The sequence below is a fragment of the Psittacula echo genome (assembly GCF_963264785.1).
Source record: "Psittacula echo genome assembly, chromosome: 12".
NCBI classification, from domain to species: Eukaryota; Metazoa; Chordata; class Aves; order Psittaciformes; family Psittacidae; genus Psittacula; species Psittacula echo.
The window spans coordinates 12823046-12944941 of record NC_137747.1 but is presented as its reverse complement, the minus strand read 5'-3'; the positions used below and the strand labels follow the sequence as shown (position 1 = coordinate 12944941).

The 121896-nt window shown below is 50.3% G+C and overlaps 5 protein-coding genes across 7 annotated transcripts; 3 read left to right on the top strand and 2 right to left on the bottom strand.

The window, feature by feature from the left end:
• Positions 1-224: 224 nt before the first annotated feature.
• Positions 225-2673, bottom strand: E2F1 (E2F transcription factor 1; the record flags this gene model as incomplete). The annotated part of the gene is made up of 6 exons (XM_080627695.1): positions 225-544; positions 785-989; positions 1078-1192; positions 1285-1446; positions 1840-2059; positions 2367-2673. The coding sequence occupies 6 exons, from the start codon at positions 2671-2673 to the stop codon at positions 318-320; spliced, it is 1236 nt and encodes a 411-aa protein (XP_080483821.1). The 3' UTR covers positions 225-317.
• Positions 2674-6430: 3757 nt separating this feature from the next.
• PXMP4 (peroxisomal membrane protein 4) lies at positions 6431-14808 on the bottom strand. Its single transcript, XM_080628205.1, is given in 6 exon segments — positions 6431-11688; positions 12645-12843; positions 13507-13569; positions 14577-14728; positions 14730-14768; positions 14770-14808. Coding segments are annotated over 6 exon segments (717 nt in total). The 5' UTR covers positions 14773-14808; the 3' UTR covers positions 6431-11427.
• Positions 14809-14936: 128 nt separating this feature from the next.
• ZNF341 (zinc finger protein 341) lies at positions 14937-36563 on the top strand. 3 transcript variants are annotated; one of them, XM_080627959.1, is made up of 15 exons: positions 14937-15328; positions 19659-19769; positions 20875-21062; positions 22482-22634; positions 23253-23483; positions 25002-25191; positions 26341-26425; positions 27420-27610; positions 28525-28718; positions 29506-29714; positions 31010-31106; positions 32425-32557; positions 33031-33142; positions 33926-33996; positions 35483-36563. In XM_080627959.1, the coding sequence occupies exons 1-15, from the start codon at positions 15298-15300 to the stop codon at positions 35995-35997; spliced, it is 2511 nt and encodes an 836-aa protein (XP_080484085.1). In that variant the 5' UTR covers positions 14937-15297; the 3' UTR covers positions 35998-36563. The 3 variants fall into 3 exon arrangements, with proteins under 3 accessions (XP_080484085.1, XP_080484084.1, XP_080484086.1); XM_080627958.1 differs by lacking the exon at positions 14937-15328 and adding an exon at positions 15733-15853; XM_080627960.1 differs by lacking the exons at positions 14937-15328; positions 19659-19769; positions 20875-21062 and having other exon boundaries at positions 22514-22634; positions 23258-23483.
• Positions 36564-39369: 2806 nt separating this feature from the next.
• CHMP4B (charged multivesicular body protein 4B) lies at positions 39370-64188 on the top strand. Its single transcript, XM_080627582.1, has 5 exons — positions 39370-39718; positions 58539-58716; positions 59460-59574; positions 60103-60229; positions 63367-64188. The coding sequence occupies exons 1-5, from the start codon at positions 39523-39525 to the stop codon at positions 63432-63434; spliced, it is 684 nt and encodes a 227-aa protein (XP_080483708.1). The 5' UTR covers positions 39370-39522; the 3' UTR covers positions 63435-64188.
• Positions 64189-109418: 45230 nt separating this feature from the next.
• Positions 109419-117225, top strand: LOC308226196 (perilipin-3-like; the record flags this gene model as incomplete). Its single annotated transcript, XM_080627694.1, has 7 exons — positions 109419-109490; positions 110200-110395; positions 110986-111068; positions 115723-115978; positions 116162-116391; positions 116523-116651; positions 116740-117225. The coding sequence occupies 7 exons, from the start codon at positions 109419-109421 to the stop codon at positions 117223-117225; spliced, it is 1452 nt and encodes a 483-aa protein (XP_080483820.1).
• Positions 117226-121896: the final 4671 nt, after the last annotated feature.

The following is a 121896-nucleotide window of genomic DNA, read 5'->3' as shown; positions in this document are numbered from 1 at the left end:
CTTGCGAAATTAAATGCCGTCCCTAGGGGACAATAATAAATTAATCAAATCTATACACAGGACTGCTTAAAGCTCAATAATGGGCACCAGAAGGGGCACCCCCATCACCGGGAACCTTGTTGGGGGGTCCTCTGAGATGGGACCCCCACTCTGGCATCCTCCTTGCAAGGCAGGAGCCAGGGATGCTGCCGGCCCCCACCAGGCTGGGGGGGGCTGGAGGGCAAAAAAGAAAGTATTGCAAAAAGGGATGGTGAGAGGAATGGGGGGGGGGGGGGGCAGGGGCTCAGGGTGACCCCTCCTGTGCCCTGCAGCTCCCCTCAGAAGTCCAAGGGTGTGAAGTCCTCAAAGTCACAGTCAAAGAGCTCACTGATGCCCTCGCCCTCCTGCAGCCCGAAGTGATAGTCCTGCTCCTGGTTGATGAACTCGTCCGCCAGGAACTCCGGGAACACCTCCCTGCTCTGGTCCAGCAGCACGTCCATGGAGGCCAATGGTGAGAGGCTTGGCTCCTCCGCAGGGCACTTGCTGGTCCCTGGCAGCAGCGTTTCTGCAGCGATGGGAAGCAGCCGTCAATCCCACAACAACAGACAAAAAAACCCCATAAGCAGCATTTTTGGCTTTGCAGAATCTGCCTTCCCACATCCCTGCCGTGCTCGGGTGGCCGAGCATCATCCCAGCTTGTGCTGATGGCAGAGGGGCTCATGGCTACAAACACAGAAGAGGCCACAACCAGAGCCAGCAGCATCCCTGTCCCCAGCTCCATCCTGTCCCTGTCCCGGTCCCCCACCTTGCTCTCCGGGCAGCAGCGGCAAGTTCATGTCCTGGACAGGATGCAGGAGAGGGGAGGCTCTGGGCTGCAGGTGGCTGGGAGCTGACTCCTCTGCAGGGGCTTTGAAGGGGCTCTTGACAGGGCTGCAGACACCTGAGCTGTCCTCAGGGCAGAGGAAGACATCGATGGGGCCCTGAGTGCTTCGCAAGGATACCTGGAAAGCCTGAGGAAAGAGGAGAGGAGTGACACCAGGAGGCACAAGGATGCCTGGGGAGCCTGGGCTGTGCAGACACAGGGTGGTCCCAGCTCACCTCCGCTGGGTCGGAGACCTGCAGCTGGGTCTCTGCGGGGGCTTTGATAACCATCACCATTTGCTCCGAGGGGTCCACAATGCTGCGGAGGTCCTGGCAGGTCACATAGGCTGCGGTATGGCGGGTCAAGGAGCAGACATGTGGTGCTATGAACCATGCCGTGACCCAGCTGGGTCCCCTCCCCGCCAGCCCCATCCCATCCTGCACAAAGGATATTGCTGGTTGGCGGGGTCCTCAGTGAGCAGGCGCAGCTGCGCTGAGCACGTCTGGATGAGCTCGTCCAGCTGCCACTCCGCTGCCTGCAGCTCCCGCAGCTCCTGCTCCAGCCGCCGGTGCCGGCCCGGGGCACCCACCGCGGCCTGGCTGCCCCTGCAGAGCACCACGGGCATCAGCACCCAAACACACAGCTCCCTCTGCCCCGCACCATGACCGACCCTATCCCACACCCAGGGAATGGACCTCGCAGGGGTTTCTCTATAGGGCACAGCCCTGGGGTCCCTCTCCTGAGCCTGGACACAGCCTCCACTCCTCAGACTTGGCACAGGGAGCCAGAGGGGGCCTGACAGCCAGCACAGGAGTACTGATGCTGCTCAGGAGCCACCTGCAATGGAGCACAGCCCTCACCCAGACCACGTGAAGTGGCTCCTCAGCCACCACTTGAACCCCAAGCAAGGCCCTCTCCACCCCACGCCTGGCCCAGGCAGCTCCCCCATCCAAAGGGACAACCAGGCACAGCCCCAGAAGCCCAGCCCAGGGACGTACAGCCACTGGATGTTGTTCTTGGACTTCTTGGTGATGAGCTGGATGCCCTCCAGGACGTTGGTGATGTCGTAGATGCGCCTCTTCTGCACCTTCAGGACCTCGGCCGCCCAGTTGAGGTCCACGACACCATCAGGGGACTGGCTCAGCAGTTCCAGGAAGCGCTTGGTGGTGAGGTTCAGTGAGGTTTCGTAGCGGGACTTCTCCCCAGGAGACTTTGCCCCTGCCAGCCACCGAAGACAAGCGTGGTTTAGCCAGAAGGGAAACCCAAAACATCCCCCACGCTCACAGGTGGCCCATGGACCAGGACCAACACCCTGAAACCATCTGCTTTCTCTGAGCAATGGGCTAAGCTCCCCACACCCTCCATGGGAAGGATGCTGCAGGACCCAGCACAGGCTTTGACACTCATGCTCAGCCGTGATCACAAGCTCCTCTGTGACACCAAGGTACCAGGGCTCTGGGAGGGGGGAGATGATGGAGGGTCCACCTGGGTTGGCTGGAGGGGTCAGAGGGAGCAGAGCCGATACCTCTGATGGGGTTCCTGGGCTTGCCCCGGCCCACTGGCAGGCTCTCCGCTATGTACTGGTGATCCGTCTCCAAGTTCAGCTTCCTCTTCACCTGCAAGTGATGGGGCTCATTGGGGGAGCAGCCACCACCTCCCAGGAACCCCTCCTCGGGGATGCTGAGCCCCGCTGCCGGTAGGAGCAGGGTCAGAGGAGCGGCTCCACAGCTGACACACACACAGCGGGGCCAGGGCCCCGCCACGCTGCGGGGAGCGCCCCAAAGCAGGCAGGGGCAGAGCCCGGACCAGCGGGGCGACTTCCGGAGCGGCATCGCTCGGCAGGTGCGCTGCGTGGCACGGCACAGGACACGGCACAGGGCACGGCACAACAAGGTGGGGAGCAGGGAGCAGCACTGCCCGGCGTGGCACGGCACAGCCCGGCCCAGTACGCAGCCCGACCCAGCGCGGCCGAGTATCTCACGGCTCGGGGCATAGCACGGCCCAGTACCCAGCACAGCCCCGCCGTAGCCCGCAGAGTCCCGGTCTCCGCAGCCCCCTCCCTATCCCGATCCCAGTCCCGGTGGTTACCGGCGGGCGGCCCAGCGCGGGCCGGCGCGGCGCGGCTCCGGGCCGGGCGGGTTGCGGTGTAGCGAAGAGCAAGACCTGGTCGGTATCGGGGTGTCCTCCTCCGCCGCCCGCGGGCTCGTCAGCGGCGGCGGAGACGATGAGGAGGTGCGGGGAGGAGCTGCCCAGCAGCGCCGCCAGCCCCGCCGCGCCGCCGCCCGCCGCCGCCATGGCTCACATGGCCACCGGGGCGACGGGCGGCGGGGCGGGGAAGGCTCTTGTAGGGTCACGGCCCATGACCGGGCAGCGAGAACCGCTCCCACCGCCCGTATTGTTCGGTACAACCGGCTCCGGCGCGCCTTCTTTGCGCGCCAAATCCTTTTTGCCGCGAAAGCGGCGCGAGTCTCCCCGCCACCCGTCTCATTGGCTGCCACAGACATCGGGAACCGCGGTAGGGGGAGCGGAGGAGCCGTCTCATTGGTCAGTGACGGGCGGTGCCGCACGCTTATTGGTTGAGGGTGGACAGGTGGCCAATCAGCGGAGCCGCGGGGGTGTGGAGCGGGGACAGTGAGGCGGTGAAAGGAGGGGAACGGTGGCATCTGCCGCCGTTCCCCCCTTTTCACCGCCCCACTGTCCCCCCCAGGGAAATCCAGCTCCAAAGCATCCCTATCCCAGCATCCAGGTCCTGCCCGGTGTTTCGCATCGGAGGAGGAGAAGGAGGAGGAGGAAGGCACTGGCACACACCCATATGTCAAGTTCACATCACCCACGGACTCTGCCTTGGAGCGGGATGGTCCGTGAGGAGTGTTGGGAATCTTGCACTGGGATGGAAGTGATACTGTATTAAAGTATTTTGGGGTGAAGAGATGAGTTCAGTGCTGGCCCATCTCCCTTCTTCCAAGCCCACCCTGAGACTGGATGAGGTTTTGGGACCTGGGATTGCTCAAGGGATCTGGCTCACACTGAAAGATTGGGAATGCTCCAATCTGGTCTGTTGGAGGGATGATTCACGGCATTTTCAGCTTCCAAACACCCAACAGCTGTGGATCTCAGTTTCCTCAGCACTAGGTGATAACCCCTTGCAGGGCAAGAGGCAAAATCCACACTTGAACATGTCAACAGCTATCTCTGGTGGCGGGATGGTGAGGCCAGGGGTGAGGCTGGGGCAGACAGGATGGCAGCCACCACACTGAGGGAGATGATGGTTCATCCACCCGTGAGACACAGCACAGGCAGCTCCCACCAGCAGCGTGTGGGATGCTGATAACTCTCCTGCTGCATGAGGAGGCAAAATGTAAAGGAATAATAATATATATCCATAAACCCTCCCCATTTAAAGACAAGGCCTTTCCCAGGGCACAGAGATGTTGTAGCTCACAGCCAGACACCCAACCCCCCCCCGTGCCCCCCAGGAGCTGCCTTACATGTCCCGGGGGGAGCCTTGACTGACACTGGGCATGGCTGTTGGCCTGTGGTGGCCCCCGCCTGCTGCTGATCCCAGCGTGCCCGGGATGCAGGAGATGGGTGTTTTTCCCACCAGTGCGTGGGATGCAGGAGGCATCTGAAGCGATGAGTTAACTTCTGTGCAGCAGAGCAGATCCTGACACGCTGTGCCCCTGCACTGGCCAAACAGGTTTCAGGCTTTAAAGGATTTTATGCTGGATACTTTGGCAGTGGCTGCAATTCCCCTGCAGGGCAGCCAGCACCGAGCAGTGCTGTGATTTCACAGAGTCCTTGGGAAGGGACCTCAAAGCTCACTCAGTTCCAACCCCTGCCACAGGCAGGGACACCTTCCACTGGAGCAGCTTGCTCCGAGCCCCTGTGTCCAACCTGGCCTTCAACACTGCCAGGGATGGGGCAGCCACAGCTTCTCTGGGCACCCTGTGCCAGCGCCTCAGCACCCTCACAGGGAAGAGCTTCTGCCTAAGAGCTCATCTCAGTCTCCCCTCTGGCAGGTTAAAGCCATTCCCCTTGGCCTGTCCCCACAGTCCCTTGTCCAAAGCCCCTCTTCCAGGTTTCCTGTCAGCCCCTTTAGGCACTAGTAACACCAGTAACATGCTGCATGTCCACGACCAATCACTTCACCTCCCTGTGTCTCATTTCTTCATCCACAAAGAGCAAACAGAAACACTGCCACGCTTAAAGCAAATGAGCACAGTTAATTAACACCTGGTCCTGCTGTTATCTCAGGGCCGCTCTCCCGAGCCCTTGCGCTGCAATTCTATCATTGCTGTGAAGAACAAGCAACAGTTAGCCCAGGTGTGAGCACAGAGTTCACGTTGCTCCATCTGGGAAGGGGGAAAGGCAGCCCCGGGATGGCCGTGGTGCTCTCCCTGTCCCCGGGGGAGCCTCAGCCAGGCGCTTCCCGGGATGCTGCGGGCTTTGGGACACAGCTGCTGCACCAGCTGCTCCTTCGGGCTCACAAAGGACAGGCCTTCCCCCCAGCCCGGTTCATGCGAGGGGGGGTATTCAGGGGGAGTGGGCGGAGCTCTGCCTCTCTCCTCTCCTCTCCTCCAAGCAGGGCTGTTGGTGCTGGCGGTGAAGGACGGCAGGCACCAGGACAAATGAAAGACAGTGAAAGACAAAAATGAAAGAAAAAAAATGCTGGTGTGAGAGGGAAGGGCCGGGGCTTTCCTTGCATGCATATGAGGGAAGGCAGATGAATCCCGGCTCCTGCACAGCTGCAGCCTCCTCCCGGCCTCACCAGCCCTGCTGAGGGGACGTGCTCCCAAGATGAGCTGTCTGGCAGGTGCTGCACAGAGATAAAGTCCTGTCTCGATGGCCCCGCTTGATCACAGAGAGGATCAGGAAGCTGTTCATAGCTTTGTACCCCAGATAGATTCACCCTGCAGCAGGCACTGAGTTTGGGTGGGTTTTGGCTGCCTTGCAGTCGGGACTGGCTCTGGCAAAGGGGTATCTGCTGGGCCCTGTGCTGAAGGAAAAGCTCAGACGAGGGCTGCAGATAGAGCCAGAGCTGGTGTCTACACTGCTAAATCATCTCACAGTGGGAGCATGCAGGAGGTGAGCTGGAGGATGCACACACATCCCTGTGCTGTTAACCTCAGCATGTAGGTGTCCCAGAAGCACCTTTACTGTCCTTGTCACCTACAGTGTGGTCCTGCTTTCAGCAGTTCCCACATGGACTGTGTCATGTGAAGGGAAGCACAACATCCACCCAGCTCTTCCCCTGTGGCAGGGGGTTGGAACTGGATGATCTTTAAGGTCCCTTCCAACTCAAACCAGTCTGTGGTCTGTCCCCAAGGATGACAGGGCCCCAGTATCCCTGCAGCTTGGATCCTTCCCCAGCTACCAGTGGTGCAGCAGGTAGAGCTGATGCTGTGGGCAGAGCAGCACTGGCTGTTGCCTCCACACTGACAACACCAGAGCACAACTGATAACAATGCACTTTGTGTGTGGCTTCTCTACATATAGGAGTAGTAGCATTTAATAACTAAGCATTACTTCATATATCTTAGCTTAATGATGATGACAGCAAAAAAAATGACAAAAAATGAGGGTTTTATTTTTATTCTAGAAAGCACAGTATTGAAGTGATCATACAGAAGTGATTATATCTGCACATGAGTGTGGCAGGTCTTGGGTTGCTGTACTCCACTGTCTGCAAAAGGAGTCAATTCATCATGGACAGAGCTACTTCAACAACCCCCTGCCTCCTCTTCTGCACGTCTTAAACTCAAAACCTGAACCATTGTTACAAGCATCCTGATCAGGGTCATTACAAGTTACCTGAGTTTATGTTCCTTGTTTTATTCTATGCTGTCAGAAAATCAAGGCCTGGATTACATGGCAATCATGGACATAAAACATATACCAAAAGCAGAGCGAATAGTGCTTGTGTCACAGAGCATTTAATTTGTTTTCCCCTCCTCATCACCAGTCTCATAAGGAAATGAGACAGACAAAAGAGAAGAAGTTCCCTCCTCCAACAATCGGGTCTGAACACACAGGTTGAAGAGTCAAGATTAGCACCCCTAAAGCACTAACAGTGGCCAGCAGGCATTAGGCTGGGGAGCATTACACCTCATTTCCTCTGCTCTCTTATCTCCTCGTTTCAAAACCAGCATCAGAAAATGGGACACATTCTGCTCAGGTTGCCATGATCCAGGAAGACAAACACAGGCTGACAAATAGGAAACAGCACCCGGCTCGGGTGGGAGCCAAAGGTCGCGTTTGTGCTGACACAGTGAAAACGGGTTGGAGTCACAGCAGCTTCTCCTGTGTGAGGGGATCTGCAGGGGGTTCTGGTCACCCCAGCACCACCAGCCAAATGTGACAGCACCTGGCTGGCTGCAGAGCTCAGCGTGCCCCGGGGACCCTCTGCAGTCACTGGGGCTCCCCATGGGTGCCTGGTTCACTCTGCTTCAGCAGCTGGAGATCATCCCACATGCCTGCCCCAACCCAGCTGGGTTTAAAGCCCAGCTTGAACTACTCTACCAGGGCAAGAAGAGCTTGCATCATGGATATGAAAGTCTTCTGCAGCCTTTCCACCCTGGCTGCTTGGAGCAGGGCTGGTGATTACCCAGACACAGACACCCTACGACCACAGGTTCATACCTCTGTGAGCGCTTCCCAGTGGCACTCATGGCACAAGCAGAGGTTTTGCCTTCACAGATATCCTTCCCCTTCACTGAAAGGATCAAACAGAGTCCAGCAGACCTGAGCTAAACCAAATGTCACACCCCTCTCCCTCCCCCATTTCATTTTCCCCTTTGTTAAATAATGCAATTGTCCCAGAAAGGGTCCTGACAGCCAGCCCTGGCACACAAGCTGTCCTCCAAAGAGCAGGGAAGCACAGTGGGAATGCTGGGGCAGCATGCAGCCACAGTAAATAACCCTGAGCTGCTTTGTTCCTTCAGCAAATAAATGATTAATAGCTCACTGCAGTCACTCTGCTATTCACTTGGAGAACTTTTGATCAGTTTGATTCATTAACCTTTAAAACTGCCTTGAAGGGAGGCTGCAAATCGAAAGAAGAAGCATCAGTTTAAAATGAACACTTCAGTTTTATCCAGTAATCTTCATTTTAGACAAGCACTGAGACACTTTGCTCCTCTTTAGAGGCTCTGAGCATTGCACAGTCAGGTGTCAAGAAATAACAAGGGAGAATTAAGTTGACGTAGACAAACAAACCTATTGCATCTGAACATTCCAACCCGATCAGGGATGGCGGCAGAAAATGCCACATTGTGGTTCTGAAGCATTTGGCTGATTTGCAGGTGGCTTCCAACTGTCTCTTTCTTCTTTTGGTTTTAATGCTGCTAAAAAAGGGACACAAGCAGGGGACTCCAAGCCCCACACAAAGCACTGGGGGGAGGGCAGGCAGTGGAACTTCTGTATCCGAAAAGTCTGTCTCAGACTAATTACTTCTAGTTCACTTCCTTACTACACGCCCGCATTGTTCCAACACCTTGGTAGCATAAGGGGTTCATCTCCAGCTATCTGGTCCCAGAACCAGCAATGCAGGCTAATGCCATTAAAGAACTGTTCCAATTACTTCCCTGGGGAATGAAGTGACTTGCAGCTTAACGTCCTGCCCCAGCACAGCAGGAAAACCAACCGTCCACAAAGGCGCTGCTAATGGCTCTGCTGCTCCATGGACCTGCTCTGGGATGAGCTGCAGTTTGTCTTCCAGGGCCAGCAGCTGCTTCCTGGAGCACAAGTACAGATGGCTGGAGGCTCAGGCACAATTTGCTTTGAGAGTGAGGTTGGGGGATAGATTCCCCAAGAGAAAAAGAGGCTTTTGAACACGGACAACTGATAGCCACTGCTGCCAGGCGGATACTAGAAACTTGCTATGGGCTTGTTTGTACCTTCTAGAGAGGACAGAGATACTACATAGTGTAAAAAGCGCAGGACAAGCCACTTGTCCTTCCCGTGGCCAGAAAAGTGCTTCCCAAGCAGCCACATGGTTGCAGTGGTAGTAGAACTACTTAGCAGAGGAAAACAATTTTGCCTCTAAGGGACTCACAAGCCTTTCTCAGAGGCAGAAATGACAGGTGTACATTAAAGAGGTTAAACCCTCTTTCCAGCCACACACTCACGCAACCAGCCTGCACCATCTCCTGCTACAGTAATTACACATGCTGAAGGATCTGGGAGCCTAAATAGTTGTAGGGAGAAATTCTCAAGCCACAGCTGTCAGATCATGGAGGAGTTCTTTGAAATCCCACCACAGCTTATAGGAATCTGCAATATTAGGACACTGACATTCTTATTTGGGACAATATTGAGGCTTCTGACATAAAAAGAGAGTGCTGCACTGTGCTGCTTCAGACACCCAGAGTAGTGAAAAGAAAGACAGGATGTTAGGTTGGATATAAGGCAGAAGTTCTTCCCTGTGAGGGTGCTGAGGCGCTGGCCCAGGGTGCCCAGAGAAGCTGTGGCTGCCCCATCCCTGGTAGAGTTCAAGGCCAGGTTGGACACAGGGGCTTGGAGCAAGCTGCTCCAGTGGAAGGTGTCCCTGCCCATGGCAGGGGTTGGAACTGGATGAGCTTTAAGGTCCCTTCCAACCCAAACCATTCCATGATTTCATGTTTATAAAGAAATCAGACCTTCAGTTTCAGTATTTTTTCTGAACTTGAATCTTTAAGCTTATCTACACCAAGCAAAATATTCACCTACAATGAAACAAACCCAGTTCCTAATGCCTATAGCTTTCTATAGCTTTCCTGAGGTCTAGCTTAAATATTGCTGAGTGTTCAAGTGTTCAGTACAGGGTGTAAAAGCAGGTGAAGTTTAAAGTTGAAGATGCCACAGACAGTTGTTATGGCAAAGCACTATCTTGTCTTTTGGGCACCAAACACATGAGCACAAAGCAGCCTCCGTCTCTATACTGTGAGATCTCACAGGGGATGTAGTTAGGACTCAGGGTTAGATTCAGTTCAAGAAGACTCTATTCCTACTCCAGCAGAGCCACTCGGGATGCAATTCAGTCCCAAACGTCATAGCACCAGGCAATGGGAAGGGGAATATTTCAACCTCTCTTTTGCTGACACAGAGAGCAGAAAAACCAGAGAGCAAAGCAGCATTCAGAATAGATGTAATAGTAGTGAAAGAGCTTAGGACAAGGAAAAATGACTTAAGAGGAAATGGAGAAGTTTCTACTCAGAAGCTACCTGAACTTAAAAGGTATCATTTCAGTCACACCATTGAACACAACCAATTGCTACAGCCTGGAGGGTACAGAAACTGCAAAAGATGATGAACAGCATCAGTGGGATGATGAAATGTTGTGGCCAGGTCAGGATAGAAAAGCAGATGGGTACAGAGAGAGCAAACAAAACAGTCCTGGCTGAGCCAAGGGAATGGCTGGCACAGGGAACTTAATGCTGTCTTACAAATATCACCACAAAACCCCAGTGCATCAGGAATTATTTTAATGTACATTATTAAGTGAATGGCTTAGTGTTATATGGCAGAGCAATGCTCTGCACTAACAGTTTTAGTTTGTTCATTTTAATAGCTTTTGTCCTTTCCCAGCTATCTGGTTGATCTCGTGTTCCAGCCCCATGTGTGCTGTGCTACTTCTGGGGCTCAGCAGGATATTTCGACAAGGAAGATTCACTCATCTACTCACCCCTGGACTCAACAAACTACAGGTACATTCAAGCTTGATTATCACTAACATGTGCCACTGCTGGGGAGAGCAGATCCTGGCCCTACAAGAAATGCATGTGCTTATCTTCCACCTAAAGAAAAGTGCCTGTTGCAAGTGGTGCTCACTCATACACATGAAGCACCAGGGTGCTATCTGAGGCGTGCAATGGGCCCTAGCCTGTTTCCAGAGCAGCCTGAGTTGCGTAACTGTTCTTGGTATTTAGTTCAAACAGCTCTTAAAAACTTTACCAATAAGTTTCAAATAACAACAAGGTATTAATTAGTGCATTTGCAGAGGGATAGATTCAGCCCAAGTGCATGAAAGAAACCAAACAAAAGTAATCTTTCCAAGCCCCACTTCCCAGGCTCGTACCATACAACTTTAACAGTTTTATTTCTCCAACATCTTAATGTCTCCCTGAGGGCAAACTGCAGAGAAACCCTCTTAAGGAGCACACATTGTCCTTGGATTAGCTTAAACAAGACTGCCCGTCAGCCACAGAAATGAAGAAATGATAGTTTTGCTTTGAGATGTGAGCAGGTCCCTGCTCCCCTCCCACTATGGGGAGCACAGTGAGCAGTCAGATGATCCCAGAACGGTTTTTCATGGTTAGACATACTGTCAGCCTGTTATTTTGTAAGTGTATTTAGTCTCTTAAAAAAGCCCCAAATCTATTCTTGTGGGGAAAATAAGGCCTCTTTTAAAAAAGACTGCACCAAGTATTTACTCGCTCTAAACAGGGCCAAGAAAAGACTGATCAGAACACTCTGGCCAGGATACAAGAGGCAACTGTGCTTAACAGCTGTTAAATTAACTAAATCACCAGTCAGGAGCAACAGAAGAACCCTTTCCCTTAGCTGCCAGAAGGTGCCATCCCATTCCGATGTGTTTTACAATGACCCACCTACTTGTCTGTCCTTTTGTTATAAATGAGGAAGTCAGAGATGTCGTGCCATGCATTGCTATCGTCGTACAGGTAGGTCATGGAGGACTGCAGGGAGGGCTGCAGGGTGTGCCGGTGGTACTCGAAGAGCCACAGAACTGTGCCCCAGATCAGAGCAGCAACAAGTGGAAAGGGATCCTGCTTTGGCTGTGGAATATATCCCTTTTCCACTGCCAGCCGAGACAGGCCAAACAGGATCCGGGACAGCAGGTACATGATGATCTGCATGACAGAAAACCCAAACAGCATGAGATAAACACCCTGAGCAGGTACATCGGCCAGGCTGGGTGATGTAGAAGCAATAAGGCTGTAAGAGGGGTGGAAACAGTTTCCCCAACTTAAAGGCAAACACATTGTAGGTTCATGTATCAAGAAATCTTTCTAGCAGGAGATGTCTGTGTCCTCCAAATCCTACTTCTCTGCCTGGGCTCTAATTTAGTAATAGACAAGTTACACTTCACACATCTTTGCAGTTGCACAACTTCTGTCCTTGATCAGTTGTTACCTCAGATGCTGCTGCTGATGTAACAGTCACAGAGCAGCTATGGTCACCTCTCAGGCAGGGACACACTCAGAAGTGTGGACACATCCTAAACCCTGGCCTGACTGATCCTCCTGCAGGGCATTGTATAAGTAAAACACTTGATTAAGCTACATCCGTGTGTTTTACTGACTGATAAAACTGACTGTGCTAACAACCAGCTTTCAATCAAACATCCCCTGAGCAGCTTTTGTTTAACTAGGTTAGTGTAGCTCAGTAACTGTCTGTGCTCTGCACCTGCAGCATTCACAATAAAGGGTTTAGCCTGTGAGTAGGCAGAGCAGGAGCACACACAGCTGGTTACCACAGCCCAGATGACAGGGGGGTGAGCGAAACCAACAGCTCTGGATTGTGTGCCTGTCTGCCTTCCTAGTCTTACAAGTGCAGCTCTAGAGGTAAAGCTGAGCTTTTAGTGCTCACATTGCACACACCTTAGACAGAGGCACACAGCCACCTCTACAACTGAAGTGTAAAGTAGCCAAAACAAGAACCTGTGTGAAGAGAAACGTGGTAAAAGAGTAACTCTAAGCTGTAAGAACCCCCAGGCACATGCCAGGCTACAGCAACCACTTCCTGGCACATGACCATCCATCTGTTGGGGCTTTTGGGCAAGGAAACTTTGAACCAACACATTTACCTGGCTGTTGATGGGGTTGTTGTCACCAAACACCAGCCAACCCCCAATGCAGGCTGCAAAGAAAGAATGAAATGGGATTTTCTTCCCCTGCAGACGGGACTGCAACGCCATCAGCCCCTTGTAGGTGAACACAAAATAGGCCAAGTTCCGGGAATGAGTGTACGTAGCCTGAGCGATCGCCTTCAATTTCTCTCTTAAACTGAAGGAAAGAAACAGATAATTAGGGGGGCACAAAGGCAGGACCATTGCAGCCCCCCAGCCTGGACACTGCCTCTGTGACAGGGACTGACAGCACGGGCACCCCACAGAACATCTGGTGAGGGAGCAGAACCCCTTCACCTCTGGCTCATTCATCAGAATAGAGCCAACTGAGACTGTGACTGTGCTGCTGTCTAATTCTATGACTAGAAATACAGCAAATTCATAAAATACATAGGAATTCATCAGAATACAGCTCTTCTTAGACTGTGATGGTGCCTCTGTCCAATTCCATGACTAGTCAAGCAGCCTTTTCTTTGATTACTACCTAGGTGCAAACCTCTGCCGTAAGTGGGGAAAGCCAAAACATGCATTGCTATGGTTTGGCTTCCCTTATTGGAGCTGACAGCAGATCACTGCTGTCTGCATCTGCTAATTTCTCCTCTGTCCACTGGTTCTCATCAATCATTGTACGAGTGGCTCACTCCATGACTACATGTATTTGGTACGTATACGAGCTGTCCTGCTTAGCTGTCAGAATGACAGACTAAGAACATGGCTCATGCATCTTTCTGCTTTTTAAGCCATTATGAAGCATGAAAAATTGAAAGTTTGGATAAAGCATTCTAAGCAGTAATACAAAACCACAGAACTAGAGTCATACCTTCCACTCTTGAAAAGGAAAGTCATCACCAGGGCATGTGGGGCACGAACTTTTGCTCCATAACTGCAAACGCAAATAGATATATCAGCATTTTTGCATTATAGAACCCCAGACTGCTTTGAGTTGGAAAGGACCTTAAAGCTCATCCAGTTCCAACCCCCTGCCACGGGCAGGGACACCTTCCACTAGAGCAGCTTGCTCCAAGCCCCTGTGTCCAACCTGGCCTTGAACACTGCCAGGGATGGGGCAGCCACAGCTTCTCTGGGCACCCTGTGCCAGCGCCTCAGCACCCTCACAGGGAAGAGCTTCTGCCTAAGAGCTCATCTCAGTCTCCCCTCGGGCAGGTTAAAGCCATTCCCCTTGGCCTGTCCCTACAGGCCCTTGTCCCAAGCCCCTCTCCAGGTTTCCTGCAGCCCCTTTAGGCACTGGAGCTGCTCTAAGGTCTCCCCTTCAGGAGCCTTCTCTTCTCCAGGCTGCCCCAGCCCAGCTCTCTCAGCCTGGCTCCAGAGCAGAGCTGCTCCAGCCCTCGCAGCATCCCCATGGCCTCTTCTGGGCTCGCTCCAGCAGCTCCACGTCCCTCTTGTGCTGCTGCCCCAGAGCTGGATGAGGGCTGCAGGGGGGGGTCTCCCCAGAGCACAGCAGAGGGGCAGGATCCCCCCCTGAGCTGCTGCTCACGCTGTGGGGGTGCAGCCCAGCACACGTTCATGTTTCTCACTGACCAGACCCCAATGCTATAAAATGATTGTATTTCTATTCCACTGACAGCCAAAAGACGCTACCTAAGCAGCCATATGTCACTTCTGAAGCAGCCCAGACGCAGCAGCACTCCCAGCCACGGGCGTACACAGAGCACATCCCTGTAAACAGAGCCCGCAGGGGACCCCAAAACCATTTTAACCCCCACATACGTGGAAGAGAGACGGAAACGCTTCTCCCGAACCTCCACTACAACAGCGCCGGCCTCCTGACAGACAAGGAGAGCGCACAACGACCCCCGGGGCCCTGAGAGAACCGAGACATCCCCCTCACCGGTCCCGGCGCCCCCCCCGTCCCCGCCCCGCCTCACTCACACGGCGCCATTGCGGAAGCCCTTGATGACGGCGAGCACAGCGCGGTACCGGCGCTGCTGCAGGAGCGCGTTAGCGGCGCGGAGCAGAGAGCGGAGCGGGTCCCCACCACCGGCCATGGCGGCACTCTCACCACCACCGGCTGCCGCTGCCACACCGCGCACGCTTCCGGGAGAGAGGCCCCGCCCACCGGGCCCATAGGCTGATTGGGCTGTCCATCAGCGCCCTTAGCCAATAAGCGGTGCTCCATTGATCACTCATTGGTGGAGAGTGTCTCTCACGCAGCCAATGGTGAATGCGCCGAGAGTCCCGCCCACCCGCCCCGCGGAGGGCAGCGGCGCGGCCCGGTGACGGTCATGGGGCCGCGGCCCTCCAGCGGCCCGGGAGCGCAGTGGCGGCAGCTCCGCGGGGCCTCGTAGGCGTCGCGCCGGGAGCGGGATGGGTGCGGTCGCGGGGCCCGTCCCGCGCGTAGCCCTGAGGCGCTGCCTGCGGCCCCGCTCCTCCGCGGCACAGGTTAAACGCGAGAGTCCCGCCCGGCGCAGCCGCTCCCGCCGAGGTGCCGCCGCCTGAGCACCGGGACAGCCCCCAGGGCCGCCCCCCCCACACACCCGGCACCTCCCGCCATCCCCGGTCCCCGTCACGGGCGGAGGACGCCCCCTGGCGGCGGCGGCGGCCCTCCCGGTGCCCGTTCCGTCTGGCGGGTCGCGGCCGCCGCGGCTCCAAGATGGCGCAGGCGATCTTCGAGGCGCTGGAAGGTAACGGGACCGCAGGGCCCAGCCGGGCCGCGTCGGGCCGGCACCGGGGATGCGCCTCTCCTTTGCCCACCCCCGCCCGCCCCGCGCCGTCCCCTCTCCGCGCTGCCTCCGCCGGGCGAGTGGCGGCGGCGGGGCCGCCCCTTGAGGCCTGGCACGGCGCGGCTCGGGGGGTGCTCCCGGCAGCCCGGGACCGTGCCTCGCTCCCCGCCCGCCCCTCCCCAGCGGCGGCGCGCACCGGCGCGGCCCCGGGGCAGGCGGGCGGTGCGAGCGGCCCCGCGCGGCGGCGGCGGCGGGGCGGGACCGCAGCGGGCGGCCCCCGCCGGCAGCGCGGAGCTCACCGCGGGGACCCGCTCTGTGCCAGCCCGGCCACGGGCCAGGGGCTCCCCATCGCCTCCCATCGCTCCGTGCCCGGCACCCCCTGTCTGTGCCCAGGGAACGGGACCACCCCGGGCAGCCGCATCCCTGAGCCTCCCGTGCCCTGCATGCCGGGTCTCCCCGTCCTCCCCGCACCCCGGGGCTCCCCAGGTGGGTGCTGGCTCCTGCATGTGTGTGTTGCTGCGGGCAAAGGCGTTGCACTGGGGTTCACCTCAGTTTAGTGTCACGGGCAGGTGCCATCCGAGGGGATGCTGCTGTGTGGCTGCCTGACACCGAGCTCAGCGTCAGCATCTCTGGAGGAAAACTGCTTCACACGGGGTTTATTTCCTAAGCTGCATTATACGGGTGTTCCTTTTTCCATGGGGTGACTGCTGACTGGAAGGCCCTGAACTGGGATGGTCACCCTGTGGTTTGCAAACAGCACCTGCCATCACAGCAGAAACAGGAGCAAAGAAGAAATACTTCTATTTTGTCAGGTTACTCAGTGCATTTAACAGCTCTCTGTAGAATCAGGTTCCCTGTTTTCTTCTCACAGGCATAGAACCCCAGCCTGGTTTGTGTTGGAAAGGATTTTAAAGCTCATCCAGCTCCAACCCCTGCCATGGGCAGGGACCCCTTCCACTAGAGCAGCTTGCTCCAAGCCCCTGTGTCCAACCTGGCCTTGAACACTGCCAGGGATGGGGCAGCCACAGCTTCTCTGGGCACCCTGTGCCAGCGCCTCAGCACCCTCACAGGGAAGAGCTTCTGCCTAAGAGCTCATCTCAGTCTCCCCTCTGGCAGGTTAAAGCCATTCCCCTTGGCCTGTCCCTACAGGCCCTTGTCCCAAGCCCCTCTCCAGGTTTCCTGCAGCCCCTTTAGGCACTGGAGCTGCTCTAAGGTCTCCCCTTCAGGAGCCTTCTCTTCTCCAGGCTGCCCCAGCCCAGCTCTCTCAGCCTGGCTCCAGAGCAGAGCTGCTCCAGCCCTCGCAGCAGCTCCATGGCCTCCTCTGGCCTCGCTCCAACAGCTCCACGTCCCTCTTGTGCTGCTGCCCCAGAGCTGGATGAGGGCTGCAGGGGGGGTCTCCCCAGAGCACAGCAGAGGGGCAGGATCCCCTCCCTGAGCTGCTGCTCACGCTCTGGGGGTGCAGCCCAGCACACTTTCTTCTCATTGTGTGGGTTTTCTTTCAGGATCCAGGAGAGCAAAACATTGGAGCAGATGAAGAAAAAAGCGTATTTATTGCTTTTCACCCACAACTGGTAGCTTTTAGCAGCTGAGTTTGTGCATTTTGTCTTTTTGATGTGACCACAAGTCAGTGGTGACTTGGCAGCTGTGTTCTCAGTGGGCGCTGGAGGCAAAGGTGCCTTTTGCCTGTTACTGAAGCACCCGGTGCTCAATACATGAAACTGTGGGTGCAAGAGGAAAGCAGCGCCTGGTGAAAGGGGCACTCTTGTTTCATCTCTAACTGAGAGAAATCTGAAAGGGGAAAACCACGAATCAATGATCTTGTACTTGTGTCTTGGCTTCCCAAATCACCTTGTTCTTGCCAGGCTCTGGGGAAAGGCTCTGCTGCTGCCAGGAGAGATGAGGTGGCTTTTGCTTTAGGTTTCATGACTCTGAAGAACATCCTGCAGGCTAGTGCTGGCTGCAATCCATGCAGGATCGACCCAGAGCTTTCTCCTGGAGTCCATGGATGGCTGTGAATGGCATCAGTGTAACTCTGCTTGTCTTCATGGGTTACTAAACCCTGGACGTGGTTTCCCTCTGTGTTGAGTGTGGATTGTGCATTTACCCCATGAAGCTGCAGGGATTCAATGAGCATTGCATGGATTGCCACATGGATAAGGAGCAACAGATTTCTGTGGTCCTGGGCCTCTTCTCCAGCAGAAGGCTGAATGTAATACTGGCAGCATTGCTGCATTGCTCTTGCCTGTCTTTAGGGCTTGGCTTCTCCTCAGGCTTCTTCCTGCAATCATCTGGCTTTAGCACTTGGAAGATGTGGCTGTGTGCCAGAAGGAAACCCACTTGTCCAGTGCTGGGCATATCAAGGGTGGAATTCTTGATGCAAACTGTTCTTAATTGTCCCCATAATATACTGAACCTGAACTTTGGACCCCCGCTTGTCCTTTTGCATCCTGCTAGCTTGCTTCTGCTGAGGAGGAGCTGCTCCATTTCACTCCGTGGTTGGGATGTACCAACAGGAGCCTGCAGTGCTGCCTGTGCAGTTGCCAGGAGGTGATCTGTGCAAGAGGAGGTGTATTTTAAAGCAGGGCTTTGGTTGGGGTGCGAGCAGATGCGCTCAGGGGTGTTCCGGCAGCGTTGTGCTGTCCTGTGGGGCTGGCTGCAGCTCTGCACCAGCTGAGGCTGCAGAACTGGACCTGCAGCTTTGCTGGGATTTGTGTCAAAGGCTTCTCATAGGCACAGGGGTGGTTTTATGGTGTGGTGTGATCTGCAGCTGCCTGTGCCCTCTGCTCCCCGCACTGCAGAATGTGGCTCTCCCCTCTCCCAGGGCACGTGCTGTGTTTGCAGCCTGTCCTTAGTGATCAGAACGGTGTTCACAGTCTCGATGGTGCTTGCTTCACACTGGGGGTACAGGAGAAATGACTATGTAGGTTACCTTTAAAATGCTGTGGATTCTACAGATACTCGCCGTCAGGAAGGTGACATCCTGCTTGTCCAGCAGAAGTGTTCAGATGATCAGAGGAGCTGCAGTGCTTTATGCTGTGATCTGTTAAGGCATTTCACTGTCCTTCCTGATGCTGGGTGAGTGACCTATCACCAGGAATGGTGCTCACCTCACTGCTTGGGAGTGTTCAGATTGATTTTCTTTTTTACTGTGGCCCATAATTGTGAGTTCAGAGCTTTGCACCTTTGGTTTGCAAAGATCTTGAAGAGAAGTGGAAGCAACCTGAGAACCACCCACCTATTTCTCTCTTTATCCTCAAGATGTAACATGCAACCCTGGTGTGCTCCTCGTTTTATCCATGGGTTCCCTGTCATAAAGGAATGGGAAGGGGGAGTGATGCATAAAAACCACCCTTTTCACCCCATAATCAGGTTCTTCTGCATGTCTACATCTGAGGTTTGCCAGGTTTGACCTGTTGTTCACATGCTGCTGGCAGGGTGGTCTCCCTGCAGAGCACTCCCATCGCCTGCGTTTCTCTGCAATACTTTAGAGCATTTTATCTGCAGTGAAAAACCTTTGTGCCAAAGCGAGTGAGCTGATTCTGACACCAAATGTGGCCGGGGGAGTTTGTGCTCTCCTGGAGCCCAAGGGAAGTGGGAATGAGAGAGAGCGACTGGCACTTCTGCTTGAGAGGAGCCCTTAGAGGAACCCAGTCCTGGAGTGGGACTCTGCCCTTCCACATGTCCCAGGCTGGGGTGGCAGCCGGTGGCTGAGTGGGTCCCCCCCAGGATCTCTCCTGGGAGCCCACTCTTAGTATTTCCTTCCTAAAGCTGTATCTAAATCCTCCTGTAGTTTGTAGCCCTGCGTCTGATCGGATCTGGGAACACTGGTCTAGAAACCCAGGAGGCATTTTTGACACTGCTGCTGGGACCGAGTTGCTGCCACCAGAGGTTTTGTCTTCACTGAGCTCAGTTGTGCTGTATCTCACTCTCCCCAGGCAGGTTCTCCCAGGCTGCCCATCTGGCCCATGCATTCCGAATAGCAACTTCTCAGCTCTTTTCATAGCCAGTGCTTGTAAGCATCCTTCCTCTCTGCAGCAGATGCCTGAAACCAGGCCCTTTTCTGGCTTTCCTTGCCCTTCTTCCCTTTTCTTGTTGTATCAAAGGAGTGTATGGAGGCAGGTGGGAGTGTCGCTTTAGGATGACAGTGAATGCTGTGGAGTAGAGGGGGACAAGAAGGTGAGAGTGGCCCTGGGAGAAGACAGCAGCAGGCAGTGAGCAGCTTCCCTCCATGGCTTGTGAGTGCTCTGTGTTCAGTCTGTGATTTACCATCCATGCTTGTGTCTCCTTGCAGGAATGGATAACCAGACAGTGCTGGCTGTGCAGTCCTTGCTGGATGGTCAAGGAGGTGTGACGGATCCATCTGCTCAGAATGTCAACTCCTCTGCTGCCATCCAGTCCATGGGTGAGTCCTGGTAGCACTTGGAGAGAGAAGAGAGGCAGGAGGGCTGCAGTGTGCATTTCTGACTATTGGAACAGTCAACAGAAGAGCTGTGTGTATAGGGTGATGCTATGAGTGTTGTGAGCCCTCAGGAGGACTGGGCAGAGCAGGAGCAAGGGGGCAAGTGCCCAAGTGAGCAGAGATGCTTTTGGACATGGTCATAACAATAGACTTGACCATATGCTTCCAATAAAGGCATGAAGGGAGGGAGCAGCCACTCTCCTGCCACTAGTGCTTGTTACTGCTCACGTTTTCTGTTTAATGAGCCATTCCTTATCCTCTGGGATGTACAACTGCACTGAGTAGCTCATCTGTGAGAATGCGTATGGGAACTGGTCATTTATGTGCACATGAACACTGGTAGTGCTTGACCAGGACTCGCTGGGTGGTACTGACTTATTCCCTGGAGCAGTTATTATCTGTGTCCCAGAAATGTTCTGCTTTGGGCTCTGAATCAGATGGGAGGTACAGCCTTGTGGGTCTGACTGGATCCAGTGCCAATGGTGTGTGCTTGTGGGGTTTGGTAACCTTCAAGTATCATCTAGGACATGGTAACTGGCTTGTCGTCTTTCTGCTTCCAACATTAAGCAGAGGCACCGAAGACGAGCAGTCTTGGGGATGGGTGGCTTTTGGACACAAGCTGCCATCAACTCTGCCCTGATCCAAGTTACTTCTCTTCCTTTGAGCAACCTTGAGTAATCAAATCTGCCTCAGCCAACATAATGCAGGTGCTTTGGAAGAACCTGTTTTGGTTAAAAGCAGAGTGCTACAGGTTGTTCATGTCTTTGGGATGAGAAAGCCAACAGGATTCAGTTTGTCCCAGGGAGACAGTGGGTTTCATGTATGGGAGCAGGGCTGGAATGGTCTCTATCACACCAGCTGGCTTTAGGAAGGGCTTGGGATCAGGAAGGAGGAACAGCGTGCCAGCAGCTGATCTGTCCTGATGATGATGCCCTTGAGGTGCTAAGACCCAAAAGGTGTCTGTTTTCCCATGGCTGTGGTTGGCATGTGTAGCACTGGAGGTTGTAGAAGGAAGCCCAGAGCAGTGACCTGGTCCTTTTAATTGCAGATGATGAAGACGTGTTCCTCTGTGGGAAGTGTAAGAAGCAGTTCAACTCGCTGCCTGCCTTCATGACCCACAAGAGAGAGCAGTGCCAGGGCAATGCCCCTTCCCTCTCCACTGTCTCGCTGGCCACCAACAGCGTGTACACCCCGTCCATCACGTCGGTGCAGCAGGCTCCGGGCGCCAGCCGGCAGGTACCCTGCTGCAGGCACAGGCTCTGCTGCTGTCGCTGGGGTTTGGGAGTTGGGGGGACCTCTGGGTGATGTATTTAGATCCAGTGGTGCCTCAGTATCTGAAGGGGCCTGCAAGGATGCTGGAAAGGGACTCTTCATCAGGGACTGTAGTGATAGGACAAGGGGTGATGGGTTCAAACTGAAACAGGGGAATATAAGATTAGATATAAGGAGGAAGTTCTTTACTGTGAGAGTGGTAAGGCACTGGAACAGGCTGTCCAGAGAAGTGGTGAATGCTCCATCCCTGGCAGTGTTCAAGGCCAGGTTGGACAGAGCCTTGGGTGACACGATCTAGTGCAAGGTGTCCTTGCCTGTGGCGGGGGTTTGCAACTGGGTGATCTTAAAGTCCTTTCCAACCCAAACCAGCCTGGGATTCTATGATTCTGTGACCTCTTTGCTAGAAGGCTCAGTTGTGGTCCTGTTCGCTTTTGACCTCATGATTAAAGCTGCCTGGTCCTCTGCAGTGAGGTGTCCTCCAGCACAAGTGTCTGATGGCCCCTTCTTCAGGACGGGAGGGGTTTCACCTTGTGTCTGTGCTACAGCTGGACTTTTGCTGTACTGGAGAGCCCTCATGTCTCAGCCTTGCAGCCCAGCCATGTGCCTGGGTGCACACTGCAGGGCTCAGGGTGGAATGGCCCTTGCTGTCCTCTGGGCCATGGTCTGGCTCGTGGGCAGAAGAGGAGGGCAATGTCTGGCAGCTTCATCCCTGCATCCCTCCTCTCCGTTTCCGGCAAGTAAGCCCACATAATGTGATGTGACAAATGTTTTGGGGAATATCCTCTCTGGAGCAGCTCTTCTTCCCAGCAGACTTCTCAGGAGTGAGTCCCTTGTGCATAACATGTACTGTGTGTTGCAGGCGTGGTGGTTTCCAAAGTGCTTTCAAACCAACTGGTTTCTTCAAGTTCAGTAGCTGGTGCTGCCCAGGGCTGCTGGCACGGGTTGTTCCCATACAGCAAACAGAACAGCCTTCCTCCCCTCCTCTAATCCAACTCCACTCTGAAGAGGAGAGCCTGATGTTCACCATCTGCAGCCAGAGCAGCCCCCCTCAGCTCTCTTCCTTCCCTGGCTGGGGGAAGCAGCCAGGAAAGGCCTGAACTTGTCTGTGACCACTGTGTCCTGCATGTCTCGTTTAAGAACCATGAGCTGAATGGTAGCCAGTCACCACTGTGATATATTACCTCCTTTTCTGAAGAGTATTTTCTGGAGTTGCCTTATCATTACTGCCTGAAACTACCATGGACTCAGCAGGGAGCTGTAGATGGTTACTGTGGCTCATGTGGTGAGCAGAGGCTGTGAAAGCCGAGACTCAGGGTCAGGAAACAGCCCTGTCGTGGCTTTTGGTTGATTGCTGCTGAACCACGTGTTCTTTTGTTCTTTCAGCAAATTTCGACGTACATCACGGTTCCCCCATCACCTTTGATCCAGACGCTGGTGCAGGGGAACATCTTGGTCAGCGACGAGGTGCTCATGTCGGCCATGTCTGCCTTCACATCCTTGGACCAGCCCATGCCGGCGGTGCAGCCCCCAGCGCAGGTAAGGGGCAGGCAGGGGAATCCGTCTGCATGGAGCAGTGCTGGCACAGCCTCAGAGCCCTGTTGTCAACCAGACTCTAGAGATCTGCTTCAGGGCTGAACCCTGGGCACCTTCCCAATGTGACAGCCAGGCTCAGGGAGGGTAAATGACAGGACAGCTTCAGGGCCTGTCTTCTCCTGGTGGTCTTGCTGTTGGATGCTCAGACCTTTGTAACATGGTCTCTCCAGCTTTTTGTTGAGCCCCCACATAGTGGTTGGATCTCTCTGCCTGAGATGGGTGGTTTGGGTTCTCCATGGGGCTGGCCAGGCTGTAGACACTCTCCATGCTCCGACAATGTCCTCTGTAACCAGAAGGATTAAAGCTTTAAAAACAAGCAAAAAACACAGCAGTGGGGCTTGAGCACTTGGGTTTTGGAGGAGACAGTGTCTACTGGCAGGTCATGCCAAGCCTTTGCAAGCCAGCAGAGTCTGGTCCAACCTGTCAGTTGTGTCAGGACACCATCACTTTTGAACTGGGGTTGGGGATGTGTGTGAGGGATCAGCCCCTCCAACCCATCACTGCTGCGTTTTCAATGTCTTGTCTGTGTCTCTTGTGTGTGTGTCCCTGTTGTGGTTTCAGAGCAGCCTGGGTATGCATGCTGGGTCTGGCTACCTGTCCCAGCCGCCTCCCCCACCACCACCACCACCACCTCCACCTCCTCAGCCTCCACCTCCTCCTCCCCCGAGCCTGGGGGCTCCGGGGCCGCCCGGCAGCGGCGTGGTGGAGGTGTACAGTGCACCGGCTCCTATGGCAGCAAACAGCACTGTGGAGATGCAGGGCCTGGGCATGCAGCCCTATCCGCCCATGGAGGTAAGGCCAGGGGCTGGTTGTGTGCAGGGGCTCTGTCCTGAGCCTCTTCTGACAAGCAAAGCTGTTCCGGAGTCACCTGGGCTAGGAATGTGGAATTAGAGCCTGGGAAGATGTGTTGGGGTATTTGGCGATGATTGTTTCTGCAGGAGGAGGTACTGAAAGGAAGGATGTTGGCAAGATGATCACAGACTCCTAGAACCACAGACTGGTTTGTGTTGGAAAGGACCTTAAAGCTCATTCAGTTCCAACCCCTGCCACGGGCAGGGACACCTTCCACTAGAGCAGCTTGCTCCAAGCCCCTGTGTCCAACCTGGTCTCGAACACTGCCAGGGATGGGGCAGCCACAGCTTCTCTGGGCACCCTGTGCCAGCGCCTCAGCACCCTCACAGGGAAGAACTTCTTCCTTATAGCTAACTTGAACTTCCTCTGTTTCAGTTCAAACCCATCACCCCTTGTCCTATCGCTGCAGTCCCTGACGAAGAGTCCCTCTCCAGCATCCTTGTAGGCCCCCTTCAGACAGTGGAAGTGCTCTGAGGATGCTGAGATGGGGATTCTCAGAACAAGAGAGGCAGTTAGGAGAGATGGAGGACTCAGCTGACACAGGCTTAAGAGACCTGAATGTCTGCTGTGCTTGAGAGATACCTGCAGGTGTTGGGAGGAACAGGGAGCTCACCTCTAGAGAATTGCAGACACCCGCTGTGCACTGCAGGCTAAAGTGGAGAGCAAAACTCAGTCTAAATAGCAATGAACTTGGCAAGGCGGCTTTTCCTAAGGAGAAGCATTGGCAGGGGTGGATTTACCTGTGGATCAGCTGCTCACAGCCTCCAGGTTAGCACTGCCATTCACAACAGGAGCCACTGGATGTGACAGAGGTTTCTCAGCCTTACCTTTGTAGCTCTTATCTGATGTGGAGGTACCAGTGGTCAGAAATGGATGGGGATGTTGGATACACAGTGGTCTGTGGAGTTTATCAGGGTGGGCATCAGAAACACCCTTAAACCATTTCTCCCCAGACTGATGCTTCTTTTTCTCTTTGTGTCCTTTTCTGACATGGGTGCTGATGTAAAAGCTGGGCTTTGCCACATTAGATTTTCTTGTGCTTTCCTTCCCTTCTGCAGTCCTGCCAGGGCAGGCAGCAGGGCCTGAAGCTCCCTCCCTGCCTTCAGGGCTGTTGTGAGCCCACTGGGTCAATGGGGATCATCCTGGTAACCTGCTCTGGAAGGATAAGAAACTTGTAGGCATAAGACCTAAGTGAGGGACTAGATGGCTCCTTCAGAGTGTTTCTTTGCTGTCCTGTAATACCTGCTGGATACCTTGTGATGTTCAGCAGGAGAGTTGCACTCTGTGCAGTGTGTTAGTTTTAGAGAGACAGTGCTGGACTGGTGAACCAGAAGCTTAATCCAGTTTGGTGGGAGGCAGAAAGCTCTGGCTGGTGTGGCAGGTGCTGCTGGAGAGGGAGGTTAGGGCTCAATGTAACTGCAGCAAACCTGGTTCCACTGATAAACTGCACTCTTGCAGGTACCTGGGCAATGTGTGGACAGTCCTGTGTACCCCTCTCCTCCTGTGTACAGCCCTGGGAAGCAAGGGTTCAAGCCCAAGAGCACTCCCACCCCTCTGGCCAGTGCAGGAGGAGGCAGCATGGTTGGGTTTGTTTCCACCTCTGCTGTCAAAAGTCGGCGCTGCAAGAGCGAGGCTGGGCTGCAGGAAGGTGAGTGCCCTCAGAGCACCTGCCCTGCACTAACCTGCTTATCACACCAGGCACCAGCATGATGCGGGCTCTCCAGGGCCTGTGGGATGGCACTGGCTGGGTGTGCAGCTCTGGAGGAGGAATACGATGCCCTGAATGAAGCTATCGAGAGCAGGGCAGTGTGGATGCGCTTCTTGTGTGTCACCTCTGGGTGAGCCCATGTGAAAGGACTGTCCCTGTGCTGCTGCATGGGCAAGCTTGTGCTGAGTCTCTGCAGCTACAGAGATTGGGACATTCTGCAAAGTGAGGTGTTAGAGCTTGGTCCTTTTTAACCCAAGGAAGTGCTGGTGGACTGGATGTGGCCTGGCCCTGAAGGCTCTGTTCACAAAGCTCAGCAGACCTGTCCCTGTTGGGTGTTTCAGTGCCTGTCTCCAGGTCAGGCAGGATGGGATATGCCCCATCACAGACTGGAGGAGTGTCAGAGCCTCTCTGGCCAAGCCTGACCATTGATGCTCTGATGCACACATTGCTGTGAGTGACAAGGTAGGTCCTAGGCATGAGGTAGAGGAAAACGAATGGCTGGGCCTCTGGAGACACAACCATACACATGCTGTGGTTTAACCTTATTTGCAGAGGTGGGAATGATCATGCAGGCTGCAGCTCTCAGTCCAAAAATTCCTAGAGCAGCCCCTGGTTCTGCTGTTTATCATTGGTTTATGCCCCATCATAGTAGACAGAAGATGTGACTGAGTGATCTTCTGCATGGGAGAACTATGCCTGTGCTCTGGCTGATGGTGAGTTCGTAGGAGAGAGAACTGGGGCCCTTTCTCTCACTAATCCTTTGTCTTTTCCCAATGTCCAATGTGCCCTTAAAGTAGGTGCTTTATAGCACAGCTGGAAGGGTCACTGGAGTGGTTAATGCCTGAAGGGGATGCTCTGCCCCCTGCACTGCTACTTTCCTTTTTCCTGGCATTTCTAGACTTAGCTCAGGCTGTGTCCATATGTATGTTTGTGTCCATAACCTCTCCCCAGTCTGGCCAGGCAGGTCTTACCCATAAGCCCTTTATTCCTGGCTCTGAGTGGACATGTCTTGGGGTGAAGGCGCTGTGATGCAGGGGGCCAGGGCTGTGCCACATGGTCTCATTCCTGTCTGCGTTCTTGCTCTTCCAGGCAAGCCCAAGTCCCCCAAGCTGAAATGCACTTACTGTGACAAGGCCTTTACCAAGAACTTCGACCTGCAGCAGCACATCAGGAGGTAACAGTGCCACTAACCTGGCCACAGCAGCATGGCTGGGGTGGAGGTGGGCACAGCTCCACTGAGGGAGCTTGTGCAGTCCTTGTGTTTGTCATGTCCCAGCATCTGTGCTGTGCTGGGGATGAGCCTTCATCCCTTCACTCCAGGACACCTCCCCAGTGCCTGGGGTGAAGGCTGCACTATGGATATTGTCTTCTTGCTGGTTATGGGCTGGGACTGGAGACTTGTCTCTGATGAGACTTTGAAAGCCAAACCTGTTGTCACTTGATCACTGGAGCAGCAGCATCACCACTGATTGCCTCTGCCCTTTCCTCTCCCTCCTTAGCAAGCTGCAGCCTTCGTGCTTGCTGGTGTTAGCAGCCCGTAAGCCAAGCTCAGTGTCTGTAGAGGGAACCCTTATAAAGAGCTTTTCCCTGGCAGGAGACTGTTGAAATCTTCGAAGTTCTCCCCAGTAGAGTCTGTGGAACTCAGGACAGATGAGAAGGACCAAGTGATGGTTTCCCTTCCCTTCCCAGCCAGGACTCTTTCACATACTCCATGTGCTAGAGTCCTCCATCCTCCTGAAGCAGAAGAGCAGGGTGGAAAGACCTCTCTCTGTGGACAGGGGAGAGCAAATTCAGGGAGGTCTGGGGGCTGCAAGATAGAAGAGATGTGTGTAGGGAAGGGAGAGATGACAGGGAAAAAGAGGGTTAGGAAGTGATGGTGTCCCCAGGGTCCATGCAGAGACCTCAGCAGCACATGCCCTGACATTCCTGCACAGCTCTTTTCCTCTCCCACTTCTTTAATCCCTTGCCATCCCTGAACTGCAGGAGCTGTGTCTATGCACCAGGCTGATTTCCCCAGGCCTTTCACATCCCACCTACTCCAGTTCATCAGGTCTCAAAGCGCTTGTTTGGCTGGTCCAGGTGCCTGGTGCAGTCCTGCAGCAGCCACCCCACCACAATCTCTGGTCCCTCTCTCTGCTGGCTGCTGATTTGGTGCCTTCTGCCTTCAGTCACACAGGTGAGAAGCCTTTCCAGTGCATCGTGTGTGGCCGAGCCTTTGCCCAGAAGTCCAACGTAAAGAAGCACATGCAGACCCACAAAGTGTGGCCTCCAGGCCTGGGCTGCACCATCTCCCGCAACTCCATCACGGTGCAGGTCATGGCCTTGAATCCCAACCAGCCTGAGGACGAGGAGAACGCAGGTTTGGTTCTGGGGATGGTGTGTGCTTGGGGCAGAGCAGTGATGGGAGGAGTGTGCATGTCCCTGCACCGCCTCATAGGGAGGGAAGAGGTCACACAGGAGCTGTGTGTGGTGGTTGCATCCCTCCTGTGGGGTTCACAGCACGCATAGAGAAGGGAGTCACATCCGCTTGACTCCAGCTGTCAGGTGCATCCTTTTGCACCCCCAGCTATGGGGTTCAGGTGCTGGTGGAAACAGTGGCTCCAGACTCTGGGTGCACACAGACAGGGTGATGAGGCATGTTCCCCTTTTCACTGCTTGGCAGCTGCAGCCACACTCAGCAGCTGTGGTCTAGTCGCCAGACGGGCTGGTGGCTTAGCACAGCCCAGTGCTCTGGCTGTTTGCAATGTGCAAGTCAAGCCTGGGCTGGGTCTGGCCCCAGCAGCCAACCGAAAACACTTGAGGCAGAGAAGAGCTCCTTGCTGCAGATGGGGTCTGGATACCCTTTGTGTGGGTGGCCTTGGTCCTGATAGGAGGGACAATGTCATGTCTAGGACAAGGCCGCACTGGAGCTGCTCTCTGCAGCCATCATGGGAGCTACTGGCTGGGTCTGACCTCCTGCCTGTTGCCAGAGGTGGGAGGAAGCCTGGCTCTGGTTCAGTGGTGGAGGCCTGTTCTGGTGACTGCTCCACAGGGCACAGTTCAGTCCCTGGCGAAAGCGATTGGGTTAAGGAAAGGAGGATGGAGTAGTTAGAGCCCTTCATAACCTGCAGACATATTTAAACCCACCCTGTTAGTGAGATTTGTCTGATGTAAAGCATCTGCCTTTGAAAGGAAGGAAGAAGCTGGAGCAGGGGCAGGCCTGGTGTGTCTCAGCAGCGTGGTGCTTGCAGAGCAGCTTGCAGCAGTGCTGTGACTGGCTCTGCCTTTCTCCAGATCTGACTCAGCCCTCGAGGAACACTCCAGCACCACCCCAAGACATGAGCCCCCTGGACGAGAGCGAGGGGGGCAAACTGGAGGCCAAGCAGGTTGTGTTGATCGACAGCTCTTACCAGTGCCAATTCTGCCCCAGCAAGTTCAACACCTATTTCCAGCTCAAATCACACATGACACAGCACAAGAATGAGCAGGTAGGGACAGAGGGAGTGCTGTGTTGGTGGCAAGATTGGGGTGGGCTTCATACAGTGCACCAGCTCGCAGGGTCTGTCCTCAGCCTCCTGCTCTGTAAAGCTGCCAGTGCTATGAACCCACGCAGTTCAGCTCTCTGCATGTCTGGGTTGCAGCTCTGTGGTCTGGGTGGCTTTGGAAAGCTCCACTGCCTCCACCCTGCTGAGTGAGAGGTCAGCCCAGCAGGTTTGGGTGCACAGAGGAGCAGGAAAGCAAAGATCAAAGCTTTCAGTGCAGGTGGCAGCTCTCAGGTCTTGGGACAGTCAGTGCTGGGTGTTGTGGTCTCACCTGCTCCAGTGGGTACCAACACCTCTTTCCCCACCTTTCTTAGGGCTATGCCCTGAAATCTGTGGTTGCAGAACATCCAGCTCCCAGCAGGTCTTGCTCTTGTCTTCCCCTGGAGCTGCCCAGCCACATTTTGATGCTGAGGTGCTCTTTAAATACCCTTTCTCTGAGGAAGGCAGCAGAGGAAGGGAATGTTTTGCCACCACATTGTGTCCTGCTGGAGTGCAGGGCAGGGTTTCTCAGCTATGCTTTGGGCACTAAGCTGGCTGTGGGCATGGTGGGATGCTCTGGGAACCACAGTGCTGCTTTGTTCCCCAGCACAGTGGGTCAAGGAACAGTGGTCCCTGTTTGTAAATGACTCAGCAGCAGTGATTTCCACAAAGGGAGGCCGCTGGCTGCTGGCAGAGGATCTTCCCTGTTGTTTCTGTGCTGTGTCACTCCAGTTGCTCTCCCTTCTTCTCCCAGGTGTACAAATGCGTAGTGAAGACCTGTGCTCAGACCTTCCAGAAGCTGGAGTCCTTCCTTGAGCACATCAAGAGCCACCAGGAGGAGCTGAGTTATCGCTGCCACCTCTGCAGCAAGGACTTTCCCTCCCTGTACGAGCTGGGTGTGCACCAGTACTCCCACAGCCTCCTGCCCCAGCACAGCCCCAAGAAGGACGTGGCCGTGTACAAGTACAGTAGCAATCGTGCTCACAAGGCTTGTAGGAGTGAGTGGTGCAGAGTGTGTTTGAGTGGTGGGGACAGTAGAGGGAAGATGGGGCCTTGTGGTCAGTGGTTCTTTTGGGCACCCAAGTGGCAAACCAGGCTGGGGCCAAGCACTTTGAATGCAAAGAATGTTTCAGGGAGACTGAAAGGCTGGGATCAGTTATGGGGGAAGATCCCATCACTGCAAGTCCTGTGATCACCAGTCAAGAGTGAGATGGGCACAGCTGTCCTTCCCAGCTTCTTAAACACCTCCTGCAAAGGGAGTGCTGTAGGATCTGTGCCCAGGGAAAATCTCCTGTCCCTTTGAGATGAAAGGGTCTATTCTTTCTGCTAGTGTAGAGGGAAAGGGTGAGGAGTTGCATGAAGAGATCTCTGGAGCTTTTGAAATACCTGTAGGGACATACAGGAAGGGTAGGAAGCCCAGAAGATGCGGAAGTGACCTTGGAGCATCATGGGATAACTGCTACTTGCACAGACCATGATTTCTGGTTATCCTTGCACTGCACAGCTTCATCCTACAGCTTGCTGGTGGGGATCTCTGGGATCAGAGCCCTGCTTATGTTTGGGGAGGTTTTAGTCTGGCCTAAGGAAAAAGGGGTTTGCAGCAGATGCAATGTGTGAGTGCCTCTGCGTTGATGTTGATGGCGCACATCCCCATTGCCCATTATCACTCAGCTCTGGCAGAGGTCTCCAGCAGGAATACTGCCAGGATAGGTGAGAACGGGTGAGGTGGAGAGGGCCCAGATGGCTTTGGAGAGGTGGTGGTAGGAGCTCAAGCTCTGTTAGATGCCGTAGGCCCCACATGGAAGCGTGTCACCTTGTGGCTGCCTCAGCCATGAGTGACACTGCTTTTATGCTGTGACCCCACTCAGCTCCTTCACTGGGAGCTGCTGTCCTTGTGCACTGAAGAAGGAAGGAGGTGTTTTAAGTAAGGTGAAGTCATTCCACAGAGCTTGTCTCCATGAGGAAGCAACGTGGAATCTGTGCTCAGGTCTGGGTGCTCCATGTGGAAGAGCAGCAGCAGTTAAAAGGCTTCTCCACCCAGTTCTCCAGCATCTCCCCTAGTGAAGGATGCTGAGTGTGAGTGTGACCTGGCTTTGGGGGTTGCTGGTTCAGAGCACCTGGCTGGGGGTGTTGCTGTTTGTACCAAACCACCCAGTCAAAATCAACCTGGAAGGTGCCTGGGCTGGGCTCTGCCTGCAGTGCGGGGCTTTGCAGCCATGGCCTTGCTCACAGGCTCTGTCCTTTCTCTCCACATCCAGATGTGTCAAGTGTGTAAATAAGTACTCCACCCCGGAGGCGTTGGAGCACCATCTGCAGACAGCGACGCACAACTTCCCCTGCCCTCACTGCCAGAAGGTGGGTGATGCTGCCTGGGCCAGCCCTGGACATGCAGTGAGGGCTCGGAGGGCACCCTCAGCTCCCTTTCCTCTCCCTTCCTACCTCAGTACAGACTGGCAGGCTCGTGAGGGCCTTTTCAGAGAGGCAGAGGTGATGGCACCCCCGGCCTCTCACACAGTATGTTCCTCCCCGCAGTGCTGGCTTTTCTCCTGGTTCCATTTGCTGAACAAAATCTGTCAGGGTGCCCCCTCATTCCTCTCTTTTGGATGTGCGCTCTGTGTCCTTGCCAAAGAGAAACCTGTCTGAGTGATGTGACTGGGACTGCAATGATGCCTGGGTAGGTTTGGGCTGAAATCCTCTCTTCAGCACAGTTTGAGGGGCAGAATTTTGTGGGGTTTAAATTCTAATAAACTATTTTTTGAAATCCAGAGTAGAACATGGCCCCTTGCTCCTCTGTAGCAAAGGCACTGCAGATCCTGCAGGGGGGATAGGGACAGTCTCAGTAGTGACCACTCTGTACTGGGGTAGCTCAGGAAGGAGAAACACGCTCCTGACATGGTCAGTAACCCATCCTGCTGTACCTGTCTTCACCTTCCCCACCAGTAAGAGATGCCCTTCTGAGCCTGGTAGGACTGTGAGCATGCAGCGTGGGGACTTGAAAGCCCATTACCTGCGGGAGCATTTGTTAATTCTGTTTGTATTCTTACTAACACTGCTGTTCTCTGGAGATGTGAGAGCACAGAACCCCTGTGTTCCCCTCAGCATGCAGCGTGCTCATGAGGAATTCAGTCAGCTTGGATTTCCAGTGTCCCATTAGCCAAAGGAACCATTCATACTGGCTTTGTAAAGAACGGGAGCCTGTGGTAACAGATTCTTGGGAAGCAGAAATAGCAGGTCACTGTGTGGGAAGGTGGACTCCTGGGAGTCCTTGCCCTGCTGCTGGGAGACTGGGCATCCATTGGGGTGCTGGTCCTGTGCAGTATGGTGTTACAAAACTGAGCAGCAACGTGTTTCTTTCTTAAGGATAAGAAGGTTGGGTTTTGTTTGTTTGGTTTTTTTGTGCTATGTTTTGGTTAGTTTCTTCTCTTTTTTGTTAAGCTCTATCCATATATCCCCTTACAGAAACCTGAAGGTTTTCTCAGTGCATCCTTCCCAAGCAAGGAGTTACCATGAGCTTATTATGCTTTCTATACAGGCTACACCTTGTGCAGGGGCAGTGATGACCCGTGTGTGCTGCTGGCTTTTAGTCCTGGTTTGGGTGCTGTGATGGCCCTGGTTTGGCTGCTGTGATGCCCCCGGTGCACTGCTGGCTCTGAGCCTGGTCTCTGTGTTGCAGGTGTTCCCCTGCGAGAGGTACCTGCGGCGCCACATCCCCACACATGGCGGCGGCAGCAAGTTCAAGTGCCAGATCTGCAAGAAGTTCTTCCGCCGGGAGCACTACCTCAAGCTGCACGCCCACATCCACTCGGGTACGGCACATGTCCTGCCCGTGCAGGGGTGGAACTGGATGAGCTTTAAGGGTCCCTTCCAAACCAAACCATTCTACGGGCTCCCCTGGCACCGCAGTGCCTGTTGTCTCTGTGCCATCTTCCCGCTCTGGCTGTTTTCCTGACACCCAGGGTAACAGAGTTGGCTGTACTGAGTCATTTGTAGTAACATGGGCTGAGGAGATGTATGGGTTTGGTTTAGCCTTGTGCCCAGTGCTGCACCACTTAGAAGTGTGACACAGAAGTTCTCCGTTGCCTGTGGTTGCAGAAGCTCAGGAAGCTGGCTCTGGAGAGCAGGAGCGGTGTGGCTTGTATCTATCCACTTACCCATCAGGCGGGATAGGGAAGTTTTGAGAAGTTTATGGGGAAGCAGAGTGCCCAAGTGAATGCTGTGTGTGACCAGAGCAGCTCTGCATGACCAGACTCTCCCTGACTCTTGCTCTCTTTTCCTCCAGGTGAAAAGCCCTTCAAGTGCTCAGTGTGTGATGCAGCTTTCAACCGGAAAGACAAACTCAAGCGCCACATGCTGATCCATGAGCCCTTCAAGAAATACAAATGTCCCTTCTCGTATGTAGTGCATCTCCAGTGTGGTGGCATGTCTTAATGGGGCTGGGATGTGTGTCTTAATGGGGTTGGGATAAGGTTTGGCATGGAAGGAATGGTGCATGTGTGCCATCTACCAATCCACTGCTGCTTGGGGTGGTGGGAATGCTTTGTGCTGTTAAACTGGGAACCCAGAAGTCTTGGTCTTTTGTCACTGACTTCCTGCGGGCCACATCATTTTATCTCAGTTCATCAAGCCCTGTAAAATAAAGCCTGCCTTCACTGGAGGGATGTGTGTTACACCTGGGGGGCACTGGGGAAGAGGAGTATTTGACCACAGAGCACAGGGGTTGCCTGAAGATTGGCTCTCCCCAAGTGCCATGTCTTGAAAAGCGCTTGGCAACATGGGAGCTAATGTTTGAGCCAGAGAAACCCAGGTTTAGGAGCTGCATCCCCAGATGCATGGCACAGCCATGGGCCTTCTGAGATAGCCAGGACTGACTGGCTGCTCCCTGCTCCAACCACCTTGTGGCTCCTTCCAAAATACCCCAGCTGGGATCTTGAACTGGTTGCTTTTTGGTGTATTCATAGTGAGGCACAGACCATGTGCAGTACAGCAGAAGCCACGTGTCCGTGCACAGCCTGTTTTTCTTCCCCCTCTCCAGAAGGGCTGAAATAGTGGAGACTGCACAACAGGACCCATCTGGGTGCTACTAAGGAGAAGGGTTGGGGATCTCTATGGCCCAGGATGTGTTTATACATTGATGTCAGTGGATTCATGCTGCTCACCAGCATTTCTTGTTACAGAAGCCACACGGGCTGCAATAAGGAGTTCAACAGGCCTGACAAGCTGAAGGCTCACATCCTGTCCCATTCGGGTAAGTGCAGCTCTGCCAGTGGAAGTGACTGGGATTCACTGGTGCTGCAGGAGTGTGTTACAGGAGTAAATCTGAGCAACAAGAGAGAGCAGACTGTGGCAGTGCCTCTGCTTTATGACCCCACAAGCACAGGGTATTCCTCAGAAGTGTCTTCCCTGCAGTGCCCCTCTACCACCATTCAGCCAACACAGCTACTGCGTATCTTCCTCTGGGAGAATTCCCACTGCCTGTGGTACAGTGTTCCCAGATGTAGGCCTGAATACTGAATAGAATTTACTAGGTTTAGGTTTTTGCTCTCTTGCTGCAGGCCTGTTGAAATGAGCCTGCTTTTAGAGCTGAGTCTCAGCTTTGGGCTGTTTTCTAAGGCAATATAAACCCGTCGGCAGTGTCTGCTCTGAGGCTCAGGACCAGAGCTGCATTACTTGGTGTGTTTGCTACCAAATGAGTATCCAGAGTGCTCTGTCCACTCCTTCCCCAAACCATCTCACATTCAAAAGGAGATCTCATAGGATTTGGTTCCCTTCTCTCTGTGTTCCAAAGATGATGCTCCCACTCCTAATAAAGACGTGATTTATTCCTATACCCCAGGAAACCTTCAGACTTGTCTCTTGGGGTAAAACTGAGAGTCTTTTCTTATGCCTGTCATGTCCAAAGCCTTGCAGAGTGTGATCAGCTGGGACTGTGCTGACAGTGCAGTGGATGGTTTGTTTCAGACTCTACATTCCCATACTTGGGAGGAAAAAGAAAGTGAGAATGTCTTTACTTGGCAAATACACTTGAACAAAATCACAGTTTAAGATTGTTTTGTATTTTCATCACAATTACCTGACTTTTTCTGGTGGTATTTTAATCCTCTCATTTGAGGCAAGAACTATGGTTTTAGCTTGTTGTAAACACACATCCAAGGTGTCCACTCACCCTTTTCTGACTGCAGATTTGCTTGGCACAATGTCTCCTCCTTTTTATCTGGGAGCATCTCCTTGGAAGAGGAGATGAAGCTGTCATAGAATCATGGAATCCCAGACTGGTTTGTGTTGGAAGGGACCTTAAAGCTCCTCCAGTTCCAACCCCTGCCACAGGCAGGGACACCTTCCACTAGAGCAGCTTGCTCCAAGCCCCTGTGTCCAACCTGGCCTTGAACACTGCCAGGGATGGGGCAGCCACAGCTTCTCTGGGCACCCTGTCCTGGCGCCTCAGCACCCTCACAGGGAAGAGCTTCTTCCTTGTATCTAACCTGAACTTCCCCTGTTTCAGTTCAAACCCATCACCCCTTGTCCTATTGCTACAGTCCCTGATGAAGAGTCCCTCTCCAGCATTCTTGTTGCCCCCTTTAGATACTGGAAGCTGCTCTGAGGTCTCCACGCAGCTTCTCTTCTCCAGGCTGAACAGCCCCAGTGTTCTCAGCCTGTCTCCATATGGGAAGGGGCAGGTCTTCCTGACGGATGCAGGTCTCTAACCAAGCTCTCTCTTCCCATGCTCTGTGCAGGGATGAAGATCCACAAGTGCCAGTACTGTAACAAGTCCTTCAGCCGCCGAGCCCACATGATGGAGCACCAGCGCTCGCACACCGGCAACTACAAGTACCGCTGCCCCACCTGCAGCAAGGGCTTCACGCGCCACAAGTACATGAAGGACCACAAGTGCCGCCTGGGCTCCCCCAAGGACAAGGACCTGCAGCTCAGGAAGCCCCAGAAGAAGCGGGTGGCCCGGGGGCGCAAGGCGGGCCTCTCTCTCCCCAGCCCGCTGGGGCTGGCAGAGCTGAAGGACGGGGCTGTTGGGGAAAGCCTCCCTGAGGGTGGCCCGAACAAAGAACCCTTCCAGGAGTCAGATGCTGTCCTGTCCATCGTGGTTGGGGGGTCAGGAGCTGCTGACTCAGACCTTGTTGTTCCTGGACAGCCCAATAGCATCACATCCAATTTGGCCCTAGCAGAACTGCAGGCTGCCTCTGACAGCCCCTGCACCATGCTGGCTGTCCCCGTGTACATCCAGACAACAGAGTGACAGTGCACAGAGCCACTGTGTGGCTGAGGGCTGCTGCTGGGGCTGTCACACTTGGTGCTGAAATTTATCCCAGTGGAAAAGACCAAAGCTCTTGTGGGGAGGTAGACAGATACGGGAGAGAACAGCTTTCCTCTCCACTTGTTCTTCCCATCCTTGGGTAGAGGGCTGCTTGGAAGCCACCGATGGCTACAAGGCACTGAAGAGAATGGCTCCATTATTTCTTGTTCATATTTTTCAGCTTAGGGCAAGAAAGACCAAGATCCCTGAATCAGGGTAAGGAGGAGCATGCAAACGTGCACCAAACAGAGCTGCTGAAATGGGGTGGCTTTGCAAATCACAGCCTGTCCCATCTGTGGTTTTTCTGGCCTAAAAGTTGTATTGCCCAGTATTTGGGTGGCCTTTCCGAGAGCAAACTATTGATCCTTCCTAGTGGAAGCAAGTTCATCTTGAGATCCTTTGGGAACACTGTTCAGAAATACCCTGACAGACTTATCTCTGGTGTCTTTCTCCTCTCTGTCTCCATCAGCAGAAAGATCACCTTGTCTGTACATGTGTTATAAACACCGTGGACCTCACGTGCTGCGTGGAGTTGGTGGGGGGCAGCGTGCTTCTGTGTTGGCTCTTCTCTCTGGCTGGTAATTCTCTCCAGGGTGTGTTCTTTTCATGGTTCTTCTCCATATCCAAGGATCTCCAAGTGCCTGAGACATCCGTGAGTTAATCCTTGAGACAGTTAAAGGTGACACCTTCTGTGTACAGGGAGGAGACTAAAGCCTGGGTGAAGTGACCTGGCCCGGTCACGCAGGAAACCTGTGGTGCACCGTGAGGCAGTTTTCTATCATCAGCTCCCGTGTTGCAGGGTTCTTTTGCTTCCCAGCCTATGTGTTCCCTTAGCTCAGTTCCATGGGCCCGTTGTTAGTTCCAGTGGGACACGGGCAGGTGGGAGCTGGTGTGGTCCAGTAGCAAGAAACTCCAGTGTGAGAAGAGAAGGCTCCTTAAGGGGAGACCTTAGAGCAGCTCCAGTGCCTAAAGGGGCTGCAGGAAACCTGGAGAGGGGCTTGGGACAAGGGCCTGTAGGGACAACACAAGGGGAATGGCTTTAACCTGCCAGAGGGGAGACTGAGATGAGCTCTTAGGCAGAAGCTCTTCCCTGTGAGGGTGCTGAGGCGCTGGCCCAGGGTGCCCAGAGAAGCTGTGGCTGCCCCATCCCTGGCAGTGTTCAAGGCCAGGTTGGACACAGGGGCTTGGAGCAAGCTGCTCCAGTGGAAGGTGTCCCTGCCCGTGGCAGGGGTTGGAGCTGGATTAGCTTTAAGGTCCCTTCCAACCCAAACCAGGCTGGGGTTCTGTGATTCTATGACTGGGATAATTTCTGGAGCCCATTTGGCTTCTCTTTGATTTTCCCTTTGGGAATCCAGCACAGGGGCAGGGCTGGAGGCCAAGGCAGGCAGGAGAGCACCAAGTGTGCTGCTCCCTTCTCCACTGCCCTGCCATGCTCCTTCCTTCCTCTGCCACACTCAGCCTCTGGCTTTATGCTGCCACGGGATGCCTCAGTCACCCCAGAGACTTGCAGGGTTCCTATGAGGGCAGGTCCCACAGCCTTTGCTCACTCACTCCCCAACTCCCTTTTTGCCCATTTCACTTATCTGTGATGCTTCTGTACCTCCTGCTATTGGGAAATGGAGCCCAGGGCCTTACGGAGAAGGGCATTGTTCAGGCTTTAGATGAGGTTAAGGAGAGGTCTTGCTGCTGCCTGCAGGAGGAGTGGAGAAGGTGGAGCTGGACAATTAGAGGTGCACAGGAATGGGACAAGAGGCAACAGGGGCATGCTGGAACATGGCAGCATCTGACTTGGTGTAAAGGAAAGGCATTTCTACACAGAGAGGCTGTGAGAGCTCAGAACCATCCTGCTCTGAGTGGAGCTGGCTGGGCTGCCCTTCCTACTTAGGAGTTCCTGTGCTTCTGTGAAGCATCTTGTCTGCTGTGAAGGGCAGGGTTTACTTGCCCACAGTGTAATCTATTTTAAGTACTCAGCTCTCCCAGGAGGGGAACAGCATCAGGAAATCGTTTGCTTAAATATCCTCTTCTTCTTTTCCTCCCCTCCATACCTGCACCACACGGTGTCATTATGTGGGCTCTGGCACTCACTGCAGCACTGTGCTTGGGTCTATTTTGAGATGATGATGATGTGTTTGTTGTGTGCTGCTCCTTCAGCTGGGAGGCTCTGATGGAGGCCTGGCCTTTCCTTCCTGAGCCCTGCTTCCCACCAGGTCTGTGCATGGGCCAGTCTAAGGGTGATGCTGGGAGCTGGTTTTCACTGGTTGTGCTGAATGTAATGCAAGAAGTGGAAGCAGAGCCACAGAACAGCCTCAGGACGTGGGGGCTGAAAGATGCCACCCAGCACTGCACCTGCAGTCCTGATCCAGCTCTGGGGCAACAGCACAAGAGGGACGTGGAGCTGCTGGAGCGAGCCCAGAAGAGGCCATGGAGATGCTGCGAGGGCTGGAGCAGCTCTGCTCTGGAGCCAGGCTGAGAGAGCTGGGCTGGGGCAGCCTGGAGAAGAGAAGGCTCCTGAAGGGGAGACCTCAGAGCAGCTCCAGTGCCTAAAGGGGCTACAGGAAACGTGGAGAGGAGCTCTTTATGCGGTGTGTAACGGAGCTGGCCCTGCGTGCTGGGGGGGCAAACGCGCTCTCTCGCCTCCTGAGCAGTGGGTTCATTTTCCTCTCTGCCGCTCGGTGCTGTAGAGCACTGCCCGGTCCAACCCTGCTCCCCAGAGTGCCTCATTTCCTGGAGTGATTTCCAGCAGGAAACGCTGTTTCTGCCCCAAATCTCTTTATGATTTAACCTCTTTCACCCCACGCGGTGCCTGGCCGGGGTGTTCGTTACGGACACAAGTGCCGGGGGCCGAGCACAAGGAAACACCAGTCGTGTATCCAGTAATGGCTGGGGTGCTCGGTGCATCGGTACCGTGGTCACAGAGCATGGAACGTGTCCGTGCTGCCCCACAGGTGTGACGGGAGCAGCCTGGGTACCAGGGAATGATCAGGATAATTCCCACCAATGAAGCAACCGCGGCTCTGGGCTTGAGCAGTTCATATTGGTAACGGGCAGCTCAGCGCCGTTACCTTGCGCTATCGCGACAGCTCGGTCGCTCGCGACACGTTACCGCCACAGCCTGCTCCCGCTAACGTCAGCGCTCCCCGTGACGCCGCTTCCTGGTTCCGCCTGGGCTGACCGCACCTTCCCGCCGTGCTCCGCGCCGCGCTCGGGCCGCGACTACAACTCCCAGCATCCCCTGCGAGCCGCTACCACCCGCCGGCGCGGAGAGGCTGCCGCGGGGCACGCCGGGAGCTGTATGCGGGGGCGGAGGGGCGGGCTGAGGCGGGCGGGGTCGCGGAGCCCTGCGGGAGAGCGGCGGCCGGTCCGTGAGGAGGTTCGGAGAGAGGGGAGCGCGTACCGGGGCTCACGGCCGTGCTCGCAGCCCCCGCCTCACACAGTGGCCTCGGCGGCCCGGCCCGGCGCGGTGCAGCCATGTCGGGGCTCCTGGGGAAGCTGTTCGGGACGGGCGCCGGCGGGAAGGGCGCCGGGAAAGGCCCGTCCCCGCAGGAGGCGATCCAGCGGCTCCGCGACACGGAGGAGATGCTCAGCAAGAAGCAGGAGTTCCTGGAGAAGAAGATCGAGCAGGAGCTGGCGGCCGCCCGCAAGCACGGCACCAAGAACAAGCGCGGTGAGCGGTGGGGCCCGTCCACCGGCAGTGGCAGGGCTGGGCTCGGCTGCTCGGGCCGGGGGGGGCCGGGCACAGGCCCCGCTGTGTGGCCGCAGCCCCCTCCAGTGCTTGCGGCTGGCCCCGCCCCAGCGCGGCCCGTCCGCAACCTGGGGAAGGGAAGGGCAGCCCTAGTCTGGGGGTGACTAACGCGGGGCCGCGTCACTGCTGCCTGGAACCGTGTCGTAAGGGTGCCTGGCTCCTCTGAGCGAGGTCCGGGTTCCGCTTCGCGGTGCCTTGTTTCAGGGAGAGGCGAAGCGAGGCCGGTTGTTGCTGCTGTGTGCAGGAGCAGTGGGGAGAGCAGCGCACCCGTGCGGAATCAGGCCTTGTTTTACTGTGTTGTTTTTGCTTCCAACAAGAAAAACTCCATACCAAAACTCCGCTGAATTTGAGGATTTGGTTAAATATGCTTTTATTGTTGTCAGGGAGCCCTAAAGCTGTATGCGGCTTGTAAATGGATATTAGAAACTGGTGTTTACTGGTGGAACCTGGTCTTCCTTGGGGGTAGTCTAGCTGTGCATTTACAAGCTGTGCTTGATATGCCTAAAGGGGCTGCAGGAAACCTGGAGAGGGGCTTTGGACAAGGGCCTGTAGGGCCAGGCCAAGGGGAATGGCTTTAACCTGCCAGAGGGGAGACTGAGATGAGCTCTTAGGCAGAAGCTCTTCCCTGTGAGGGTGCTGAGGCGCTGGCACAGGGTGCCCAGAGAAGCTGTGGCTGCCCCATCCCTGGCAGTGTTCAAGGCCAGGTTGGACACAGGGGCTTGGAGCAAGCTGCTCTAGTGGAAGGTGTCCCTGCCCATGGCAGGAGGTTGGAACTGGAGGAGCTTTAAGGTCCCTTCCAACATAAGCCAGTCTGTGTGTTAGTGGTCTGCCAGCCTGAAGACAAGAAGTGAGTTGTCATCTTGGATATTTCAGTGCTTAGCTGAGCTTCTTCCTTGTTCTGCAGTGGTTGTTAAAAGTGATGCCTTCAGGAAAGCAGAGTTTGCTTTGTGTCAGTGTTGCCCTCTCTGTGCTGGGTGACAGCAGGAGGTCCAGCTCTGGCTGTGTAGCTGTGTCTCCAGCTCTTGGCCAAGTAGCAGGGGTTAATTTACAGTAATTACTGATAAGTTTCTGCTTCATATCACTCCTTTGGTCAGTATTTTACACCTCCTTTCACACTTCAGAACAGTCTGTTACACCAGGGCTGCTGCTTGTGCTGTGTTTGAGCACCCAAGAGTGTGGTTGGGTTTGGCAGCAGGGACTGTGACAGAGGCCTCGCTTCTGGTACCCCAGGTGTCTTCTGAAGGACTCAGCAAAGCCTGACTTCAGGCTTGACCGAGTTAACTTCTAAATCACATTTATTACAACAGTTTTAGTAAGTCGGAGTTTCTGGTACAGTTTTGAACCTAGGAGAAGAACTGAGCTTAAAAGGAGAACTAAAATCTATCTCTTTCTACCTTTCCCCTTCTTCAGTTTCTGCATCTTCTGTCTTAACAGTGGTCCTGTTGAACTTCTTCTAAACTTCTCTTTCTGCTGCTGGTTGTTGCAGTCTTTGTTGTGCTCTGCTGTAATGTCGTCTCTCTCACTGCCTTTCTGTGCATGCTGCCCTTCTGTGTGCTCTGGAGCACTTTGGGCAGTGGAAGGATTAAGTTTCTTTGGGGGTGGAGGAAGGAGCAAAACCTGCCCATTCACTGGCAGGATTCTGGGTCAGGCTAATTGAGGTCTGCAGAAGAACAAGATCCTGGTGAGTAATCAAGGAGCTGTGAAAGGAGAAGGGCTGGGGATGGGCTTCTGCTGGAAAACAAGCCGTCTGTTTTTCTAGAGGACTCCTGCAACTAAGCGGCCACCTTTTACTACTGGGCTGCTCTAAAGGCACCTGATACCTGCTTGCTGGGGAGTGAGGTCCCCTCAGCACAGACTGAGGGGCTGCTTACTTATCCCAGTCACCAGCTGAGCTCCAGCACACTGCACTTTTAATATGCAGTTGTTTGGGTTTTTCCATCTCTGGCTTCAGGCTGGTTTATAATCCAGGAATTACCTAATTTTGATGCAGAGTCACTTAAATCCATAAATAATTGAAGTGAAAATAAAAATATGTTGGTTTATATGTACAAGTCTGTCTTTTTAATGGAAACACTTTGATATAGTTGAAATATTTTAGGTAAAACCAATCAAAAGCAACTAACCAGATATTAGTTTTTAAGTTTTAAGCCTGAGGAATCCTTAAGCTTTGTTAGTTCTCCAAGACTTGAGCATTTTACTCCTTCTGTATATCACTGCTGTCCATAGGGAAGTGCACTGTGGGTGATGTCTGTGTAATGCTCAAATGGCCAGAAGAACGCACGCGTCTGCTGCAGTGGGGCAGGGAGCTCACCTGAAAGCTACCTGGGAAAACCTGGAATGCTGTGTCTGTTTTCTCAGAGGAAAGCTGGCTTCTGCCACACTTGGGGTGAGGAGAGGAAACGTTCCCTGCTCCGCAGCACACTGTGGGATTGTTTGGGTGCCAAGTGAGCCGTGTCTCTAAAGGCTCATTGAGTAATTCCTGCTGCACTTCTGGAGTCTAAGGATAGCACAGAAACTTAGAGGCTTCTGGCAGGGTTTTCTTAAGGATGAACTTACTATATATGTATATTTTTCACAACCTGCATTTAGGATATCCATGCTGTACAACCAGCCAACTCCTCATGAAACTGAAGTTAAAAGCCTAACTCTCTGGTGTAGATTTCCTCAGTCTGTGCTGTTTCCTGGCATGAGAGGCTTTTAGTATTTATTTAACAGTGCCTTTTTTCTGGGTCTTCCTGTTCTTTCCTGGCTGCACAGATGTGGCACGTCTGTGACCACTGTGGCTTCTGAGGGAGCTCAAGTCATTTCAGTCTTCTTTTGCTTTTTTTATTCACTCTGATGGTTCCTTCTCATTAGTCCACAATATGGGGCCAGACTGAGTGAGCTGGGCTGCTTCAGCCTGGAGAAGAAAAGGCTCTAGGGGGACCTTAGAGCAACTCCAGTGCCTAAAGGGGCTGCAAGAAACCTGGAGAGGGGCTTTGGACAAGGGCCTGTAGGGACAGGCCAAGGGGAATGGCTTGAACCTGCCAGAGGGGAGACTGAGATGAGCTCTTAGGCAGAAGCTCTTCCCTGTGAGGGTGCTGAGGCGCTGGCCCAGGGTGCCCAGAGAAGCTGTGGCTGCCCCATCCCTGGCAGTGTTGAAGGCCAGGTTGGACACAGGGGCTTGGAGCAAGCTGCTCCAGTGGAAGGTGTCCCTGCCCGTGGCAGGGGTTGGGACTGGATGAGCTTTAGGGTCCTTTCCAGGCCAAACCATTCTATGATAATATCAAAATAGCTCCTAGGGCAGGAAGAGGTCAACAGACTTCAAGTGTTAGGTTGGTGTGAGGCCCCTCAGCTGCTTGTGCAGCGTGTTAGGGGGACCACGGTTATGGCTTTAATGTGCATGGTGGTTTTTATCCATAGGATGAAAAACTGCTGAGAAGAAGGCTGACAGATCTCTTTAGAAGGGTTTCTTGAGAAGATGCGGGTTGATGTTCCCTGTTCTGGGAAGAGCTGGGCTTATGTTGTGTTTTCGTTTATGTTCTCATGGAAATATTCGGTGTTCTTTTGAGAACAGCACACAGTTGGGTGGTTATCTTACTTTTTCTTCCTTTTTCCTCAAGAGACTCCTCAACACCTTTAGCAGCAGCACACGATGGTGTGAACACCGCTCAGCCAGTGTCCCCCTGGAGTTTAAATGGCTTCAAAATAGGTGTTGCTTTAACAAAAGAAGTGGCAGCTCTGAGCTCAGCGGTTTGGGAGTGCTGTGCTGCTGCTGCAGCCTTTCATTCCGCTCCAGTTTGTCCATATGGAGGCGGTTCATCACACAGGCATACTTTATCAGGCACTCAAACTTTACAAACCAAACCAAACTGCTGGATCTTGCCAGGGTTATGAAGTTCTGGGGCTCAGTATTCGATTTCAGCATAGCTCAAGCTGATCTTAATCTCTCTTGCTCCAGTTTTACTCCTTTCCTTGTGGCTATTGCCTGGTCACACGAAGCCAAGCTGCCAGGGGAGCACATGCAAAGAAGCTACAGGTTAGTTCCTTGATCTCCACCTACTTACAGAATCGCAGAACCATACAGCACTGCAGCACCCTCACAGGGAAGAACTTCTGCCTGTTCTGTTCTAATCTCCCCTCTGTCAGGATAAAGCCATTCCACCTTGTTCTGTCCCTACAGGCCCTTGTAAAAAGTCCCTCTCCAGACTGGGGGCTCCTTCTCGTTTTGGAAATAACAATTCCAGAATCTGTTTCTAGTGGAAACCCAAAGCTCCAGTTATATCTCGATATTAAAATTACAGTAGGGAAAGGAACCTGACTCTGTCCTGTGGTGCCATTTTCATAAGTAGTCCATTCTAGACTTTAGATCAGTGTGAACCAGTGCAGTTAAGTTCCTGCCTGCCACTAGATTTTACCTTTTGTCCACAAAGACCAGAATGGGTGACAAGCTAATATCATGCCAACATGCAGCAAATACACTCAGGCTTAACAAGAGGCTGACATTTCATTATCTCCTGTCAGCTGTGTTTTTTGTCGGGCAGTGGGTTTAATGCTCTGGTGTCAAAGTTTCTCTTTCACTGTAATTTAATAGAACATTTTTTTAGCTCTGGTGACTGGGTACACAAAATGGATGCAAACCCACTCCTGTATAATTCAGGCTGTTCCTGGAAAGAGAACACTCCTATGCTCCACCCTGCATGAAATCAAACAAACAAGAGGGCTGGGTGTAGGCTGAAGCCAAAAGCCAGGATTTTGTGCCCACCTCCAGCTTACCATAAATCACAGGGCTGCCACAGGTAAGTCAGTTCAGCTGATCTGATGGAAAATGAGCTGTTCACCATCCCCCTGCCTCTTTTTAATCTGTCACATCAGTCTGCTGCTCTGATTTGCCTGTTGCTGTGTCTGGAACTGCCTCTTTCAGTAGCAGCTGAGTTAGTTAACTAGAAACTAACTAGTTAGTAACATGCTGCTGATGCTTAGTGATGTGGCTGTGGAACCACCACTGGCTTATGCTGAGTGATGTGGCTGCCACAAGCTGCCTTTTCCTGCCTGTTCCTCTTGTGCTGGTGTTAGCACTGGCGTAGGCAGTGCATGAGGTGGATTACTTTGCTGATCCAGCCAAAACTAAACTCTTTAAAAAAGAAAAGGTTGTTTTCTGCACTTAATCACATAAACACTGGGGCTGGCAGGGGAGGGAGCCGGGAATGTGGCTGGAAGGATGAGGGCAGTTCCTGCCTGTCCTGCTTGGTCAGCTTAGAGGCACTGTTTGTGATAAAATGGATGTGATGTGAGTGTGATCTCCTAGGCAGGGGCCCAGGTGACTATTCAGTAACACTAGAAGCTCCTGCATGATGCTGTGGGCAGTTTTGTGTAGCAGTTTGAGTAGTTCAGAATATTGCACCAAGCAGGAATTCAAGGAACAGAAAACTGCAGCCTCAGGCCTGGCTACAGGTAGAGACTTTAATGACCATAGTGGAAGGGCTTAGACATTAATGGATTGCTTCCAAAAGTGCTTTTAAGGTCCTGCTTGATATTTGGCAAGACAAGTGATCTCTGTTTCCAGAGTCAAATACAATGAACCTGGTTTTGTTTCCATGATGCTGATGCAGGGGAAGCAGGAGTCCTACAGCAAACATTATCCAGCCCTTCTTTTAGTACTTCATTCTGCTGTGTTTTAAGTCATAGTCTAATGTGAAATACATCTTTGAGTTCCAGGTGCTTAAGCATAAACCAGGACTTCTGCAAGAGAACTGACAGCAGTGCTGGTTGAGTCCTTCATCTCCCCTGAGATGAATGAGTTGAGCATTAACCACCTCTCTTGGGAAAAGTGCAATAATTCCTCTGAAATAGGTGTTTAAAAAGGCAAAACTTGTAGTTTGTAATTCTGCCCTACCTGTGTTTAACAAAGGCTTTTGGAGAGTGATTGCTGGAGTATAGAACAGGAATGGGGGGAGTCTCAAACACCTTTTAAAACAACTTTAAAGAGTGGTATAAATAAAACCAAAACTCCCTGTGTTTCTGCCAGATGTATTAGGAACTGAATTTGATGCAGTACATCCTTCCTCTGTCCCTGTTCTCTATCAAGCACTGTCAGAAGGGAAGTCTGGCACGTTTGCAGCTGCCTACTTTGGTTTTGTTACCTTTTTCTCTCCAAATGTGCTCATGTTGGATTCTAGAATCAATTTAAGCTCCAGGCCCAGATACTGAATCCTGCTGAAGGAGTGCTGGTTCAAAGCTGGAATTTGCAGGTGATGCGTGTTGTTAACTTGCTGTGACTCCTTTAGGCTTGTGCAGAAAGCTGCTAGGTTGTTTCTCACCAGCAGAATTAGTGCTGAGCTGTGCAGTGTGTATCTCAACCAGGATGTTATTGCGCTTTGCACTTGTATCATTCAGGCCTGTCAATTCCTTCTGGCTTGTTCTGGCTGGATTTTGATGGGAACCATGTGCTCGTAACTTGGGCTTCATCTGGGCTGAGCAGCAGGATTGCAGCTGGACCTGCTGGGATGTCAGGGATGGCTGGATGCTGGGTGCTCAGGTACACTCCATGGTGCAGTCTGCAGTGCTGCTGGGCACACAGGTCACTGTAAGAAAGGTGTTACATTGGGGCTTGGAAATCAGAGAGGTCACTGCTCCTTACCTGACAAATCCCAGTGCTTCCAGGCCTGAAGGGATGGGGAAGGCCATGGCCATGCTTCATTGCTGAGCAGGGGATTAACTGAACACAGAGAAGGGAGGGATGGTGTCACACCAGGAGGAGCCTGCAGCCAGTGCTGTCCAGGAAAAGGATTATTGGTTGTTTTGCAGTTGCTCTTTGGTTTGGCATTCAGGAATGACCTACACAGGAGGGTATCACCACCTCTGAGCTCTTGTAGTTGCCTGTTCTACTGGACTGAATGGACACGTTTGCAAGACTTGTGTTGCAGCTCTGCACGTCCACAGGCCTCTGTGCCTGCTTTTCTGGTAGCCCCCTCTCCTGCCTGCAGAGATGCTCTGCATTGCTCTTGTATGCTTGTTCTTGCTGGAGGCAGCAGCAGGCTGGAGATGCTCTGTTAGCACTCACTGGGTCTGGCTGGGAAGAGACCACTGTGATGATTCTGGGAGCTTTTTGCTCTCCCTGTGAAATCCCATCTGTTTTGGAAAAAACAAAGTTGTTAACGTTGCCCTGTCTGGTTTTTGAGGCAGTGTGTGCTGCTTGTTCCGGAGACTTTGCATGGGATGTGGTGTGAGCAGGGAGGATGTGGCCTGACCTGCAGCCAGGAAGGCTCCAAAAGACAGAGTGTGGGAAGGGGGTCTAAAGTAAAATCCTGTTGTTCACTCACTGCACTTAAAACTGGGTGATTTTTGCAAAACAAGCAACTTGCATGTTTTCCATGAAGTTTGCAGCCAGTTGTCCAGTAAACTGGACACAAAGTGCCTGAAACAAAAAGGATACAGTTGAAGGGTGCTAAATAGGCCATGTCAGATGTTGATAAACCTTTGCTTTCCCTCAGACAAGCCAAGGCCGCAGCACTTGATAAGGAGGTTAGTTCTGTAATCATCGCAGTGGAGTCTTTGACCAGAAGCAGCATCACAGTTGCTGAAGATGTTGGCAGATGAGACAGCTCTGCTTGCAAGGATGTGCTCAGGTTGCAGGTGAGGAGCCTTCCCTGTGGCCAGTACTGAGGGCAGTGAAATGGCCACAGTGAGCTCCTGCTGGTGGGAACATGGGAGAGCACAAGTTGCCCTAGTGATGCTTGGTGCCTGGCTGTGGCAAAGGCAGTAATAGTCCTGCCCATGATGTCCTTGCACTTGGAGGCCCGGCTGGGAAAGGTCTGCTGTGGCTTCCTCCGGGTTCACTGTTGGAGTGAAGCCTTGCCAGCAACCATTTTTATAGGGGCAAATATAAGAATAGGGTAATGATACAGACAGTGGTTGTCTTGAAAATCTTGTCCTGATTGGCAGCAAATGATTGAAGTTTGGGGTTGTCCAAATAGCCATCCCTTTGGCACACACTGAGACATGCATGCTGATTCTTGTGTGCAGCAAGTGAGGGCTGAGCTCAGAACAGGTTTTCATGACTGCTGCATTTCTCATTCCGAACTTCTTCACCAGCCTATGCTCCTGCAGACCTTGCCTCCCCCAGGTCAGGGAGCCTGCTCAGCAAGTGCTGTCAGTCCAACTGATGCTCCATCCTGGGCTGTGCTGCTGCACCTTGCAGATCAGATCTGGAGCCATAACCAGACATAACCTTCCACTGCAGCTACTCTCCAGCCAGCAATTGCTTCCAAACAGAATACAAGATGAACAGGGCTCTGTCCCCAGTCCCTCATCCGATAGCTGTGATGTGTTGAGGTCAAGAATTGGTTTAGACACCAGGTAATCCAAGAGGCTTGGCAGTGTGGTCACCACCCTGCAGGCACAAACCTCCTCAGGTGGCTGTGTAACTGCATCTTGAGCTCATTTGGGTTACTGCCAGGTTCCTCTATGCTTTCAAAGGCTTGCAGTATCTTTCACTGTAAAACCTGACATTTTGGAGTCCCTCTTTTATAACGTCAGCTATGTTGGCTCTTCCACTAATGTGGTGCTGTGTTACATGTTACCAAACATCCACATTGTATGTGCTTTTCATGGCTTGGCAGGAGCTTATCCAGGTTTAAGGATGTCATGTTTACTTCCAGGTGACTGCACTGAGGTGGCTCGGATGTAGTGGAACTGAAAAGGAGCACAAAGGCCAGGGTGACAGCAACATCAGCCAGTGGTATTCAGAAACTTGCAGTGATTTTGGTTAGTTATGAAAGAAATCAAGTTGTTATAAAGCAAATTTCATTGTGGGCTGGCTACAAACTGTGGACAGTCACTGCAATCCCCCCTGAATAACATGTGTTGATGTCATCCCCATGGTGGGCTCAGCACGGGCAATGTCCTGTGAGGAAACCCAGTGGTAGAAAGTCTCTTCTGGGAAGTGCTTCCCTGGCAGCACCGTTGGCTCCAGGAGCTGGGCACTACTGAAGGGAGCAGGATCGCCACGAGGAAATGCAGTTCTGGCCTCAGGAGGTGCACTGCAGTGTGGCCAGTTACGTGTCTGGAGGGAGATTCAAGTACAAGTGAATTTTTTGATTGAAATAAATACGGTTTCTCTTATTTGCTTTAGAACTTCTGGGTTTCTAGAGGTTTGTAGTTTTGACTTTTCTCCTTTCTTCGTTAGTGCTGGAATCTGAGCATACGTAAAATAAGTTTTCGTATCTCCAAACGGCAGAACTTCACCAGATGAGATGTTAAGAGAAGTGCTAAATACTGTGACAGCCTCAACGAAATTCTTAGACTTGGCAACACTCTAATAGTAATTGCCCAAAGCTGGAAAATGCCTGATGGATTAACCCAGGCAGCCGTTGGCTTCATTCCCCAGGAATTAAAGGTCTCAAAATGGGTCACTAAGGGTAGAATCTTCTGAGTTCTGTGACTTAATCGCAAAAATAGTGTTAAGCATAAGGAATTTGGTTGGCTGGGGATTTCCCTGTGAGAAGAGTGCAGTTTTCTGCAATCCCAGCCTGGTTTGTTTTGGAAGGGAACTTAAAGCTTATCCAGCTCCAACCCCTGCCACAGGCAGGGACACCTTCCACTGGAGCAGCTTGCTCCAAGCCCTGTGTCCAACCTGGCCTTGAACACTGCCAGGGATGGGGCAGCCACAGCTTCTCTGGGCACCCTGTGCCAGCGCCTCAGCACCCTCACAGGGAGGAGCTTCTGCCTAAGAGCTCCTCTCAGTCTCCCCTCTGTGAGGTTAAAGCCGTTCCCCTTGGCCTGTCATTATATTACTCTGTTTCAGGAACATCACTGTAGTCACGGATTCTGACCTTTGGAAACATGCTTTCTGTGCTCCACATGAAAATGGCTGTGTGTGACTAGTTCATAATGAGGGAGCGTGACAAGGAAGTGCGTTACACTTCCAGCCTTGCGTGTCAGCCATGGCATGTGAGACGACATCAACTGCTGGTGCAAAGATCGAGCTGATGCTGCTCAGAGCACTGAGCAGTGCTGCAGTCACTGAAGGAGGTGGTGGTTACTGTTTGCTGTGGGTATTGCATGGATCAAAGCTGTGATTGCTGGTGTACTTTTTCCACTTCACATTTTTATAGCTGTTTAGACCAGGAGTGATTATTGTTGTTTAATCTCTTGCACAATAGACTAAATGTTCCGGCACTGCTTTGCTCAAGAGGAAGTTGTAATCTTGTGTTTTAAGTACAGATAGGACAGAAATCTTCTTCTAAGAAGTTTGGTAAGATTAATGGAATTTATATCTACCTTTTTAGCTGCTTGAAGTACTGGAGGACATTTTGTGAATTGCTTTAATTTGCCTTTTTGCTTCCTAGGAATTTTTTTGAGACATTGTAAGCACTTTGCTAGTTCTCAGTAGAATGAGAGATGGGAGTTGGTGCCTAAGGTTGAGCTCCTCCACTGCAGGCAAGACAGTCAGTGACTTCTTACACCTCCTGGTGCCTCTTGTTTATCCCAGTTCAGGGGCAGTGAGGATGTTGGTTGTGATTAAATTTGCTGCTGAGGCAAATGCCAGGAAGATGGAGCGGTATCTTCAGGAGCAGCAAGAATAATGATGCTTCTTTCTGTTGAGCACATTGCAGATGGATGCACAGTGCAATGTGCCAGGCAACAGGAAGCGGAGCATCTCAATCATCTTTAGTGTCTGGGCTTTCTGCTGGAGACCCCCCGATCTGGGGAGCTCCTCTGCAGGTATCTTGCACTCTTCATTTTGGTGTGTCTGGTGGTTGGTGTACATAATAATATGTGAGGCTGCTCTGGAACTTTTTCATCCCATATGAATACAGCTGGTGTCCTTCTGCAGTGCTGTCTCTGCTGCTGCCATTTCTTCTCTCGTTTGTCAGAGACAAGGTAAGAATTAGATGTGAAATAAAGTTATATTCCCCCTCAGTTGGAGTTACTAGCCCACGTGTCTTCTTCTTGTTGAGAAGCCTTTTACTTTAGATATGAATGATTTTCAGCACATATTTGCAGAGGCAGCAACCAGTGGGGTTAAACTCTGGGTTCATAAACACATGGACCTTGGTTACAGGTCTGGTTTTGAATTCAGTGAAACTCTTCAGTTATATTCCCAGTTTTCCCCAGTGTTCTTTGAAGTAACTGGGCCTCCTGGTCCTCTCAAGTTGAGACATGTTTTTGCCAGCAAAATCTGGAGTTGCCAGGATGTAGAAGTCTGAAGTTCTTCCTTGTTTGTATCTACAGATCTATGTTTCTACTAGTGATATTTAAGAGCATTAATTTCTACTAGTGATATTTTAAAGCATTAATGCAATAGAATTGCTGTATGTGTAAATAGCCCATTAACACTACTTGTCCTCAAGTACAGAAGCAGTACTTACTTGCAGGAGGGCTGCTGATTTTTAACTAAATCACACATATGTTCGTAGTCAATTTTTCCTCTGTGAATGCAGTACCATATAGTAAAAATATTTTTATTATCTTGCAGCTTCTTATCACAGTGGGGGTTTTTCTTATTTCACTTAAAATGCTGTAAATATTGCAAGGAAAATATGAAGATTTATAATGGTTATGTTAATAATAATTATATACAGGTTGAAATACTTCAAAACCACATAGAATCATAGAGACTGGTTTGTGTTGGAAGGGACCTTAAAATTCATCCAGCTCCAACCCCTGCCACAGGCAGGGACACCTTCCACTAGAGCAGCTTGCTCCAAGCCCCTGTGTCCAACCTGGCCTTCAACACTGCCAGGGATGGGGCAGCCACAGCTTCTCTGGGCACCCTGGGCCAGCGCCTCAGCACCCTCACAGGGAAGAACTGCTTCCTTGTATCTAACCTGAACTTCCCCTGTTTCTGTTCAAACCCATCACCCTTTGTCCTATTGCTACGGTCCCTGATGAGGAGTCCTTCTCCAGCATTCTTGTTGCCCCCTTTAGATACTGGAAGCTGCTCTGAGGTCTCCACGCAGCTTCTCCTCTCCAGGCTGAACAGCCCCAACTTTCTCAGCCTGTTTTCATACAGGAGGTGCTCCAGCCCCTGAGCATCCTCGTGGCCTCCTCTGGACTTGCTCCAACAGCTCCATGTCCTTCTTGTGTTGAGGACACCAGAACTGCACACAGCGCTGCAAGTACACTCATGAGAGCAGTGTAGAGGGGCAGGATCTCTTCCTTTGACCTGCTGTCACGCTGCTTTTGATGCAGCCCAGGATACATGAAATGGAATTCTTACAGATAGCATTTCTTGATAGCAAAGTGGAGTTATTTGGGTGAGCAGTCATGCTTTACACACAATGCTGAGAGAGGAGGAGAGCCTGGCTACATGACTCCACTGTTTTCACTTGTGAATGTGCACTACTCAAACCATAACACCAGTTCCTGCTTATCAGTCCTGTCGGAGGGCTGGGTGTTCCTCTGGTAGGCAGAATGATGAAACGCTCTTGTTGTTCACCCTGGACAAACAGGAAGTGTGAAACTGCTGAAATTTCTGGAGGGATCTATCATAGAAGTGCAAATCAATAGGAAATTTCAAATAGTCATTTGAAGTTCATCAGCTGAAGACTAAATAAATAAAACTCCCTCAATGTCAGACAAATACACCCTCACAAAACCCAACCAACAGAAAACCCCAAAACAGAGGAAGAAATTGCTTTTTATGTATTATAAAATATTGTGTATTAAAAAGGCTGTTAAGTGGTCTTCAAATGTACTTTAATATGTGTTCTTTCATTCAGGTTGTTGTGTCAGTCAGTCCAAATCCATCTGCTTTTGACTCAGCTGCTGTTGTACTGGACTTACTCCTCTTTGGGAGCTGGTGTTTCCTTTGTGAGATTCTCTGTTTGAAAAGGACCTGCAGAGGTTAAAGTCTGGTGTCATTAACGCTGAGCCATTTTCTATTGCTTTGCCGGTGGAAAAGGGGACATAAATTATTGAAATCCATTTGAAGTGGTCAAAGCTCTGTGCTGAAATCTTTATGAACAAAAATTGGCTCCAGCATCCCAGTCATAGCTGATAATAAAGACAATGATCATATCAAAGTGTCACATGGAGAAGCTCATTTTGAGCGTAGTCACTGTCTCCTGATGGATGACAGGAGTCACCCAGGTAGTGTTAACTGTATTACCTTTAATTTAATTGTAATCACATATATAACTGCTCTTCCCCAGTGAATGCCTCATACTTTCTGCTGAAAACTTTACTAAAATTCAAATAAAATACAACTAAGTGTTATCTGCTTGGGGTTTTTTTTGAGGCTATTTTAAGTGCATGCAATTCATAATGCACATTGTACTTAGGAGCTAGACCACACACTGTGCTTGTTAGTGATAAGGTACAGGTTGTAAAGGTGGTGTAAAATACTGAGTGATTACTGGCAGGTTCTTGCTATCATCTTGGAAAACAAATTGCCATGGCATGAGCAGATCTTTCTGCTGTCATTCGATCTGCATTGGTTCATTAAGTGAAGGTTATCTTAAATGGTAAGCTTCTTTTTAATAGGAAATTTGAAGTCTACCAGCAGTTTTCTCTGTTCCCATCAGTTATCTAATCCCTGGCTGTTGAGCAGGTTAGGAGAGTAATTTGTCAGTTTGTTGTTGTAAAATGGTTCAGCAACTACTGTCTTCTCCTGATACTAATGGGCTTATAAGTAATAGGGCTATAACATGTAGAGACCTTCTAACAGTCTTCCATTTATCTTCTAACAGTGCCTAAAGAGGCTACAGGAAACCTGGAGAGGGGCTTGGGACAAGGGCCTGTAGGAACAGGAGAAGGGGAATGGCTTTAACCTGCCAGAGGGGAGACTGAGATGAGCTCTTAGGCAGAAGCTCTTCCCTGTGAGGGTGCTGAGGCGCTGGCCCAGGGTGCCCAGAGAAGCTGTGGCTGCCCCATCCCTGGCAGTGTTGAAGGCCAGGTTGGACACAGGGGCTTGGAGCAAGCTGCTCCAGTGGAAGGTGTCCCTGCCTGTGGCAGGGGTTGGAGCTGGATGAGCGTTAAGTTCCCTTCCAAAACGCAAACCATTCCATGAAATTTCAAGAGTAAGTTAATCCCAAGCCAAAGGCAGGATGCTCTGGGAGGAGAAACTTGTGGTGTCACTGAGCACTTTCCCTGGAGCATCCCTTCACACCAAGGGAAGGCTGCTCATGGGACAGTGAGTGCTGACCAGACACTGCCTGTCACCTCTCTGTACCTGTTCCTGATGTGCAGGTTCCTCTGCACCTGAACTCTGACTAGGCTGGAGAATAAAGGCTTTAAACTTAATATATGGTCACAGGTCCTGCTGAAGTGGTTCCACAGCAGTTAAAGCTGGCTATTAAATGATGCTGCCTACCTATGTAATTACTATCTTGGCAGCAGTAAAGGTATCATTAGGGGTGTGGAGCCCAAGGGTTGCCTCTTCCATGGCTGCCTGATGTGACAGCAGCCCTCATGAAGAGCAGAGATGGGCCGTGTTGCACTTGGACTTGAAAGGCACATCCATTTCTTGCATGTGTGTGATGCCAGAGACTGTGTTTGTAGCCTGTTGTCTCTGGTTCCTATTTATTTCAAATTCTGGTAACTTCTGTTTTTTGGAGAAAAAGAGCCAATGCCATTCCCATCTGGTGAAGTACTGAGAGCTTTGACTTCAATGAAAACTTAAAATGGGTTTATTTCTCTTGTAGTACCTAAGATTTCAGTAGGGTTTATGCTGTTGGTATAGACTCTTTGGAGGAAAAAAGGTGCAGCTGCTCACTAGTTTCAGAAATCAGTGCTTAAATAGGAGAGTAGAGACAAAGTAGCTGTAGATAAGAACAGAGTCACCTCCTTGGATCTACACCTCTGTCAGGTATCCCCATCCTGTAAGGTATGTGAAGTATGATGGCAACATATGGAACAGCTGCAGGTCTGTTGTCTTTCCTGACACTGACTGGTGCTGGTCCTGCATTTCAAGCAGGATTCTGTGGCTCTTCCCCCTTGCCTGTGTTTGGCTGGGAAATGGCCCCTGGCTCCCATTGCTGCCTCTAGATGGACCCTTACTATAAAAATTCCTTGTGAGCTCTGAGCTTGGGGTGTTGATGTGGTGCTCATCCAGAAAGAGCTGCAAATTGGGCAGTCAGGCCTCAGAGATTGAAAACTGACTTAACTGCAATGGTCTTAAACAAACATGCTTGAGGATGCTGCGAGGGCTGGAGCAGCTCTGCTCTGGAGCCAGGCTGAGAGAGCTGGGCTGGTTCAGCCTGGAGAAGAGAAGGCTCCTGAAGGGGAGACCTTAGAGCAGCTCCAGTGCCTAAAGGGGCTGCAGGAAACCTGGAGAGGGGCTTGGGACAAGGGCCTGTAGGGACAGGCCAAGGGGAATGGCTTTAACCTGCCAGAGGGGAGACTGAGATGAGCTCTTAGGCAGAAGCTCTTCCCTGTGAGGGTGCTGAGGCGCTGGCACAGGGTGCCCAGAGAAGCTGTGGCTGCCCCATCCCTGGCAGTGTTCAAGGCCAGGTTGGACACAGGGCTTGGAGCAAGCTGCTCTAGTGGAAGGTGTCCCTGCCTGTGGCAGGGGTTGGAGCTGGATGAGCTGTAAGGTCCCTTCCAACACAAACCAGGCTGGATTCTGTGAATGTGAGTGTCCTAAATTAACTTGTTTTTTTGTTAACTTTTAAGCTTAATAAAACCTTCCAGTTATAAACAAGAACTTTACATTAAAAGCTGGTTAAGCTGGAAACCTAGCTGAAAATAAATTGCAGGAAGCTGTGATCATCTTATTTGAGGCCCTGAATACCTTGTTCCACATTCCTTAGTGCTTTAAGCTGCAAAAAATGGCAATCCCTTGTGTAAGATTTTCCTCAGCACAGAAGCTCATTTATCACTTTGATGTTAATCGACCTGTGCTAAATATTTATTCCAAACTGCCCAGACACAGAAACTCTCTGCGATGCCCTGTGCATAGTGTTGGGGCTGTGGAGCAGTCCTTGCTGCATTTAGGCTACTGAAATAGGCATTTCATAGAGGAGGTTGAGCAGGGGCTGGAGCAGTGCTGCAGCTTGCACCCAGGTGGGAGAGTTGTGCTGTCTTCAGGGCTTGCAGTGGATCCCTGCTCTGCTGCGCAAGCTGGAGGGCTATGTACGGTGCTTGTAAAAGCAGGAACCTTGATCTCTATCTACAAGTGATAGATGAATGAAGGAAAGGATTTCTAACACAGAGTGGAGGCTGGCAGTGCATTCTGGTACACTTGAACTGGTGTGTGTGGGAAAGGGAGGGCATAGGGTCACAGTCCTGAATACGAGCTCATCACAAGCTCTTTTACAATGATTCTTGCAGTGTTTGGTGTCTGAGCAGCTTGTTTTCAAAGTACATAAGCAGCTAAACTGTAGCTGTTCTCAGAGAAAGCTGCAGTGGGGAGCTGTACATAAATTGTAGTTTACTTGGGCTTGTCTAATGGTTGTAAAATCTATGGGTTTGCCAGTAATTCTCCATGATGCACAAAATCCTCCATAAAGAATGTCTAATTGCTGACACTTCCCCAGCATCTGTCACTACATAACCACAACCCATTAACAGCTTTATCTTTGAGTAAGAAAACTTTATATATCCTTAATAAAGCCATTACTACAGAATTAACCAGACTAAATACACCAGCAATGTGTTGCTCAGCACTTTGTGATCTGGCATAAAGCTGGAACGTGTCAGATGATGTTTGTGTTGTGCTTGATTCCGCAGAGCAAATGCTGTCATGTGTTACAGAGAACCCCAGGCCTGTTCCCACTCCTGTCAGATGAGGCTGGATGTGGGACTGGACCCAGAGTACTGGAGAGATTAACTGGTTGTTGGAGTGAAAGGCAATGAAGGGGCTTATTTGGGTCTTCGGGTTCTGCTGGAACAGTCAAGGTGACCTGTGCTCTGTGGTTTCAGTCGCTTCTGCTGCATCAGCCTGTGTGACTCTGTCCTTGGCAGCCTCGGCAGTGCCTTCACAAAGTACTTCTTCATTCTCTCATACATCAGTGTAATTCTAAAGTAATCAAATCGAGCATATTCACAGCTAGTTGTAGAACTGAAGATATGTGTAGGGTTGTGGGTGCCAGGGCATCATCTTGAAGGACTGTCAAGCTTCTCTTGATGGCATCTGACAAAGTGCAGAGTGGCTGCAGGACCAGTCTGCTTTAGGAGAGGAGCTACTTCATGTGTATTACAGGACCATACTCATCATGTCACAAACTTACCCCCTCGGAGCAGAGATAAGGGAAGCTGTCTGCTCTTGGGATTTCCTGCTTCACTCCAGGAAGTCTGCAAAGGTCTGAGATAACGTCACTTAGAGATTGAAAGGTCCAAAGCCTTTTTTTGCCACCATTCCTGGTGCATGTGACTGAGTTTTGGGAGGTCACAACATGGATTTTCAGCAGAGCTGATCCTGTGTCATGTTAACTGTTTCCTGCTGGGAGTCTCATGGAGATGTAGAGCACTGAAGGAGTGAAGTGTGCATGTGGCTGAGTTCAGGAACCGGGAGCAGGGCTGGCAGGACAGAGCTTGTGTCCACACTGAGGTTGTGAAGTACACAGGGCTTGGAGCAAGCTGCTCTCGCGGCAAGTGTCCCTGCCTGTGGCAGGGGGTTGGAACTGGATGAGCTTTAAGGTCCCTTCCAACCCAAAACATACTGTGATTACATGACCAAGATTGTGATTACATGACCAAGACTGTCATGCAGTGAACGAGTCTGTTCGTATCAAGAGGAGAAGTAGAAACACCACGAAGGGAAGCTGTACTTGGGTCTTACTCCATGTTATACTTGGTGTTGGTCTGTCAGCGCTCAGGGCTTGGTAGGTTTTGCACACACTGCAGCTCCTACCAAAGCTTTTAGCCACATACAGTGCAGATCAGATGCAGATGCAGTTTGTGTTCACTGGCAGTGTTTTGGGAACAGTGTTGTACCTGTTGCCTGTCTGGGTGTCTTGGGAAGAGCTCGCTGTTGGCTGTTGTCGTCCATTGGGTGCATACCTGTCAGTGCATACCTGTCTGGGTGGGGTGGAGCTGAGCTTGGAGAAGTCTTAACCTGTGCAGCGAGTTGGACCAGTCCTCCTGCAGTGGTGGATCCCTGTTGGGTGTGGAGCCCTGCGTTGGTGCTCTCGTGGGTGGGCTCTTCTTGCAAGAGCTTGCATTGTACAACTGCTTGTGAGCAGCAAATGGCTCAAACTACTTTCAGTGCTGGCATCTCTCTTCTCATGTCCATCAGTAGAGACTGCTGTGTGGACAGGACCTTGGAGTAATAGGGAACATGCACAAAGCTTGTTTTTATAGAAATTCTTCTAGATATATACAAAATGTGCATTTCAAAGCATTAAGCAGCAAAGCTGAAGAAACACTTGGTTTGTATTTGAATGAGCTGCTCCTGTAGGAACCTGTTGCAGCTCCATAACCTGACCTGGCAGGAGCTGCACCAGCAGCTGTGCCCTGATGTGTTGGAGTGATGGTGAACAAGGATGTTTTTAGGTGGCTCAGCTTGACTATTGAACCTGCTGGGTTTTGTAGTGTAGCCTCTGGTTTGTGGTTTGTTATGATTGATCCTTGAGTAGTTTCTTGGCATGCTCCTTCATGTGACAGGCGGTGGGCAGCAAGCATCTGGCCACCTTTAAACAGCTTTGTTGCAGGAGGTGAACACAAGGGTTGGGCAACTTAGTTTATCTAGGAAGAAGAGTGGACAACAAGCAATAGAATGTGCAATATACTCCTCTGTGCTGAGTGGCATTTGGGACAAGATGTGAATGGCTTTTTGGACATAAGTCTCACAAATCCTTCCCTTTTCTTTGTTGTTCAGCTGCTCTTCAGGCCCTGAAACGTAAGAAGAGGTACGAGAAGCAGCTTGCACAGATAGATGGCACGTTATCAACAATTGAATTTCAGAGGGAAGCCCTTGAGAATGCCAACACGAACACTGAAGTGCTTAAGAACATGGGGTTTGCTGCTAAAGCTATGAAAGCTGCTCATGACAACATGTAAGTTATTCTCTTTTGCATCTTTCCATAGGACCTTTAGTTTGTTGTTTGTTTGAGCTGCTAAATGCCAAGTGTTTCATAACCAAAGGTAGAGCTAGAGGAGCTAAATCTTCTTTTAAAATGCTCTAACTTAAGCTAAAATACTAGATATACTTTGATATTGAACAAAATATGCAAGTATCATGATTTCTTAGTTTCCTATGGTTTTATACAGCACAAAGCTGCTGGTTTTGTCCAAAAGAGAGCTAGCACAAGTGTAGTCTAAAGCAGATGGGAGGGTGCACCAGTTACAGATCCATCTAGTAGCAACAAGCATTTTAAGCCTCAAGGGAAGACTTTAATGTCTTTCTGTGCAGTGGAGTTTGTGTTTGTAGCAGTAATTAAAGGTAAACTGCATTGTGGGAATCTTGTACTTGCTCCAGAAGCATATTATAGATGTAATAATGCTGGATGAGGGAACAGAGCAGTTTATTATTAATAATGGTAGTGCAGAAGAAAACCTCTTCGTATGAAGGCTCTGTATATAAATGCTGTGAGCCAAGCTGCAAGGGCAAAGTAAAATGCACATGCACAGTTTTGTTGAGATGGGGATAACATTCAGACTTGCGTGCAAAATGTATTTTGGGAAAGGACCTCATAAATATCACCATGGTGTGGTGTCTCTGCAGAACCCAAGAAATAAAGCCTGAAGCATCTCTTGGGAAAGTGCCTGATTCTATTGAACTCTTTCCTTTCTTTTCCAGGGATATTGATAAAGTAGATGAATTAATGCAGGACATTGCAGAACAGCAAGAGCTGGCAGATGAGATTTCAACAGCCATCTCGAAGCCAGTAGGATTTGGGGAAGAATTTGATGAGGTATGCTTGAAATTTGCCTCTCGATATCATAGAATCATTTATGGTGGAAAAGAGCCTTAAGCTCATTGAGCCCAACTGTTAACCCAACACTGCCAAGGCCACTAAACCATGTCCCTAAGCATCACTTCTACATGTCTTTTAAATACCCCCAGGGATACTGACTCATATGAGATCTTTCTTTTAAGATCTACCTATTGCATGTGTCCAGGTGTAGTTCTAGGGTATAAGTCCTCTCCTAGAACCTGTTACTGGCTGTTCTTACAGTGCATACAACAGCTGTGGCCCTGACTTTCTGCTGAGAATGCTCTGATTTGTGAATGAACTTAGATTTCTTCTTCCCTTCACTGCTTTCCTCACCCACCGAGAGCTCATGTACAGGAATTCAGGCTCCTCATCTTCTCACTTTGCTCTCATCCTGTACATTTAAGCTATTCTCTTTAATAATACGACCATCTAAACCTACTTGCTATTAAATATGACTTAAAGTTTCTTCTTTTTTTTCTTCTTTTTCCTCCTTTAAAACCCTAGGATGAACTTATGGCAGAACTAGAGGAACTAGAACAAGAAGAACTAGACAAAAACCTGCTGGAAATAAGTGGTCCCGAGACAGTACCACTACCAAATGTGCCCTCAATATCAATACCATCAAAGCCAGGTATGGATGGAGTTTTACCAGAAACATCTTGGATTGTTTCAAAGTATGTTTATTGCAACTGCCAGCTCCTCAGACGTGAGAGATGTAACTGCAGGCAATGCAGAGAAGTTGCTTCATGAATCACAAATACATCTAGCGCTGTTTCTCCTTGGGGGTAACCTGCCTTTCAGAACCATGCAAATGAATATCCATCACAGGAACAGTTATTATCTCTTCTAGCACTACCAGTTTATCCACAGCGTGGGTGATGCTCAGTGTAGAGTGGAGATGTATTAAAAGGAAGCCTTCTGCCAGTAGCTACTGGCCCAGCAGGGAGGTAATCTTGACAGACATCCTAAGGGAGAAAAAAAGGGAATGGAGAGTGAATGAGCTCTTGGAATTAGTCCCAGGCTGGTGCAGATTCCCACACTGAACCATGCTTCCTGGCTGCTGCTTTGGTTTTTAACTTGATCACAGCTTTTGGTTGGAACTAAGCTCAGAGTCCCCTTTGGGGATAGCTGTTGGTGCCTCTGAGGTTTGCATGTGCTCAAGCCAGATGGTACCAAACTTTGGGTCATCCCAGTCTTAAAAGCACATATATCTTGGAAATCTTAGTGTGATGATGTTACATGGGGAATGGGCAGGAAATGTTCATATTTACACAGGCAGTTCAAAGCTGCTGTTAAATGTGAACTACTCTTCTATGCACTAGAAGTAATACCTCATGAAATATCCCTGAGCTGGAATACCTCTGGCATGCATTAATGGATATGACACTCTACTAGCCTGTTTCGCTGAATCTGCCTTAGTGTGTGATGAATAAGTTGTAGACTTTATGGCTCCAATTCATGTGTTTACCTAAATAAAAAAAGCCCAAAACAACAGTGGTTGAAGGTAGTCCCAGTTGGTCAGTGTGTCTGTAATTATATTGCTTAAAAAGACTTAGGCAACATCAGACACTGCCAAACAGCAAAGTTCTGCTTTAGGTGGCATGCTGTGAAGTTTGCTCCTTGTGTCTTTATATTCTTCTCTTATGACAGAATTGATAGAGTGTTTTCCTTGTTGTGTCTTGGTTGGCAGCATTGCTGACAAGTGATGGTGAGAGGGGAGTAGGTTCTATCAAAATAGCTTAAATCTGAGCCTTCATCTAGCTTCAGATCCAAAAGCAGGAGAAATAGATGAAATAAACATGTGCCTTTTCATTTGATTTCCTAGCTGGTTAAATGGTTTTTGTGCTCTAAAGAGTCTTTGAGTATGGGCATTAAACCATACTGACTTGAACCCAAGTACACCCAAATACGTAATATTCTTGCATTATATTAGGTAGAGGTGACTCTGCACTAGTAAGAGGCTTTGTAATTGTGCACATATTTAACTGTACAGCATAAGACTTATGTAGACAGAGCACTTCCTAAAATAATAAAAATAATACAAATTATGAGCATTTTTGTAGTAAAAATGCTGAGTATAAAACTCAGTGTTTTATAGGCTTTATGTTAAGCTGCTTTTGAATGGAAATTAGAATTCCATTACTGTATTTAAAGGGCATCCTACTTAAATAAAACTGCTCCAAGGCTGACATTTGGGAAACTCTGGGGTTCTGGGATGGTGCTGGGTGGGGATTTGGTGTGGCTTTGCTTTTGTTTTTTTAACCTCAATTGTTTGTCACTTAAAATTGACTTCATAGACGCTGGGATTAAAGGTTTACTTTTGCCCATCATAAGTCAGACTTTCAAAGCGGCTACCTCACCTAACAAGGCATTAGAAAGAAGTAATGTGCCTTCTGCAGCGGAGCTGCCTCTGTTACCTCCTTTTCAGTCACTGAATGGAAAATGCTCGTGAGCTTTCCTGCTTTTCCAGCTCTCAGGAGCTGTCTGGATTTTGACTTAATTGGTCTGAATGAGAAACTTTCAGCTGTTGCCTGTCAGCTGAGTTGATGTCAGAAAGAATTGAGGGAAAAGCTGGTTTTGTTTAAGGGAGACTGGAAGAGCTTAATATAGCAAACCAAATTCCAAACTTGGACAAATGCTAGGTCTGGAGTTTGCCTTAGAGCTGACTCAGTGCTCTTTTACACAGATGTTTAATTGGGAATGACATAAACCATTTTGAGTAGGAATTATTTGACCCCTTTTTTTTCCTTTGAAGCAAAACCATTGCAGCTATTTCTGGGTTAAAACCTTTTTGCTCAGTTAATGGTTTGATCTCCAGAGACTGAATTTGTCCCATTATGAGAAATTGCAGCATTGGCACCCCTGGAAGGACCAGAAGTGATAGCAAGGCAGTGCTGCTCAACATTCCCATCCAACCTGCTGCTAGAGGAGGGCAGTAGCACATACCCATAGTTAGTTCTTCAGCCCCTTGAGGGGCTTGAACTGTCATGAGAGTTGGAGGTCTCCAGATTCTATACCTGGCTAGACCAAATCACACTAGAATCATAGAATCCCAGAGTGGTTTGGGTTGGAAAGGACCTTAAGATCATCCACTTCCAACCCCCTGTCATGGGCAGGAGCGCCTCACACAAGACCATGTCACCCAAGGCTCTGTCCAACCTGGCCTTGAACACTGCCAAGGATGGGGCAGCCGCAGCTTCTCTGGGCACCCTGTGCCAGTGCCTCAGCACCCTCACAGGGAAGAACTTCTTCCTTATATCTAACCTGAACTTCCCCCGGTTTGGTTTGAACCCATCACCCCTTGTCCTATCACTGCAGTCCCTGATGAAGAGTCTCATTTGTTGCCCTCTGAAGCCTTCATGATGGAATAAGGAGTTAAGTTTTTATGGGGGAAACGTTGTAAACCGGGATGAATTTCTGTAAGAAACTGTGTCCCCCTGAGAGGGGCTCAGAAGCTGAAGGCTTGGGGTCTGCTGGAGACTGATGGAAAGCAACAGACACCACTGGTCACATATATTACCCTTCATGCAGTCCGTGTTCCTCCATGTAAGCTGCTGGTTTTCCACTTGAAGTGGTAGTATCAGGAAATTCAGCCCGTGCTGATTTCTCCGGAAGGCACCTTTTACTTCAGTTCTTGTGTGGTTTTTATCCTCTGCTGGCGTTTGGTGCTTCATGGATTGGTTTGGTCAGTGGCACAGAGGCTTCTCTATTGCAAAGAATCACGTTCTGCCAAGATTCTCACTCATGTTTCCTTTTAATGTTTTGCAGCCAAGAAGAAAGAGGAAGAGGAGGATGATGACATGAAAGAGCTGGAAGCTTGGGCAGGAACCATGTAACCACAACAGTAACCGGCTGGCAAAAGACTTTGATTACCTATTCTGGGTGCAAATGTGTTGTGTTGAGGAGAAAGCATAAGCAAAATGTCTTTATCTTTAATTTTAACCCGAAGCAGTGGGAGCTGCATTGCTGTTTTCTGCGTAGCATGGTCTGCACAAAGGAAAGAGAGAGGAGCAGAGGGAATTGCCTGTGGTTTAGACGGTTGAATTGCTGTATAAAAAGGTCTTTGCAAAATCAAAACATTCAGCTTTTGGACTGTGCTGCTGCCACTGCTGGATCTTCATCTGCAGACTTTGGGCCATATTGAATTGAAGTCAGCTGAAAAAAGAACACTCTGTCATTTTAAGTCAGTTTAAGTGTGTCTAGAAGTCTTGTAAGGCATTTCCAAACCAGGACAAGTCGTAAGCCACCATCGGCTTCTTATTGTGTTTAGGTGCAAGAATGCTTTAGGTTTTTAGTTCTTTGCAAGTTCTATTTATATCCCTTGACTGATGTGTGGCCAGCCTTGTGTTTGTCACTGCAGCAACCTAGTCACTACTCCCATTTCAATTGGTCAGGAGGCTTTGCAATTGGCAGATGCTATCTTGGAAGTAGGGAAGGTTTCAGTTTCAGTTGTACATTTTTCTACCTAGCACTACAATGTCGATTGCTTTTTTGTGATAATTCATAACCCATTCAGGTACATGCACACAATTATTTTAATTAAGAAACTACTATGGATTGCACTGTATTAAATATCTCGATTAATTTTCACCTGGGGCTATTGGTGTCAGTTCTTTTGTGGTGTTTAATCTGGCTGTAACTTAACCTGCAGTTTGGCCTCTTCCTACACAAGTAACATATGGTGTTTAAAGCTAGTTGGGTATATGTGCTACACTTGTAGAAAACAACAGCTGAGCAACACTGCCAGAGGGCTGCTTCAGCTGGTTTATTGTAATAACGCTCTGGTCCCTCATGTCCAAATGCCCACACTAAGGAGAAGTCAAAGCTGAATTGATAGTGGAAGCAACAGGTTTAGGATAGAGCTGAGAGCCTCAGCTGTTATGTTTTTTGTCATAGCAATGGTGTCTGTTGTGCACTGTTCTAACAAATGTATTTTAAAGCACTGGTATTCTAGCAGTTCTGTGTGAGCATCTCAAGTGCAGTGAAGTGTCTTAATGGAAGTGTTCAGGTGTAGCTGGGAGAGGAAAAGAAATCCTGTAAGCACCGTTAATGCTTTTAAGGTTACTGCTGTAGCAGCTCAGAAGCTGTAAGTGAGGGAGGACCAACTGGCAGCCCAGCTGTGCCTGGGCTGTGCTTTCCTTCCTGCTCAGTTAGGCAACTGCTTTAACTAAAGGCAGAACCTGTTCTGCACAGCAAGGGGCTGATGCAGTGATGAGTGTGTGTTGTGATTCCCCTTTCCTTTTAGCTAGGCAGCTGGAGCAACCTTATTCTTTACAGCCTGTTTGTTCTGGATTATTTTAATAAATGATGGGGTGGTTTCTTAATCCTACAATTTATTAGTGTGTGTGGGGACCTTTCTGCTTTGAGTATCACTGAATCCCTTGATGCATTGAATTATATCAGTGAATAGCTAAAATACCTGGAGTAAAATGAAATGGCTTCAAGCTGCCAGAGGGAGACTGAGATGAGCTCTTAGGCAGAAGCTCTTCCCTGTGAGGGTGCTGAGGCGCTGGCACAGGGTGCCCAGAGAAGCTGTGGCTGCCCCATCCCTGGCAGTGTTCAAGGCCAGGTTGGACACAGGGGCTTGGAGCAAGCTGCTCCAGTGGAAGGGGTCCCTGCCTGTGGCAGGGGTTGGAACTGGATGAGCTTTAAGGTCCCTTCCAGCACAAACCAGGCTGGGATTCTGGGATTTCACTCACACCAATGATCTGCTTTTGTACCTCTGGGACAGGACGAACATGTAAGAGCACTTGCAAAAGCTGGGCAGAGCATGTTTGAGGTGGCTTTGCTTTCAGTGCTGTGGTTGTGAACCTCAGCAGACATGCTCCATAGGGCTGCAGAGCACTTGTGTTATAGAATCATAGAATCATAGAATAGTTAGGGTTGGAAAGGACCTTAAGATCATCTAGTTCCAACCCCCCTGCCATGGGCAGGGACACCCCACACTAAACCATGTCACCCAAGGCCTCATCCAACCTGGCCTTGAACACTGCCAAGGATGGAGCACTCACAACCTCCCTGGGCAACCCATTCCAGTGCCTCACCACCCTTTCTTCCTTATATCCAATCTAAACTTCCCCTGTTTAAGTTTGAACCCGTTATCCCTTGTCCTGTCACTACAGTCCCTGATGAAGAGTCCATCCCCAGCATCCTTGTAGGCCCCCTTCAGAGGTCTCCTATGAGTAGACCATAGAGTAGACCCCTATGAGGTCTCCACGCAGCCTTCTCTTCTCCAGGCTGAACAGCCCCAACTTTCTCAGCCTGTCCTCATACAGGAGGTGCTCCAGTCCCCTGTGTTGCACAGCAGGCGGGGGCTCTTCCCTCCCAGGAGCAATGGAAATCCATTGCTCTGCCCAGTACTGCTCTCTGTGAAATCCATCTTCTGTGCTACTGGGTCTTTACCTTTCCAGATGTCTAAATGGATTTTCCATGTGCTTGCTCTCCTGCTCTTTCTGGGACTGTTTTAACATAGAGACATTTAACAGCAAGAACCTTCAGTGTAGTGTTAAATAGGCAGGAAATAAGCGGGACGCCATTAACTGCAAGTGGATTTGCTCATTAGTTAATGCATGGTGGTAATGGGCTCTTGGTATGTGCTTCCTGGGGCTTCCCTGATGAGTGTGAAGAGGTCAATGGAGTGTTCGGCCTGGCACACAGATCCTGGGGCAGCAGGAGCCGAGCATTGGGAACCATCTCAGGTTGTGGTGTGTGTTCTCCAGACACAGTCACCGGAGCCTTCGCTAGCAGAGCTGTGTCCGGGGAAGATCCAACTGTGCACGGCCACTGATGAGATCAGAGGGGCCTTCAGTGCCAGCCACAGCAACAGAAAAGGGGCTTATGGCTCCAGGGAGGGTCTGGGAGCTGGTTCCTGCAGTTGTGGAGAGCCCAGCTCTGCCCATGCTCAGCACATGGCTGTGGTTCACTGCCATAGCGTGGGCAAAGCTGAGCCCACTGGGTGGCCGTGGGGTGGCAGTTGGTAAGTGTGGTGCTCTGGGGTTTGGGGGGCATGGAGAACCTGTGTCCTTGGCTCAGGAAGGGGAATGTGGATGTGGTGGGAGGCAGGAGGCAGGGGCTGAGGTGCTGCCTCAGGAGCTGTGTTTGTCGGTGCTGTGATGGGAGGGAGAAGGAATGCTTCCCCAGCTGTTCAGGACCTGCTGCACCCTGCACTTGTGCAGGCCTTGGCATTTCATTTAGGAGTGAGAGCCCCTTGCTGTCACTGGGTGGCATAGATCAGCTGCCACGTTTAGCCTGGGGACATCCTTTTCCCTGCCTGAAATGCTGCCACCCCACCTCTGACACACTTGCCCTTCCCATGGCATCCATGGAGCTGGATCCCACCCTGGTACCTACTCCTGATCGGGGAAGCTGACCTTGCTTCGCTGCCAGATAAACCCAGCTTTGATGCAGCACATGGCAGTCCCTGGCTCTGTCTTCACCCCCGTGTCTGATGCAAGTTATTGTCTGCTTGCTTCTGCTCCTGATTTTCCCAACCCTAAACTGAGCCTCAGGCTCTAGGCTTTCCTGTGGGATGGATGAGTGCCACGAGGCTGGACCTTGGGGGCACCGTGGTGGGTGCTGTGGGACGTGTGAGGCTAGAGCTGGAGCTGGGAGCCCCTGCCCCACTTGCTCTGAGGGGAGGTTGAGGCTGTGACCATGTTTTGGCACTGGAGGACTGCCCTCTGGTCAGCATGGCCTTGGGGGTCACAGCCTGGGCTGAGCCTCTTGTGCTTCTCCTTCCTTCCTCCTCTTCCCTACCATGGACCTGCCCTGCCTGCATCCTCTGTTAAAGCCACCATGGAAACCCATCAGATGCTCCTTGGTGCCGCAGCTCCTCCATCCCCAGCACAACCCCTGTGTCACCTCCTGGGGCCCCTTGGCCACCTCCAGCACCCTGCACATCGCTGGTGAGTGACATCAGGGCATCAAGAAGTGGGTGAGGCTGGGGAGCCCCTTGGCTGCACTGGGGTCACAGTGGTGCCTGTCCATGGTTCCCCTGGGACGTTGGTGCCTGGGAAGCACCGTGGGCTCCTCTGCGGGTACCCCCAGCCCGCTGCGTTACTGTGGCAACGTGCCTTCATGCCTGGAGATGCCATCACCAGTTTGGAACGCTCCCTGATCCCTCTGCAGACATGAATTTCAATCTCAAGCCTTTCATTAAAGCCACTCAGCTTGTTGGAGGCTTTGAATGCAGTGTGTTTATGGAATCAGCCCGCTGCAAGAATGAGTTTCTTCTTGCTCAAGTGCTGTAATACCTCTAATCGATACAATGAGTTAAAGCCTTCTGTTCCAGCTCTGTTGAGAGGATCTGCAGTTGGGCAATTGTATGCTGTGCTCCACGCTCCCGTTCTCCCGACTCTTATTTTTAGCATTATTTTGGATTCTTAGGACAAGATTGCACCCTGCTCCTCTGGAAAGCTCTTCCCCTCAGAATCCTGCTCACGTACGGCTTGTGCTCAGCCTTGTGGCAAATAAAAGAGCTCTCTTGCCTTAATTTCCAAATATCAAGGTCCATTAAATCAAAGTGATGCTTCCCAGATCTTGTGGCTCTCAGCAGCCCTGCTCCATCCTGCTCTCCCCTGCCTGGCTCCAGGCGTTTCGGCTCAGCTGGGCAGGATTTTGAGGCCACATTTTAGGGTGTTATCAGAGGTTCCCCCTTGTCTTGCCTGCGCTATGGGAACACGGTGACATCCTCCTGCATGTCATCCCGGAGCATCCCCTGCTGGCTGCCCCATGGGTATGAAGGGAGGGATGGTTGGCTGGATCCAGCTGGGGCTGGGACCAGTGTGTGCTCCCCTTCTGCTCTTGGGTTTCTCCTCTCTGCCCCTTGCTTGTTGCTTGGCTCTTCACCTGCACTGATGCTCCTGTTCTCATTACCTGCTGTGCTAACAGGGAGGTTCCCATCTTCTTCCATGACCAGCTCCATGCATGCGATGTGAGGAGGTGTTGCAGAAAGACCTGGAGGGTGGTCAGCAGGAGGAGGGACGCAACACACAGGGGCTTGGATGGATCCTCCCTGTCCATGGTGAGTTGTCCACTATCAGCTGCCTTCACAGCTCCTATCCCTGCCCAGCAGCAGCCGGTGCCAGGGACTCACCTATGGGACCAGGGAGAAGGTTGTGCTGGGGCTTGGTGGGACTGAGGCCTTCTGGGGTCCTGGGTAAGCAGCACGATGTCTTTGAGGATCCCAATTGTCCCAGCATCAGTGAGCTTCAGACTGGGCTCTCCAGCACAGCGACACATCCAAAAAGCTTGTCCCGCTGCCCTGGCTCGTCCCATCCTCTGCCGTGCTCGCACACACGTGTGCACCCGTGTTGTTCCCCGCTGCACGGGCACGGCCTAGAGCAGGATGGGACCGGCTCTCTCCATCCCTGCAATATCCAGCTTGAACACACGGAGGCAAAGCTGCATTTCCGAACGGACACCGCGATGCTCAGCGCGGCGGCTGCGGGCAGCGCTGTGGGAGCGCAGCGGCTCCTGCCCATCCTCCCTGGAGCTTCCCTTGGGATTCAGGGGAGGCGCCGACCCCAGCTGATGGAGCTGCAGGGCACAGGGCGCTGCCCGCGGGCTCCATCCCCTGTGACGGGCTGTGATGTGCGCATGAAGCTGCTTGCACTGCGCCGTGGTGCTCGGCCAGCACCCACCCTGCCCTGTGCCGGTGATGCTGAGGGCACCCAGCCACGGGCACCCCGGGCTCAACAGCAGCAGAGGCCATGGGCCAGGCTGAGGGGCTGTAAAGCGTCTCCCAATGAGGTTTGCAACCCTAAACCAGTTTCTGTGTCTCTCCTGAGGTGTGTTGAACTTCTCTAAGTTAGAGACCAGCGCTTTAATGCAGGGACAGGGGCACTGGCTGCCAAGTGTTCATGGAAACCAGTTTCCCCCACTTTAATTCCCTGCTCCCTGTTTCCTTCAGGATAAAGGGTGAAGCTGTGTCTGGGAGGCTTTGCCAGCAGAGGGCAATGCCTCGATGGGTTCCACCTCTGTGCAGGTCCAGGTTCAACAGCGCTGGTCCAGCCTGGGAGGAGAAGGAGGCGATGCTGGAACCACAGGTTAAAGCCATTCTCCTCGTCCTGTCCCTACAGGCCCTTGTCCAAAGCCTCTCTCCAGGTTTCCTGGAGCCCCTTTGGGCAGTGGATCCTGCATCCTTAAGCACAGCAGTAACATGCTGCGTGTCCATCAGCAGTCACTTCCAAACTGCCTAGGCCCTGGCAGCATTTCCCTCAGCAAGCAGGAGTGAGCAGGAGGCACCTTCCTGCAGGAGCATCCAGGTTGTGGCTTTTCAGCCTCTGCATTAACAGCATGGGCTGGGACCAAGTGCTGAAGCTCTGCCATGGGACACGTTCCCAGCAGGAAACACCAGCACGTGTCCTGCAGACCAAGGAGGTGCTGGTGAGAGGATGGGTGGTGAGGGAAGGGGGGGTAGAACCATCTGTGCTGCTCTGTGATTAACGCTGGGGCTGAGATGATAATGAAATGTGACTCTGGCATTGCTGCATGGCCAGTTATCTACGGAAGTGTTTTGGGTGAGTGGCAGCATGGTGTATGAATGTGGTGGGTCCGAGGGTAATGATGGGCTCATCGCCACGGGGCTGAAGCCGCCAGGTCCCCAGGGCCACCACATCAGTGGGGGCTTTTGGGGAAGCTCCACATCCCACAGTGACAGGAGGCAGGGCTGGCTCCGGGGGTTGGCAGCAGCTCTCCTTTACCCCACATGTCCATGATATGTGTGGGGCTGGGGGAAGCAGGACCCATGGGTGCCCCCGTGGGGCATCTCAGCCTCTGGTGAAGGTGCAAGGGGGGTCTAAGAGTGCCCTGGGGCTCCCTCAGGCAGGGAGGGGACAGCAGCGTGGCTGCTGCTCTGCTGGGCTCTGGTGAATGACCCAGCTTTGAGCATCTCCTGATGAGCTCCCACTGAGATTTCACAGCTCCAGTGGTATCAGTGGGAGCTCCAGAGACTCAGCCCTTTGGAAAGCAGAACCTGTGACCATGTTCAGTGTTGTCCCTGGGTGCTGTGGCCAGGGCGCTCATTTGGGTGGCTCCAGTGGCCTCACAGCCATCTGTGCTTGGGGAGCGCTGCTCAGGGATGCTCTGCCCATAGCAGGTTAGACCTAGAGAGAAAAGCCAGCCCAGGGCAGCAGCCTTGTGGGGCAGAAGAACAGCACTGGACACTGAGGGGTTGTGCAATGGGGCTTTCACAGCCCTCCATCACCTTGAGATGAGGCAGCTTTTGCTTCATCCTCAGGGAGCCACGAAGCAGCTGTGCCAGGAGATGCCAACATCAGTGTTGGGTGCTGGCATCATAGGGGACAGCATCAGCCAGGCCCAGTCCCACCGTGTGAGCCTGAGAGCAGCATGTGTGGGGAATGTCCTTCCCCAGGAAGGACCTGAACTGGTTCAGCCCCATCCTGCAGTGGAGGGAAGCACTGAGGGGCTGCCCATGGAAGCACGTGCACCTCTTACTTTGTCTTTACAGGCACCTGCATTGAAATGTGTCAGATGCCTCAGCAGGGAGCAGCTCAGTGTTGCACATGAGGCTGGGGTGGGCACCATGGTCTCTTGGCCCTGTTGAAGTGCCAGTGCCCTCCCATCACTTCCCACCCTCATGCATTTCGCCAGCCCCATCCCTGGCAGTGTTGAAGGCCAGGTTGGACACAGGGGCTTGGAGCAAGCTGCTCCAGTGGAAGGGGTCCCTGCCTGTGGCAGGGGTTGGAGCTGGATGAGCTTTAAGGTCGGTGCTGGGGCAGGCAGGGGGTAACAGGGTCCCGTGCCCTGGTGTCGGGGTGCGGGAGCTGGGGTACCCTCAGTTCTGGCTGTGGCTTTCCCTTTGTTAACACTCATGCAGATGGGCTCACTCTGCAGAGCAAGTCACAGGTTGCTGGGTTTCTGCTCCGGTCTTTGTGGCTGCACAATGTGAAATTCACAACCGATTTACCTGAGGTGAAAACACAAGAGGAGGAGGAGGAGGAGAAGCAAAAGGATGTTTTTCAGTGTAGCAGCTGGTGATGCCTCGATCCCCGCCACCAGCAGTGCTCCACAACCCAGTACCAGACATCATTTCCCAGCCTCACTCAGTTCGGTTTCGCCTCAAACCTGAGCAAATATTGCCAAATCTCACATAACCCTGCACTGGAGAACTTGGGTTTGTTTGCAGCAGGCTTGGTACCATCTCCTACCCCCTGCGCAGGAGCCGAGGGACACAAGCACGCAGTTAAACAAGGAGAGCAAAGGGATTGGAGAGCAGAGGGCGAATGGTGTGTGGGGAAACACAACAGCAGGAAACATTGCTCGGGGGGAGAGTTTGCTTTGCTATCACTGCTGGGACAGTTTCAGGTTTCGCTACCAGTGCATGTGGCAAATGTTTCTGCACCCACCACCTCCATCACCCGCCTGCGGTTTATCCTCCGCTCCCAAACCATCCCTCAGCCAGGCCGCAGGGGCTAAATCAGCTCCTCAGCACCACAGCTCCTGTTATGGATTGCAAGGTTTGGGGCTGCTTTTGTTTTACCAATCCATCAAACACCAGTTCCAGGTGAGGAGGGTGGTGGTGCATTGGGATAAAGACCCAGCTACAGTTCCCCCTGGACACGTGCTGTCAGGGTCCCCATCGCTCCTGTGGTGGCTGGTGAGGACCTGGGGATGGTCCTTGCCTCAGCGCTGGGGCTTGGTGAGCAGAGCAGCATCGTGGGCATCAACTGGCTCAGGTCTGTGGCCTTGCACTTGAGCCAAAGGATTTGACTGTGTGAGGGGGAAGATCTTTCTTCTTCATTCCCCCATGGAGGTGGCAATGGGTGCTCGGTGTTGGTGCTGGTGCTGAGCTGGTGGCTGCTTCAGCAAAGCTCATAGCACAGCAGTGTTCAGACCGTGCTCCTTGTCCCTGGGGCACAGGAATGGCTGAGTCCTGTTTGGGGATCACTCTGCACCCCAACAGTCTGCATGCAACGGACAGAGCTCGGCCAAGCCTTGGATCTTGAAGGTGAAATCCCAGTATTTGAATGGGAAAGAGCTGCCCCAGCTCCACTTTTAGGAAACCAGGATTGCGCTGGGTGCTGTGGTGCAGCTGGGATCCTGGGGGGCTTCAGCAAAGCTGGGGTCCCATGGGTGCCATGGCAAAGCAAGGGGTCCCATGCAAGAGAAGGGATCTGCTTTCCCAGGGTGGCTGCTGTAGCATCAACCACAGCCTCGCTGCCCCATGCAGGGGTGATTCCCCATCCCATGCTCTGGGATGTCCCAACACAGCCTAAGGTGACTGTGCCATGGGTACAGCTGCCTTTGCAGCCATATGCAGGCTGAGCCATTGGGGAGCAGCGAGGTTTGGGGGACTGCAGTGCCCTGGCCTGCACCCCACGGAGCCCAACCAGTGCTTGTCATTTGTCAGCATCACAAGTGCTAAAATGGGGCATCTCCACCAAAAATGTGCTGATTGTGCAGCCAGGCAGCTGACCATCTCACTACAGCATCTGCAGCATCTTCAGCCTGCCCAAATCCTGCTGCAGCATGGACCCAAGGAGCTGGGGCTAGGGCACTGAGATGGATGTGCAGAGCTGGGATGGATGGATGGATGGGTGGATGGATGATGGATAGGTGGATGGATGGATGGATGGATGGATGGATGGATGATGGATGGGTGGATGGATGGATGGATGTGGGTGGATGGATGATGGAGGGATGGATGGATGGACGGATGATGGATGGATGGATGATGGATGGGTGGATGGATTATGGAGGGATGGATGGATGGATGGATGGATGATGGATGGATGGATGGATGGATGAATGGATGGATTATGGAGGGATGAATGAATGGATGGATGGATGGGAGCCCAGCAGGAGGGTGGCAGTGCTGAAAGCTGATTTCAGTTGACTGGTTAATGATTTCGTAAAATCAGTGACTCGTGGGCAGTGCCTGGCAGTTCATTTTTAACAGCAGAACTCCAGTGCTCAGCCCCACACCCAGCTGCCTTGGGAATTCAGAACTCAATGAGCAGCTCCGGGGCTGGATATCAGCTCGATTTGAATCACACTGTGTTCTTCCCTGCACCACATCCACGCTCTGTGTGCTGCATCCCTGCCATGCCCTGTCCTGATGGAGGAATCATGCTCTTCCACATGGTATTAATCATAACCGGGGATCTAGATTAAGCTGTTTGACATCCAGAGTAGCTGGGGACAGATGGCAGCTGTGGTTTGCCCTGGACAGAGCAGGCTCTGTCTCACCCTCGGCTATTCCCTTCCCAGCCTTGTGTCCTGCCTCCCTGATGAAGATGGATCATTTCTCTCCTTGCTTATCTGCAGCACATCTTGAAACACTTGTAATAGAATGTAATCCATTCCCCGTCCCATGGCGCTGCTTGGCAAAACGCTGGGAATTACCACGAACCTTCCTCATCTCTGCTCATTTAATTATCCTGCTTCACGCTTCCCTCCTGCCCCTATCCACAGCCCATGGTGGCTTCTCGGTGCGGGCTGACCCTGCAGCTGGGCTTCATCTGACTTCATGGTCTCATTTGAAATCTTCACCTTAAATACCTTTATAGGCTCCCTTCAACCTGCCCATGATCCACTTCTCACCTTCCTGGTGTCAATCCCTGTGCCACCCCCTGGTCCTGCATCCCACAGAGCATCACAGCCTCTCCCACAGGCAAGGCTTGCTCCTGGCAAGGATCAAACAGTGCTAAGGGCATCCTGCTTTGCACTAAGGTCAGAACTGATTTACGGGCACACGTGCAAGAGGCATCTCTGTATTCAGTCAGCTGCCAGCAGCTCCTGGGTTCAGCAGCTTGTGGGGCTCCTGTGATGGAAACAGGGGGTTCCAGCCTGGCGGGTAGCTGGCCGCAGGAGAACAGTGCGGCCGTGTGTGGTCATACATCCTAATGAAGACAAATGTAATTACCCAGGCTGCAAGTCATGCTTAATGAATTAGAACCAAGTGTGGCAAGCATGAAGAGAAGGGAAACAAGCTCAATGGCTTTGGGAAGCGCAGAGCCCAGGTGGCACGGGCCTCATCTCAAGTCAGCAGCTCTACAGTTCAGCTATGGCACAGGGCTTTCCAGCATCCTCCACTGTCAGCAAGAGACTGCTGAGAATTAAAGCGGCAAAAATTGATAGAATAATATTAAAGGGCAAAGAAAAGGAAGAAAATATGTTTATGGGTGGCCAGCACCACGGGGTTTGTGTTCGGTGCTGTACTGCTGCCTTCTGCTCGTTATCTTGCTGGTGGCTGGGCAGCCTCTACGGCATCACTGTTCTCCTGGGCAAGTCATCAAAGGAGTTTAATGCAGGCTGCATTAAAAACCTCATTGTCTTTATGCGCAGTCATAAAGTAATCAAGGCAAGCTGAGCACAATAAAACCCCAGAGCTGGAAGCTTTAGGCTTCAGGCTTTAATTTTTATCAGATCATCTGATTCTTAGCACATAAATCAGGTTTTGATTTCTGTCAGAAAGGAGCTGCTGGTGAGAGCACCATGTCCTGCTCATGGGGTGCTGGTGAGGATGGTGGGGCTGGGTTGCTGAGGTTTCCCATGGGGACGTGACTATGGTCAATGTGGTGTGTGGGGATGCTTGGGTGCTGCTTCACCGGCATGGCTGAACCTGGTGCCCCCCCTGGGCGCTCACGAGCTGGGTGTCTCACTTGATACCGTGGCTTGGACAAGCTGCTGCTGGTCTCAGCCTGGTCTGGTGCCAGTGTCCTGAGCCAGAACCCTGCTGGGAGGAGAAAGGGTTCAACAGAACCTTTCCATGCTTGGTATGAATGTTGGGAAGAGATGCTGGATCTTCCTTGCTCCCCTGGGACTACTAAAAGAGGCTCTTGAGCGTGGAGCTGAGATTGAGCAAACTGACCAAAGAAGTGGGTGCTGCCCAGACATGGACATTCATAGAGTCAAAGTATCCCAGACTAGTTTGGGTTGGAAAGGACCTTAAGCTCATCCAGTTCCAACCCCCTGCCATGGGCAGGGACACCTCACACTAGACCATGTCTCCCAAGGCTCTGTCCAACCTGGCCTTGAACACCACCAGGGATGGAGCATTCACAACTTCCCTGGGCAACCCATTCCAGTGCCTCAGAACCCTTACAGTAAAGAACTTCCTCCTTATATCTAACCTGAACTTCCCCTTTTTCAGTTTGAACCCATCTCCCCTTGTCCTACCACTACAGCTCCTGATGAAGAGACCCTCTCCAGCATCCTCGTAGGCCCCACGGAGGCAGGGCAGGACCATGTACTCCTGCCCTCACATGTTATGAGAAATTGCTTGTGGCCATGCTGGCCATCCCTAAGGATTTGGTGGGTTCTTTCTGCTTGGAGCCCCCCTTGCCTGGCTGCTTTCTCCTCCTCGTGGTTTCCACTCACAGAGGTGTCTGTGGGGGGTGTTAGGAAGCAGATTAATGAGCAAGGCATTAAGAATAAACCGATAAAGATCATAACAGCAGGTGGAGCTGCTGTCAAATGGTGTTCCCAAGGAAGATAATATCCCTTCCCCCTTAATTTCTGAGTAAATCCATTGTGATTAATGCTGTTACAGAGGAAACGCTGTTATTACAAATACATTGATGATGGCAAAGCTGCAGAATTAATAACACAGGGAATTACTTAACTAGTTATCTCTGGTTACAATAGGGCTGTTATCCAGCTGCATTAAACTGAGCCGTACATTGCATTGCTCTCTGGGCTGCCATTGCTGAAGGACCTGAAACGAGCGGCACCTTCTTCTGTCTGGCCAAAAGCCATCTCTGTGTGGCACCATCATTCAGCTGAGCTGAGCACAGGGTGGTGGCACCTATGGAAACTGGTGATGGAGAATCTTATAGTGCTGGAGACCAGCAGCAAATGAAGGAGGAAGTGGAACCAGAACCTGGCATCTCCTGAGCCCACCAGGGCTGCCCATGCAGGGGACCTGAGAGGTTACCACAGCCCATGGGGACCTGGGCAGCTTGGGAACATGCTCATCCCTCCTTGCAGCCTCATGGCTTCAGGGCCCCTCTGAAGGATTTTCTAGCTTCTTTTCCCAGCTGCTGCAGAAATGCAACTGGAAGGAGCCCTCCTTGGCTGGGGCTTTGCTTTGCCCATTGGCACTTCTACACTGGGACATCCTGGTAACTGGCTGCGTATGGAGCTTCACCAAGAGAGTGTTGCCTGCTCAGTGGATAAACTGGGTTTGAGCAGGAGCTGGAGGGAGACAGGTGGGTTCAAAGTGCTCGAAGCACTGATGTTGTGTGGGTCAACAGGATCTTGGAGACCCGTTTCTCACCTTGGCAAAGCTGTCTCCTGCTGTCAGGTAGACCCGGGAGCTGAGGGCAGCCTCAATGGTTATCCAGCACATCCCACCTCAACCAGAGCAGAGGCCAGGTGGGGGTGAAGCAGCTCCCTGCTGTAGCAGGAAGGGTCTCACCTGGTCCATGCCACTTGCACATCAATGGTTGTGTCCTGCTCAGCGTCACTGGGCACCTTCTTAGCTGCATTATGGCAGTTTGACAGAGGTCTGCTGGGGCTGGAATAAGCCCCATAGTGCGGGGCAGGGAGGTTGGACACAGGGCTCAGGGGCTGTGTTTAGGCTGGAGAGGATCCTTGCTGCCTGGATGAGGACCTGAAGCAGGACTGGCTCTGTTCCACCTTTGCCAGCACAGCCTCTGCTCCCCAGGGACTGAGTCCCTCCTCTATACAAGCATTGCTGTTCCTGAGTGATAGAGCGGGTTCTTCCCCTCCTCCATTCTCATCCCCATCCCTGCTTCTCCTGACACAAGCTGATCCTGATGCTGCCGGAGGGCTTCTTTCAGTGCCTTCAAATTAACACCGACTTCAAATGCAAATGCAAATGCATTTTTAATTTCCTTAATTGAAATTATTTCCTCGTTAGAGCTGAATAATGGGATTTGAAGAGTAGAAGTGATGGGATGTGCCTGGCTGCATGGGAGGGGACCGCAGCACTGGTGAGCAGAGCAAGAGCCCAGGAGCTGTGGGACCATTCCCCATGTGTGCAGGGAGCTGGAGCAAGCCGGAGTTCAGCATCCCTCACATCTCCAATCAGGAAAACTCACCCAAGTGCAGCTTAAAGTGATACCACAGCAAAAGGATTTGCAAAGGTTGAAAATGATGGATGGCTCCCACAGCCCTCCCTATGGTTCAAAGTGTGGTCCAAAGGAGGGGTTGGAGTCACTAAGGGGTCTGATCAGTTCTCAGTTGCACTGTGGGGGTCCCCTGTGGTGCTGAGCTGTGGAAAGTGGGAAGCTTTTATTTCAATGAATAATAATTACCCATTCAAATGCTGCAAATCAATGAGAGATCAGTTCAAGATCAATGAGATCTTGAACGAGGTGAAGAGCCCCACATGTCCATTGAGAGAATTCCTTAGCCTGTGTGTTCGCACCTCTCGCAGCAGGCTTGTTGGTTGCACATGAAATGATTTCTACACATCACTGCCACTTGTACCAACCCAGCCTAGAATAACGCAAAAGCAATGGCTTGAATCAGTCATTATTACTGCAGTATTTATGCAGCAAAGGGGTGCTTTCATTTGAACTGGTGGCCTTTTTTAACCAGTCTTTACTGCATTTGCAAAGACATTTTCGGTGTCTAATGGGTCCTGCTGACAGTTGGAGTGCCCAGACCTCTCAGTCCCCCTGTGCCTGGATGAGGGCACTGAGCCTCTCACTGCAGCCCCCAGCCTGCCCACAGCACATCCACGTGCTCCCTCCAATAAGGAGCAGGAATCCCAATTAATCCTCATTTCCAGCAGCAGCCAAAGCGAGCTCCACAATGCCATTGGATGCAGATGAACTGTGCTTTGGTGGGAATTCAATTACACACTTTCTCCTTGTGGAACATAATGCATTTTGACAATACAGTCGTTTCCGTGCTAATGAGATGCATTTTAACTGCTGTGAGGACTGTATTTCTCCCTGCACTTAGTACACAGGATCCACGTTAATTACAGTTTCAGTGGAGAAAAACCCACAGAGTTACTACCTACATTTTACTCCTGGTAACAGCAGTTTCCTTGCATTGCCAGGAACATTATGGATTCACTTTTAAGGCACATTTTAGACCAAACAACTTGATTGCGATAGCAGGGAGAAAGCTACTCTGCTTTCCTTTGGCTACTCAGTCCCTGTAGTAAAAGGATCATTTATAGCAGGGAGATGAATCAGATGTGTTGAAGTCAGAACATCCTTGCAATGAAAGCATTTATAACAGTCGTTTTAAGAGGTTTTTGTAGGACGTATGGGATCGAAGGCCAAATTAGCACAGCAGCTCATGGGCCCACACAGGGATGAGCACATCCTTCACCCCTGGGATGGGTCAGCACCAGCCCCGGAGCCAGCATGGAAAATTACCGTGGTTTTATTCCGATGTTTGCTCTCTGGTGTCTTTCTGAGAGCTCTGAAGGCTCCAGCTGGGCAGAGTGGGGTTTCCCTGGTAGTTTGTAACCTGCTTCTTTACAGCCCATTTCCCTGTCTCCACACAAGGGTTTGGGTTGAGAGACCGAAACAGACAGCTTGGAAAAGCCGAGTGGTTGCAAGCTGTGCGGAGCACATGTTGGATAAGGAGTAAGGGGTCACGAGCACTGCAGAGGTGTTTAACAAAAGATTGACCAAATGGGAGCTATGTAAATCACTCTGTGACCTTCACTTACCTCATCTGTTAATAGCTGGAGATCATTTGTAGCCTTCCATAACACATTGTCATGGCAAAAGGAAAGACAATTATTGCTGTTAATCAGTCATGTCTTGATTCAAGTGTTTATACATCTCCCTTCTTTAATGTTCCCTTGCACCTCGGTGCAGGGGAGAGCCTGAGCCCACCGTGAGTGCTGGGGATGGGCTGTGACCCAGCACTAAGGCAGGTGACAAATAACAGATCACTCATCAGCCCAGTGAGCAATCAGCCTCTCGTTTCTGTGCCTGGGGCAATGGCTGAACAAAGGTGTTTGCTGCTGAAGCTGTTTTAACCATTGGGAATGGTTAAAGATGTAAAACCATGCACAAAGTCTGGCTTGGCTTCCCTGAGAAGCAAGGAGCAGGAGGAGGGGGAGATGCTGGAGTGCAAGGCTGGTGGGGTGGGCATGGACAGCAGGGGGTCCTTTGAAAGTGGGTTTGAATGGAGTAATGGGGAGAGAGATAACCGGGTCTCTATGCAAGTGGAGTCGGGGAAAAAGCAGCAAGAAGGTCATCCTGCCTTCTCCTTGGAAACCAACGCTGCTTCTCTCCTCCCCTCCCCTTCCTTCTCCTCCACTTCTTTTCCTCCCCTTTTGATGCTGATGGTTACAGCAAACCCAGGAGCTCACAGCTCTGTTGTGCTTGGTGCAGGTTCTCTGTTTGCTGACACCGTACAGCAAGTGGCTGTTTATAGGGAAACCACCTTTCCTGGAGCCCTCAGCGCCTCTGCTGTGCTGGATGCTTGTGAAGGCAATTGGGCAAGTGCCGAACCCTTGAAAACATGAATCCTTTGAAAACCCCAGAGCTGTGCCCTGATGCCTGGCTGTGCCCTGCACAAGTGCTGGTGAGCAGCACAAGCTCTTGCAGTGGGGCAGCCCCAAGTGCTTTCACATGGGAAAACAAGGAGAGGATGTAAGAAATAGCGGCTCACTGTCCTCTGGTTGTAAATGCACCTGAGTTGTGTTTTATGGTGTCTTCTGCAGTGGCAACAACCAGGTCAGACAGGGCTTGGAGCAAGCTACTCCAGTGGAAGGTGTCCCTGCCCGTGACAGGGGTTGGAACTGGATGAGCTCTAAGGTCCCTTCAGCACAAACCAGGCTGGGATTCTGTGATTCTGAGAATCCCAAAGCACGAGTCTCTGGGAATCCCGGGGCTCCAGGAGCCAGGGCTTCCCGCAGTGCAGAGATGGGAATAAAGCTGGGCGCTGGCCATGGCAGCGGTGCAGCACACTAGATGGAGCTACAGGATAGCTGCCTGCCTTCACTGCCCAGCCGCGGAAGGTGGCCGGACACAGGGAGCTGATGCAGGTGACTTCATGGGGACACCAGTGGCCACCGTGATCACTCCAGCAAAGCCCCCAGGGTGCCTTGGGCTGATCTCATTTGATGCCTGCAGCTGGTTTGGGAAGAAAGATGTAAAACTGTGGGAATAACTTTGCAGTTCTCCGGGAAAAGCGTCTGAGCTTTCACTTAAGCAAGAATCAGCAGAGAGGGTGCTGAGGCGCTGGCACAGGGTGCCCAGAGAAGCTGTGGCTGCCCCATCCCTGGCAGTGTTCAAGGCCAGGTTGGACACAGGGGCTTGGAGCAAGCTGCTGTAGTGGAAGGTGTCCCTGCCCGTGGCAGGGGTTGGAGCTGGAGGAGCTGTAAGGTCCCTTCCAACACAAACCAGGCTGGGATTCTGTGATTCTATATGAATCCATCCTGGATTTATCTGCCTTCTGGGAACATACCACCATTCCCTCTTGGCCAGCTGGGACTCAGCAAGGTCAGTGTTAGCTCACAGCAGGTGTCCATGAACTGCTCTTGTCTTCTCCCACCATCTCACCGAGGCATTGCTGGGTGACCCAAAGACCATTTTCTGGGTCAGAAATGCTACATAAACCACCAGCTCCTCCTCCCCTCTTCCACCAACAACCATTTCTTTGGTCAGCCCCATGTCAGAAGCAGGAGCATGTCGTTGTCCTTACCCTCAGCTCACCTGCTGCTGGCATCATCTGCATCTTTGCAAAGAGGATGTCTCTATGCCTGGGCAAAGTGGGCATCGGGGCAGTCATGGCTGCTGCAAAGGCTTTGCAGATCATAGATTAGAATGGAATGAAGCTCGCTTCAGATGTAAAAATATGGAAATACTTCAGAGTAATAGGGGAAGAGCAGTAAAAAATGAACCTGGAGGAACTGAGGGGAGAGATTTCACTGTTCCTTTCAATAAACCTTTCCAGCAGGTTCAGGTAATTTAAACTCTCCTTAAATCTCTGGCTTGGTAGGCTCCCATGAAGGTTTAATGGGAGTTAATAGGAAGTGCTGGGCCTGGTGATTAAGGGCAAAGGAATAAAAATGAATCAAGTGAAGGGTCATGATGGAGTGTTTCAGCATTCCTGATGCTCTTGGACACTCAGTGAGATCCTGCTTTCCAGGCAGGTGTGTGCACAGGAAGGGTTTGCTTGAAAATCCATTTCTAAATGGTACAAAAACCTCTGAAAAGACTCCAAAAAATAGACTGTAGTTTATTTATTTATTTATTTGATGCTCTGAATAAACACTACTGAGGATCTCTAGGAATTCAAGCATTATACATTGACTGAAGGTGATGTTTGGGCATAGAGATGATCCAGGTATCTGCTATAAGATGTTTGTCTTGTTTAAGAAGCGCCATGTGTTCCGTATGATCGTGAAGTATGACAGCAGTGCTGGATAAACAGGCTTTTCTCTCCAAAAGGTGAGCTACTCCTGTGAGGACCAGGAAGTTGGAATCAATGATCCTTAGGGGTCCTTCCAGCTTGGGATATTCCATGATTCTTGAATGGGAAAATGACTGTGCTGGTGAGGCTCTGTCTGGGTCTTGATGCTCGTGTGGCCAACATGTTGCGTCAATGCACTAAGCTAATCTGTGGAGCTGTGCTTGTGCAGCCTTCATGGATGCCTCAGCCCAGGCACTGCTTGCAGTTAAGGCTCAAGGTCAGAAACTTTCAACTGTTGTATTTTGGCATGGAACGTTGCTGATTTTGTGGCCACTGTGGGCCACTGAAACCATGGAAATGTGCCAATTGGTGAAACCTTCAATGGGGCCATGCCCTGGGCAAGGATGAGGGAGGATGGAGCTGCTCCTTAGGGTGTGAAGGGTGACAACCACCTGGTGCCCATCTCTGAGCAGGGCTAGGAACAACCCCACTGTGTGATCTCCCTTTGGGTGCTTGTCAGTAGAAGCCAGCAGGGCTTTATTCTGGGCAAACAGCAACCCAGCTGTGGTTAGAGCAAGCTGGAAGCAAGTTGCCTCAGATATAACCAAGACGTATCCTTTGAGGTCACCAATCACACTGCAACTTCTAGTTCAGCATCTGCATGGGGAAAATGGGTGCATGTTGCTAAACCACACTGAAGCAAGGACTAGATGAGTCTCTCTGCTTATGGCATGTACCTTTAGTACCAGTACCACTCTGGCATACATACTTCGACATAGTTTGATTATTCACTCCTCTGCTCAGGGTCCTGGGAAAGCTTGTTCAGCTCAAGTTATCACCTTTTTATTGCAGTGACATTGATTTTGATGTCCCAACTACCTTTGATAATCGTGCACTTGTGAGAAGTCATGGAAACATCCAGTAGAGGTGACCTTATAGCAGGTATGTGTTTGAATGGCCAGAACACTGTTACTTTGGAGGAAAGCTGTGTGCTGTGATTAGCACTATTGCACTCTTAAGGACTCTTGTGGAGGAGGGTGTTACCCATTCTGATGTCTGATCCGGCTCTAAATGGGTAACTGTTCAAAAAGCTGTGGCTGGGTTGGGTGTTTGATTGAGGTCCTGCAGCTCAGATCCTGTCACACGGCAGGTGGAGATAAGGATGAAGAGCAGTTTCTTGGCTGTGACATTGAGCTTTTGAAGGGAAATGGATGTGAAGGTCTGTGAGGTCAAATCCAGCCCTGTGTCCTAAGTCATCCTAGGCTGCTCTACACACTTCCATCTTCCTCCCTCCAAACATAGCCCTCTGTTGGGGTCTTTGTTGCAAAGAAACAGGAGCCATCTGCTCAGCCTGCATGAACTTTTATCTTTATTCTCATTTCCACATGTTCTGCAATAACAATCTCAGTTGGGAAGAGGGAGAACCTTGCAAATGCCATATGCCCAGAGTTGTTTCATTGTAATTTCCCAGAAGCGCTCAAATCTCATAAGCAACCTGGTTTAACACGATTATCAGCCCAGCTTCATTCACCAAAGGGGAATGGATAGTTTGAATCGATTTCAGAGCAGCAGACGCAATTTTGATGCTTTTTGTGAGATTAATTCAACTGTGACAAGGTTTGTGGTTCACCAGCTCCAGAGGTCTGCCCATAGAAATTTTTCCTCTTCTAGTACTTGAAAGCAGATGGCAATTTATTCTGTGGCCATGCTGGAATAACGGGTGTTTCTGTGCCTCTGAATAGGGACGGTGAATAGGGAGCAGTCCGTCTTTGTGTAACTTTAAATATCTTGGAGGATCCAAATGCACAGCCCTGCACTTGGGGCCTTGATGTAGATTTGTGACCCTCTTTAGAGGAGCTGAGCTCATAAAATAGTGACTGGAATTCAGGTGGCTGTAAATACCATATTTTCATCTGTGGCAGCTATAACCTTGCTTGACTGTTGTTCATATTGTTTAGAGGGAATATGGACCCATTTGGCTTATTTGATCAATTCAAAAGTTGTAAGACAGGATGGAGGAAGTAGTTCTGATAATGGCATAAATGCCCCGGGATTTGGAAAGGCAGCTCAATACCCTCTGACAAAGAAAAGAAGTTATTTTTAGGACTCTCTTGTGTTTGTTTATGGAGAGGTGGATGCAGCTACATCCTTGGAACAGAGCAGGGCCAGTGGGAAGAACATCTCTTTGCCTTCATTGGAAAGTGGCATGCCATGTTCTAATGATTTTAACCGGGACGAACTGGAAGGCCCTTAGAAGAATCAGGAAGCAATGACCTCCACAGACAGGAGAGTAACTGTGGTGCCTGAGAGGTCTCTAAGCTGAAGTACAGATCTGGAGAACCTTGGCTGTGATGCCACAACAAAGTGCCTTTGGGACACTTGTGAACTGCAGCACCAGGCTGGGCCTCTAAGCATGGCCATGTGGTAGGTGCCTGTCCAGTTCTGGGGCTGTCTTGTGAGTGAAGATCCTATTTCCCATGGTCCAGAGATAGTAGGCACAAGGTAGGTCCAAGATAGGTGCAGCCTAACACTTCTTCCCCCCTCTCCAAGGTCAGCTCACTGTTTTGGGTTCTTGGGGACTCAAACCACACATACATGAATAACTCACTGCACAAAGTTTTCAACTGTCAGAAGAGCGATTTGTGAATAAATGTTTTCATTATTTGGCTGGCTCTATGGATGGATGAATAATATCCATCAAATAAATTATTCATCCTTTTCCTCTCCTTGCCATCATCAGATAAATTCTTTGTGATTTATATTTGTTCATTATTCATCTGCCAACAAGAAACAGAGATGGTTCAAGAGCTAAATCTGCCTTATTGGAAGCAGCAACTGAGCTCTGGTTGATCTCGGGGTCTGTACCAACACAAATCTCATCCCATGCAGCTCAAGTGCCCTCTGAGCAGTGGTGCTCATTGCAGCTCCACGGGTGGGGAGAGTCCCCAAGTGATGTGCTGAGGGCAAAACCACGTTCTCCTGCTCTGTTACCTGATCCCCAACTCCTTAGCTGTCTCTGATATATTGGAGGTGCCTTGGGATACAGAAACCATGGCTTAGGAATACCACCCTGGACGACTGATGGGTTGTGTCCTTTGGCCAGGTCATGGCTACAGCAAATAATTATGTGTGCTTTTAGAGGGTGCAATTCCTCAAAGACATCTGGTGTAGACACCGGGGATGGTGGAGAGGAGGAGGATTATCAGTCCTTGTAGCAGTTGTGCAGTGTTTTACACAGGGATCTGGGGCTGCAGTCCTGCCTCTCCCATGCTCCCACTCTGCAACCTATCCAGGCTGCTTTTGCCCCTAACGAAGCAGGCTGCCACCTCCTCCTCAACACACTCCAGCAACAGGGATATGGGAAGAGTTTCCAGCAATGCAGGGAAGGGAAAAAACCTCAATTTGGCTCCTCTACAAAAGGAAGCAAAGAAAACCACCGCACAGAAGCTGACCAAAGGGCCAGATGCAGGAGATACCTGCTGCTCCTGCTCTGAAGTGCTCTGGTTTGTTCATTTTACAAGTGTTGTTCCACAGTCTGGTGACTGAATCAGATTCAAACTTCTGCTTTTTTTGCTTTATTCTTGTTCTAAAAAGTGTGCCTATTGTTACTGGTGTCTTAAACTACTGGGAAAATCATCTTTTAATTGCTCTGCCATGACTCAAAAAATGTCAAAATGTTCCTCACACCCTTTTCCCTCTCAGAAAGTTCAGAAAATACAGAAAGTTTCACCTTTCCATAGCAAAGAGCTGATAAAGTCACCTGCATGCAAAAAGGGGAGGTAATAACAGAGCTTGCTTTGTAACCCCAACTCAAGCGTACTGCAGCAGGCACCTGCTTTAATAACAGCCTGATCTATGGGAAGTGTTTGCAGGCACCCCTGGAACTCCAGTAAAGCTTTGATTTTCCACTCACAGCATCTAATATGACACTCAGCTGAGTGCTCAAACACAGACAGCAGCATCAAGATTCAGCTGGAGAGGAGGAATGACAACTGAAGGAAGAACCCAGGAGTGAGTGGGTGCATTCTCTGCAATAGGGGGAGGCTGCTGGCAATGGGCAGTGATTGATGTGGTGTTTCCCACCCCACCTTGAGCTGGTGCTGGTTTGCTCCCAGGCAGTGCTGCTCAGCCAGACTCTGTGGAGGGGCAGGGAAGGGAAGCTGGGGGATAATCCCATGGCTCCCATCCCTGCTGGGTACCCCACAGTAATGCCTTGCATGGACCTTGTGGCTGTGATGGGCAGGGTCCTCAAGCACACACTCAGCTGCTGTAATCTGTGCGTACCCCAAAAGAAGCGAGTATGGCAGCAAGCAGGGGACCTTCATGCCTGAAGGACGTATTGGAGTGTAATTTGTGGTGTGATTGATATATCTTTTTTTAGTATATAATTTTTCCCCTCTTGCCAGCTGTCTGGTCAGGGACACATCAATCTCTGCGCCCTTTCCAGTTTGGGAATGTGTTTTAGGAGGAATCATTTGTCTTGGCCACCTCTGTGGGATGGGTGGCTGTGGGAAGGCAGGTGAACAGGGCTCTGCTCTGCAGAGTAGTGCTGGAGGGAGGTATCTTCTGCTTGGTTCCTGTTTGCCCTTGGCACCCAGGGTACCTGCTGCTCCTTGGGTGTGCAGGAGCCTTCACCCAGTCCAACAGCTCATCCATGAAGAGCTGTAGAGTCTGTGAGAGCCTTTGGCACAAAACTAAGCCTAATTCAATCTCCTTTTCGAAGCTCAACAGGTCTTGGGAGCAGTAGTGGGGGACAAAGGTGGGTTTTTCCCTGCCTGCAGAAATGGCAAAGAAAGAACTCTGACACCAAGAACTTGGTTTTATTGTGTAGGGCTGAGGAGTATCAGACAGGCTGATAGGTGGTAATGAGCTGCTCCTGGGGAGGGTGGGGGGCACTTGCTTTGAACCTGATCAGATGTGATCTGAGATTCTCATCTGTTCAAACCCTTCATTAATATCCTGCTGCGTGCACTTGACAAACATTAGAAGTTAACCAGAAGTGCCTCATGGCCCTGATTGGTTGGGTCTCTAAAGCTTAGACACTTAGATAGGTTTTAATGAATTCAATGAGCAAAGTATTCCCAGGTGCCTGTAGACAGCACTGAACATGGTAAGCTGAGACTCCATTTTCATGTCTCAATTGTCCTACTCATGCCCTTTCTCTCATCGTACCCAGTTGTTTTTAATACTCCCATCTTCTACTTTCATTTGTGGATCTTGTTCCAGAGAGATGGGGGGGGGGGGGAAATATGTTTGCTTATTAAACTTAGAAATAACCTTCCCTGGCTGAGCACATGGCACCATGGTAATTTGTCTCAGTCCAACAGGAGGGTCAGTTAACTGGGGAAATGAGAGCAGGGATGGCATCAGCCTCCAAAGAGCCCATTTGTGCTGATGTTGCTTTTTGAACCCATGTTTCCTGTGCATGGGCTGAACTTGAGTGTGATCTGTTCAATGTGTTTCACCTGAGGTCTTGGGGGACACTGAGCCTTCAATCACACCTCTGGGTGCCATGTGTCAGGACTGCAGGATGGTAGTTGGTATCTCAGGCTCAGAAAGAGGGCAAAGCTGCAAAGAAGAGCAGAAACCCAGCTGTGACCTGTGATGAGGTGGGAAGCAAGACCAAAGTTGAATACTCCGTAACAGCTAAGCACAGGGTAAGGGGGTGCACTGGGGTGAAAGCAGAAGGAAGCAGGCTGGGCGCACTGGGGCAAGGACCTGCACTCTCAAGCCCTGCTCCTCCTCAAGGCTGCACTGGTGCTGGGATGTAAGTGCTGGAGTGGTTGTGATGATGCCAGCTGTGGAAGGAACCCTCAAAATGCATCTTTTCACTCCCTGCACAAGAGCATAACTTGTCAGAGCTACAGTTATCCTGTTAGATCAACTCACATCATCTTTCCTGTCTATAAAGGTCCACTTTTGCTGCTGACCCCATCGCATAAGGACAAAATATTTCTGTTTTTGGGGTCTGTTTAATTTATATCTTTTGTGGATGTTTCGGCAATAAAAGGCCACCTTTTGGGTGCAGAATGAAGTGCTTGGGAGTCAGAAATCCTGTTGTGTTTGTTAAGGTATTTTCTCTAATTGCTACCTTCCGTTGCTGCTGCTGCAGGCTCCTCTGCCCCTCTATAATCACATAAAAAGCATCTCCTAACAGCCTTGAGCAAACAAGAATTAAGTTGTGCTTTGAATTCCCTTATCTGCAGACAGAACCTGGTACTGCCTCCTCCTTTCAGCCACTGTGAGTGGCAGAGAAAGGTCTGATGGAAGCCCTGGAGCCATCTCTGCCGTCAGAGGAGTAACCATGTTGAGTGTCTTTTCTAACACCTTCCTCTATGTATTGATCCATGAGCTACGAAGTGTTTGTAGGAGCAAGATTGGGACGAAATTCTTATTTAACCCCCCAGCAATGCTAACAGTAAATTACTTCTTGCTGAGGGTTTTACTGAGGTTGTATCCTGTCAATGCCCACTACCAGTTCGTTCCAAGCTGCAGACTTAGCTGGGAATCTTTGCCTTGGACTTGGCTTCTCATTGCCTTCAGTCTACAAATCCCTCCATGTGCTGCATTCAGCTTGCCACCATCAGCCATCTGCATTGAGGTATCTCACTAGGCAGTTGTGGGTTGTTTTCCTTCACTTTGGCCAAGGCAGTGAAGAGAGGTGGTCACTCCAGAGCGCAGATGGTCTCATTTGGAGGTGGGTATCTAAGGAGAACAAGGCTGGGTGGCTCTTGGGGGCCATGGTCTCCACAGCCCCTGGAAGACCATGGTGACTTCGGGGGATTGGACGTAGAGGGGAGATCTGCATCATCCAACTTTACATGCCTCCAGTGCAAACAGCTCTGTGTGTGAGCTACACATGCTTCCCATGGAGCTGAGAGGGAAAACAGTCATTCTGGAAAGCTATTGCTCTCCCTGGACTTAGACCTCCGTAATGAGTGAGAATACATGTCCTGGAGAAGAGTTGTTGGTTGATTGGTGTTTTTCAACACAAAACTCCCAGGAGGAGTCTGAGTTACTAACTTGGATGGAGACAGCTCTGCGATTAATGTCTGAATTTGGACCAATGTGCTTCTTCCCTAATTTTAACCCAACTTCCACCCTCCAGCAGTAAGTGAGCTACATCTACCCAGCTAAAGCAGACCCAAGTTCTCTGTTCATTCTACCCCTTACACCAACATGATGTGAAACACTCCTGTAGAATGTTTGCCTCTGTAAGACAACATACTGCACTGTTCTCCATTCTCTTCCAATTTTATGCAATGTTCTTCTCTGGAATAGGCTCAATGATCTCGGGAAATAATTGGTGAGCTTGTTAGACTAATGGAATTTTTATTTCCAAGGCTATAGATCAAACAAGTATGCCTGAAAATTCATTATACATGGAGTGTGCACTAAATAATTATTCCTGCCCATGAAAGTGGTGGAGGAGAGACTATGATAAGGTATAGCTTTAAAAAAAGGTCCTTGTTTTATCATTTATAAAGCAAAGTTCATATTAGATACACTAGTTAACTATTCAGTGAGTAGTAAGTCACTTGGGTAGCCAGGGTGCTTGGGAAAAGGCTGGCAAGGATGGTGCCTTGTCTTGTTTGGCTTTATTCTTGGTCTAGATCTGAACAAAGTGCCTCTCCCTGAGCTCACCTGAGCTGGTAGCAGGGATAGCCCTGGATGTTGCTGGAAACAGCGGAACATTGTGTTGCTCCCATGTGGTGAAAGGGGCTGGTCTCTTGCCTTGCTCTTCTCCAGGGATTTGATCTCCATCCTTCCTCCCTCTGCTCTCACACCTCAGTGTGCAGCCAGGAGGGGAGTGCTTTGCCCATGGGGACACGTGGCAAAGGGGACATCAGCAGTGGAGAACCTGTCCCATAACAGAATGATGAATATCAGCAACTGAGGGACATGGGCTTTGCAGGGGTCATGCTCAGACTTCCCATCCTGAGCATTTTGTACCTGAATTGCAGTTCCTGGGGTTGTTCTGGCCATGGCTGCTGGGAGGAGGTTGAGCTGAGATCTTATCCATGAGCTGAGCTTGAGCAACTCCCTGTGTAGAAATAGATGGACATGATTCTCTGATTCTTGCATTTGTTCCTAAATATATATATTAAGGAGTTTTACCATCAGTGTATTTGCAGCTTTGTTTGCAAACTAAGCCGTCTTAAGGATGATATTTTGTGTGTCTGTGTTGGGGTTGTCCACTTATTGCTACTTTTCTATCAAGTATTTAGTATTTTCCATTTCTAGAGCTGCTCAGAAATTGTTCACTGAGAATTTTAATAGAAAAACCTTTAAAAATATTACAAGTGGATGCTGTCTTTGTGGAGAAAACTGATTGATGTTTGGAATATGACAGGAGAAGGAAAAATGAAGATATACAAAGAAAAGTCATAGAAAGGATCAAAAGCATGAGCTGTGGCATCTCTCAAATGGAAATGCTTGACATGCCTTGGAAAGCCCTGAACAAATCTCCAACATGACTTAAAAATAGTTATTCTCATTCTGTAGGCACAGGGACTAATGCGAAGTGACAACATCGAGGAATGTCACTTCCAGTCTACTTCATTCACCCTGTGCTTCCCTGCTGGGTAGCCCATTGGGTGCCTGGGAGGGATCACTGTGAACTGGCAGGAGAAGGAATCTGGTTACTCCTCACTAAAGGCTGGTCTCGATGCCTTGGCTCTTCCTGGACAAGCAGTTCCTGACCCACATGTGCTGCATAAGCAAGTGGAGAGCAAAGACATGAACTTGGGTTTTCTAAGCCTGGGGTCTGGACCACTGAACCATTTTCCACATGTGCTGTTAATTTAATAGGTGATTTAATCACTATTCAGACCCTGATAGGAAAAACACTGGTCTTGAGAGCTGTGGCCAGAGGCCGCTTAAAGAAGTCCATGCCCAGCCTGGACACTCAGCTTGGAGCTGGGATGGTTGCAGGCTGTTATTCTGGTGCTCCTCATGGTGAAATGATCCTTGGCTGCACTGTCTGATGGGGCATCTCCTGGCCAAATCGTGGTGAAGGCAATGTCATTATGAACATCCCAACCAAGGATGTATCTTGTTGCTGATTAATCTAACACTCAGAGTGGAGCAGTTCATCCATCATGTTAACCATGGGTTTGCTGAGAGAGGGAAAGGGAGTGGGTTTGAGTAATGAGCTGCACATCATGGTACACTGAGGAAGTGGATAACTAATAGGTAAGTGGCACAGTTTAGGCTGGAGTGTGCCTGCTGGGATTAGGGGAGTGGCTGCATCCATCCATCCATCCAGGAAATGCACTCAGCATCTCCTGATGGAGGTCTTAAGGTACACACTTCTGCTAAATGTTTGCAACTGGCTTGCTGGGCAGAGCATCCAGGGCAGGTTTTCAAAGACTACAGCAGCACCCTGTAGAAATCCACTCTGCAGAGCACAGTTTTTAAGGTGCACACAACTACTCTGCATGCATATGAGAATCAAGCAATCAAGGATGCCAACAACCAGTAATGTTGATTACTGGCCATTTTCCTTCAGTTGCTTCTAATGTCTGGTTGTGGCTGCAAAACCAGTTTATGTTGTGCAGCAATTGCATTTAGAGGCTCAGAACATCCCCATCCTTTGATTTACTGTGGGAAAATGGGATGATAATATGTAGGTCCACAGGGAAACTGTAAAGCTTCAGTAATTAATCAACAGGTGACTGTGAAATTCTCGATTGCAGTATGCTGTGTGAGTGTGAAGTTCTGCTTATAAAGCTTTAAAAGGGGCGTTGGTTTTATACCCAGTGCTTCATAAAGGAGTCTGGTCTCACATAGCTCCCTCTGAAAGTCCGATGATGAAAAGCATCTCCTCAGCTCTGGTTGCTGAATGTTAACACTGGAAGCCACAAACAAAACCCAGCAGAAATGGAGTTTCTAATCAAGCTGGCCAGGAGGAAGGTTTCCTCTCCTGCTGCCAATTACTGGGCAAATGTTACAATACAACCTGTTAACAGAATTAAATGCTTATTTGAACTTGGCTTCTTACATAGTTACGGGTGACAAATTAATTGTAATGTTATTTATTGTGACTTTCAATAATTCATTAGGATGTGTTCATACCAGTAATTAGAACATGCACAGTAAGAAATGGCTCACATAAATTATTCCATGGCATTCATTATTTATTTGACCATTTATAGTTGTGCAAAATTTACTGAGAAAATACGTATATTAATTAACACATGCATTAGGATTGCATTAGTCCTACTGCACTTACTCAGCATGTAAAGATACTTAGATTTGTGTCTGTGAACAGCTAGAAGGGTCTTGCTTGTGTCTTTTAAATCACTTATACTTAGCAAAGAGCTCTGTGATTGGGAGCAGGAGATAGCTGCTTGTGGGAAGCCTTCCTGCTGACTACACAAGCAATGGCAAAGTTCGTTTAGTTTGGCTCAGGAATCTTTTGATGAGAGCTGGGTGTTTGGCTGTGTTGTACAATCACTGATGTTTGAGCTAGAGCAACAAACAAGAGAAAATCCAATACTCCGTACCTTCTGCTTTGGCTACCTATAGTTGAGGAGGCTGTAGGGGAGCGCAGTTGGCATAGTGGCCCCATTGTATTCCCTTGGTTAATGCATGCCTGGTGGCTGAGGCCAAGGACAAGGCCTGCAGAGGACTGTCAGAGGGGTCCTGGGGACATGACCTACTCTTTACCAGCCCCGACCTTGTCTGAGGCTGCTGTGAAGTTACTCCAGTTCCAGTAGCATGCGTCTAAGCCTCCTGTGCATCAGCACTGACATTCAGCTGAAAAGAGGAGGAATTCTTTTGTGCCAAATGGATTGAAAAAAACCCCTCAACAAACAACCCACAAATCATTTTGTAGTCTGGAAGGGAAGAGAAACATGTTTAATCGATGCCATAAAAGTAATGCCTGCTCACCTTGTTTTACATCATTAATGAGTCCACTGGAGGATGCACCAGGGAATTTCCACATGAGTAAACTCCACCCAGTGTAAAAAGGCTGAGACCCACCTCTGTAATTTCATGGTTCATCTCCCACAGGAAAGCTGGTATTTGAGGTTCTAATTATTAAGCACAAATTGAATTTCAGCTTTTGGAGCTGAGAGCGCCTTCCCTCCTCAGATTGCAGCTGAAGGCTTCCTCACTGGGGAATGCTGAAGAGGATTTTAGTATGTCCGCTCAAGATATCAGCCACAGAGAGGCAAGTCCCATGGGAGCCTTGTGGCTAGGAGTATATTCAGAAAGCACTTTGTCTTGGATAAAGATAATGAACTATTCATGAGGCATCATCCATCTCGGGAATCCCAGGAGCACGCTTTTCTGGTTAGGGATTGCTAACAGCTCATGGTGAAATCTGGCTGATAACTTTCTCATGGTTAACTGGTGGCCTGTGGAGTTCTTGTCAATGAGTAGCTGGTTGTGGGCTGGACTTAAAGTAATGCTCTACTTCACGGTTATGATGATTCTTCTTGCCCTGGTAGGAGCTCACTGTGACTGTGTAATGGGAAATGGTGATGCTGCTGTGTGGAGAAGACTCGTCCAGGTTGGTCACAAACAAGTAGATGAAGAAAGGCTTCATTTTTGTGAGAACAAAGACCCTTCCAAAACTTACCCATCTTTCCAACCAAACCCAGCCTCAGAAAACATGTTTGTGTGCTTTCACTGTTCTTGAGTTAGCAGCCACAAAACACTTAGATGTATTTTTGCTCTGGCTATGCATGTACTTGGAAGGTAGAGCACATGAAGGATGTTTTGGGTCTTTCCCAAAACCCTTGGTTTTGGGAAGCAGAGTAGGAGAAACCAACCATCTGCTTCCTGGAAGGAAGACCAAGGCAGGGCTGCAGTTTGGGAATTTCTTTGTTTTGTCTTTACAGCTCAGCTGCCAAGATACAAAAGAATAAATTGGTTTGGATCAACACAAATCACATTTCTTCTCACCACAGTGGATCTCTGAACAAATTCCCATTTCCCTCAACTTCCTGTTCTGCAAGTGTCTGATACTGAATGGAGCCAAAGGTAAGAACCACCAGGCTGTCAGGAAGGGGCTGTCCTCATCCTCCTTGTCCTCTTCATCATCATCCTCCCAGGTAACTTGGAGATTACAGCGCTTTGCCAGGAGAGTGAAACCCAAGCTTGCTTCTGCTTGCTTTCATAGCCCATAGCTGGGCATTACCCTCCTGTGGCAGGCTGTCATTTATAAATGCTTCATGGGTGCAGCTATTACAGCCTCACCGTGTCTCACTTTGAACTCTATGTATCAGTACTGAGTTAGAAAATGGGCCACTCTCCACTTCTCCTACCTCTTAACGATGCTAACCTTGCAGAGATGCATCCCAGAGGAGCCTGTTGCCTCATGGCAGAATATGGAGGGAAGTGGAAGTACTCATAAGGGAAGAGAAGGAGAAACTGAGTCTGTCTTGACTGTGTCCTCAGAGCAAAACTTCAGCCAACGTCACTGTGTGTATTCTGAAGCTCATGTGCAGAGTTGGGGCCAGTTTAGAGAAATGTGAGTTTAGTTCTTCCATAGAGCAGCATTTATTTTTCACAGCAGAGGGACTCTCCTGAGGCTCATGCTTCAGATAGGGCTTGAAAAATCAGGTGCCTTCTCTTCCTGAAATGTTCCGGGGAGCTCCTGCATGGTTTCAGATGAGGGCCACAATTATGCTCGGGAGATTGTCACAGGGAAAGATGCTGCTCAGTCCTTCTCTTTTCTGTTTTACTGGAGCTGGCATGAAAATGGATTAGTCCAAACCATCTCTCTGTCTTGGTGCCCATTTGTCAGGTTCCTGCAGCCACGTTTGCTGCTTGATGATTTCATAAACTGCGCTCTTTTTCCTTGGGTTCTGGTGATTAATTGTGATGACAAGTGGAAATTTTTCAAAATAAATCTGTTTTCACAGCCCTGCAAAGTCCACTCTGAGAACCCTCTGCAGGTTCAACAATGTAGGAAGAGGTGGGAAAGCAAAAGATTAACATCAGAGCAGCTGTCTTGTGGTGTCCATTAATGCTGCAGTTATTTCAGTAGGGACTTTATTTTACCCTAAGGGGCAAGTGATTATCATTCATCCCAGGAAAATACAGGAAAATAGGCAGAAGTCATAGAATCATTTATGTTGGAAAAGACCTTTGGGATCATAGAGTCCAACCATTAACCCAACACTGCCAAGTCCACCACTAAACCATGTCAGGAGCTCATGCAGGAGCCAGCAATATCTCCAGAGCTGGACACTGATAGAGCAGAGATGAGGCCAAATCCAGAACTGCTGGGGGCATGTTTGCAATGACTTCCCCACATTTGCGTTTTCCTTTTAGAAGTACTTTCAGTACAAAGACTGTACTTTTGTCTGGAGCTGTCTTTCAGTCCTAAAACTACCTCACCACTGAAGACAGCCCCCTCGTGCAGACCATCCATCTGCCATTACTAGTGCCTTTCATGCACATCATGGATGCTGCATGGCCCCTTCATTTGGGTTCCTGCAGCTTGCTTACCATCCAAGAGAAGCTCTGCCAACACCTCTTGCTCTGCCTGCACCCTTAAACGCTGTATCTGATGATTTTAAGAGTCTGTTCCAACTTAAATGATTCTATGGACCCAGAAGAGCATGAAGCCCTGCTCCTAACAAGGACAATCTGCAGACAACTTCATCTTCATCAGCTTGGCATAGGTGGGATGTTTGGCAGAGGGGCTTGTGGAAGCAGCAGCAAATGCTGCATCCCTGGCAGTGTTCAAGGCCAGGCTGGACACAGGGGCTTGGAGCAAGCTGCTCTAGTGGAAGGTGTCCCTGCCTGTGGCAGGAGATTGGAACTGGATGAGCTTTAAGGTCCCTTCCAACACAAACCAGTCTAAGTCTATGAAAGGGTGCACTGGGCTTTTGGCAGGAGGCTAAGCAGAGAGGTTTAGTTCCCTCTGCAGCGATTGGCCCCAAGAGATTTTGGTTTTACCCTGCAGCCAGGTCTGCAGGGAGCAGAGCAAAAGATGAAAATGAGCTCTAATGATTGCCTTTTTCCTGCAAGAAGATAGAGATGGGCAGGTCCTCCTGTTGAGATGCCCTTCAGCCTGGCAGCAGAGCCACTGCTGCTGCGCTGGGGGGATTGCCGTTGTCTCTCTCCAAGTCAAAGAAAGGATATGAGCTAAGGTGAAACAACAAAGAGGGAGACACTAGATTTGAACTGATAGAGAGCCCAGGAACTGGTGTGCGGCCCAGTAAACATTGGAATGACATTACCTGAGCTTAAAAATAATGGACAAATTGTTAGGCTTAATTTCTATCCCCAGTGGAGCTGGGGAGGAAACACCATGGAAATATCAGGATTTCTTTTAATAATTCTCTTTGGTAATGGAATCAGAAGGAAAAATTTCCAGAGACACTCTTTTACAATCTTTTTCCCTCCCTCTGCATTTTCTTTCTGATTCTCTCCATTGTTCCCAGATCTGTCAAGATTGTGACAAACTTAATTACCAGCAACCAGCAGGAAATCCAGATGATATGTCACTTTTCTTTCCCTTTCTTTTCTTCTGACTTCATAAAAGCTTTCTAGTCTTCAGAGTAAATAAGAACAGGGGCCAGATGATGCTGATGTCCAATATTGGCAACATCTGAGCATTTATCTCCTTGAGATCTTCAGTGTCAAGAAGCCAAAGATGAGGATAACAAAGCCTTGAGGGCAGTGATTTCAGGGCTGGATATGCCTCTTAACGTTTTGTGGCTGTTAATACAAGACCTTTTAAAGCACATAAGTATATTTTGTGGGCTGGATTTGGTTGGAAAGATAGAATAAGTTTTGGAAGGGTCTTTGTTCTCATGAAATGAACCTGTTTGTGACCAATCTGGATGAGTCTTCCCCACACAGCAACTTCACCATTTCCCATTAGAAGTCACAGTGAGCTTCTACCAGGGAAAGAAGAATCACCCCAACCATGAAGTAGAGCATCACTTAAAGTCCAGCTACTCATTAAAACGTCATCGTGCATGGCTGGGGCCAGGTTTGCAGTGTCCCCACTCCTGTCCGTGGGTGTCTTCTGCCAACCTGCTCTTGAAGATCTGGACTGATTGCACTGATAGCAGGAGCACTCACAGCAGTGACTGCAGAGCCCAGGCTCTGGTCTCAAGCTCTTGGCACCAGGGGAAGGCACATTTGTGGCTCCTGCATTGCCAAAGGCTGTTGCTTGGTTGATGATAAAACAGGAACTGTGTGAAATGTCCTCATGAACTGGGTGGTTTCTCCCCAGAATCACTTTTCTGGGGGTGTGGAATAAATCAGGGTGAGGTTCAGTGGAAAGGTTTGAACGAGAATAAAGGAAAAATGACAGAAAATACTTTGAGCATTTCCAAGTGAGGTTTTTCCCTTTGGGCTTTTCAAAGGCAGTTTTTCTCAAAGACATTTTTGGCTTTAAAATTCAGTCCAACTGAAAGGAAAAAGGGGGGAAATTAAAAATGCAAAAGGGTCAAAAAAGGTCCTAAAGTGCTAAAAAATGACCTGACATGGAGCTGTGCTTTGCAGTCCTGAGGACTAGAAACTTCATTTACTTCCTTTCAATGAATTCCAGGGGAGCTGGGATACAGCACGAGCCAAAGTGCTATGGTGGAACCCAGCCACCATGCCCTGTGAGCACCAGGGTGGAGGTGCTTCTCAGAGTCCAGATCATTTCTGCAAGTTCAGGTAAGCTTGTGGCAACCCAGGTTCTGGGGAGCTGTACTCCCACATCTGCAGAGGCAGGGAACCCCTTCCCTACTATCTGCCATCCCACTGACACACCAGTGTAGACCATTCTGCTCAGGGTGTGTTGTGTATCACTGACGCTTTGCCTTGTCTGAAACAGCCTGTCATTCCCTTCCTTTTACCAACAAAGCTAAATCTAGATCAAAGCTAAATCACAGCACTCTCATATAAGCATTAATGAGTTAAGGGTAAAGTGTCCTGCATTTGGGTTTCCTGCCTATTCACAAGGCACCTAATGAACCTCACAGTGATGACCAGCCTGTAGCTAGGAGCCAAGAGATGTGTTGGCCACGGTGATCTTCTGTTTGGTGATGGAGTGGTGCCACAAACCTGCGTGTCCCAGTAGCCCAGTGTGTGCTCTCCATTCTGCAACAAGATTCAGCCTGAAACCTAATTCAGTTTGCCTGCATTGCACCATCGTTTCTGGAGGCTGTTGCCAAAGCAGCTGCATATGCAGGGAGCCATGGAGAGCTTTACAGGTGGGAGATGTGTCCTTGCTCACTGCTGGTGGTAGGTTAGGAGTGTTCCCGTGGGATTAGCTGCATATCAGGGGATTGGACTCACCGATCATAAACAGGCCTCCAAAGGTGTTTAAGCACAGGGGTGCCAGAGAGTTGAAGGTTTCCTGCAGGCTGTCAGCAGATGTCCCAGCTGATGGGAGCTCATGTTTTCCTACCTGAAATGCAGGGAGAGGAGCATCCACAGCACTTGGTTGGATGTGTTGTTCATGGGCTTGTTTTCCTGCCTGCAAAATGGGTTCAGATTAATCATTTTGGGGGTAAAATTTTACACCATTCCCCCCCATTTTCAAGCTGCTGCTTGCCAGGAGAGCACTCTTGTAAATGAAGTGCTGCGCATCCATGTGTGGCCAGCTGAGCGGCTGTGCTTGCTCACAGCCAATGCATGGCATCATTATTATTATCATTTCAATAATGCAGCCCAGGCACTCAGTTGCTGTGCAGGAAATGTCAAGATCTGCCATACAGACACTTCTTTCCCCCATGCTCCCTCTTATGGGAAATGGACAGTGGTCACGGGGCAGAGCCATCCATCCAGATGCAGGTGGCTACAAGCACTTGAGCTGTGCCAGGAGCTTTGCAAGCATGTACTGGCAGGAAACAACAGCAACCTCCCTCCAAACCCCCTCTAACAACTGCACTCCCTCCTGCAATATTGTCCCCAAGCTGAATGTCTCCATGGCTCCAGACTTGCTCCTGCTTTGAATGTTAGGGACCACCCTCTTTCTCCTCCAGAAAACCTATTTTGAGCCTGTGTTTAGTTTTCTGGGCATTGCTGGAGCTCAGAGCATGGCTGGGGCCTTGTGCTAGCTGGGCTTCAGCAAATCATCACTCTGAGCACGATGTGGCAAAGAGTTAGGACAAGATGTGGACAGTTCTGGCTTCGGGCATCTTGGAAGCCTCTCAACTGAAACCAAACCATTAAAATCAGTTCAGTTGACATCTTGGACTCTTGGATGATGAAGAGACTCACCTGAGGGTGAACACTTAGCAGGGCTCAGGGTGTGTTTCTCTGCCCATGAGTTTGGGCACTGGGACATCTGGTGAGAAATAAATTGTGTGGCTGTTTGGCACAGTTGGGGCATGTTCCACATCTCCAGGCTTCATTAAACAAACCACATTGTATTATAACTAATGAAAAGCAGCAGATGTGCAAAAGAAGAACTGAAATCTAAACCAAGTTACACCATCTTATGACTTTAGAAAATCTGAATCTTACCAGACTCCACCAATATAGCTCCCTCCTCCTGTCTCCCACCCCAGTATCACAGAGGATGAGGAGGGAAGGTGTCCAGTCCCCTGACTGAAGGCACCATCATCTCTATACCCTGTTGATTCTGACACATAACTTCTGTCTTGTGCTTCAGGGTCTCACAGGTAGAGACTACACCTTCCTCCATGCTTCACTGTGCCAGCATCAGTGATTTCTTCCATGACCTGCCTTGTTTCTCACTTGTCTTGAGCTGAGCCCATTGGTTTTATATCTAACCCTTGTGCAGGAATTCATGTGAAAGCTGAAATATATCTCCTGTTGATCTCTAAACTAACCAGCCTTCAAAGCTGTCGTAGAATCCCAGACTGGTTTGTGTTGGAAGGGACCTTAAAGCCCATCCAGTTCCAACCCCCTGTCACAAGCAGGAACACCTTCCATTAGAGCAGGTTGCTCCAAGCCCTGTCCAACCTGGCCTTGGATGCTCCTGAGGACTCTTGCTGCTACTGCATGCTGGATTTCTACCTAGCTGGTGACATGAGCAGGTATTGGGGTTTGTTTTCTGAAGATACCACACTTTTCCCCATCTATTAACCCAGAAGAGCTGGAGCCCATCCATCCCCTGGGTGGCCTGAGAAGAGGAGAGATGCTCCCAGCACTGCCAGCAGCAACTGCACGACAGCAGCTCCTGAGTGGGATGCTCTGACCCTTCTTCTTTGTATCTCCAGCACATCTAAAGAGAATGGGTAGGACACAGGAGGTGGTGGAAACCTCTACTTCCTTAGGCTTGAGTGCAGCATTTATTCTTGCCTTTGGATATGACCTCAGGGAGAGCCAGGCCAGGCTTGACAAGGTGCCTGGTCTGAAAGACAAGACCATTTGGAGGTGGCATCTTCCAGAAAAATTCCCAAGTGTTACACATTCCCGTCATTTCCTCCTTTGTTCCCCCCCCAACAGCTGAATTAAAAGGTTCTTAAAACAGGGTCATAAATAAGAAAGTAAGAAATGGCTCGAGGTTGTGCCCGGTAACAGCAAGCGTTACCTGATGGCAGTGATTCTTAGAAACTTCAGGAGAGGCCTCATGATGTTCCTGCTGTCTGGGGAACAATTTCTCTGGGACTAGCTGGGTTTTCTTACACAGGAAACATATTCCTTTTAAATGGTTGGATTGCTGCTCAGGTTTTCCTTTTGGGCCCATAAATACAGACAGGGGTGAGAATCATTTAAAATGAGCAGCTCTTGAGGCAGGGCTCTCCGGGGAGGTGGAGGTGAGGGATGGCTTTGTAATGCCTTCTGAGGGAAAGTTCAGTATTTTGGGCAAGAAAGGGAAAAGCTGCTGCTATCACTGTAATGAGGGCAGCTTGTTTTGTGTTGCTACTCTAGAGACAGCAAACCACCCTGAATTCCTGCCCTTCCAGGGCATGTCCCAGGCTGCCACAGTCACTGTCAGCTCACTGATGGGATGTGATGCTGTCCCCAGCATCCTCTCTTTCTTGGCTGGGCTGTCACAAACCCCCCTGCCATGCACTGGCAATCCTGATTAGTTTCATCAGCAATCTCATGGTTTTCTGCTGTTTCTCCTGTTTGCTGCTGGAGGGTTTTGCACCTGTCTTACTCCTTGCATTGGATTGCACGTGTAAGCACAGTACGCTATGGCCCTAACTCTCAGTCTTCAACGGCATAAATATAGATTTAATGCCTTAAGTAATCTAGCAGAAATGGTTTATGAGAGCCCCTCCATGACTCCTTGGCTGCTCTCAGCACACCTGAAACTCAGCTGGGTTGGATACTGGCATCAAGAAAAGATGCAGCCAGAACAAAGAGGATTGTAAGAAACTGGAGAAACAAGCAGAACATGAGAAATGTGCAGAGCATGAGAAACATACAGAGCAGCAGCTGAGCATGAGCATGGTTCATTCCAGCCTTCTTCAGCACCTGGCGAAGCTTTTCTAAACAGCTGGTTATTTTTTACATCCCTGTTCAGTGACTCTATTGTTGTACTTGATTTTCACCCTGGTGTATAAGACTTTCTTTCTGAATTCTTGAGGAAATACAGTGAAGAGATCTGTCTCTACCCAGACCTGAATAAACTGTATATCACCTTCCACTGACAGCCAGAATCTGGTGGAAGTCATTCCTTTTATTCTCCTGAAGGAGATCCACTTTATGAAGCAATTGATTTATGTTCCTATGGTGTCTTAGCTGAATCCACAGCTTGGTGCTGCTCTGCCCAGATAAGCTGTGGCTGCCCCATCCCTGGCAGTGTTCAAGGCCAGGTTGCATGGGGCTTGGAGCAGCCTGCTTTAGTGGAAGGTGTCCCTGGACACCTCCTGGATGAGCTTAAAGGTTCCTTCCAACCCAAACCATTCCATGATTCTATGATTCTCTTTGTTTATCAGACACGTTACCTTTCCATTCCAGGGAACCTGCAAGATTTATAAGGCTGCTTCCCCTTTTTCAGTGTGTAGTTTGTTTCTATCTCTCATTAGGCTGTCAAACCACCATAAAATCCATAATGCTTCTTTTGCTTTTCTTCCATGCCAAGAGTACTTAGAGAAAGTACATCAATTGGAAATTAAAGAAATTTAGTCAGAAAACTTGTAGGAAAACACAAACAGAAAAGATCAAACAAAGCAGAGAACAAAGATGCCAGAAATAAAATTGTCTGACAAACATTAGAATTTATGTTGAAAGAGGAGGAAAGAAGTACAAAAGCCTCAAAAAAGTAATGACAAACCGTGTGAAAAGCAATGCCTGACTTCAGAAATGAAAAATGCAAGGAACATAACAAAATCATTTCAGATGTGAGCCTAACAGAAATAAATCTGATTTCAAAAAGAGGAAAGAAAGAAAGAAGCAGCTACGGAGACACTTGTATAAAAGGATGAACAAGAAAAGATTTGAAAATTGTAGCCTCCAAACCACTTTAAAGACTGACAAAAGCAAGGGATACATATTAAAATCCACACTAATTCTGCAACATCAAGAACAAAATGTTCTCTCAGTGAAAAAAAGTGTTTTGAAAGGTGTATTTACCTGGGATCTGGGTGACCCCATGAAAAAGGAGAGCTCTGAAAGAGTAATTTTAAAATGGCTGTAACAACTGACTACGGAGATAGTGGAAGCTCACAATTATCTCTGTGGTTTGAAAGGGATCAAAACTTATTTCCATGCTATTTTTCACAAGAGGCAAGGTAGGACAGTCGTATCCCACTGCTCCAGACAATAATGCAAGCAAAAGCTATTGGAGAGCACGCAGTAGAATGAAACACCAGCAAGTTGTGAGTTATGAGCAGAGCCACAGCTTTCCCTGGAATTGAGAAGTTCCTGGGAAAGCCTGCCACAGGAAACAGCTAATCCCATGGAAACGAGGAGAGGGAGCTCCTGGCCACAGCCCACCATGAGCATCACAGGAGCTGTGAGCCTCCACAGACAGCTCAGAAAAGAGATTTACAGCTGAAGGAAGATAATGCACCTTTTCACACAGGCAGTGCCAAGCCAGACATCCTCGACGTTGCTGGTGTGGGGATGGCCATGAAGCCACGGCAGCATGGACATCAGTTCTGAAATGGGGCTGCTCCGAACACTGTTGTTCGGAGTTGAGGGCGCCAGTTTAAAGAAAGGTGACCCCACAGTGTAGACACATGCGTTTGTCCTGTAACATCTTTAAAATTAACTTCTGCAATCAAAAAACCCCAACCAAACAAAAGTAGCAATAAAAAAGCTTTTGGCAGATGGGGAAAACAATATGTGAATGCTACAGTCAGGTTACCTTTGACTGAATCAGTGTTGTCCCATAATGCTTCTATGTTTGTAAGCAATCTTGATTGCCTGGCACCATGTAGCCACAGAAGATTGAATGCTGATTTGCCAAACCAAGCTTTTAAACTATTCTGCCCCTCAGGCCACTGGTTCTGAAATTCAAATGCAAAATAAGTGGGACACTGCATAGGCTGCTGTTTGCATTCCAGAGATATTCCCAAAACGTGGAATCCAGTGAGTAACACTTGGAGCCGCAGTTAAACTGGAGGGCAGATGAAACGGCTCTGATTTATTCTAATGTTGATGCCATTAAACTGCACATTGGACCACTGTGAAATTAAATCTATCAAGTGTACTTCAGTGGGGCAACACTTTGCAAGTATTCTGTGGAAGTCTAAAGCCTCAGTGTTTGTGTTTGGTGGCTCGAATTCAATTGACCATGGACAACTTTCATTCAGCCTCGTCTGTGTACTCAATAACACCCGCCCTGTGGTCTCCCTGCCAAAAAGCATGATGCAGATTCTTCTCTATAACATATTTCCAGACCTCAAGGACTGTATATTGCATCATCATTCTCCCACGAAAGCCTCAAGCCATGCTATGTGGAAAAGAGATATCCATTTGGGATCTGTCAATGGTACAGTGGGAAGATATTCTGGAGGAGACTAAAGGTCAGGTGCTTTCCAGAAAGGACAATATATGGGAGGACTCAAAACACCAAACTGCCCCAACGAGTCATTCTTGTCAATCTCAGCCTTCAGTTACTGGGAGTCTTTTCTACCAGACGGAAAAAGCTCCACTATCCATGGCCTATTTATTGACTGCACTGGACTGATGTGAGGGACAGGCAGGTCCTACCATCTCCTGAGACAGTGGCCATGGGTGAAGGGAGCCTTATGGGGGTTTCTCATGACTCACAGCAGGGGAATTAGCAAGATAAGTTCTAACGCTCTGACACAGAGCAGCGCAGTGAAACAACATAGGTGGAAGACAGTGGTGTCCTGAATAATACTTGAGTTGCCGACTTACCTCTATGGCAAAGCCATATATATGCCAGGTATAGCTGTAACAATTCAGAGATTAAATACCCACACACACAAGCTTAAATTTAGTTAATCACAAGCTTTCTGGTTTCTGACCTTTTGTTTCTTGTTTTAACTGCATTCTTTATAGACACACTGAAAAGCCTGTGAGCTGAGGCTGCTCTGCCCTGGGTGGGATCCCTGCTAGGTCTGGAGGGGAAACATCTCCCAGGTGGTGCCAGGTACTTCAGGCAGTTCAGTGAAAAAAGAGAGGACATACAAGAGTGGGATAAATACCTCAAGATTGCATCAGTTAACATATAGGGAAAAATTGGAAGTGCTGTGGATAAATTAAACTCAAATGGCTTATGTATTATTTCACATTGCAGTGTAACTCTCTCCTTTGGGTTTTAAAATTGTCACTACTCAGTAGTTTCTGAATACATTGGCTAAATTTCAATCAGGTCTTACAGAGCAGGGAATAGGTTTCAAAGGTAATTAAATTCTTGCAAAATGTGAAAAAATAGGCAATTGAATAAGAAAATGGTAGTGTAAGTGTCCTAACTGATGGAAAGATCACTGTGTGAGATCAGAGCCTTGCAGACATGAGAGTATTAGATAGAGAGTGAACAAATCCCAGATAAAGCTCAGTCAGGATCTGCAGTCAGTCATGAGATGTAAACCTGCTTCATCAGCCTCCATGTCAGGGGACCACACGTGCTCAAGGGACTCTCATGCTGGTGTTCCTCCTTGTGCAGGCTTGGGTGAGTTCCCTCTCCTCCACCAGCACGGATGGAACTGCTCTACCGCTGGATAGATGGATAGATGGAAAACTCTACCCCAGCCCAAACCACCATACACAGTGAGCTAGCTGGACTGAACAGGAGGGAGCACCTCCAAGGGAGAAGCAGCAGAAGAGGAGGCCATCGCCCCACTCAAGTGCTCTACAGACCGCTGGAGACCCAAACTTTGATGCTGGAGAGCTGTTGGCCTTCACCTACTTTCTACAAGAGTCTGCAATGATGTTCTCTGTTATTCAGGGCAAAAAGAGTAGATGAATGCAGTCAACATTGGAAGATTGATCTAGCACTGCAAGATATTTATCTGTGGTCTGTAACTGCATTGAGCACTGTCATTATCCTCTGCTCTTTTTCAATGCATTTTATTTATCTATTTATTAACCAGTCACTTCTGGGACCTTTGCCCCCATCACCCACAGTGAAAATTCAGCAAGGACTTTCAAAAGACTCCTGGAAATGGAAGCTTGTATTTTCTGTCTCTGAGTATTTCACATAACTCTAGCCTGGGTTGCAGTGATTTTGTTAGAAATAAACCAACCACTGAAGGGAGGAGTGTGAAATGAGTTTGCCACTTCCCCTAGAGGGTATTCTATCTTTAAAATCAAAGAAGTAAAACTCTCACTGGTGTGTTGTTGGGTAGAAGACACAAAGGCTCTTGTGCCCTTTCTGCCTGGCTTCATCTCTGCCATGGCAGAGGACGTCGCTAGCAGGAAAGCTTTTCCTGGTGGATCGATGCAATTGTTCATGTGTGGCAATGTCCACAAGGACAATCATCCTGAGCACAGGCATATTTGCAGGGACCTTACTAGTTTCAACAGTTCACTGGTTAAAACAGTCCTCCAACACATCAGGCATGTAAATGGTGTCTTTGCTTGAAGGGACATCTATGGTGGCACAGCTCCCATTGCCATCATGACTGTCTCACCACCCCAGCCCTGGTGGTGAGATGTTCACCAGCTCTTTCAGGACACCACACCACTGTGCTGATTCCCTTATAATGCTTCTCCATGCTTAATGCTAACACCTCCTGGGATCCCAGAGAGGGCTCACCTGTGCTAATGAGGAGGTATCACAGCTCAGTAAGTGCCTGACTTGCTAAGGCAAAGTATTGGCTGGGACTAATGCAGCAAAAGATGGTTCTGCTGTCCTTTCTATTTTATTTATTATTTGCTCTTTGCCAGCCAAGCTGCCTGTGCTACAGGTTTTGGATCCCTTCAGCTGCATGGAAGGGCACATGATTTATTGCAATTGGATAGCTTGCAGGCAAAAAAGGCTGTGAAATTATTTCGTATCTGACACAATCATTAGTAGTATTATTTCTTCTGGAGCAGGGAAGGACACTTATAAAACATCTAACCAGCTGCTAAGGAGATTGCCTAAAGCAGTGATCTTCAGAATGTGCCTGTTCTTCCATGCTCTGTCCATATTTCAAGCTCCCGTTTTTTATGACTGGAACTTCAACTGATATTTCTGAGGGGTGTTTCTGACAGTTTAGAGGAGACCCTCTTCAAATATTGGCCCTATCTTACCTGCTGATATCATGATACAGAGGTGATTGAAAGAGCAATCTAAGCAAGTGTGCTGTAGAGCAGAGGGGCATCAAACCTCCTGTTTTACTTTGTGCACAAGTCCTCCAGATCCATTTTCCACACTGGAACAGAGCACAGTTAACTACACATGAGACTCCATGCTAAGGATGCTGTTGGAGGGGTTTGGGTGGTCTCATATAGGTAACCTGCTATTGCCTGCTTCAGCTAGCAGTTGCCCAGTGGTCCAGCCTGCTGGGAAGTCCTGGTTCAGCTGAGAGGGATGCTGGTGGGAGGCAGGTAATGGCACCTTCTCAGGGAGCAGGCACCTATTTCATACAGTTGCTGTATGTAGCTTACCCAGGTCTCAGGAGAAGGAGCAGGATTTGACATGTACAGAGCCCAGCTTGCCCTCCTGGCAGCTCTGCTTACATGCTCAAGTTGAGCTCTTGCATCAGCACATCACCCCATCAGAGACTGAACGTCTCTGAAGTCCAAGGACTTGGAAATTGGTTCTGGCCAGATCTGCACAGAGAAGCTATTTCTCTGGTTAAGGGAACTGTGGCTTTGACTTGAGCAGGAACTGCCTTTCTAATGACAAGTGTGGAGTTTATTATCAGAAATCCCCAGCTCTCATCTGGCATTTTTCATCAGCAGATCACAAAACATGTTGTGGAAAAAGGTCAAAATCATGATCACCATTTTAAAGATGGAGAAACTGAGACACAGAGCCAACAGCCTCAGAGAAAGCCACCCCACACGCAGCTGCCAGAGCTGAAGACAGAGTCCCACAGTCCCCAAGTCCAGCCCAGTGCTTCAGCCTCCCTCTTCTCATCATTAGCACTGGGAAGACTACCTCTAATTGGTGTCAATTGGTCATTGAAAGTGGAAGGAGCTGTCGTCATGGATACAGCATCCACAGGCTCTACTCTGCCTTGGTGGACCCCTGCTCTTCCACAATAGCGCTGTGGTCTTCAAACACCAGTGCAATAATGAGCACAGAAAGAGTGATTCGTTTGCAACCAGAGCAAATGCTCGCTGTGTAATACAGAGAATAAACCGTTAGCTGTGACCCTGTTAGATTAACTGAGCAGGCTGATTCACTGATTTCTCCAGCACCAACTGGAGCTGACTGTCAGGACCTGTTGGATCAGTCACCTCCCATAACTTACCAACAGGATTTACACTCACTCTTTGCCCTTCACAGCACAGCAGCACCCATGTTCTCCCTGTTCCCACCTTGGGTAGTGTCTTTCCTTCATAATAGTTGTCCCTACCTGTGCATTCCTATATGTACGAAGACACTTGGGCCCCGAGCAGCAAAACAAAGGGACTTGCTTAATTGAAAGTTAAGCCAAGCAGAGTCACAAGGGACTTCCAGACTCTTGTGATTTATGATTTCTGACCTCACTCCTTGTGGACCTCCCCTCTATGGCTCTGGGGGGTGAAGGCATTTTGACACTTCCCAGTACATTGTTCAGGGCTTGATACTTTTCTTGTGACGCTTCTTTTGACTCATGCTTTGCAAAAATGGTGAGATGTGCAACCATCTTGCCTTTGTTCACCTCCATTGCAGCAGCCACCAGCCTTCTCCTCAAGACAGCACAACATAGCTATGTGATGTTATATGGAGGATCTTTAGCTAGATCCTCTGCTTGAAGGAAAGTGGATTGTCTGAGCAGGATGGCACAAGTCAGACCAGCCCTGAAAGTACACCCTGAACAAAGGAAGGAGTCTAACCTGGCTACTTATCAGCCTTATACAGGGGCTGTTCACCCTTATGGACCTTGGGGAAGACGTAGAGAGACCAGGGTCCCTGGGGACTTGAAGATGAGAAACCTGAGTTCCAATGCTTCAAAGATTAGGCAGCAGCTGAGCAGCCACTTCTGCCATTAAACATTAAGCCCCAGCAAGTAAAAGCAACAGGAATCCCACGTTAGGTATGAAGTCCTCATGTGAATGGGTTTCACTATATTTTCACTATATTTCATTTTCTTTTCTGGTTTGTTTCCCACCAAAAAGAGAAACAAAACTAATGGCCATTTCCAGATGGTGTGTGATCTGAGGCAAGATCATAAGAGAGCATGCTCCATGCCAGTAGTACCTCTCATTTTCCAGGAGCCCCCAGAGGGAACTCCTCTACACAGGACAAGGTGCAGAGGTACCCGCCTAATTACAGAGTAATCAACAAGACACAACAGGGCCCACCTGCCCCGCTCTACCTCTAATTGGCCAGGACAGAGCCTGGTTCCTTTCTGCTGCTTCCTAGAGCTGTCAGTCACTGAGGGTCCCTCCTTACCCCACTTCCCCACACAGTATAAAAAGGCAGAGCAGGGCTGATGTGGCATGGTGTGGTGAGTGCTTCTTTCTTGCTCATTCTCTGCTTACTTCCAACAGGGCAGGAAGGTACTGTTCTTGTGTGTTTGGTGGTGGCTTTTTCCCAGGTATTAGGGCTGTAATTGTTCTATAAGCTCTGTGTTCATGTTTTGGTGTTTCTTGCCTGGCTTAATTACGGAATAGACTTAGTTTTAACTAACACAAGGGTGTTTGTGGTTGCGCCTGAAAGGTTAGGTACAGCCTAAGCTGGTTCTGCTTGGGGTGTGTTAACAGTAGAAGGGCAATTTCTTGGGATGGTTTATTCTTCTAATCCTGTTCTCAACCTGGAACCCTTGAACTCTGGAGCAAAGAGCTCTCCTGGATGAAGACTTTGTTCTCTTTATTCCTCTGGTTATTGTAAACCATGTGGAAACAAATACTAGGTAGCTTTGAAAGTAGCACAGATCCTTTCCTTCTGTAATGGGAAGAAGCCTATTTTGGGGGTCTTCCCTTAAGGAGTAACAAAGGAACTTCTCCCTGTAATGAGGTCAGAGAGATGTGTCCCCTGGGAAGGTGAAGTCCTCTGGAGACTCCCTATGTTTTCCTCCTCCTAAAGCCATGGTGCTGCTTGCATTTCAGCTGCAATGGCCTCTGCTATGCCTGACAAAGAGGAAGCTGCCAAGACCACCCTGGAGGTGAAGGAAGAGGAGCAGCAGGTAAGTGCTCCATATGAGATGTAAGGAGTGGCAGCTCCTGGGTACACGTATGAGGAGGTGGCTCCTCTGTGGTATTTCCTTGGCTCAGGCTGTGCCCTGCAGCTCCTCTGGAGGTTCATGACAGCACAGCCAAAGAAGTAGGCCTGAAGACCTTGTAAGTAACCTACAAGGCTGAGCAAAATAGCTTGGGTTTTGGCTAGGAAAGATGTTTCTGTAACTGTAGTCAGGATCCTGGCTTGCTGCAGGCAGTACTTCTGCAGAAAGGGTCCCATGTTCGGCAGCCCTGAGGCTCCTTGCTTTACTCCCATGACCAGCAGCATCCTTCTTGCAGGTTAATATAAAGTCAGTCAACTTAAAGCCAACTTGATGCTGTCTGATGAAGCTTTTTGGGAGTATTAGCTTGTTAAATAGCTATGCTGAATGAGTTAGAGCTGATTACAGGTATAGAAGTGTTCAGGTTGCCCATGAACTCAGCTGTCACGTGGGTAGCATTGTGCTAAAGGAAGACCTTCCTAGAATGGACCAACCATAAGTGTCAATGCTCCACAGCTTGTTTCACAACTGAGTTGTAGATGTTAAAACAAGTGTCCAAGTAAACCAAGCCTTGCTGTTTCAACCAGACTGGGTGGTTTGAACAGGAAGTTTTGGGGCAAAACTATGTAGGAAGGTCAGGTTTGCAAGCTTCATGGCTTCGTCTTTTACCTTTTAGGCTGCAGTAAGTCAGGTGGCTAACCTGACTTTGGTCAGCTCTGCCTGTGATGTGGTTTCTACAGCTTATGCCTCCACAAAGGAGAGCCACCCTTACATCAGATCTGTGTGTGATGCAGCAGAGAAAGGAGTGAAGAGTGTAACTGAAGCCACAGCCAGCTGTATGCAGCCAGTTCTAACTACACTGGAGCCTCATGGTAACTCCCCGTGCATTGAACCTGCCAGATAATGTAGTCTGTGACAGGCCTGAATTCACTCTAAACCCAGAGAGGGCACCCCACTTCTGTCAGTTTCTATGTGATCCTGGATCTTTGGGATGTGGAGGCTTGGGCAGAGATGGTGGCTATGTCTGTACAAGTAGGAACTGGCTGCCATCAAAGTGAACAGATCCATAAGGAGATCAAGAGCTGCTCTACAGATTCAACCTATAACAGGCCTGGCCTTGGTGATGTGAATAGGGAGTTTCATAAGTTCACTGACTGCTTTGGGTTGGAAGGGACCTTAAAGCTCATCCAGTCCCAACCCCTGCCACAGGCAGGGACACCTTCCAGTAGAGCAGCTTGCTCCAAGCCGCTGTGTCCAACCTGGCCTTGAACACTGCCAGGGATGGGGCAGCCACAGCTTCTCTGGGCACCCTGGGCCAGCGCCTCAGCACCCTCACAGGGAAGAACTTCTGCCTAATACCTAATCTTCATTGAGGCTTCCTGCAGTACAAACTGCTCAGGAAGATGGAACTTCAGATGGAATTCCTAAAAACCAGGTTTTGACATTTTCTTTTTGCCTCCAGTTGCTGCAGCCAGTGAATATGCCTCCAAGGGCTTGGATAAACTAGGGGAAAAGATCCCGCTCCTTCAAAAGCCGGTGGAACAGGTAAGAATCAAAGGCTGTCAGTCAGCTGATCGGAGCTAGCACAGCTAGAGCCGGAGCCGGCACGCTTCAGAGACCACGAGGGTCAGAAGAGATTAGGAAAATCAGAGGGGACAGCGCAGAAACATCGCGATTCCCGACATCTCCCGATCCCCGAAGCCCCAGCAGCCCTTGCGAGAGAGCGGCTGACGTGGCAGGGGGCGTTCCCGCGGTAACGGCGACCGCACCCCTGTCCCTTGCCTTGAAAGAGCCTTTGGGAGGGCAGCGACCGGTCGCTGCCCACCAGGCGCAGGGAGGACCAAGCCAGTCGTGTTGCGGACTCTGTTGCTGGTGTCCCTGACTGCTGACCAATATGGTCGCCTCCAGAAGGAGAGCCTGCAGTAAGGAGACTGTAGCAACTCAGAGAGAGATCCCGTCCCAGACCGTGGCTGTTCAGGTCTCTGGCTGCAGGGAGTGCCAGAGCCTGCTGCTGCCGAGGGAGGGAGGCCAGCATTCCACCTGCGTGAGGTGTGAGCAGGTAGAAGATCTGCTTAGATTGGTGGCAGAACTTAAGGAGGAGGTCGAGACGCTGAGGACCATCAGGGACTGTGAAAGGGAGATCGTGCCAGCCAGAACGGTTCCAGGGAGATACCTCCCGAAAGGGGATGGACCCCCTGTCTTCTCAGACAGAGGGGGATGGCCCGAGACAGCCCCTGCTCTGTAGCTGTCGCGCAGAGGTAAGGGACCAAAAAGACAATGAGGGCTGGAAGTGAGTTCCAGTTCGGAACCGTGGGCAACCTTCCTCCCTTCCTGCCCTGATTCCCCAGGTGCCCCTCAGTAATAGGTTTGAGGCCCTGGATCTTGATGGAGAGGTAAGTGAGGATGTGGTGCAAGGCCCACCTACAAGGTCACATAGGAAAAGGCGGTCGACTTCACGCCTCAAGACTGCCTCTGACAAGAAAGAAAGAAAAATCATTGTTGTAGGCGATTCCCTTCTGAGAGGAACAGAGGGCCCGATATGCAGAGTTGACCCTCATCATAGGGAAGTGTGTAGTCTGCCTAGAGCCCGGATCAGGGATATCACCAGGGCGCTCCCCAGCCTGGTGCACCCGACAGACTACTACCCACTGCTGGTCTTCCAGACAGGTGGGGGGGAAGCTGCTTCCCGCAGTCTGAGGGGGATGAAGAAAGACTACAGGGCCTTGGGGCAGATGGTGAAAGAGTCTGGGGCTCAAGTGATCTTCTCCTCAGTTCTTCCATCTTCCGGTGATGATGTGGGATTGAATGGGAAAATTCAGTCCATAAACAATTGGCTACAAGACTGGTGCTGCAGGCAGGGCTTTGGGTTCTTTGATAGCAGCTGGTTTTATAAGGCTCCAGTCCGGATGATGGCACGTGGGAAAGGTTTAACTCACAGAGGCAAAAGGATGCTGGGGCATGAATTAGCAGGGCTCATTTGGAGAGCTTTAAACTAGATTCGAAGGGGGATGGGGTTGTAACTGGGCTTGCCCCAGTGGGGCAGCACTCTAGGATTGATGAAGACTGGGAGGCCTCCTATAATCCTAGGGTGAAATTGGTGAGCTCAGCTCCCTCCTTGAAATGCCTATACACCAATGCGTGCAGCATGGGAAATAAGCAGGAGGAGTTGGAGACCTGTGTTAAGTCAGGAGATTATGATTTGGTGGCAATTACAGAGACGTGGTGGGACAGCTCACATGACGGGAATATACTCATGGAGGGCTATGTCCTTTTCAGGAAAGACAGGCCAGCCAGGCGGGGTGGTGGGGTTGCTCTTTATGTGCGAGAGCAGCTGCAATGTACTGAGTTCTGTCCAGGGACAGGGGACGAGCGAGTTGAGAGTCTGTGGGTGAGAATTAAGGGGCAGGCTGGCAGGGGTGATACTGTTGTGGGTGTCTGTTACAGGCCACCAGATCAGGGTGAGGAAGTTGACGAGGCCTTCTACAGGCAGCTGAGAGCGGCCTCACAGTCACAGGCCGTGGTCGTCGTGGGGGATTTTAACTTCCCTGATGTTTGCTGGAAGGACTACTCAGCAACCCAGCCACAGTCCAGGAGGTTCCTCCAGTGTATGGATGATAACTTCCTCATCCAAATGGTGGATGAGCCAACCAGGAGAGGAGCGCTGCTGGATCTCATCCTCACTAACAAGGAGGGGCTGGTCGAAGCAGTAAAGGTTGAGGGCTGCCTTGGTTGCAGCGACCACGAGATGGTGGAATTCAGGATCTTGTGTGGTAGGGCCAGTACAATAGCAAGTAGAATTGCAACCCTGGACTTTAGCAGGGCAAACTTTGGCCTTTTCAAGCAATTGCTAGGGGAAATCCCATGGGCAAGGCTGCTTGAAGGTAAAGGGGTCCAAGATAGTTGGTTGACATTCAAGAATTGCTTATTCCAAGCTCAAGAGCAAAGCATCCCGACATGTAGGAAGTCAAGAAAGAGGGCCAGGAGACCTGCGTGGCTAAATAAGGAACTGCTGGGTATGCTCAAGTGGAAGAGGAGAGTTTACAGGTCATGGAAGGAGGGGCTGGCCACTCGGGAGGAATATAAGGCTGCTGCTAGAGGATGTAGGAAGGCAGCTAGGATGGCTAAGGCCTCCTTAGAATTAAATCTGGCGAGAGGGGTCAAGGACAACAGAAAGAGCTTTTTCAAATACGTAGCTGATAAAACTAACACTAGAGGCAAGGTTGGCCCACTGGTGAACGGGATGGGTGCCCTGGTGACAGAAGATACAGAGATGGTAGAGTTATTGAATGCCTTCTTTGTCTCAGTCTACTCTGCCGGAGGCAGTCCTGATGAGCCCTGTACTCCTGAGACCTCAGATGAAGTCAGGTCAAGGGAGCAGTTTGCCTTAGTCGACGAGGAGTGGGTTAGGGACCAGTTGAGCAATCTGGACATCCATAAATCCATGGGTCCAGATGGGATGCACCCGCGGGTGCTGAGGGAACTGACGGAAGTCATTGCTAGACCACTCTCCATCATCTTTACCAAGTCTTGGGAAACGGGAGAGGTGCCTGAGGACTGGAGGAAAGCAAATGTCACTCCAGTCTTCAAAAAGGGCAAGAAGGAGGACCCGGGTAACTATAGACCGGTCAGCCTCACCTCCATCCCTGGGAAAGTGATGGAACACCTTATCCTTGATGCCATCTTAAGGCATATCAAGGATAAGAGGGTTATGAGGGGCAGTCAACATGGCTTTACCAAGGGGAAGTCATGCTTGACCAACCTCCTAGCCTTTTATGAGGAAATAACATTGTGGATGGATGATGGCAGAGCGGTGGATGTGGTCTACCTTGACTTCAGCAAAGCATTTGACACAGTCTCCCACAGCATCCTCATAGCTAAATTGAGGAAGTGTGGCCTGGATGATCAGGTAGTGAGGTGGACTGCAAACTGGCTGAAGGACAGAAGCCAGAGAGTTGTAGTCTATGGGGTGGAGTCTAGTTGGAGGCCTGTATCTAGTGGAGTGCCTCAAGGGTCCGTACTGGGACCAGTATTATTTAATATATTCATCAATTATTTAGATGAGGGAATTGAGTGTACTGTCAGCAAGTTTGCTGATGACACTAAGCTGGGAGGAGTGGCTGACACGCCAGAAGGCTGTGCTGCCATCCAGCGAGACCTGGACAGGCTGGAGAGTTGGGCAGGGAGAAACTTGATGAAATATAACAAGGGAAAGTGTAGAGTCCTGCATCTGGGCAGGAACAACCCCAGGTTCCAATATAGGTTGGGGAACGACCTGTTAGAGAGTAGTGTAGGGGAGAGGGACCTGGGGGTCCTAGTGGATGGCAGGATGACCATGAGCCAACACTGTGCCCTTGTGGCCAAGAAGGCCAATGGCATCCTGGGGTGTATTAGAAGGGGGGTGGTCAGTAGGTCGAGAGAGGTCCTCCTTCCCCTCTACTCTGCCCTGGTGAGACCGCATCTGGAATATTGTGTCCAGTTCTGGGCCCCTCAGTTCAAGAAGGACAGGGACCTGCTGGAGAGAGTCCAGCGCAGGGCAACAAAGATGATTAAGGAAGTGGAGCATCTCCCTTATGAGGAAAGGCTGAGGGAGCTGGGTCTCTATAGTTTGGAGAAGAGGAGACTGCGGAGGGACCTTATTAGTGTATATAAATATATAAAGGGGGAGTGTCATGAGGATGGAGCCAGGCTCTTCTCAGTGGCAAACAATGATAGGACAAGGGGTAATGGGTATAAACTGGAACACAAGAGGTTCCACTTAAACTTGAGAAGAAACTTCTTCTCAGTGAGGGTGACAGAACACTGGAACAGGCTGCCCAGGGAGGTTGTGGAGTCTCCTTCTCTGGAGACATTCAAAACCCGCCTGGACACATTCCTGTGTAACCTTATCTAGGTGTTCCTGCTCTGGCAGGGGGATTGGACTAGATGATCTTTTGAGGTCCCTTCCAATCTCTAACATACTGTGATACTGTGTGATACTGTGATACTGTGCTGTCCCTCGCTGGCAGAGGGACCTAGTTCTTGCAGGGTTTCTAACCTTGGGAGCAACATAGGCTTTTATATCAGGAACAAACTATCCTTAGGTGCACAGGACGAGCTCCTACAAGAGTGAATACTTGGCAGACACTGTGCTGTTACCTTGGTGCAATTCATGATTGTAGTATGATTCAATCACTTATCTGACATGTGTGTTCTTCTGCAGGTTATCTCTGACACAAAAGAGCTGGTATCATCCAGAGTGGCTGATGCAAAGGATGCTGTGAGCAGCAGAGTGATGGAGGTGATAGATGTGACTAAGGAGGCTCTTCAGAGTGGCATGGAGGCTGCCAGGTCTGCAGTGACCAGCAGTGTGGGGATGGTTATGGACTCTGAAGTGGGCCAGACAGCTGTCAGTGGAGCAGACGCTGTGCTGGGGGAGACAGAAGATAGCTCTCTCCCTATTGCAAATGAGGAGCTAGGTAAGGAAACCATATATGGGAGTCTTTGTAGTAGGAACCATCAAACGGGATGGCCAGCCCCATTCCTCACTCTGGCTACTCTGGAATGGGGCTAATGGGAAGTGCCATGCTGGAGGCTACCTGGCTTTCAGTCCAGGACATCCTGATACTTATTTTCTCTGTGTGGTAAACATCTCTGCTCAGCCACTTGCAGATACTTCGTCTATCTTTCAGCCAAACTGGCAGCATCTGAGGAGGGCGCAGACATAATGCCTGTGGAGCAGCAGCAGGAGAAGAGGAGGTACTTCGTGTGGTTGGAGTCTCTCCCTGATGAACTTCGCCTGTTTGCCTATCTGCACTCAACAGATAAAATGAAGCAGGTCTGGCAGGGCATGCAGGAGGCCCTGGCACAGCTTCACTCCATCATTGACCTGGTAGGTTAAGCCCAGTTTCCTGGAAGGAGAGGACCACATTGTTGGTTTGGTGTCAACTTCAATGCTATGATAAAGAGCTGTGCTGTTCACCAGCAGATCTGTCTTGATGCTCTGATCTTCCCTTGCCATAGATTGAAGTGTTTAAGCAAGGTTTTAACCAAAAGCTTCAAGAGGCACAGGAGAAAGTACACCAGATGTGGCTGGACTGGGGTAGAAATTCTTGCAAAGAGAGTGGAGACAACAGCTCTGCAGACCCAGAGGTATGACCCTGGGCAAGGGAGCAAAGGGCTCTGGGCATCTCCTTGTTAGAGAACTCATCCTCTGATCTTAATTTCTGCCTCCTCCCAGGAAATGGAGTCTCTGGCCCTGCTATTAGCATGCAGTATCACACAGCAGCTGCAAGTCACCTGCTGTAAAGTAGTGTCTGCAATCCAAGGTCTTCCCTCAAGCCTTCAGGATAAGATGAAACTATCTCTTGGTACCATAGAGGAGCTTCATGCTGCTTTCTCAGCAGCAAAGTCCTTCCAGGACTTGTCCAGCAGTGTCCTGACACAGAGCCAGAGGAAGCTGGCTGTGATCCATGAGTACATGGAGGAGCTGCTGGACTACCTGAAGAACAACACACCTCTATCCTGGCTGGTGGGACCCTTCTCCCCCAGGGAGGAGAGGGAAACATCACAGGAGGATGAACCCTTCCAGAAGGAGGAGGCAGAGACAGCAGGAGCAGGGCATCATGAGGCTTCTACCACTCATGTGAAGGATAAGGCTGCGAGCACAGAAGTGGAATCTGCTCCCATGTCACATCTTGAGCGATTATTGGGTACTAGTAAATAAATCCTTAAGACCTTCTAAAGAAGGCGATGGAAGCAGCAGGGCCACTTTAAGTGCTTGTAGTTGCTTTTAGGAATGCTGACAAGATTGAAGCTCTGCAGTGCTCCCATCTCTCTAGCAAGCTATGGTATGTCCTTCATCAGTGTATTGAGGTACTGCTTATGTCCAATATAATAATTGCTGTTGATCCTAAACCCTCAGTTATTACAGTGTAAAGAACTGTCTTCCTGAAAGCTGCTTGTCCTAGGTCATAACGACTGAAAATAAAACTACTGCATGCAAAAATCCTTCTTGTCTTCAATTTCTTCTGGAGAAACTCTCCAAGAGTGAGTATGGCTCAACAGAGGTGAACTGTACTTGTCCAAGCTGACAGTGCAGTCAGGAATGCAGTAACAGGTGAGAGATCAGTGGTACAGTAAGGATTACAGTGCCCTGAGAAGTATGAAGTTGTAATTCCTTCTCACTCTCAAGTCATAAGTGTCCTGATGGCACTTTCCCAGGTTTGGAGAAGCTGTGGGAAGCTGTCAGGATCCTGTCATACCTTGTTATTAGTTCTGTTGGGTCTCATTCTCCTTCTGTAGCTGTCTGTTGCTACCTGGTGAAGACACCAGTCTGTGGTGGGGTTGCGGTGAGCTACAGAAGCGTTAAAGGCTGGACAAAATGCCTTTTGAACTTCTAAATGAAAAAAGTCTTCTCCTTGCTTCTCAATCCCTTGTCTTCGAGGAAAGAAGTGGAATCTGCTCCCGTGTAAGTATTGCTTCTAAGCTTACCTTTTTTTAAAGATGGTTAAACTTGTTTCATGGAGGTCAGAAACAGGGACTGGGGAGAACAAATACAAGCTTAAAGAGGTGGAACTTCCTCCTCTCAAATAGAAGTGACTATTGTTCCAATAATGCTCCTCATCCCACATTACTGTGTGATGGCTTTATGCTATACTGTGCCAGCATCGTGTGGTCCTTGTGTCGCATCAATGGAATAACTGATGCCAAAACCTGATGTGGTAAAGATCTGAAACCAACTTCACTGATCTCAGGATGCCCTGGAGGCTAGTGGACAACTGTCCTATGTGTGCTCCTCATGTAGCAATTGATTTGTGTTGAAGTCAAAATAAGGCAATCTCAGTTGTCAGAGCAAACCATAGTTGAGATCTGAGAGATGAATTGCCGTGATCATCTCTCCACTGCGTGCTCTGATCACTACTGAACAATTTCTCTCTGGAAAAGAGTTCAAAGAGGAAGATCCAGGCTGCGTAATGCAACTATAGGTGAACTAACTGCAAGCAGCGTTGGAGTTGGTCCTGCTGCTTGGTGGGAAGTGTGGTATATATTAGCTTCCTAATAGCAAAGCTGTACATTGCTACTTAGGAATGCCTAAATCCTGGTTTTAAACTCATCTGGCTCAAAGTGCTTTTTAAGGAGTAGCTAGACATTCCTGCACTTGACATCAATTTGTCAGTGCAGCACATCTGATCTATATTAATACAGTGCTTTGCCTAGCAAATCAGGCTGCTTCTGCTTATGGATCAATGAGGCATGTTCTTGCTTGTCCTGTGAACACTGTTGGCTGCTCTTACCCTGGAAGCTGGTGAGCAGCTTACGGGCCTCTCTGTTTTTGCAGCTGGAAACTCAAATGCTGCATGTGGCTGGGGTCTCCCTGGCTCCCTGTGCTGGATTAGGGAAGCCCAGCATCTGTATGGCTCTTGTGGGTGTTCTGTTGCCACAGTCCCCATGGCTAAGATGACCTCCTCATGGCAGCTTCTAAAGCTCTGCTTGAAAAGAGGAGGCTGATGGAAGCCTCTGCATGTGTTTCACCTCTTCTTTAACCTGAAAAGGCTTGGGGAATCATGGGGATGTTACACCAAGTAAGAAAGGCAAAACTCTCACCAAGACCAGCCATGGTTAGGAATAGTTTGACTTTCTTATTTCCTGTTCTTCTTATCGTCTCATCCATGCTGCAGAGATGGGAGGAGGATAAAGTGAGAAAGAAACTGGGAATGCCAAATGGACTGGCTTTCTGCAGTGTCTGAGATGGAAACTCATCTGAGCTCTGGGAAAGTATCCAGCTTATTCTGTTCAATACAAGCTTCTCTGACTATACACATTTTTAGTAAATTCGGATAGAACTAAGAAATGTGTTGGTAATGTGACAGCCCTAGACAAACACCTCAGTTGGGAAGACATGCTTTGAGGTGTCCCTTTTGGCTCTCAGTAGCCCTTGGGAATGATGTAGTATTCCTTGATACTGGTAATTATAGCCCAAGTGATTATATCTTACCCTCCCCTACTGCTTTTCCTCCCTGCTTCTGCTGTGGTCACATGTGATAATAAAGTTATAGGTGGATTTGAATTTCAAATGCAATCACAGGGGCACTTGCTCCTTGTTTCCCTTTTGGTAGATGCCACCATCTCCATCTGCCAGTTTGTTTCACATTTTAATTATGTAATTCTCATGTTCATGTATTTCTGCCTCTCTTTGTTCAGTTCCTGCTGTTGTTTGTTCAAATGCCCGAATTCTAGGTCATTGTAATGGACTTTGACTTGGGAAATGGAGGAGCGACAGCAATGCGGATGGCACCGTTGCAAAGCTGACTTTCTGCAGAAGAGGCACAGCTCAAGTTTTTTGCCCTGGCTCTTCGGCTGTGGGTGCAGAGGCCAAACGTTTGTGCTCTACTCCCTGGGATGCTGGGCAGCTGAGCACACGTGCCAAAGAGGTTCCATTGTAATGGACTTTGAGTTGGGAAATGGAGGAGCGAGAGCAATGCGGATGGCACCGTTGCAAAGCTGACTATCTGCAGAAGACGCACAGCTCAAGTTTTCTGCCCTGGCTCTTCGGCTGTGGGAGCAGAGGCTAACCGTTCGTGCTCTACTCCCTGGGATGCTGGGCAGCCGAGCACGGGTGCCAAAGAGGTTCCATTGTAATGGACTTTGAGTTGGGAAATGGAGGAGCGACAGCAATGCGGATGGCACCGTTGCAAAGCTGACATTCTGCAGAAGAGGCACAGCTCAAGTTTTTTGCCCTGGCTCTTCGGCTGTGGGAGCAGAGGCCAAACGTTCATGCTCTACTCGCTGGGATGCTGGGCAGCCGAGCTCGGGTGCCAAAGAGGTTCCATTGTAATGGACTTTGAGTTGGGAAATGGAGGAGCGACAGCAATGCGGATGGCACCGTTGCAAGGCTGACATTCTGCAGAAGAGGCACAGCTCACGTTTTTTGCCCTGGCTCTTCGGCTGTGGGAGCAGAGGCCAACCGTTCGTGCTCTACTCGCTGGGATGCTGGGCAGGCGAGCACGGGTGCCAAAGAGGTTCCATTGTAATGGACTTTGAGTTGGGAAATGGAGGAGCGAGAGCAATGCGGATGGCACCGTTGCAAAGCTGACTTTGTGCAGAAGAGGCACAGCTCAAGTTTTTTGCTCTGGCTCTTCGGCTGTGGGAGCAGAGGCCAAACGTTCGTGCTCTACTACCTGGGATGCTGGGCAGCTGAGAATGGGTGCCAAAGAGGTTCCATTGTAATGGACTTTGAGTTGGGAAATGGAGGAGCGAGAGCAATGCGGATGGCACCGTTGCAAAGCTGTCTTTCTGCAGAAGAGGCACAGCTCAAGTTTTTTGCCCTGGCTCTTCGGCTGTGGGAGCAGAGGCCAACCGTTCGTGCTCTACTCGCTGGGATGCTGGGCAGCTGAGAATGGGTGCCAAAGAGGTTCCATTGTAATGGACTTTGAGTTGGGAAATGGAGGAGCGACAGCAATGCGGATGGCACCGTTGCAAAGCTGTCTTTCTGCAGAAGAGGCACAGCTCAAGTTTTTTGCCCTGGCTCTTTGGCTGTGGGAGCAGAGGCCAACCGTTGGTGCTCTACTCCCTGGGATGCTGGGCAGCTGAGAACGGGTGCCAAAGAGGTTCCATTGTAATGGACTTTGAGTTGGGAAATGGAGGAGCGACAGCAATGCGGATGGCAGCGTTGCAAAGCTGACTTTCTGCAGAAGAGGCACAGCTCCAGTTTTTTGCCCTGGCTGTTCGGCTGTGGGAGCAGAGGCCAACCGTTCGTGCTCTACTCCCTGGGATGCTGGGCAGCCGAGCACGCGTGCCGAAGAGGTTCCATTTTAATGGACTTTGAGTTGGGAAATGGAGGAGCGACAGCAATGCGGATGGCACCGTTGCAAAGCTGACTTTCTGCAGAAGAGGCACAGCTCAAGGTTTTTGCCCTGGCTCTTCGGTTGTGGGAGCAGAGGCCAACCGTTCGTGCTCTATTCGCTGGGATGCTGGGCAGCCGAGCACGGGTGCCAAAGAGGTTCTGTTGTAATGGACTTTGGGTTGGGAAATGGAGGAGCGAGAGCAATGCGGATGGCACCGTTGCAAAGCTGACTCTCTGCAGAAGAGGCACAGCTCAAGGTTTTTGCCCTGGCTCTTCGGCTGTGGGAGCAGAGGCCAAACGTTCGTGCTCTACTACCTGGGATGCTGGGCAGCTGAGAATGGGTGCCAAAGAGGTTCCATTGTAATGGACTTTGAGTTGGGAAATGGAGGAGCGAGAGCAATGCGAATGGCACCGTTGCAAAGCTGTCTTTCTGCAGAAGAGGCACAGCTCAAGTTTTTTGCCCTGGCTCTTCGGCTGTGGGAGCAGAGGCCAACCGTTCGTGCTCTACTCGCTGGGATGCTGGGCAGCTGAGAATGGGTGCCAAAGAGGTTC

Coding starts and splice junctions, on each gene's coding strand:
- ZNF341 (XM_080627958.1), top strand. CDS start 15,811: ATGCCGGGTCTCCCCGTCCTCCCCGCACCCCGGGGCTCCCCAG. Junction 21,063..22,481: donor CTCCGGGCGCCAGCCGGCAG/GTACCCTGCTGC, acceptor TTGTTCTTTCAG/CAAATTTCGACGTACATCAC. Junction 32,558..33,030: donor GCACGCCCACATCCACTCGG/GTACGGCACATG, acceptor CTTTTCCTCCAG/GTGAAAAGCCCTTCAAGTGC.
- CHMP4B (XM_080627582.1), top strand. CDS start 39,523: ATGTCGGGGCTCCTGGGGAAGCTGTTCGGGACGGGCGCCGGCGGGAAG. Junction 39,719..58,538: donor CGGCACCAAGAACAAGCGCG/GTGAGCGGTGGG, acceptor TTTGTTGTTCAG/CTGCTCTTCAGGCCCTGAAA. Junction 60,230..63,366: donor ATCAATACCATCAAAGCCAG/GTATGGATGGAG, acceptor AATGTTTTGCAG/CCAAGAAGAAAGAGGAAGAG.